This window comes from Oncorhynchus mykiss, chromosome 17, assembly GCF_013265735.2.
Source record: "Oncorhynchus mykiss isolate Arlee chromosome 17, USDA_OmykA_1.1, whole genome shotgun sequence".
Classification (NCBI taxonomy): Eukaryota; Metazoa; Chordata; class Actinopteri; order Salmoniformes; family Salmonidae; genus Oncorhynchus; species Oncorhynchus mykiss.
In genome coordinates this window covers 58,680,646-58,824,824 of record NC_048581.1, presented here as the reverse complement: position 1 = coordinate 58,824,824, position 144,179 = coordinate 58,680,646, and the positions used below count along the sequence as shown (strand labels likewise).

The following is a 144,179-nucleotide window of genomic DNA, read 5'->3' as shown; positions in this document are numbered from 1 at the left end:
AAAAAAATTAAATAATAATTGCCATTTCCAGCTACAATAGTCATTTACAACATTAACAATGTCTACACTGTATTTCTAATCAATTTGATATTTTAAATGAAGAAAAGTGATTCTTTCAAAAGCAAGGACATTTCTAAGTGACCCCAAACTTATGAACGGTAGTGTATATGTAACCTCATTGACCCTCCGGAAGACCTTGAAAGGCCCCACAAACTGGGGTCTCAGCTTCTAACAGGGAAGATGGAGTGGGTGGTTCCTGGTGGAGAGCGAGATGCGATCACGAGGATGGAACACGGGAGTCTCACTGCATTATCCATCTGTCTGCATCCTTCTGCCGGCCCCCTGGAACCTCACATGGGCATTGTTCCAGACCTCTTCTGTGCACCTGAATAACTTGTCCACCGCAGGAGCTTCAGTCTGGCTTGGGATCCACGGAGACAGGGCTGGCTGGTAACCCAGAACACACTGGAAGGGAGTCAGCCCGGTGGAGGAGTGATGTAATGAATTCTGGGTGTACTCCAACCAGGGAAGGCATTGGGGCCCACTCCCCCAGCCCGTCATGGCAGTGACTCCTCAGGAACATTTTCAAACTGCTGGTTCATCATCTCCACCTGCCTATTAGAGCAAGGCAGGTGCCCGGAAGTGAGGCTGACCGTGACCCCCAGGTTCTATGAAGGCTCTCCACACCAGTGAAGTGAAATGTGGGCACATCGAAGAAGATGTCCTCTGAAGGCCATTGTGTTGGAAGACCTGCTGAAACAGTGCCTCATCGACCTGGAAGGCCAGAGAGAGGGAGAAAACGGAAGGATTTAGAAATTCTGTCCACAAGAACCTTAACAGTGGTGAAACTGTATGCCCGTGACAGATGGGACCAAGGCCGCTGAGTCACTGGAAGGGGGCAGAGTTTCCTTGCCAGAGTGTGCCAACAAGATTATTTGGGCATAGATGGAGCATGAATTAGGGAAAGAGAGATGCATTCAGTTATACAACTGACTAGATATTTCACTGAAATGTGTCTTATGCATTTAACCCAACCCCTCTGAATCAGAGAGGTGCTGCCATAATCGACATCCACATCTTCAGCACCCAGTGGGTTAACTGCCTTGCTCAGGGGCAGAATGACAGATTACCTTGTCAGCTCGGGGATTCGATCCAACTACCTTTCAGTTACTGGCCCAACGCTCTAACAACTAGGCTACCTGCTGCTAGGCTACGGGAAACGTCTTGGGAAAAGTTGAGCCACCAGTACTTAGTGGAGATGGTCTGTCTAGTGTGGGTGTCCAGCGGCAAGGGATGCGTGCGCCCAGTTCAACAGCCAATCCCTCACCTCCGTGGGTACGTATATGTGATGTCCGTGCGTGATGGTGCCAGATCCCAATGGTTGTTTATCCAGGGCATGGAACAGAAAAGGATAGGAGAGCAGATATGTGGTGATGTTCAGAGAGGAGTTGAGGGACTGTTGATAAAATTCCCTGCGGCACCGGAGTCCACTAGAGCTGTGGAGACAACACCTGAGGGACAGCCAGCCAGGGAAATAGAAACCAAGAAGGATTTGGCGGAAAACAATGAGGGAATACTTACGCCTACCCGGGGAGATAGAAAATCACAGGGCTGTCCCTCTGCCCTAGTGGACTTCGGCTTGAGATGCACCAGACACCACTGGAGCCCCTCCTGCCCGCAAAAGTGACACGCAATGTCTCCGGTGCTGTCATGGAGAGGTGTTTGACCCCCCATCTCCGTGGGTTGTCATTCCGGCACGCCAACGCCGTCTGGACCTCCTCACGCAGTCCTCTTCGAAATAGGTTGCGGAGCACCGGCTGATGCCATTTGCTGGAGGCTGCCACAGTCCAGAAGGTGAGGGTGTAGTCCTCAGCAGTCTGGGCACCCTGCCGGAGTAGTCGCTCACCTCTCTCTCTGCCCTCCGGTGGATGGTCGAAGACCGCCAAGAATAGACACCCCTCGTAGGAACCCAACTCCTCTTCTCCCCTCTCTCAAACTGCCACAGTCCAATCCAATGCTCGCCCAGTCAGCAGGGAAATTATCGGGGCAACCAAGGACCTCTCAGTAGTGGGGGCTCCAGTCTGATGAGCGAAAAAGAGCGAGCACTGGAGTAGGAAGCCACGACATTTGGATGGAGTCCCGTCATATGTCCGGGAGATAGTTGGGCATCACTGACCTGGGCTGACTGCTGGGTAGGCTGGGGGACTGGCTCGCTGGGACGACTCGTGGTAGAAGGCCCTCCGCTATTTGCAAGTGAATCCTCTCGGGTGGATGACCTCAACCATAGTCACTCAGTTGCGCTAGCTGATCGTGGTGTTGGCAGAGTAGGTGTCCCTGTTCGCCAACTGTCTGGTACACAGTTCTCTACTGCTGCTTCCATATTTTGTGAGGTAGTATTCTGTAATGGGAGTAGGGAAACAAGTGCAGTGTGAGTTTAATGACCATGGACCTAATGCAAACCAAGAGCAGCATCTAACAAGGAAACATAAACAATACTACCTGATGACTGACAGAACAGAGTGCTAGATAAATGGTAAGTAATCAAGGTAGTAATTGAAGTCCAGGTGTAACTGATGATGGGGTGCAGGTGTGTGTAATTATGGTTGCCAGGTGTGCGTAATGATGGGTTGCCAGGACCAGTGGTTTGTAAACCGGTGACGTTACGCGCCGGAGCAGATGTGACATAGATAAAGCACTTCATTGCCAAAATCCCAAACTATCCCTTTAAGATGAATACACTAACTGTAAGTTACTCTGGATAAGTGTCTGCTAAATGACTAAAGTGTAGAAGAAAAAAATATATATATGTATATATATTTAATCATGGTCTTTCGGCTCACTTTCCTACTGTGCAACTCCCTCTCTGTAGTCTCTACATATCTATTTTATCTGTGTGTGTGTGTGTATGTCTCTCTCTCTCTCCCCTTCCCTCTGTCTCGCTTCCCCTTCTCTATCCACCAGGCTGTAACTATCTCTCTATCGCAGTAGATGCATAAATGCTGATAAGCATGCAAAGGCAGCAATGCTGCAGTGAGAGAGAGGCCAATGTCTCTCTCAAGCTCGTAGTCTTCTGACACACACACACACAATATTAAATTGCCAGGGCAGTGTGTCACTCTAATAGGTTAATTAAACGGACGTCTTGCTTGGCTCCTCTCGTCCTCCTCCGTCTGTCTGTTCTTCTCTCGCTCTTTTCCCTGGAGTGACAGTTCATTTTCTATGGTTAGAAGCAGCAAGCTTTTGCATAGGGTTTATGGGTTTCTATGAAAGATGTCAGCGTTGCTCTTGAAAAATCTGCCAGTGCGGTTAAACTGTGGTGAACAGTGGTCTCCTTTGTTTAATACCCAAGGCAAAATTTGAGGTAATTAAATATCTCTTTTGTTTATTTTACTGCAATTGTAAAATGTACATTTCAACTTCCGAAACCGAGAGAGGTAAGATGTCAGAGAAATCTGTAGAACCCAAAGCTTAAACACTTGCATTCCCAGTGACATGTGGCACAAGTCTGACCCTTAGTGGATGTGATAAAACATGGCATATACCAACCAGCTGTAAAACATTGAGAGGATTCTATTTATTCCCTTGGCCTTCCCCAAGTGAATTGGGTTAGCGTTGGTTGCTTTCGTTTTGGAACCGTGCTGCCTCCCGAGTGTGAGCAAGGTGCCTTGTTTCGGCCGATAGCCCCCAAAAATAGATGCTGTACGTTTCTAAACGATGCATCATGCTGCAGTATTGACAACGTGACAGATTGGGGCAGATTACTGTTTGATTTGAAAAGGGTGCGCCTCCATCACCGATTCAACCGGTTCACATCACGGGCCATAGCCTGGTGCACCACAATTCAGCTTAATCAAACTCCCTCAATGGTCCTGTAAAAAAAGAGGTGGTGCTTACCTGAAAGAGGTGGGGCTATCCCTTTAAATGCTCCCATTTGAAATTCATTAGCTCTTTTTCAACCAAACCAGAATAGTACCCTCGCGATGCATTTATTGACTGTGAGTATTACATGAATGTGGTGGCCAAGGTAACACTTTTGTATTGTTATGTAGATTTGTTTACTGTGCCCATGGTGTCGGCACAGTAAGTTATTCGTATTCATGAATATTGATGTATAAAGTATCCCATCTTCTTGGTCAACACTCACACAACAGGGTTTTTTCCATTTTAAAAAAGCATCTCAATATATGGCTGGCTGTTTTTTTATTTTCAAATGAGCAACAGAGCCAATCGGATGTTACAATTCAATTAATGATTTAACTGCGTGACATGCCAGGATTCAGGGATGGGCTTGGGTAGGCTATGTAGCGCTGTCATTAAGAGATGCAGATAGCCTAATACACTATTGTAGCCCATAGATACAGGATTTTTGATTCTGAGGTTGCTTCTCATTCTCCCAAAAAGTTTTCAGACCCCAAATGAGTAATATGAACAAATCAAATGAACTAAACTTCCTTGGTGAGGCCTTGGCTCTGTTCAAAACAGAAAAAGGGAGCTTATGGAAACTGCAATCAAACTGACCGGAGACAAACATCCTTCTCATCAATGGCTACCAGTGTTTTCTTCTCCTATGAGGAATTTGCTGGAGGAACACAAGGTCACCACCCCGTCAAAAGAATGTCATCTGTCCTCCCTTTCCTCACCACATATCGATCCAGCTCAGTTTCCTTGCGGCTCTGAGGCAAACAGCAATGTTAATGAATTGCCTCAGAAGAAGTTTGGGGTTGTGTTGTCCGTGCATGTGCAGCACAATGGGCCCAGGACGTGGAGACTCTAATTCTAGGGCAGTAGCTGTGTTTATCATTGTGGTTGTTTATGTTAGGATACGGTTGCTATCTTACTGTAATGTAGCTGTCTGTTCCTGGCCTTAACCTGTTCCATTTGTGTCCTTGGCTCTTTCTCAATTCCTTTCCTTTGTTGCTAGCATCCTTTCTCCTCAAAATGCATTAGAGAAAAATATCTGAGAGGAAGGACTTTCTTCCTCCAAAATGGTTGCAGAGGAGGCAAGCAGATGGGATGTGAGGAATTGCAGAAATACAGATTGCGATCAAGCCCCATGCAGACTAAGATCACCCTGACCTTCCCTTGACGGTCCGTGCTATATGAGATCCTTGGGATGTCCCGACACATTTTAAATGTTTTTTTTAAATGGTTAATGTAGAAATATACATTTCTCAACTTCATATTCATCATCATCACCGCCCCAATATCAACATTTGTGAAAATGACGCATTTCTATGTTTTCTAGTCAAAAATATAGAGGAAGGTAAGTGTTTTCAATGACATCATCAACCAATTGGTAGAAAACTACTCATAATTGGTTAAAATCACACATGATGCGCACCAAAGTCATTGGAAACACTTATTATCCCCTCCTTCTTCCCCCACATATGCTAGGGTGGTGCTAGAGATGATGACTACTATAAAGTTAAACAAATTTCCCTTTAAGTTTAGGGCAGGAACATCCCAGGGATCCTGGAAAGCACTGACCTTCCCTTTACCCCTCAGGAGGATCACTTCGTCCCTCCGGCCTTTGATAGGCATCCTTGAGGCTCCGGTAGGCTCTTCCTGTCTCCCTCTGTGAATGCTTCCTAGATTAAACCACTTCAAACACAGCCTTTGTACAGAGTCCCTTCCACCCAGAATGTCAAACTGTTTTCCTGCTGCCTCTGATACTTTGGTAGACTAGCTTGTTGCTACATTAGACTGAGTGCTTTGTAAGGAACTGGAGGGCGTATTCTAGTGTTATTACTTGGTTTCCAAGAGTTGCGTGTCTCATAGCCCACATAGCAACAGTAACTGGCTACATGCACTACTTAATCGATAAAATGTAGCAGCTTGGTCCAAGCAGTCTCCTCATACTAAGAGACCAAGGTTCTAAAACTAAACCAAAACAAAGAGAAATAAATAGAGAGAGAATGAGAAAAAGTAAGGACTTACAATCAAAGACACTATGCATGTCCGCACACATACAAACGCACATGGATGCCCACACACCCCATATAAGGTTTCTTCCTGAACTCCTATATCCAACTTTTGAACTCAAGATGGCGCCATCTTCCTGTCATTTTTGCACACTCACTCCACAAACCAACAGTTACTGCATAAATGTTTCAAATGTCCCCTTTTCTTCTCTCAGACAAGGCATCTTACAGATACTTTCCCCATTCGTCTCAAGTTCTTAAAGTGCAGAGGACTCATTCCATTCCCTCACTCTCATGGGGGCTGTGAGCAAAAAAAAGGGCTCTGTACTCTGAACACTCAAGTCTGGCAGGTGTGGGGTTTATGGAACACACACTCACACACTGGGGCCAAGCGAGCATCTGGGGATGTTGCAGCTGGCCATTCTGTCATGTGAGGTGGTGCTGGTAACGGGTGAACGCATCCCCAACATTACCCTTGAAGACACAGGTGGTGTTATGGGAAGTCCTGGTGTCTGTTGGTCCGATTTTAAGTTTCAGAAGGGACCTTTATGGTAAGTGTTGAATGCATTACAGGGCAACGGGCCCCTATTATTAACATCAAAGGAAACATTAGTTACAACTCCCAGACGATACAGGAAATGGAAAATCTCCTCACATCCTTCTGCCTGCGTAATACCTAATGCTAATGTCAGACAGTTGGAATGTTGGACGCTAAGTTTGTTTAAACACATCCTGTAGAACTGCATCCCAGACCAGCACTTTGGCCTGCACTGAATATACTGCTAGTATTCACATGACAATGGGATCCTCGTGTTGTTACTGCAGCCATACATTAGCCAACTACACTTTAGCCTTAACAAAGGATAAAGTAGTAGTAACTGTCTGCCATGTTGTAGGTAATTAGGCTCTTTTCCAGTGTTGTATGGTTGTATCAGTGCTTGCTACTCGCTGTGCTTGTTGACATCGTATCCATGGGGACAAGGTTCAGCTGGCAATCTGGCGAGTGTCAGTGTGAACGGCGGAGACGCAGTCCTGGGACGTAAGGGCGTGTGGGTGGGGCCTGTATAGGACAGGCAGAGCCTGCTCTACTCTACAACACCACCCTTATGCTCTCTCCCAAATTGTGTTTGACATGGCTAGTCCCATGGCATCAGTTGACGCAGCAGCCAATGAGTGATGGTGTCCCATGATGATGACATAGTTAAAAAGACCATGTCTATTGGAGGTTATAATTTCACTGCATTAAGATTCCCTCTAGAAGAATCACATGTAAAAACAAAACTACATTTAAACATTTATGACCAAACATCAACGAACACAATGGAAGAGTGTGTGTCGCTGTTTAGTATTGTAATGTTCCCGAACTGTTGCAGTCGATGACAGGTGCAGGTGCAGAGGCAGATGGGAGGCACGTTTGGGATTTGTGCTAGGTCAGAGAGGCTGGGCACCCTCCAGACTGAGCCCGGCACATCTGTAGACAATCCCACTGCAGACCAGGCTTAACAGGACCAGCTGTGGCGTGCAGGGCGGTAAGGATGGGACTGGGGAGAGGAGCTGGACAGGCTAGAACACAACTTTTTAAGGACAAACCAGAATTGGATGATAGTTTGAGAATTAATTTGAATCAAATGCTCTTGTAAGAGGATAAATTACTTTAGGTGCTCTTGTTTGCCAGGCTGATTTATCATGCTGATATGATAAATGTTAAATTCAATTACAGACTTTTCTGGCACTACAACACCAGGCACATACGTCATCACACTTTCACTCCAAAACTGTAGTAATTTCCTCTTCCACCTCTACAGAGCTGTATCAGAGCTGCCTTCGACATGACAATTCTCTCATGCTTTCGCTCTCACTCGCTCTTTGATCAATTCAAAGGGGCCTTATTGGCATGGGAAATATGGGTTTACATTACCAAAGCAAGTGAAAAAATCAAACAATGCCAAAAACCAACAAAGGGTATTAAACAAAAAACTGAAAATTAACAGATATTAACAGTAAACATTACACACAAAGTTTCAAGAGAAGAACAATGTTTAAAAGATTATATTAGGGATCAAAAAATGCACTGTATGACATTTAACTGTTACATAAGTGTTGTGACAATGTGCAAATTCTAAAATGGTGTCACGGCTTCCACCGAAGGTGTTCGGGAAGTACTCGGCGGTCTTCGTCGCCGGCCTACTAGCTGGCACCGATCCATTTTTCCTTTTCGTTTGTGTCTGTCTGTTTTGTTATCACCTGTGTCTGATTAGTTCATTGCGGTGGGTTTATTAACCTCCGCTGCCTGCTAGTCTTTGTGTGGGATTATTTTTCTGTGTTAGCTCTGTTAGGTGTGCATGTTTTTATTTTATTTTATTTATTTTACCTTTATTTAACCAGGCAAGTCAGTTAAGAACAAATTCTTATTTTCAATGACGGCCTGGGAACAGTGGGTTAACTGCCTGTTCAGGGGCAGAACGACAGATTTGTACCTTGTCAGCTCGGGGGTTTGAACTCGCAACCTTCCGGTTACTAGTCCAACACTCTAACCACTAACCACGCCCCAAGGTTTGCGCCACAGGTTTTTTTTTCCCTCACTGTCGTTGTACCTGTTGGTACTGTATTAGAAGTAGAGGTTTCTCCTCCGTGTGTTTCGTGATTTTCCCCGCCTGTTGTTGATGGGTTGGGACTTATGATAAACGACTGGTCCAACTGGAATTCCTTGCTCTCCTGCTCCTACCTCTTCTTAGGAGGCACCTAACAAATGGTCCTTTTGTAGCTCATTTGGTAGAGCATGGCGTTTGTAATGCCAGGGTAGTGGATTCAATTCCCAGGACCACCCATAAGTCAAATGTATGCAGGCATTATTGTAAATTGCTTTGGATTAAAGCGTCTGCTAAATGGCTATCAATAAAATAATATACAAATGATGGGGGAAATAAATATGTTATACTTACATTGGTTTTTGACCCACTGGTTGACCTTTTCTTGTGGCAGCAGGTCACAGATTTTAATACTGTGATTGCACACTGTGGTATTCCACCTCAGAGTTTGTCAAAATGTTGATTTGCGTTCGAATTCTTTTTGGGTTTGTGTAATTTGAGGAAAGTGCAATTCTCTTGTATGGTCGTATATTTGACCTAAGGTTAGAAACTGCAGCTCGGTTCCCACCTAATTTTGTGAGCAGTGGCCACATATATCCTGTCATCTCTTAAAACTTTTTCAGGATCGGTGGGTCCCCTGCGGGACGTTAAGCTAATGTAGGCTAATGCAATTAGCATGAGCTTGTAAGTAACAAGATAATTTCCCAGGACATAAACATGTCTGATTTTGGCAGAGCTTAAATTCTTGTTAATCTAACTGCACTGTGAAATTTACAGTAGCTATTACAGTGAAATAATACCATGCTATTGTTTGAGGAGAGTGCACAATTTTTAACATGAAAAGTTATTAATAAACCAATTAGGCACATTTGGGCAGTCTTAATACAAAATGTTGAACATAAATGGTTCATTGGATCAGTCTAACACTTTGCATATACACTGCTGCCATCTAGTGGCCAAAATCTAAATTGCAGCTGGGTTGGAATAATACATGATGGCCTTTCTCTTGCATTTCAAAGATCGTACAACAAAAAATACAAAAGAATGGTTGTTTTTTTCTTTGTATAATCCTTTACCAGATCAATTGTGTTATATTCCTTTCACACTTCTACAAACTTCAAAGTGTTTCCTTTCAAATGGTACCAATAATATGCATCTCCTTGCTTCAGGGCCTGAATTACAGGCAGTTAGATTTGGGTATGTAATTTCAGGTGAAAATTGAAAAAAAGGGTCCGTTCCTGAAAAGGTTAAGAGCCATGTCTGTGTATGGTGACCTCTCTCAATAGCAAGGCTATGCTCACTGAGTCTGTACATTGTCGTGGAAATTCTACACAGGGACAGTCAAAGTCAACCTTAAATGAATCATTCTTTATTAACAGCAAGCTGGAGAGGTCATAGTCAAACTTAGATGCATAAAGTATCAGTCTGAAGTGAGCTCTGTCAGGACAGTCCAGTTATCTTTACTGCTTACACAAACAAGTGTTATTTGCATGATTTAGCTTATTCATAATTAATTCATCATTAATGTTTGGTTCATGCATGTGACCGACCGATACCTCACGAGGCTTCTCTCCAAGCTGAGACCTTGAAACGGAGATATCCCTTTCGTTCTCAAAATAAGGTTCTGGCCATACTGCCAAATTGCAGATACTAATAGTGAGGATTCCTCCTAGCCACGATCAATCAGTCACTTGCATTAATACAGAAATTGGTTATTAGAAAAGCACAAACATAAACTGTTCCATCACATTCCCTCCTTTTATCACTCACTGTGATTATCATTTCATTTTATTCATTTGGTTATTACTTAAACTATCAAAGGAGTAGGTAAACAAAATCAACGCATAAAACCAGACACTTCATCCTTCAAACCCTTCATTCTGGGTTTACAATCCAACTTGTAAAAGCCTGGATTAAGACCTTTGCTTCATACAGTTACACACATGCTTCATTGCCAGAATCCATAAATTAAATTGTGTAATTGTGTCCTCCCAATGGCACATTTTCAAAGTGGATGGCCCTTTATAATGTCCCAATTTCAATATCTGAGGAATTATCTGATTTCCTCCAGCAAACGAAACTCTCACCAAAGCCAGCACCATCTTTTGCGATCCATTATATCTTGTCTAATTTCCTACCAGTACACCAGCAGCATGAGACGTTTGGACAGGATCTTTCTCCATGCTCTCTCCATGTGGGCACATATCTCTCATGTGGTCACCTTCAACATAACCTCAAGAGAGGACAGACCAGAACAACAGTTTAATTTAGGGATTTTCTGATTAAGGAAATCTAGACAAATGGTTGACAAATTGGTATGGTATGACAAATTATAACTACTACCAATATTCTTAATACAAGCATCTAACACAACTTTCAAAGAGATTAACAAGACACTGATGAATTTTTCAAATTGGCTTATACTCCCCCATCATATCGGCGATCTCTCCGCAGTTACAGAGTCAGGGAGTTAGAGGGCTAATCCCGACCATCCAGCAGACCAAATCTGGTGAGATTTGTATTGAAGCAAGACAAAAACAAAACAACAACAATACACTTCTTCCCTTTAGACACATGACTCACATTGTGATTCATATGTAAAAAAATAAAATAAAAACTACAGGAGAGGGTTAAATCAAAATAACAAATAAAATTAGAATTACAATTGTTTAACTCCATGAGGAAAACATTGTTTCCCATAAAATAGACTAGAGACAGGTTTCCCTCATTCAGGGGCATCTCTCTCTCTCTCTCTCCAATTACATTCAAAGTGATTTATCTCTCTCTCTCTCTCTCTCTCTCTCTCGGTTCGAATCACACAGGACTGTTGATAAATTATAAATGTAATCCTAATTATCAGTGTTTACATATTGCAATTAAATGTCACCCAATGTCTCTAGCCTTTCTAGTGAGGGTGATCAGGCCTCAACAGAAAGTCAGAACAGAGGTCATTCAACACATTAAGTTAGTGTTTCTTTCCCTCATAATTGAAAGATATTTCAAACATTTTGTAAACCATGTTCACATTGGGTTTTTCAGTATATTTCTTATCAGGAGAACTGACGTGTGTGCAACAAACTCTGACAATAGAACTTCAGAAAATGTAATTTGTGTGCCCTTTTAAGGTGCATCCTTTCTAACCTGTGAAAAACCCACTAAAATAAAAAGACCCCACACAATAAATCAGTATTAACACCACTAACAAATATTAAATAACAGGTGGATTGTGTGTGGGTACTGGCGTTTGTGGTAAAATGTAGGGTAAAAACGAACATAATGGCCAGGCCTTACTTAATATGGGAGCTCCCATGCGTATACAGAACTTCAGACACATCAGATGATACGGTGTCCTGTTAAGCTGAATGGACATCATTCATTTTGACCTGTTGCATTGACATATGATCTGAACTGACGATGACATCAACTAGTGAAAATATGAAACCTGTTGTTTAACAAATCTGCTACGACCTTCAAAAGGTTGGTGCTGGCTTATCAGCTCAATATTTGGTACTTGGATCAAATCAAATGTATTTATAAAGCCCTTCTTACATCAGCTGATATCTCAAAGTGCTGTACAGAAACCCAGCTTAAAACCCCAAACAACAAGCAATGCAGGTGTAGAAGCACGGTGGCTAAGAAAAACTCCCTAGAAAGGCCAAAACCTAGGAAGAAACCTAGAGAGGAACCAGGCTATGAGGGCTGGCCAGTCCTCTTCTGGCTGTGTCGGGTGGAGATTATAACAGAACATGGCCAAGATGTTCAAATGTTCATAGATGACCAGCAGGGTCAAATAATAATAATTACAGTGGTTGTCCCTTTTTAAGCCTGTTTGAGTCCAGTGAGTACTGGCGGTTATCTATTGTTCCACAGGAAACTTCTCTAACCCAAACACCAGATGACAGCCTCTAATTTAACGTCAGTCCCAAGCCTCAATCCCTCTGTTTGTCATGTGACCTTGTATTGAAACATTTACTTCTTCAAATTACTAAAACATTGCATTATTAGAGTGCTATCTGAAAGCCACTAATATTACCATTCACTTTATCTTCACTAGTCTGCATGTGTTTCCTTAAACTAGGACTCCCTTCTTCCCAATAGGAAGAACTTCTCAATCACTATTGCTAATACACTTGGATCACTCTCAAACAATGTTCTGCTTTTCCCCTATTACAAGGTTTAAAAACAAAACAAACATAACTTTCTCGTGATTGGAAGGCATTGTTTTCATCTTAGTCTACCCTAACAATGTCATATTTATTACCAAGTTCTGTTGGATATACACTTTCTGCTTCACACTTATTAAATGTATGTTATTTTAAGATGAACATGTAATGCACCTAATTTTATAGAATACATCAGCCAATTCAGAAGGGAAGAGACATTTTCTGGGATTAAAACTGGGCTAGCACTGTCTATCAGTCCCCTGCAGATGGCGTGCTCTGTCCAGTCTCCACCTAGCAAGTGAAACTCTAATCCAATTTACATTTACACATTGTTACTTCATCAAATCTAATAACTCATTATACTATTTATTTCTCAAATACTTTTTTCACCACTTCCGTACGTCTACATGTGGATATGCAAGTTGTGTGTGTGTGTGTGTGTGTGTGTGTGTGTGTGTGTGTGTGTATATATATAATGAACACAGCACAAAAAAACGTCCTCACTGTCAACTGCGTTTATTTTCAGCAAACTGAACTTGTAAATATTTGATTGAACATAACTTCCACAGATATGTGGCTAACAGAAATGGAATAATTTTGCCAGTTCTTGCTGTGAGATGTTACCCCACTCTTCCACCAAGGCACCTGCAAGTTCCCAGACATTTCTGGGGGAAATGGCCCTAGCCTTCACCCTCCGATCCAACAGGTCCCAGACGTGCTCAATGGGATTGAGATCCGAGCTCTTTGCTGGCCATGACAGAACACTGACATTCCTGTCTTGCAGGAAATCACGCACAGAACGAGCAGTATGGCTGGTGGCATTGTGATGCTGGAGGGTCATGTCCGGATGAGCCTGCAGGAAGGGTACCACGTGAGAGAGGAGGGTGTCTTCCTTGTAACGCACAGCGTTGAGATTGACTGCAATGACAACAAGCTCAGTCCGATGATGCTGTGACACACCGCCCCAGACCATGACGGACCATCCACCTCCAAATCGATACCGCTCCAGAGTACAGGCCTCGGTGTAACGCTCATTCCTTCGACAATAAATGTGAATCCGACCATCACCCCTTGTGAGACAAAACCGCACCTCGTCAGTGAAGAGCACTTTTTGCCAGTCCTGTCTGGTCCAGCAACGGTGGGTTTGTGCCCATAGGTGACATTGTTGCCGGTAATGTCTGGTGAGGACCTGCCTTACAACAGGCCTACAAGCCCTCAGTCCAGCCTCTCTCAGCCTATTGCGGACAGTCTGAGCACTGATGGAGGGATTGTGCGTGTAACTCGGGCAGTTGTTGTTGCCATCCTGTACCTGTCACGCAGGTGTGATGTTCGGATGTACCGATCCTGTGCAGGTGTTGTTACACGCGGTCTGCAACTGCGAGGACGATCAGCTGTCTGTCCTGTCTCCCTGTAGCAATGTCTTAGGTGTCTCACAGTACAGACATTGCAATTTATTGCCCTGGCCACATCTGCAGTCCTCATGCCTCCTTTCAGCATGCCTAAGGCACGTTCACACAGATGAGCAGGGACTCTGGGCATCTTTCTTTTGGTGTTTTTCAGAGTCAGTAGAAAGGCCTCTTTTAATGTCCTAAGTTTTCATAACTGTGACATAATTGCCTACCGCCTGTAAGATTTTAGTGTCTTAACAACCGTTCCACAGGTGCATGTTCATTAATTGTTTACGGTTCATTGAACAAGCATGGGAAACAGTGTTTAAACCCTTTACAACGAAGATCTGTGAAGTTAGATTTTCACGAATTATCTTTGAAAGACAGGGTCCTTTAAAGACAGGGTCCTGGAAAAGGGACATTTCTTTTTTTGGGTGTGTGTGTGTGTGTGTGTGTGTGTGTGTATAATCACATCTCTAGTAACTGATTTATACAGGCGACAATTTAATTTAATATCTTCCTACACACACACACACCTTAGTGTTCCATTCACACATTTAATTTCCCTATATAACGTTATAAATCAACTCATGTATTCACATCCACGCCACCAGCACTGATCACAGCACAGTCAGCCCAAGAGGTACACATGTTCTCATGGAAATCTCAGTGTCCAGGGGTATCAATGAACAACCCTTATCCATCTCGCCTGTTACCCTCTCAAGCTTTTCAATGGCTTCTCCTGTCTGTGCTCACTACCTGTAGATCGACAGATGGAGGTGGACAGAAGCCCTTGATAACATTATAGATCACACAGAACTGGTTGGGGTATTCATTCAGACACGCACCTCTTTCACATCCACATTCACAGTACTATTCCTTAGGCTTTCCATGATACCGTTACTTGGCCTCGCTCTAGTCTTCTCACCAAAAGACCAGTGAATAAATAGCCTTCTCACCATAAGACTGTGTACCATTTTATTGTTAAGTTAAAAAAAATATTTTAAAAAAACATTTTTTTCAGATTCATTTAAATTGACTTACTGAAATTCAGTTGCCGTCTCCCTCAATTGTTCATGGATGATGTGTCTCTTCCTGGGCAGCTCACAGTAAGGGTCTGGGCGGGTCCTTGTCGTCTTTTGGTCAGATGGGAACTTCCCTTACGCTTCATAAAATGCACCACCGGTTTTCCTTGCAGACCCCCACTGGAAAGCTCCGCAGGCAGAATCAATCATCCAGTTCGTGATGCTAAATTGTCATGGAAGTCAATCTTAAATGAATCATTGTTTATTAACAGCAAGCTGGAGAGGTCCCAGTCAAACTTAGATGAATAAAGTACTGGTCTGAAGTGAGCTCCCCCAGGGCAGTCCCGTTAGATCTCTTATATACTGGTTACACAGACAAGTTATGTTTGCATGATTTAGCTTATAGCCTCGTTATTGGGTTACTGTTCATTTTATTTTCTACTTTAGTTTATTTATTAAATATTTTCTTTCTTAAGCATTTCACTGTAAGGTCTACACCTATTGTATTCGTCGCATGTGGCTAATAACATTTTATTTGATTTGAAACAGACGTTTGATTTCAGAGTCTAGTAGGGTGAGCCGGGTGCTGTGGACTGTTCTCGTGCCCTCACCAATTAATTGATATAAATGTTGAAGAGGGTGAGGCTCAATCTGCTTCCCTGTCTCACCCCACCCCCGGCCCTGAGGGAAGAAATCTGTGTTTATTGGACCGCACACTTATTGTTTGTACATTGATTTTATAATATTATAGGTTTTCCTCCCAACACCGCTTTCTATCAGTGTATACAGCAGGCCCTCATGCCAAATGCAGTCAAAAGCTTTTTTGAAGTCAACAAAGCATGTGAAGACTTTGCTTTTATTTTGGTTGTCAATTAGGGTGTGCAGGGTGTATACGTTGTATGGTAATTTGGTAAAAACCACCAGAGGAGCGGCAGGGAGACCAGAAAAGCCAAAGATGAAACACAGTACAGACAAGTGGGCATTAGCCGGCCAAATGACTTGCGCAAAAATAAAGAGTTTCTCTCTGGCTTTTGCTTACTTTTAATTTCTCTTCCACTCACTAAAAACATCTGCATTCTAAAAGAGAAGTGATTGGGCCTGGTGTTCAATTAATGGTTTATTTCAGAATAACTCATCTCTATGGCTTTAGTCACACTGTTTTGTGTAACAATCGGGGTGTGAATCGTTTTCCCGTGTAACACTGTACATACATGCATAATTGAGGCCAGCGATGAGAGGAGCATCCACCCAGGCATCTCATTCCTCTGGTGATGAAGCCTCACAGCAGATACTGTACATACAGACAAGGGGGAACATATCTGCATGCTGTTTCACTGGGGACCTATCTCAGTGTAGTGCCTCAAATGATATGCTGGTTTACTAATAATGGTTTCAGGCCAAAACAGATTTCTGGTATTTCTGGCTGTTTAGTGTAGTTCTATGTCTGAGTTTATTCTCAGAATGAAGTAGTAGAAATACCTATTGGTTGTGGGTGCCGATTTGTAGTCAGTCTTAAAGACAAACTTGACTTTACGCTGATTTTGTTTCACCTTAACCATAAAGGCTTGATAAAACTGCAACACTTTTTGTAGTGCTCATCATCATTAACTCCTAAATAATGTCACTGCTGAAACTTTATTGCTTCAAGATGAGGAGCTTTCACACAGGGCTCTCTTGTATATTGCTCTCTCCTGATGAGGCCCACAAAGGGGACGGCCGGACGGACAGACACACACACACACACACACACACATACTATGGGTTGCATCATTATTTGGAACTATGATCATCCCCTCCGTAGTCTGTGCTCCCCCCTCCCATTCTTCCCTCCCTGCCTCCACTAGCTTCAGAGCCAGATGGATTATCTCATCAATCACGTCTCCCAGAGCGCTCTGCCTCCTTTGTGTATCCCACCAATACTGTACTATCCCCAGCCAGTCAAACAGTCAAAGAAATTCAATTACCTCATCAGCCCCACTCTATTTATCTACACTTTGTGAAGCACTCAAACAGGAAACAGCTAATCTAGTCCAGGCACGAAAACCTCTTAATACAGTGCTTCACAGAAATGTATTGTATGAGGGTTTGGCAGAGGTTTGGGAAGCCTGATACATTGGAACTCTCTATTATCCATCACATAGAGATAGCTAGAGCCCTCTTCTCACACACACACACACACACACAGAGCATGCAGGGGCACTAGGCAGAGAAGTGTGTGGGGGGGGGGGTGCAGAAGAGAGGCAGAGATAGAGAGAGAATCCAGCGACAAGAAAGAGGTCTTATCAGTGAGGGGCTGTCACAGAACAGTGATTCCTGGCAATCAGACAGCAGCTCCCAACACTGTCTTCTAGAGAGAAAGAAGAGCTTCCCCTATCAAACCCAGCCAGAGATCTCTCTCATTACCAATACACTATTCCTCTCTTATTACCAATACATTATTGATCTTTATCTCAGAGGGTTGCATGGTTAATACCCCAAAGGCCATGTTCCTCCTGTGTGTTCCTGCATGTAACTTATGGTGGCAATATATATGATGCAATAACTATTGTAAAATGTTAAAGTCGATCTGTGTTAACCATACTTTCTGTGACATAAATTGAGTATGTAGTATGCTTATTGGTCATAGTATGGCTATAGTTAGTATGCCAAAAGTTCCCAGATGTCGTACTAAATTCAGAGAGTTCCAAAATACTGACTATAGAAGCAGTGGACACTATTTCTGTGCTTTTAGGGCCTGTCATGACAAATAGTGTCCCCTTCTACATCACAATGGCATTCGATGAGTTCTAGCTGCTGTTGCTAGGGTTCTTGCACCAAATCGTCTGTTGCTTGGCTCTATTTTATCTCGCAGCAGTCGTGAAGTAAGGAGGACGCCGGAAGTTCTAGTTCACCACGGAGAGAGGCCCAGAAAAAGGAAGAGAAAGAAAGTGACAGAGGGAGAGAGAGGTGGGAAGAGCGTGAAAGACAGAGAGATGGAAACTGAGGTAAACAATGCAATTGTATATATAAGTATATCAAATTATTGCATATACTCCAGTCATTCAAATTTGAGATGACTTAATGTGTTATTGTTTGTTTATTGCTACTTTTGAATAACATACTTTGAGATTACTGAAATTCCACCTGATGTGGAAGTTGTCGAACCAGATCAGAATGCCTTTAAGGACCACGTTCAGTCACAGGCTGAGAAGGACGTGGAGGTTTATGACCTGCTGTTAATTTATTTTCTGGCCCTCCAAGAGATATTTGTAATAATATGCAATACATTTGCATTTATTTCTGTTATCAATCAAGGTGAAACAGAACATCAACAAGGCGCAGGATAAGCAGAAGGAGAGCTACCGGAGGAGAATCAAGGGGACCACGTGCTTCAACATCCGGGCGAATGACTTGGTTTGGAAGAAGGACGAAAGGAAGGAGAGACCTGGGAAACCTCGTTGCTCTTTCGCTCCTAGCTGGGGACATCATCCGTTAAGATGAATGTGCGTGAATTTGTCTGTCCATCGTGACTGTCCTTTGTTTTGTCTGATGTTTTCCCCACCCTTGTTTTCACTGCTTGGCTGGCTCCCCACCTCAAGACTGTAGATATTTTGTTACATTGTATCATGTTGTAAATTGTATGTTATTGTAAATAAATAAACTTAATTTTTTTGTAATTTTTGTTTTATTTCACCTTTATTTAACAAGGTAGGCAAGTTGAGAACAAGTTCTCATTTACAACTGCGGCCTGGCCAAGATAAAGCAAAGCAGTTCGACACGTACAACAACACAGTTACACATGGTGTAAAACAAACATACAGTCAATAATACAGTAGAAAAATAAGTCTATATACAATGTGAGCAAGTGAGGTGAGATAAGGGAGGTAAAGGCAAAAAAAGTCCATGGTGGCGAAGTAAATACAATATGGCAAGTAAAACACTGGAATGGTAGATTTGCAGTGGAAGAATGAGCAAAGTAGAGAGAAATAATGGGGTGCAAAGGAGCAAAAATAAGTAAATAAAGTAGGGAAAGAGGTAGTTGCTTGGGCTAAATTATAGATGGGCTATGTACAGGTGCAGTAATCTGTGAGCTGCTCTGACAGTTGGTGCTTAAAGCTAGTGAGGGAGATAAGTGTTTCCAGTTTCAGAGATTTTTGTAGTGCGTTCCAGTCATTGGCAGCAGAGAACTGGAAGGAGAGGCGGCCAAAGGAATAATTGGTTTTGGGGGTGACCAGAGAGATATACCTGCTGGAGCACGTAATACAGGTGGGTGCTGCTATGGTGACCAGCGAGCTGAGATAAGGGGGGACTTTATCTAACACGGTCTTGTAGATGACCTGGAGCCAGTGGGTTTGGCGACGAGTATGAAGCTAGGGCCAGCCATCGAGAGCGTACAGGTCGCAGTGGTGGGTAGTATATGGGGCTTTGGTGACAAAATGGATGGCACAGTGATAGACTGCATCCAATTTATTGAGTAGGGTATTGGAGGCTATTTTGTAAATGACATTGTCGAAGTCGAGGATTGGTAGGATGGTCAGTTTTCCAAGGGTATGTTTGGCAGCATGGGTGAAGGATACTTTGTTGCGAAATAGGAAGCCAATTCTAGATTTAACATCGGATTGGATATGTTTGATGTGGGTCTGGAAGGAGAGTTTACAGTCTAAACAGACACCTAGGTATTTGTAGTCCACATATTCTAAGTCAGAGCCGTCCAGAGTAGTGATGTTGGACAGGCGGGCAGGTAGCGATCGGTTGAAGAGCATGCATTTAGTTTTACTTGTATTTAAGAGCAATTGGAGGCCACGGAAGGAGAGTTACGGCATTGAAGCTCACCTGGAGGGTTGTTAACACAGTGTCCAAAGAAGGGCCAGAAGTATACAGAATGGTGTCGTCTGCGTAGAGGTGGATCAGAGACTCACCAGCAGCAAGAGCAAGAGCGACATCATTGATGTATACAGAGAAGAGAGTCGGTCCAAGAATTGAACCCTGTGGCACCCCCATAGAGACTGCCAGAGGCCCGGATAACAGACCCTCCGATTTGGCACACTGAACTCTATCAGAGAAGTAGTTGGTGAACCAGGCGGGGCAATCATTTGAGAAACCAAGGCTGTTGAGTCTGCCGATGAGGATGTGATGATTGATTGATTCAATTTCTTGAATGAGGCATACTTATTTAAGATGGTGAGGAAGGCATTTAAAAAAAAACAGCCATCCTCTACTGATGGGATGAGATCAATATCCTTCCAGGATACCCCGGCCAGGTCAATTAGAAAGGCCTGCTCGCTGAAGTGTTTCAGGGAGCGTTTGACAGTGATGAGTGGAGGTCGTTTGACCGCTGACCCATTACGGATGCAGGCAATGAGGCAGTGATCACTGAGATCTTGGTTGAAAACAGCAGAGGTGTATTTAAAGGGCAAGTTGGTTAGGATGATGTCTATGAGGGTGCCCGTCTTTACGGCATTGGGGTGGTACCTGGTGGGTTCATTGATAATTTGTGTGAGGTTGAGGGCATCAAGTTTAGATTGTAGGATGGCTGGGGTGTTAAGCATGTTCCAGTTTAGGTCGCCTAGCAGCACAAGCTCTGAAGATAGATGGGGGGCAATCAGTTCACATATGGTGTCCAGAGCACAGCTGGGGGCAGAGGGTGGTCTATAGCAGGCGGCAACGGTGAGAGACTTGTTTTTAGAGAGGTGGATTTTTAAAAGTAGAAGTTCAAATTGTTTGGGTACAGACCTGTATAGGAGGACAGAACTCTGCAGGCTACCTTTGCAGTAGATTGTAACACCGCCCCCTTTGGCCATTCTATCTTGTCTGAAAATGTTGTAGTTATGGATGAAAATTTCGGAATTTTTGGTGGTCTTCCTAAGCCAGGATTCAGACATGGCTAGAACATCCGGGTTGGCAGAGTGTGCTAAAGCAGTGAATAAAACAAATTTAGGGAGGAGGCTTCTAATGTTAACACGCATGAAACCAAGGCTATTACGGTTACAGAAGTCATCAAAAGAGAGCGCCTGGGGAATAGGAGTGGAGCTAGGCACTGCAGGGCCTGGATTCACCTCTACATCACCAGAGGAACAGAAGAGGAGTACGATAAGGGTACGGCTAAAAGCTATAAGAATTGGTCGTCTAGAACAGAGAGTAAAAGGAGTTTTCTGGGGGCGATAAAATAGCTTCAAGGTTTAATGTACAGACAAAGGTATGTTAGGATGTGAATACAGTGGAGGTAAGCCTAGGTATTGAGTGATGATGAGAGAGATATTGTCTCTAGAAACATCATTGAAACCAGGCGATGTCATCGCATGTGTGGGTGGAACTGAAAGGTTGGATAAGGTATAATGAGCAGGGCTAGAGGCTCTACAGTGAAATAAGCCAATAAACACTCACCAGAACAGCAATGGACAAGGCATATTGACATTAAGGAGAGGCACACTTAGTCAAGTGATCATAAGGGTCCAGTGAGTAGTGAGGTTGGTTGGGGTCACGGCGATTCAGACAGCTAGCCGGGCCATCGGTAGCAAGCTAGCATAGGATGGAGGTCTGTTTTTAGCCACCTCGTGTGTTTCCGTCTGTAGATTAGTGGGGTTCCGTGTGGTAGAGGGTATCAATCCAATTGACAAAATAGATATAGTTATAGTGACCCAAGAAAAATTGTCCGATAGATCTATTCAGATAGCAGCCGATAAGACAGCTAACTATTAGCGGGCCGCAGATGGGCGTTCAGGTAACGTCGCGACGGAGGGGCCAGTTGGATAACTCCCTCGGGCAGATAACATCGGTAGTCCAGTCGTGAAGGCCTGGTGGGGCTCCTCCGCATTGGCAGTAAAACGGGTCCGGATAGGTGATCGTAGCCCAGGAGTGACTGATGGAACTCTTCAGCTGGCTAGCTCCGGAATAATTGATGTTTGCTCCGGGATCGACGTAAGCCAATAGTCACATGGATAGCAGCTAGCTAGCTGCGAAATCCTGGTGTAAATGTCCAGAGCTTGCAGTTGAAATCCGGGATATGGAGAGAAAAATAGGTCCGGTATGTTCTGGTCTGAGTCGCGTTGTACAAAACTGGTGATAGATTTTCGAGCTAAAGGATAGCTGATGACCACAAACCGTGGTTAGCTGAACACTAACGTTAGCCAGTAAACTGGCTAGCTTCTGGTTAGCTTCTGGCTAGCTTCTGGTTAGCTTCTATTGTGGATTTCAGATTTGAGGTAAATAATACTTTTTTTAAAATTGGTGATGCGGGTTGCAGGAGAGAGTTTTGAAGTTGAGTTTTTGGAAAATAGAATATATAAAAGATATGTGAAGAAAGGTGTAAATATATATATATGGGATACGCAAGACGACGACAAAGAACGTCTGACTGCTATACCATCTTGGCGGAATAATAACCTGGTGTAGTATATTGTTTTAAATTTGTATAAAGATGTGGTTTCTTGCAGACATTGGCTGTGAAGTTGGTTGGTAAGTATATAGCACATGTATCTGTCTTGTATTCCAAGTAACGTTTACAAGCAAGTAAATATTTTTACATTTGGTAAATATTTGAAACTTGTTAGAATTGATTGTAAATGTTATATTTGCATATTAAATGTATTAATTGCAAGTAACATTTTCAAATGGCTGAAATTGACTGTTCAGTTGCACAGTTCCTTATTAACCCCTTCTTCCTAGCCATTCATCTTTTGTGCCCATTTCCAAATCAAATTTGAGGCCAGGGAATGGAATTATACATTGGTTTTCTAGTTAGTGTTTGCATATCTGGAGGTTCTAGATTAGTTTACGTAATATGGCAGAAGTGTCACGGAGTCCATTACACAGCAGGGTTGAGTCATCACCATATTGCTACAACTATCCAAGCCCCATCAGGTCAAACACGACAAAGATAGAGTAGGGGTGTTAAAGGCCTTAATTCAACTGGGTAAAAAAAATATTTAAAAAATATCTCGGCCTGTACCTCGACGTGGTGAGAGGGCTTCCAACTAAACCAGGCCTGTGTTATTGAACCCCTAACTGAGACTGGCTGCCTGTTGAGGACAAGTGGCAGGTGATGCAGCTAGTTTTTCCTGTCTCTTGATTCTACCTCTCTCCTCATCCTTGAACTCTTTATTTTTTCTCCCTCAGATTAAATTCTGCATCTATTGATGTCAAATTGCCCACTCATCCAATCCATCTCATTACATAATCTAAAGATACTGTTATTGTCATGTTGCCGTTAACTGCTAGTAATGTTTGCTAGCTGTATCATACTGGGCACATAATGTGAGATACACAGATGAACTAAAAACACTAGCACTGCAAACACTCAGAACAAGCGGAGCAGAAGTGCCTGGACTTCGCAGTCCCCCCCTTCTGAGACTGAACAAGTGACAGGCAGAACCTTCCAACCACACAGCACCCAACTCTCTATTCCACACACCAGAATTAAGTGTTTCAGTTTGATTGCCCAATGAGTGCACAAACAAATTATCTGTGAAAATAAATGAAGGACAAGCCTGTATCACAAAAATATTAAAGTTGATGTATTAAAATCTTAAATTGCTAGGTTGGGCTTCACAGCTGTTTCACAAGGTGTTCATTATTGTAAGTTGTAAGGTATCCTTTGTTATTTATTTGTTCCACATTATTCATTGTTGTATCCTAGGACCTGCAATAGATACATATATTCAACCACAAGGGTGTACTAATGAGTTATGTGAGATATATATATATATATATATATATATATATATATTTCTTAATCAAAGTAGAGGACTACTGAAATTATATTATTTTAGTGTAGATAAGGGAATGGCAGGTTAAAATAACATGACAGACAGACAAGCCAGTGTATGATTAAAAAGGATTTGCATATGAATGGATTGGAAATTAGCTGACTTCATGATCTGTAAGAAAGTAACTTTAATGTGTCATGCAGATTCTTTGACATTTCTTTGACGTAGCAACGTTTAAGATATGGATTTCATGTTGCAATGTTAACAACGTACCCAAAGTAGTTAGAATTAATGTTTTCATTTTATTAGCTAAACAAAACGTATTTAAACAGTGAAATTGTCGTGGAAATCAGCCTTGTTTGCATAACGACACAGTAAAGAACGTAATTTAGGCTGTAATGATCTCCAAAATTCGAATTATTAGGTAATCACACCGTTGATATAGCAACGGACGCTAATAATTTATCGAATCCCATTGTGAGTAGAGCGCGACTTTATGTGGCCCATAATGCAATTCTTCAGAAAATGGGTGTGGCTTGGCCACATTTTCAGATTTGAAGAAAATGGCGGAAAATATGCAGCCGAAATCCGACGACAGCGAATACAAATTCATTGCTTTAACTAATTGTGACAAATGTTAAGGAAAGGTTGAGCAAAGTAATGACTTTTCAAATAAGTTACATTACATGTTATGTTGGCTGACAATTTGTTAGCTACGCTATCCTTACGAACCACATAAAAAAAAATGTTTTTAAAAAAACAAAAACATAGCATTACAGCAGTATGTACCGGCATGTTAGCTAGTTACATAACGTTAGTTGGCTACTAAAACCTTAAACTTGCCAGCTAGTATATTAACTATAATCTAACTAACTACCCAACGTTTATTGACTTGATTATCCCCAAGTGGCATAGTCGTTGTGCATTCTCAATGTACATTTCAGAGCACTCTCGTCTGAGTGTGCCAGAGCGCAGAATAAGTAATGAATTTAGAACACTCAACACCGGTTGAATATATGGGCTCCCGAGTGGCGCAGGTGTCTAAGGCACTGCATCTCAGTGCTAGAGGCGTCACTACAGATACCAGGCGGTATCACAACTGGCCGCGATTGCGATTGGGAGCGCACAATTGAGTTAGGGTTTGGCTGGATTAGGCCGTCATTGTAAATATTAAGTTCTCCTCAACTGACGTGCCTAGTTAAAAAAAGGTTCAATAAAAAAAATACAAAATACGTCCGGTGTCCATAAACGTCTACAACAAAATAGTGTCATTAAATTGTTGCCAGCAGAACAGTTACAGTCACCAACACTCTGGATAACATTAAAACAGCTTAACCAGCTCTGCTAGGACGAGTAAAAGGTCAGAGTGAGGTGTTCTCTCATTTGTGTCTGGAAATAGCAAGCTAGCCAACGTTGGCTAGTTAGCTTGGGTGATTCAAATCAATCAAATCAAATGTATTTATATAGCCATTCGTACATCAGCTGATATCTCAAAGTGCTGTACAGAAACCCAGCCTAAAACCCCAAACAGCAAGCAATGCAGGTGTAGAAGCAGTGGCTAGGAAAAACTCCCTAGAAAGGCCAAAACCTAGGAAGAAACCTAGAGAGGAACCAGGCTATGCGGGGTGGCCAGTCCTCTTCTGGCTGTGCCGGGTGGAGATTATAACAGAACATGGCCAAGATGTTCAAATGTTCATAGATGACCAGCATGGTCCAATAATAATAAGGCAGAACAGTTGAAACTGGAGCAGCAGCACGACCAGGTGGACTGGGGACAGCAAGGAGTCATCATGTCAGGTAGTCCTGAGGCATGGTCCTAGGGCTCAGGTCCTCCGAGAGAGAGAAAGAGAGAATTAGAGAGAGCACACTTAAATTCACACAGGACACCGAATAGGACAGGAGAAGTACTCCAGATATAACAAACTGACCCTAGCCCCCGACACATAAACTACTGCAGCATAAATACTGGAGGCTGAGACAGGAGGGGTCAGGAGACACTGTGGCCCCATCCGAGGACACCCCCGGACAGGGCCAAACAGGAAGGATATAACCCCACCCACTTTGCCAAAGCACAGCCCCCACACCACTAGAGGGATCACTAGAGGTGATTGACTGCTGTTGTGAGGTCAGAATGCTCATCAACCCTACTCCTTGGCCAGAGCGTCCAGTGACGCGCTCTGAGAGCGAAATGCTCTGAATTTACAAAAGGAAAATCTGACAATGCTCTGGATTTACGAGCACACACTGGTACTCCAGATTGAGTTCATGAACACACCCAAAATTGTAAAATGTCTAGCTAGTCATTTGTTATGCTAACAAGCTAGCAAGAGTTTGCATATCAACAGCATCAACTTCCGGTAGATTGGCGAAGCAGTAGTATGCTCCACTGAAAGGATACTGTTCATTTACAGTATACTAAAATGAACTATTAGTATATAGTATGTCGTATATATTCATTAAGTATGTAGTATGCAGTATGTTAGTATGGGTATTCGAACACAGTTTAGGTGTAAGGATTCCATTTGTTGAAGGCAACCATGTTGCAGAAGTGCTAATACATGATGCAGAGAGAAATATAGCATTAAGGAAGATGCAATACTGTAAAGGGTAAGTGCCACACCCTCGTCTATACAGGTTTGTATTATAAATGATGGCGAGACAGCTCTTTGAGATGATGACCCTATTGGCCTTCGGAGCCTAATGATTTATGGGTCACAATAAATAGTATCACCAACCTTGATTTGCATACTTTTATCTGACCGTTTGACTTTGACCTTAGCAGGTCAGGGCTTCCCTGTCAGGGGTTGGCAATGATATGGACAGCATAATCAACCTAGAATACCAAGGGAACAGCGTTTACAAGACACTGTGGGATTGCCGTGGATACCGTCACAAACCTTAGATGGATTTATTTTGCCCTTTTTCTCCCCAAATTTGTGATATCCAATTGGTAGTTACAGTCTTGTCCCATCGTTGCGACTCCCGTACGGACTCGGGAGAGGCTAAGGTCGAGAGCCATATGTCCTCCAAAACACGACCCTGCCAAGCTCACTGCTTCAAGTCACACTGCCGCCTTAACCCAGAAGCCAGCCTCACCAATGTGTGGGAGGAAACACTGTCCATCTAGCGACCGTGTCAGCGTGCATGCGCCTGGAACGCCACAGGAGTTGCTAGAGCGCGATGGGACAAGGACATCCCGGCCGGCCAAACCCTCCCCTAACCCGGACGACGCTGGGCCAATTGTGCGCCAAACCATGGGTCTCCCGGTCACAGCCGGCTGAGACAGAGCCCGGGATCGAACCCGGATGCAGTGCCTTAGACCGCTGTGCCACTTGGGAGGCGAGATGGATTAATTGTCAGGAAGACAGAGTAGAGAGAGGTTTTTACTTTCAATCTGGTCAACATTCACATTTGAATAAGGCAAAGTGACAGTCTTTTATCACAAATCTGTGCCCACTGATGGTGTAATCAACTTAATTCTGAGTTCCAATTTAAAAGTGTTGTTATTGTGAGTTAACATGCAATGGAAGGAGCTAGCTAGAGCATTACAATTATTTACTAAAGTTTGTCTTTGTTTTCTCCCTCCTAAACCTAACAAACAACAAAAAGTAAACATTTAATGTAAAATATCTGTGGCTTTTAACCAACAAACTCTCACTCTGCCATAGTAGAGTTAGTGATAGCATTAGCATGTAGGAGAGTTTGTTTGTTTTCCTCTCGTCTTCAGGAACAGATTGAGAGCTGGCTATGCTGATAACACCTAAGGAATGCCAGGAATGCACAAACAGCCCTTCCTCCATCCGCTCTACTCCATATCCATCCATCCCTCCTGCCCTCCCCTATCCTCCCTTCCCTCAGCCCTCATCCCCATGCCCCCCTCTCCCTTTCCCTCGCTTTCTCCCTCTCTCTCCCCCCATCTCTTCCGTCTCAGAAATCTGTTCCACAAATGACTTCCTTCTGGAGAGTAGAGTAAATACTCAGCTCTGGTGATTCTGGGGTCTAGTAAATAAAAAAGAGAAAGAAAACAGAATGTCGTAAAAGTCTACAACACTGCTTACAGTGAAGCGCACCCAAATGCTGGCAGATTTGATCCCTTGGACCCTTTAGGAAAAACCCTTTGCTGTCTGGAAGTTGTGTGGCGAGTGTAGACAATCTGAGTTAGATACTGGAACCCTAGAATCACTAGGCTCGACTCTTATCACAAACACACAGTTTCACTGTGAGAAACCGAAACTAACACCAAGTCCTCAAAAACGACTGTCCTTCGAATGCAGAGAGCGAATGTTTAACCAGGCACAAACAATTCCATGAATGATTGTGTAGTGCGCCAGGCCAGTCAATACCCTGACTGTCTTAATCAAATGAGTACAGCGTGTGTCCAGAATTTTCACACAATGACTTATCTAATTACTTAGTTGAAGGATGAACAAGCAAATTAACTCTGGAATAGCTGGAGCACGGAGCACTACTTGGGTAACACTTACTTGATGTGGCTTTTTATGAAGTGTTGTAGTGCCTTAACAACTATGTTTGACACATTACAGATACAGTCATAATGCATCAACAAATTGTATAACAATTCATTAGGGCATTATTAGCTGTAATGTTATACATTCACAACATGTAATGGCCCCTCTCACCTCTCTCACTTTATAAGAAGCTTCTTTGTTATGAAGTGAGTCTGTTTGTTAAATATGAACTGTTATGAAAATGTTTTTCAAAAAAATATGTTTTAGGCTTAGTTATAGTGAAACACATCAATTCTGGTCTTCATTTTGATCATTTGTTGAAAAAGTGATATTTTGGCAGTGGAGTGTATTCATGGAAGCCAAGGGAAGCCAGGCTTTCCCCCAAACAATTACCAAGAAAAAACAACATATAAAGTAATGTATCTCTGTATCTCTGTATTTTCATAATGTTCCTTCAATTCGCAAGTGGCTGAATGTATCTCAGCGGAGAAAGCATTCTAGCAAGCAAAACAGCGCCTCTCTATCTTTCCATGTGTAGGCCATCTATCTGATGCTGTATGGTCATAAAGAGTCTGACATTGTTGCCTCCCGTAGCATTAAATGCAAGGGAAGCCAGCAAGCATTTGTTCTCTCTTGATTAAAAAAAGTATAAATAATAGCCAATCAGTGCTGAGCTAAACTGGGACTGGTAATTGCACACCAAAAAAGTCCTCTAAAGTCAGGGTGTGACAGGTTCAGTATGAAATATACTCCCTTCTACACTGAACAAAAATATAAACACAACATGCAACAATTTAAAATATTTTACTGAGTTACAGTTCATATAAGGAAATCTTTCAATTGAAATAAATTAATTAGGCGCTAATCTATGAATTTCACATGACTGGGGTGATGGCGACGGATGACTGCCACGACAGTGGGACTCAGGATCTCTTCACGGTATCTCTGTCCATTCAAATTGCCATTGATAAAATGTAATTATGTTCGTTGTCCGTAGCTTATGCCTGCCAATACCATAACCCCACCTCCACCATGGGGCAGTCTCTTCACAATGTTGACATCAGCATACCGCTCTCCCACAGGACTCCATACAGCTGGTCTGCCATCTGCCCGGTACAATTGAAAATCAGGATTCATTCATGAAGAGCACACTTCTCCAGTGTGCCAGTGACCATCGAAGGTGGGCATTTGCTCACTAAAGTTAGTTACGACACCGAACTGCAGTCAGGTCAAGACCCTGGTGAGGACGACAAGCATGCAGATGTGCTTCCCTGAGGCGGTTTCTGATAGTTTGTGCAGAAATTCTTTGGTTGTGCAAACTCACAGTTTCATCAGCTGTCTGATGCCTGGTCTCAGATGATCCTGCAGGTGAAGAAGCCGGATGTGGAGGTCCTGGGCTGGCGTGGTCACATGTGGTCTGCGGTTGTGAGGCCGGTGGGACATACTGAAAAATTCTGTAAAACGACATTGGAGGCGGTTATAGTAGAGAAATTAACATTAAATTCTCTGGCAATAGCTCTGGTGGACATTCCTGCAGTCAGCACGCCAATTGCATATTCCCTCAAAAGTTGAGACATCTGTTGCATTGTGTTGTGTTAAAAAACTGCCCATTTAAGAGTGGCATTTTATTGTGCCCAGCACAAGGTGCACCTGTGTAATGATCATGAGGTTTAATCAGCTTCTAGATATGCCACATTTGGCAGGTGGATGGATTATCTTGGCAAATGAGAAATGCTCACTAAAAGGGATGTAAAAAAAAATGTGCCCAAAATTTGAGAGAAATACGTTTTTTGTGCATATGGAACATTTTGGGAATCTTTTATTTCAGCTCATGAAACATGGGACCAACCCTTTACATGTTGTGTTTATATTTTTGCTCAGTGTATGTGTGCTGGACTGTACCACCTCAAGGTTTACTATAAAAGCAGCTGACCACAGCACCTTTTTTTAGCAATGGTCTTGTTAAGTGGAGTGTGTCAATATATTTAGCATGATGCTTCCTTGACTAGACTACAGGCATTACATAAAATTCAAAAGCAAGTAAGGCACATTTTTTTGCATACACTTCATACACGTGTTTTTACAAAGAAAAAAACATGTAAACTATGAGGATTATACGTTTCTATTCATAGCTACATCCATCGTAACCAAAAAATAGATGATAATGGTGGTCAGGTCAACTCATTCTATTTTTTCCTAAATGCATAGATTGATTGGTGGCTCAGCCTGCTAAGAGTGTGGGTTCATAGTTCAATGGTTATACTGTATGTTTTAATCCCACATGGGGCAGATATGTTTTTTTGTTTATTTACAACATTCATCCCGTGCCCACACACTTCTAATTCTGAAAAGTGAAAGCATGCCTGTGAGAGGGGTCGCATGACCAATCTGAGTTAATTTGACCATTGTAATAGAGCTACTGCTTAAATACTGCAATGCGGGTTGTATTGAACTGAACATCTCATCTTCATTTTCAAGATGTTGATTGAACTTTTCTTCCCAACACAATACCGCAAAAAAAATGTGAGTCCTCATTTCAAATATTATTTTTTTTGCATAAGCTAACTGTCCCGAGCCTTATTGCTTGTGTTGCACATCATTTTATTATCCGAGCGTGCCAGTGGACTTCTGGTAAGTATGCTTTCGAGAGAAAGTGTTGGGATCAACTATGTTTCCACACCCCCAAAATTGATATTTAAAAGTGCAATTCCCACCACCCACAACTTCTCACCTGAATGCATTTTTTAAAGGGGTTTGGCAAAGGCTGATATTGGGGTTGAGAGTTAACCTTTAACAAGAGCTGGTGGGCAATCTCTAATATAAAGGAAGTCTCGAGGATCTGCTCGCCTGAGTTGGAATACCTCATGATGATCTGTAGATCATACTATTTACCAAAAGTTTTCATCTCTATTCTTTGAAGCTGTCTATTAACCACCACAAACCGATGCTGGAACTAAGAACATACTCAACGACCTGTATAGAGCTATAAACAAACAAGAAAAGGCTCATCCAGAGGCGGCACTCCTAGTGGCCGGTGATTTTATTGCAAGAAAACTGAAATCCATTTGACCTAATTTCTACCAGCATGTCACCTGTGCAACTAGAGGCGAAAAAAACTCTAGATCACCTTTACTCCACAAACAGAAAAGCATACAAAGCTCTCGCTTGCCCTCCATTTGGCAAATCTAACCATAACTCTATCTGCCTGATTCCTGCTTACAAGCAAAAACTCAAACAGGAAGTACTGCATTTGTAAATGATGTCGGAGTGCTACCAGAAGAGCTAAATGTCTTCTATGCTCGCTTTGAGGCAAGCAACACTGAACCATGCATGAGAGCACCAGTTGGACACTGTGATCACGCTCTCCGTAGAAAATGTGAGTAAGCCGTTAAACAGGTATATTTTTCCGCTAGCGGAACACCACCTCAACAGTCCACTGAAAAAGCAGCGCGCGAAATTCCAAAATATTTTTTATAAATATGTGACTTTCACACATTAACAAGTCCAATACAGCAAATGAAAGATAAACATATCGTTATTCTACCCATGGTGTCCGATTTCAAAAATGATTTACAGCGAAAGCACCACATATGATTATGTTAGGTCATAGTCAAGTCACAAAAACACACACAGCCATTTTCCAGCGAAAGAGAGGAGTCACAAAAAGCAGAAATATAGATCAAATGAATCACTAACCTTTGATGATCTTCATCAGATGACACTCATATGACATCATGTTACACAATGCATGTATGTTTTGTTCGATAATGTGCATATTTATATCAAAAAATCCCAGTTTACATTGGCGCGTTACGTGCAGTAAGATTTTGATTCCAAAACATCCAGTGATTTTCCCAGAAATACTCATAATAAACATTGATAAAAGATGCAAGTGTTATTCACAGACTTAAAGATAGACTGATCCTCTATGCAACCGCTGTGCCAGATTTAAAAAAAACTTTACGGAAAAAGCATAATCTGCTTATAAACAACTAGACAATTCCGCCATCTTGGAGTCAACATTAGTTCGAAAAAACCACTATAAATATTCACTAACCTTTGATAATCTTCATCAGAAGGCAACTCAGGAATCCCAGTTCAACAATAAATGACTGATTTGTTCCATAAAGTTCTATAAAGTCTATCATTTAACCACCTGTTGTTAGCGTGTTCAGTTCTTCATGGAGGCGCGACCATTTCCTCCATGACAAAAACTCAAAAAGTTCTGTTACAGGTTGTAGAAACAAGTCAAAACATGTCTGCAATCAATCTTGAGGATGTTTTCAACAAATATCATCAATAAGGTTCCAACCGGAGAATTTCATTGTCTGAATAAAAGCCCTGGAACGAGAGGACACTCTCTCGGGAGCGCGCTTCATGAGACTGAGGCGCCCTGACAGACCACTCACTAAAATGGGTCTCATGAGCCCCTCCTTTATAGTATAATCTTAAAACTAGGATGTAAAGACGGTGACATCTAGTGGAAGCCCTGGGAAGTGCAAGCACATCGATATCTATCAGGGATTTAAATTGGCTCTGTTTTAAAATTCGACTTCTCACTTCCTGTTTGGATTTCTTCTCAGGTTCTTGCTTGTCATATGAGTTATGTTATACTCACAGACATCATTCAAACAGTTTTAGAAACTTCAGAGTGTTTTCTATCCAATACTAATAATAATATTCATATATTAGCATCTAGGACAGAGTAGGAGGCAGTTCAGTTTGGGCACGCAATTCATCAAAAAGTGACATATGCTGACACTTAACCTAACAGGTTAACATTCCGACAGATTACCAGGACGCGTATTCAGAGCATGCGCTGACCAGCTGGCAAGTGTCTTCACTGATATTTTCAACCTCTCCCTGACCCAGTGTGTAATACCAATATGTTTCAAGCAGACCACCATAGTCCCTGTGCCCATGAACGCCAAGCTAACCTGTCTAAATGACTATCGCACCGTAGCATTCATATCTGTTGCTATGAAATGCTTCGAAAGGCTGTTCATGGCTCACATTAACACCATCATCTCAGACACCCTTGACCCACTCCAATTCGCATAACGCCCCAAGAGACCCACAGATGACACAATCTCTACACTTCCTTTTCCCACTTGGACAAAAGGAACACATGTGAGAATGCTGTTCATTGACTACAGCTCAGCGTTCAACAGCATAGTGCTCTTCAAACTCATCACTAAGCTAAGGACCCTGGGACTGAACACCTCCCTCTGCAACTGGATCCTTGACTTCCTGATGGGACTCCCCTAGGTGGTGAGGGTAGGCAACAACACATCTGCCAGGCTGACCCTCAACACGGGGGCCCATCAGGGGTGCCTGCATAGTCCCTTCCTGTATTCCCTGTTCACTCATGACTGCGTGGCTGCTCACAACTTCAACACCATCATTAAGTTTGCAGACGACACACGGGTGGTAGGCCTGATCACTGAAGATGATAAGGCAGCCTATAGGGAGGAGGTGAGAGACCTGGCAGTGCGGTGCCAGGACAACAACCTCTCACTCAACGTCAGCAAGAAAAATGAGCTGATTGTGGACTACAGGACACAGAGGGCCGAGCACACCCCCATTCACATTGATGAGGCCGGGGTGGAGCGGGTTGAGAGCTTCAAGTTTCTTGGTGTCCACATCACTAAGGATTTATCATGGTCCACACATACCAACATAGTCGTGAAGCGGGCACGACAACGCCTCTTCCCACTCAGGAGGCTAAAAAGATTCTAAAGTTCTACAGCTGCACCATTGAAAGCATCTTGACTGGCTGCATCACTGCTTGGTATGGCAACTGCTTGGCATCCGACTGCAAAGTGCTACAGAGGGTAGTGTGAATGGCCCAGTACATCACTGGCATTCAGACCTCTATACCAGACAGTGTCAGAGGAAGGCCCTAAAAATTGTTAAAGACTCCAGCCACCCAAGTCATAGACTGTTCTAACTGCTACCTCATGGAAAGCGGTACCGATCCACCAAGTCTGGAACCAACAGCAGCCTCTAGGTGCTAGTGATGGCTATTTAACAGTCTGACAGCCTTGAGATAGAAGCTGTTTTTCAGTCTCTCGGTCCCAACTTTAATGCACCTGTACAGACCTCACCTTCTGGATGATAGCGGGGTAAACAGGCAGTGGCTCGGTTGGTTGTTGTCCTTGATTATCTTTTTGGCCTTCCTGTGACATCGGGTACTGTAGGTGTCCTGAAGGGCAGGTAGTTTGCCCCCGGTGATACATTGGGCAGACCGCACCACCCTCTGGAGAGCCCGGCGGTTGCGGTCAGTGCAGTTGCAGTACTAAGTGGTGATACAGCCCGATAGGATGCTTTCAATTGTGCATATGTAAAGACTTGTGAGGGTTTTATGTGCCAAGCCAAATTTCTTCAGCCTCCTGAGGTTGAAGAGGCGTTGTTGACTATGAACCCTTTATAAATTATATGTTAATGTAAAGTGCTACTGAAATATATTATCTGAATGTTATTGTGTCTGGCCGTTTCAAAAACAAATACACCTGCTCAGATGAAAACAACAACATTCCCACTGAGCACAAAAGAGGAGGGGTGGTTAGCTGTATTCACAAAATGTTAGAACAGGCTACTAGGGGGAATCCAGAGAAGGCTGCTAGGGGGAATCCAGAGAAGAGAAGTTTACCATGGTGCAGACTGCGACTTTTTGCTATCACACCCTCACTCTTTGCTTACACGTTCCTTTCTTTCATTTGTATTAGCATTTGCCAGACATGAGAGTGCATTTAGAACACATGAATAGTACATTATTAATCCATGAAGATTAACCATATATAACTGAACAGCTACGGGAACAGTTAATGTGCACAAAGCATTTTAAAAGCTGTAAAACACTAGTGTAACATCCGCTTCCAACTCACCCTCTCAAACACATTGATCCCCTGAACGCAGCTCACTTTCCAGCCCACTTTCCAGCTCACACTCTCAAACACATAGATCCCCTGAACGCAGCTCCCTGAATTCTGATCACCTGTTCACACACCTGTATGTCATTATCACACACTATTTAGTTCAGTTCTTTGCACCCCATCTTTGTGAGGTTTTGTTTTGTGACACACTTCTATTCGGAGTGCTGTTTTTCCCGTAAACTAATCATCCCATGTGTATGATAGTTTTGGCCTGCCTCACTTAACGACGCCTTTTGCCTATTCCCTGCCTGTTCGGATTTCCTGTTATCAACCTATTGCCTGATCTCCCATACAACATTACTAGCCTTTTCCCTGCCTGTTCTATTGCCTTTTTGGACCCCCTGTGTATGACCTTCTGCTTGCCCCTGGACCCAGCTACCTGCCTCCTCCTGTGGTCCTTTACCAATAAACACCTGCTGCACCCTGCGCTTGAAACCAGCTCTCTGTCTCCCATTGTGTTCATTACGACTTGTGGAAGAAGACTGTGGTGTAGATATGTCATCTCTGTTTTCATTCGTCATATAAACCACTATCATGTATTCTGAGAACAACCAGTCCTTTATGTTGCTCTAAAATATATAATTGGTGCATTAGCCTAAACGAGCAACAAAATACTGTTCTGTTATTCAGACACTACACACAAACTCAAGGCCCACACATATACACACACAAACACATGCAAACATGCATATAATGAACAAGGCCCATATGCACGCACAAACACAACGGACATGTTGTTTTTCTTCTGTTGACGACAGATGGGGGCTTGTGCACCAACTACACACCTCCCCTTTAAACCTCTGCAAAGCCCCAGACCTCCCCTTTCACACACTATGAAACACATTCCAGCTCTCAGGAACAGCACTGACTCACTGATGCTGTCTGTGTGTGGTCTCTTCTGGAGACGATCACTTTGATCTGGAGGATGGAGTCACCAATACACATGTTGTCTCAGTCTATGGAATTCTTTCTGTGCATCTGGTCGTCTGTGTACAGTATGTGTGTGGTCTAACTTTACTATGCTTTTGGGTTCTAAAAGTCCTCCCAAGGATAGTAAAACAAGGAACATTTGACAAGTGGAGACACTTTGCCAGGACCCAAAAGGAAAAATGCTATTTTGGCTTAGGGTTTACATTTTTAGGTTTAGAATTAAGGTTAGGACTTGGGGTTAGGTTTAAGGTTAGAGTATCCTAATTTTAAATGAGAATACATTTTTGGGTCATCACTTGCACAGTAAAACCAACGAATGTGTGTATGTCTGTTTTAAATAGATTCCATTGTTGCTTAATTAAAATGTGCTCTCTCTCTCTCTCTCCCTCTCCAAGGCACCTGTGTTCTGACTGCTTCTCTGCTCTTTCTCCTCCTGCTCTGTGTACATTCTGACCTTGAACCCGACGCTGACAGTCTCAATGACTCAACCCCCTAACTAATTTCCTCACACAGACACGCATGAACCCCCGGAACTATTTACTACTGCCATTCACATCAATGGGACACACACCATCCCTCCCCTTCCTCCCACTTCCACCCCACTTTGATGTTGGTGCACTGTTTATTCCCACAAAAGTGCTGTTTTGAGCTGGGTGTGTAGATGTATGGGGGACAGTGGGTTCTCCCCATGCAAGGAGGTGGAGAATTGATCAAGTGTCTTCAGAATTGATCAAGTGAAAAATGATTAAAAAATAATCCCTTTCTACGTGTGTAAAGGAGTATGTTAAAAAAATTATAAATAACTACTAACTAAGTAGGCTGTTGTTGGAGCATCAGATATGGTATTGATTATATATATGTTACTGGTTTGACCCTGATCAAGACTTAGAAACTACTTCAATGTCCCTGTCCTCCTGACTGGTGAGACCCAGAAAAGTGCTGAGACTAAACAGTGTTTCGGTTTAAGGGGAGTCACAAAACAGAAGGGATTACTGCCACATACACACACACACAAATGACACACGTTTCTCTTTCATGTGTGCACACACTTTCGTACGCACATACACGCATATACTATACAAACACACACATGCAATACTTGGGCACCACAGAGGTAATCAGTGGGGATTTAAAAGTCAGAACACTCAGGGTGGAAGGGGCTTGGGTTGCTTAGCGACGGGCCTGTTGATGTCCAAACAATGTTAGCGTCATCAGAGCGGGGTTCTGCTGAGTGCAACAATGTCACTTGTGTTATCTGTCCCCCGTCTGCAGCTAGTCAGTGGAATGCTCCAACCCAACAGCTGTCGGGCAGACAGACATGACTTAGCCTACATCTCTGAGACACATTAACAGTGACACACTCTCTCTAAAACACACACTATAGGCTAGGTATGCACTCAAACAAACACATGCAAACTCATGCACATCCAGTTGCAGTACACAAGCAATCTCACAGATGATTGTAAAGTATTCAACTAGTATACAATGTTGTACACACACAGAGACAGACAGACACCCACCACACACACACCAATTAATTCTGGAAAAGTTTGAGGATGATCTCTCATAACTGTCTCTCACCTAACACATTTGTGCAAAACGTCATGAAGAGAAAAAACATTTCCATTAAGGAAAATTAGGAATAGGGTCATGTCCACAAAGTGCTGTGCTACTCCATAGGAGCAGGATGAATTCTCCAGGGGAAGGGGGTAGGGATGCTGGAGGATTATGAAAACTCTTGAAGGAATAATTGCTTTTCAGATGAATGAAAAACAAGGTGCAATGTCTATTTTGTTTTCTAATGGTAGCTTCTTTGAATATCAATTTCATAATAGGTGACATATCAAAGAGAGATTTAGTGAGAAACTAATAAAAAACTAATTAAAAACGAATTAAAACTAATTATTCTAATTGCAACACAATGATATTTTAAGTGGATTTCTGCCAGTTTTAGACCTTAAAAACAAGGACATAAAATGGATCAAAGCTCACGAGTATCCATATTTCTGTGGTGAACAATTTCAGTGAAGGATCAAATACTTTGCGCTCTGGGACATTGTTGATTCGGTTTAGATAAGATTTTACATAGCAGAACTTTGACAACCTATTGCCAATACAGTCTTTATGTTTGGCTATTAGAAACCGTTCCATCGGCACGGTTGGTTTTTGGCGCGCTAGGACCCAGACGCGTGAAAGCGCGGCGCTTGGCCGCGAGCAGCAGCACTGGCGGCAGCGGGGCTCGGATCGCTTCCCCTGATTCCAAGCTTAACTTCCCGAGCTGCTGACGTCACTTGGCAGCCTGGGCTGTACTCGCCGCTCCATACATAGCGCCGAGAAAAATGCTGCTCTCCGTACCGCCAAGGACAGGAATCAATCCATACAACGGCTATAACAGCAGAAACGGCAAAAAGGTAAACCCTTTTCTGTTTTTTGTGCGCTCCCGGTCGACCAGTGGGACAACACGCCCGTGTCAGTGGCGACAGAAATCTGTGTAGTGCGCGACAGCAATCTGCAGTGTCCTTGAAAGCGAATCGTACCAAACGCAACTTCGTTCTCCGTGTAGAAAATTGCTGCTCACTATTCTGCACCCCCACTGTGGTATGTGTAAAAACTGCTATTCGGTGGTCCGGGCATCGATGCAGCCTATATATTTAGTTTTTATTCACGATTTGGGAATTCAACCGTAGAGAGCAATACACGAACCATATACTTCTGTTCAGTCATTAGAAAAAGTCAGTAATGGTTACAAACTTTTATGGGCAACTGTACAGTATTGGGTCAGTGTACGTCTGTGCGTAAATGTGAATCCGAAAAGGTGGGGGTGGGGTGCAGATGAGGGAGACAGGGAATGTGTTATTCAATGTAGCCTTAATTGATTTCAGTCTCCTTTTCGAGATGGTGAACAATGAACAGTGATATCAAGTGTCAAATCAAGTATCCATTGTCTACGCAGCCGCGTAAGTTTGGCAAAGTTTTTTTTTTTTTTAAGGCAAAGATGCCCCACCCCTTGAAAGAACCCACCATTGTGACGATACCTACTTTCCCCAAATTATGAATAACAAAATAACAGTTACATTCAAAATACTGTAATGTTGTAGCCAGCAACAATCAATCTGCAACTGAAACGTTACAATTGACGTCGGGGATTGGACATTATTAAACATTGTAATATAACACATCTACAATGTAGCCTACCGCTTATGTAACAGTAATAATATTTTTTGGGGGTTTAAATTGTTTTTATGGCCTTACTATTAACGAGATTTTACAATGTTATTACAACATATATTTTGTTATTATATTGATTAAGATTATTCGATTTTCTGTTGCATTAATGTTGAGTTCAAAATAAACACAATACAAGATCAAAGCCAAAGCTATTGGTATCTATTAATGCAACACCTGACATATTTGATCAGTTATGCTGTAACCATAATAGTTTTGCCACAAAGAGAAATGCAATTGTGTTTTCATAGTTGTTCTGATGAAGTGAGGTTGCCATAATTAACAGCATTTCAGTCTCTCTCTGGAATATGAACATAGGCTAGAACTTTACATTTTAATTAAGGTGTTTTACTTAACTGTCATCAACTAAATGACTATATACCAAATGAAGATATGTCTCATCAGCCTTTCAAATTCGGCACATTTCAGGGTTGGTTAGGTGGCTCTTGGATGCATTTACACAACAGGAAAAACTCACATTGTTGAAACAATGCTTTTATATGAATATATTTGCATGTAAAATGTGGCCTGTCTTTTATTATGTTGCTTGCCTGCCAAAGAGGCCTTTGAATAGTGTTTGGTATCCCTTCAAAGCCTCGGTCCTGTTGTGCAGGCCTGCCTGTGGCTGCTTGTGTTTACCTTTCCTCTACAAGAGCCTGATGTCATTTGTATTGCCTGAAGGAGGAGGAGGGTGTGGTCCTTTTCTCTGTTGCATCAGAGAGGGAGAGATAGACAGAGAGTGAGAAAGAGAGAGCGAGACAGAGAGCGAGAGATACAGGACAAAATTAATACCACAGACCTACACCAATCTGTGACGATGCTAATTTTAGAAGTACATTGTCTTGTTGTGACATATTACTATCATGTCTAGACAATCATGTCTGCTACATCACTGAATTGAAACTGAAACAACAGACATCTTTAGTTATCATACATTTGGCCTAATTTTATTACTGTATTACTGGGGTAAGATTATTGTGATTTAGGGATTGGGGGAAACTAGGGGAATCAGGTTCCAGGAGTAAAATCATTAGCCGGTTAGAGTTCTAGGATTTTGTTTCTATAGGTGATTTCCCAAAGTGATTTTTCTTTCTCAAATGCCACTTCTTCCAATGGGTGATCTCAGTGTACTCTATTTCCTCTGTTTTCCTTGATGAGATATGTTACAAAATGTATAATGTGACTGGTTGAATCAAAGGAAGAGGATGAGGCCTGATTTCCCCTGTATTCTTGACTTTACTGCCATCATTCTGGCATGATGTCACTCCATGAAACTCAACTGACTCCTTAGGGATAAACATTAAGAATGCTCCATAGAAATGTGCACTCCTAAGAAGACGTTCAACCTACACCGAGTGTACAAAAAATTAAGAACACCTTCATAATGTACACCTTCCTAATACTATCATACCCTGTTCAAAGGCATGTCAATATTTTGTCTTGCCCATTCACCCTCTGAATGGCACACGCATTCCATGTCTCAATTGTGTCAATGCTTGAAATTCATTCTTTAAACGGTCTCCTCCCCTTCATCTGCACTGATTTGAAGTGGATTTAACAAGTGACATCAATAAGGGATCATAGCTTTCACCTTTATCCACCTGATCAGTCTATGTCATGGAAAGACCAGGTGTTCTTAATGTTTTGTACACTCAGTGTATATACTATAGTATTCTAAGTAGCCTGTGTTACACTGTAGGGCTTAGGAGTAAGGACATAACAGTCACAGTCCATATGAACCAGTATATATCAAATATATTATGATTCATTTATTGAGAGCTGAAATGTAATGACGACAACAAGCATAATATTTCTTCAGTGACAGTTTGAGTTCTGGTTCATAAGGTTAAGGTTTGATGATTGAGTAGCTTAAGCTACCGCTGTGAACTAATGTTTATTGATATCGAGAGAGAGAGAAAGAATGAAAAGGTTTCTTTCCTAAGGATAGACTTTTTGAGTTATAATTTTACACACACACATATTCTCAAGCACAGACAGATTAAAACAAGTTGCTGTTCCCTCTGTATTTCAGTAATACAAATATCTCTACATTAAAGGGAAGGAGATAGCCAGCATGTTGGTGCATTGCAGGCAATGGTCAAATATCTATGCTAATCCTTTTTTTGTTTATGTTTAGAAATTGGTCTGTGTGGTGGAGTCCACTAAGATGTCATGTGCACTAAGATGTGTGGAGAGATTCCTCGAATATCTCTCTCCCCCTCTCTGTTTCTCTGTCTTTCCCCATCAACTTGTCTCTCTCCCAAACTCCCTCTCCCACCCTCTCTGTCTCTCTCGCACTCCCTCACTCTCGCTCTCTCTTTCTCTCTCCCTCTCTCTTTCTCTCTCCCTCTGTCTTTCTCTCTCCCTCCCTCTCTCTCTCCCTCCCTCCCTCTCCCTCTCTCTCTCTCCGTCTCCTTCTGTCAAGCGTTCCCGTATACCTGAGCGGCTGGCAGGAGTAAATAAGAGACAGAACACAAAATATACAGCGTGCTGAGCTGAGGGCTGAAAAAAGAGCCCTTTGTGTGTGGGAGGTGATTAGCAACCAGATGGCACCAGGGGTTTGGTTACTGTGGTGCCTCCAGAGTCACCTGCTCATCCTCCTCTGCCTGCCCCACTATCTCAGTTTCTCTCCTTTCCTGATTTTCCTGGTAGAAAATATAAAACGAGGAGGCAGGTTAATCCAAACCAAAGACTGAATGTTTCTATACAGTATTGTGCTCTTTTGTATGTGCACATTTGGATTTTTTTGCAATCAAATTTAGTACTCAATTAATGTGAATGAATGATGATTGAATGGCAGATGTCATTTGCGAGGTTTATCATTGTTTTATTGAGTGTTAATATATGCTGATGTTTAGTGCTAAAACCCATGATAAAATAAATTATACAAAAGGCATGGTGCCTTGTCTTTGTAAGAGGATACCCTTCAATTTATAAAGATGGAAAAATGTTATTGAATGGCAATAACATACAGCGGTCTCTCTCTTTAATACTTATGACTAAGTATTAAAATGCAACATGAAAAACAACTTAAGCGACCACAACAAGTACCTGTTTATGAGGGAAAGATCTGTGAGTGCTCCACAAAAAGGCTATTCACTGTAAGATCCCCTGAGGAGGCCTGGTGGAAGTGAGGCCCTACATGCCTTTCCTTTGAGTTAAATCATTTCATACTTTCACTTTCAACCCCCAAAAACCTTTGAAATATCACCAACATTGTAGGATGCTAGCCCTAATGTAAACCAGGGAGCTTACTTTCAGTCCTCTTTTGGCTTTCATGTTCCTTTCTTTGGTGCTGAGAGATCTGAGTAGGGTAGATGACAGCTCTGGAATTTTTTGAATCTAAAAAAATATGCGCCACACAACAATGGGTGTTTGTTTGTATGTCTGAAATGCTCAGAAGATGTCTGACATGCTCACCAAGTTGTGTATCTTGTCATGACCAGGCTTGCCTTCATCCATAAATGAATTTTATTTTACTGCATGCACATAGAATTTTATCGAATGTAGCCGCCTAACCAACTTAAGAAAATATATTTAAGCTTAGTAAATTCAATCTTCTCATGAATAGACCATTTCAGTATGTCCTTTTTTAGAAAAGGTATGAAATTCAAATCGAGAAATAACATGTCTTCTCCATGAAATCGGTCGTCACTAGTTAACACAGCCACAAAGTCATAATTATGGTTCAACATCGCCATTTCTAAAATGTATCTTAAAATCAGATTTTAAACTCAACCCTAACATTTACCCTAACCTTAACCACAAATCTAACCTAATGCCTAATTCTAACCTTAAATGAATGCCAAAAAGAAATGTATTTTTGTCCATTTTGACTTTGTGGCTGTGTTATCTAGTGAACACCCCATCTAGAGTCGATTGACGCGCCGGTACGTCTATCTAAGTAACAAAATAACATAATCTACATCAAAATCCGTCAGACTAAACTAGAGATACCTGTGTTTATGCTTTGGATGCATCTCAATCCACCATATCTGCCTATTGTCGCATTTCCGCATCTGCGGTGACAGAGACTAGAGCGGTATATGTTTTTAATTTTTTTCTGAGATCTTGGTTAATTTATTTTGATTTTCCCATGATGTCAAGCAATGAGGCACTGAGTTTGTTGGCAGGCCTTGAAATACATCCACAGGTACACCTCCAATTGACTCAAATGAAATCAGTTAGCCTATCAGAAGCTGCTAAAGCCATGAAATAATTTTCTGGAGTTTTCCAATCATTTTAAAGGCACAGCCAACTTAGTGTATGTAAACATCTGACTAACTGGAATTGTGATACAGTGAATTATAAGTGAAATAATCTGTCTGTAAACAATTGTTGGAAAAATGACTTGTGTCATGCACAAAATAGATGTCCTAACCGACTTGCCAAAACTATAGTTTGTTAACAAGAAACTTGTGGAGTGGTTGAAAAACGAGTTTCAATGACTCCAACCTAAGTGTATGTAAACTTCCGACTTCAACTGTATATTTAGTATCTCTACCAGTAAGTCTTCTGTTGGGTGTCTGTGCTTTGTTACAGACTTGGTATATCTGGCCGTTGTTATATTGTCTCCTTTGTATTGTCTCCTTTGTAGACTATGTCATGGATAATACTCTGTGTAAGAGCCAGTTAAAATAAGTCTGGGCTTTTAAGTCCCGAATAGAAACATGCACAAACCTTTTGTCCCCCGGGGGAATATCAAAGAGGCCTTCTCAAACATGAACACATTGTTCTTTTCAGCAACATCAACTACCAGGGGGATGTATTATCAGACACTACACATTTATGCATTTTAAGCTGGGCTGGTGTAGTGGATAGGTGGAATAGTTGCAGTCGGTGGCTTCATTCCAGGCTGACTGCATTGCAGACGCCTGCCAGATCTGACAACGCCTGGATAGGTGTTTACCATATCAGCTAAGCATATCATATGACATACCAATCTGATGCCCAACCTTGCAGTCGATGGGAAGGTACATGTGTTAGTTGATGCAAAGCAACAACTGCAATGTAGTTGGCCTGGAATGCGACCACTGGTGTAGTGGATGGGTGGGGTAGGTTCAGTATGTTATACTGGTGTAGTGGAGGGTTGGGATTGGTGCAGTCCGTGAGTAAGGTTTACTGATGTATGACACTGGATCAACTTGGCCGGGGGAAGTCGCCTTTGTCCCGCTGGCCCCGCTCCAGCTGTATGTTTATCTAAGTCTCTGTCATTGTTTAATGCATCAGACGTTTGAAAGTGGTCTCTCCCTCCATTGCCAACCACATGAGTAGTACAAGGTGAGCAGGTATAGAGAGCGAGAAACAGGGGGAGAGAGAGAGAGAAACAGAGGGAGGGAGAGTCCTTGGAGAAAGCACAGCTGTCTGAAATATGATGCCAAGCACTGCAGTGATGCCAGGTACTGACACGAACATTACGCCTGAATGTGAGCAAGAAAGACAAAGAAAAGGATGAAAGAGTTAGAGAGAGAAAAGGGCATGGAAGAGGGATGCAAAAGAGGGAGAAAGAGGAAGGCAAGAACAGTAGGAGAGAGTGAGAGAGCAAGAGAGGGTACTAGGGGGAGAAGCAGGGGGGGGGCAGAAGAGAGAACGACTGGAGCCTGTTGTCCTTTGTCACCTGGTAGGAATGCAGAGTGGCTGTCTGGCTGGCTGATGAAAATGACTGATCAGGAGCAAAAATAAAGGGATGTCCTGTCTGCCTCTGTGTGCTCTATCAGCCTGCCAACTATAACCCACAGCACCGGAACGTTCAGCCTATGTTCAGAGTAACGTTTGCCAGTCACCTGAGGCCAAGGCCGAGAATAATGACTTTCTTTTACTGTAAGCAACCAAGCCCATTGCTTTGTGGTTGTACTGTGTTGGCTGGAGAACAGGATAAGGAAAAGTAACTATTTGGTGGATCTGAGAGCACAGTTGTGGAATAGATGGATTTCGTTATCAGATACGTTATACATAGATTCAAATGTTGAATGATCTACTGTAGTTTTAATATCAAATTGACTCATTGGGTTTAATGTTGCAAAAACGTTAAGCATTTTACGACAAGTCTTTAGTCTAAATGTACTCAAATGTGGGCTATTTTTTTAGCTCTAAAAGAGTATTTCTAGTTTATCAAATATTTTCTCAACTACCCGAATTACGTATCATAAAGATGATGTAATTTGGACCAACTGGAGGCTGCTTCTCAGACAGTTCACAAATTTGTATGTCACCGTCCTCTCCTTTTGGTGGTGGGAACAAATGTTCCAGCTATAGGATACAGGAAACCAGCTATAAACAGACAAGCCCAACAGGAAGAAAAAGATAGAAACAGAGAGCAAAACCGACAGAGTTATATCTAAGGGAGAATGGGTTTGTGCGCTCAGATTTCCTGAAACTATTAAACAACAGTGTGGCCTATAAAATGGTCAGTGAACAGCAGTGTCTTCTATCCCAGGCCATTCTTCTGCCCATCATGGAGGAAGTGGGGAATATATTAAAGTTTGTCTGATATATGGACAGGGAAACTGGAAGCATTTCAGTGTAATGCAGATTGGGTAGCCTAGTCTGAGTGGAAATTGTCAGGTTGGTAGCAGAGAGGGACTGCTGAAGGAAAACGAGTTGAGGTTTTAGTGTTATCCGGTGTGTGTGTGTGTGTGTGTGTGTGTGTGTGTGTGTGTGTGTGTGTGTGTGTGTGTGTGTGCGTACGTGCGTGCGTGTGTGCGTGTGCCCTGGAAACGAGAGTGGTCACAGGATAAGGTAACTATTATGTGTTAGTCTGAGGTGGCTGCATGGTCAGAGAGACAGGTTGGAAACCCAGACCCACTTCCCTACAGACAAAGATAGCCAAGCTAGACTGTGTGAATGTAACAAGTACCTTTGTGAATGAGTTCATTACAAGCAGAAAGCTACAGGCTATTTAGCCACTAGGTTTGGTATGATGGAATTACAGGCTCTGTAGCCACTAAGTTTGGTATGATGGAATTACAGGCTCTGTAGCCACTAGGTTTGGTGTGACGGAAGCAGCTCCAGTCTACTCAACATCACACATACTTGCTGTGGTCATAATCCCTCATTTTGGGAAATGGAGAGCAATTAGATTGCTTTGATCGTCCACAGTAACTGTGTGTGTAGCCCTAGTTAAAGGTTACTGTAGAAATCATGTTCCTATAAAGATGTGGGCACACCATTTCTGCAGGTTTTCTATTCTACATAGGACACACACAAACGCACCGACATTCATTTCTAGAGTTACGAATATATAATGATCAGTATTCATGTGTTCATTACAAAAAAAGAGTGAGAAAGGTATTTGCTGGAAAATGATTGCACACCGTTAACACCAAGTGGGTGCACTGGTGTGTGTGGTGTAGTGTGCAATGTTCCCTCTAAACTGCATGCGTGCTGGGGCGCGCAGCTCCCCGGGACTGCTACACAGAAGAAATATCAGCTTGCGTAGAGAAGCACGAGATTGAACTTCACTCAACTTTCTAGTTCCCCGTTCGTTTTCCCCTTTAGTTTCCCTCTACAGTGAGAATTGTGATCGAATCAACGCAATATACTGATTGCAACATATCGAAACAAAACAAACTATGCAAGAGATTTTCTTGTAGGCAGCGTGCATTGGAGTAGGATTTTATTACATTGACAGGCACGACCCATACTCTACCAAACTGGTGCGCCATAACCAATCAGAGCTGCAGTCTCCCTATATGCAAATAGACCATTGCCATATATGGATCTGTGCCATTCACTTTGAACAGGACTGTTTTCACAGTATGAGTGGTCGTGAGCTGTGCCTGTTTTGAGATCAAAGCGAGAGCTGCATGTAGCCAGTGTGCACATTTGTTCATATTCTTTGCTATTAAGTGAGTTATTAGCCCAGTTATAGCTAATTTCTAGTCAGCAATGGGGGGAGTGGTTTCTTCCTCCGAGAGCACAAAACATATGCATTTCTAGCCATCCTTGAAAAACGAGTCAGGTTAACAGCTTTTTTATGTCTTAAAGGTAAGCTAAGTAGCCATTAGGCAGAGGTTAGCACAATTTGTCTGATTCTCGGTAATAATGTTATGGGATATAAATTAATTTTATTTTGTAAAGTGGTTTCTTGCATCAAGCAACACAATATTTTCGGTCACCTCCTTATCTGAAGGACAAGTTGATAAACAGGTTAATGTCAAGCCATGCATGTTTTTTTTCCCAAAAGTCTCATGAAATGTAGGCCTATGTTGAACACCGCACATTGGCTGCTACTGTTGGCTGAATGATAGAACAGCTATTTCCATGTTAATATATTATGGGATGCATTTTCTCCCATTGTTTTTGATGTTAGTTCACTCTGATAGGTCTACATCATTAACAAATAGCCACAGTAGCCTACTTGGCCACTGTTATAACTAAAGTGGGTACAACCTCAATGATCACAGTAAACGCACACCAAAAGTTGCACAGAATTTTCAAATCTGCTCTGTGGTTGTATAGTGTGTGTGTGTGTGTGTGTGTGTGTGTGTGTGTGTGTGTGTGTGTGTGTGTGTGTGTGTGTGTGTGAGGGAAAGAGAGAGAGAGGGGGGGGGGGGAGAAAGGGAGAGAGTGAAGGGGAGATTAAAACTTCCCCATCTTTTTGTGTTTTAATTTGACCAGGGCATGCCCACATGTCATCTAACATGAGCAAATACAGAGAATCTTTTCAGGTTGAATCAGCATTGGAGGACCTGGAGAAATGAGCCTGCGCCTGGGCTTCAGGGGGTTCAGTGGCGGCTCATATGGGGGGGATATCTCCTTTTTTTTGTTCAGGGGACACAAAGGGGGACATTGTGTCCCTGTGGATGAGGTGTAATTAGCGAGATTCGGCCCCTGCTCTTAACTCGCCCCTCTGTGTCTCGACCCCCCCCACTGAGGTATTCCTAAACATGGGGAGTTTGATCTGTAGACAAATTGACCCATTGTCCCCCTGGTGCAGTTCGTCCACTGAGCCTGGCCTAATTAGAACCCCTTCAGGAGACAAGCAGGGAACAGGAGAGGGCCTCTATAGGAGAGCAATACTATAGGCAGTATTCTACAAAACACCTTGGAATAGGCTATTGCAGAGGCGCTGGCACGGATTAAGAATATTTGTTATTTTTCATTAGTCAAACGACACGTGGCGGTTCGATTGGGAAGGTGAATGGAATGCTTCAGTTGTCTTAAGAAATGGCATTAAACACCGCAACAGATCTCAAGGAACTACACTGGACTTTGTGCAAACTGGAAACCGCATATCCTGACTCCGCATTTATTGTAGCTGGGGACTTTAATAAAGCAAATCTATGGAAAACGCTATTGAAGATCTATCAACACATCGCCTGCACTACTCGCTCATCAAGAATTTTTGACCATTGCTACTCCCCCTTCCGGGATGGCTACAATGCCCTCCCCCACCCGCCCTTCAGCAAATCAGATGACTCCTCCATTCTGCTCCTCCCTTCCTATAGACAGAAACTTAAACAGGAAGTACCCGTGGTAAATACTGTTCAACTTTGGTCTGACCAATCAGAATCTATGCTTCAAGATTGTTTTGATCACACATCTTGGGATATGTTCCAGGTTGCCCCTGAGAATAATATTGACATATACACTGGCTCTGTGATTGAGTTAATCGGGAAGTGTATAATGGACGTTGTTCCCACTGTGACGATTAGAACTTATCCAAACCAAAAACAGTGGATATATGGCAGCATTTACGCAAAACTGAAAGCGGGAACTATCGCATTTAACCACAGCAAGGTGACTGGGAACATGGATGAGTACAAACAGTCCAGCTATGCCCTCTGTAAGGCAATCATACAAGCAAAAAGTCAGTAAAGAGACAAAGTGGAGTCACAATTCAACGGCTCAGACACAAGACATACGTTTTAGGGACTCCAGACAATCATGGATTATAAAGAGAAAACCAGCCATGTTGTAGACATCGATGCCTTGCTCCCGGAGAAGCTAAACACCTTCTTCGCACACTTTGAGGAAAACACAATGACCACCGCCGCTCACGAGGACTGTGAGCTCCTGTTCTCCGTGGCTGTGGCCAATGTGAGTAAGACATTTGAGGGTGTTAACCCTTGCAAGGCTGCCAGCCCAGACGGACTCCCTAGCCGCATCCTCAGAGTATGTGCCAACCAGCTGGCTGGAGTGTTTATGCACATATTTAATCTCTCTCTATCCAGTCTTTTGTCCCCACTTGCTTCAAGATGTCCACCATTGTTCCTGTACCCAAGAAAGCAAAGTTAACTAAACTAAATGACTATCGACCTGTAGCACTCACTTCTGTCATCAGGAAGTGCTTTGAGAGGCTAGTTAAGGATCATATCACCTCCACCTTACCCGACACCCTAGACCCACTATAGTTTCCATATCTCCACAACAGATCCACGGATGACGCAATCACATTCGCCTTTGCACTGCACACTGCCCTATCCCATCTGGACAAGAGGAATACCTATGTAAGAATGCTGTTCATCGACTACAGCTCAGCCTTCAACACCATAGTGCCCTCCAAGCTCATCACTAAGCCTGGGGTCCTGGGTCTGAACTAGAGGCTGACCGATTAATTAGCATGGCCGATTAATTAGGGCCGATTTCAAGTTTTCATAACAATCGGTATTCTGCATTTTTGGACGCCGATTATGACCGATTACATTGCATTCCACGAAGAAACTGCGTGGCAGGCAGACCACCTGTTACATGAGTGCAGCAAGAAGCCAAGGTAAGTTGCTAGCTAGCATTAAACTTATCTTATAAAAAACAATCAATCTTCACAAAGTCACTAGTTAACTACACATGGTTGATGATATTACTAGGTTAACTAGCTTGTCCTGCGTTGGATATAATCAATGCGGTGCCTGTTAATTTATCATCGAATCAGCCTCATTTGCCAAAAGGGGGATGATTTAACAAATGCGCATTCGCGAAAAAATCACAATCGTTGCACAAATGTACCTAACCATAAACATCAATGCCTTTCTTAAAATCAATACACAGAAGTATATTTTTTTAAACCTGCATATTTAGTTAAAATAAATTCATGTTAGCAGGCAATATTAACTAGGGAAATTGTGTCACTTCTCTTGCGTTCATTGCACGCAGAGTTGGGGTATATGCAACAGTTTGGGCCACATGGCTCGTTGTGAATTAATTTGTCAGTATTTTACATAATTATGACATAACATTGAAGGTTGTGCAATGTAGCAGCAATATTTAGACTCAGGTTTGCCACCCATTCAATAAAATACGGAATGGTTCCGTATTTCACTGAAAGAATAAACGTTTTGTTTTCGAAATGATCGTTTCCTGATTTGACCATATTAATGACCAAAGGCTCGTATTTCTGTGTTTATTAAATTATAATTAAGTCTATGATTTTATATTTTATAGAGCAGTCTGACTGAGCGGTGGTAGGCTGCAGCAGGCTTGTAAGCTTCATTCAAACTTTACTACGTTTGCCAGCAGCTCTTAGCAATGCTTGATTCACAGCTCTGTTTATGACTTCAAGACAATCAACTCCTGAGATTAGTATGGCAATAATAAAGTGCCTATTAGAACATCCAATAGTCAAAGGTATATGAAATACAAATAGTATAGAGAGAAATAGTCAACGCGTTAATAATTCCGATAGTAACTACAACCTAAAACTTCTTAACTTGGAATATTGAACCACCAGCTTTCATATGTTCTCATGTTCTGAGCAAGGAACTTAAACGTTAGCTTTTTTACATGGCACATATTGCACTTTTACTTTCTTCTCCAACACTGTGTTTTTGCATTATTTAAACCAAATTGAGCATGTTTCATTACTTATTTGAGACTAAATAGATGTTATTTATGTATTATATTAAGTTAAAATAAAAGTGTTAATTCAGTATTGTTGTAATTGTCATTATTACAAAAATATATACAAATCGGCCAATTAATCGGTATCGGCTTTTTTGGTCCTCCAATAATCAGTATCGGTATCGGCGTTGAAAAATCATAATCCGTCGACCTCTAGTCTGAACCCTGCCCTGTGCAACTGGGTCCTGGACATCCTGATGGGCCGACCCCAGGTACTGAAGGTAGGCAATAATCACCCATGACTACATGGCCACACACATCTCCAACTCAATCATCAAGTTTGCAGACGACACAACAGTGGTAGGCTTGATTACCAACAACGACGAGACAGCCTACAGGGTGGAGGTGAGGACCCTGGCAGAGTGGTGCCAGGAAAATAACCTTTCCCTCAATGTCAACAAAATGAAGGAGCTGATCGTGGACTTCAGGAAATAGCAGAGGGAGCACTCCTCCATCCACATCAATAGGGCCGCTGTGGAATGTGTAAAAAGTAAAAAGCTTCAAGTTCCTCAGCGTGCACATCACTAACAACCTGAAATGGTCCATCCACACAGGCAGTCTGGTGACGTAGGCGCAACAGCGCCTCTTCAACCTTAGGAGGCTGAAGGAATTTGGCTTGGCCCCTAAGACCCTCATGAACTTCTACAAATGCACCATTGAGAGCATCCTGTCAGACTGTATCATCACCTGGTATGGCAACTGTACAGTCCGCAACTGCAGGGCTCTCTAGAGGAAGGTGCGCTCAGCCCAACGCATCCCTGGGGACACACTGCCTGCCCCACAGGACATCTACTGCAACCGGTGTCACAGGAACGCCAAGAAGATCATTAAGGACCTCGGGCACCGGAACCACATCCTGTTCAAAGTGATACCATGAAGAAGGCAGAGACAGTACAAGTGCACCAAAGCTGGGACCGAGAGACTGAAAAACAGCTTCTATCTCCAGGCCATCAGACTTAAATTGTCACCACTAGCCAGCCTCCGCCCAGTACCCTGCCTTGAACTTTAGTCACTGGTAGTCCATCCTGCACCTTAGAGACTGCTTCCCTATGTACATAGTCATTGAACACTGGTCACTTTAATGATGTTTACATACTGTTTTTCCCACTTCATACAGATCCTTCAGGAACTATTCATACCTTTTGACTTATTCAACATTGTGTTGTGTTACAGCCTGAATTCAAAATGGATGACATATATATTTTTCTCATCCATCTACAGACAATACCCCATAATTACAAAGTAAAAACGTTTTTAGACATTTTTGCAAATGTATTGAACATGAAATACAGAAATATCTAATTTACATACTGCAAGTATTCACACCCCTGAGTCAATACTTTGTAGAAGCACCTTTGTCAGTGATTACAGCTGTGAGTCTTTCTGGGTAAGTCTCTAGGAGATTTCCACACCTGTGCAACATTTTTCAATTAGTATTTTTTTAAATTCTTTAACTTCTCTAGAGTAGGGGGCAACATTTGGAATTTTGGATGAAAAGCGTGCCCAAATTAAACTGCCTTCCACTCAGGCCCAGAAGATAGGATATGCATATAATTGGTATATTTGGATAGGAAACACTCTACACTTTCCAAAACTGTTAAAATAGTGTCTGTGAGTATAACAGAACTGATTTGGCAGGTGAAAACCTGAGAAAAATCCATTCAGGAAGTATAATTTTTTGTTGTTGTAGGTTTCTATTCAATGCCTTTACAGTATCCATTGACTTAGGACTCAAATTGCAGTTCCTATGCATTCCACTAGATGTCAACAGTCTTTAGAAATTGCTTCAGGCTGAGGGAGTAAGAGCAGTCTGAATGAGTGGACCCTGCCGTGTCACAGAGCTTTTTCATGCGCACGACCGATAGAGTGTCTTTCTTGTTTACCTTTTAAATTGACAACGTTATTGTCCGGTTAAACTATTATCGATTATTTAGGCTAAAAACAACCTGAGGATTGAATATAAACATCGTTTGACATGTTTCTATGAACTTTACGGATACAATTTGGATTTTTTTGTCTGCCTGTTGTGACTGCGTTTGAGCCTGTGGATTACTGAAGAAAACACGCAAAGAAATGCCGGTTTTCGGATATAAAGAGAGACTTTATTGAACAAAAGGAGCATTTATTGAATAAACTAATGTCTTCTGAGTGCAACCATATGAAGATCATCAAAGGTAAGTGATTAATTGTATCTCTATTTCTGACTTGTGTAACTCTTCTACTTGGCTGGTTACTGTTTGTAATGATTTGTCTGCTGGGCTATGTTCTCAAATAATTGTAAGGTATGCTTTTGCCGTAAAGCATTTTTTAAATTGGACACCGTGGTTGGATTCACAAGAAGTTCATCTTTAAACCTATGTAAAATAGTTGTATCTTTTCTGAATTTTTATAATGAGTATTTCTGTATTTGAATTTGGCGCTCTGCAATCTCACTGGATGTTGGCCAGGTGGGACGCTAGCGTCCCACATACCCTAGAGATGTTTTAAGCTCTTTCAAATTGGTTGTTGATCATTGCTAAACAACGATTTTCAGGTCTTGCCATTAATTTTCTATTAGATTTAAGTCAAAACTGTAACTCAGCCTCTCAGGAACATTCACTATCTTCTTGGTAAGCAACTCCCATGTAGATTTGGCCTTGTATTTGAGGTTATTTACCTGCTGAAAGGTGAATTAACATCCCAGTGTCTGGTAAAAAGCATAGTGAACCAGGTTTTCCTCTAGGATTTTGCCTGTGCATAGCTCAATTCCATAATTTTTTTTCCTGAAAAACTCCCCAGTCCTTGACGATTACAAGCATACCCATACCAAGATGCAGCCACCACTTTGCTTGAAAATATGGAGAGTGGTACACTATGTGTTTTATTGGGTTTGCCTTAAACATAACACTTTGTATTCAGGACAAAAAGTGAATTGCTTTGCCACATTATTTGCATAATTACTTTAGTGCCTTGTTGCAAACAGGATACATGTTTTAGAATATTTGTATTCTGTACAAGCTTCCTTCTTTTCCCTCTGTCAGTTAAGTTAGTATTCTGGAGTAACTACAATGTTGGGGGGGGGGGGGGGGTACAGCGATGAAAAAGTTAATCCAAAATCATGATAAACACTATTATTATTGAGTCCATGCAACTTATTTTGCGACTTGTTAATTAACATTTTACTCCTGAACTTATTTAGGCGTGCCATAAATAAAAGGGTTGAATACTTATTGATTCAAAATATTTATGAATTAGCAAAAATGTCTTAAAACATAATTCCACTTTGACATTATGGGGTCTTTTGTGTAGGCCAGTGACAGAAAAACATCTAAATTTGATCCATTTTAAATGCAGGCTGACATCTTTCTGAAAGCAATGTATGTACAGTAAATACTGTTTTCTAGTCAAGTCTCATCCTATATAACTACTGCTGTACCCACATTTTGTATTCATATACTGTGAATATACACTACCGGTCAAAAGTTTTAGAACACCTACTCATTCAAGGGTTTGTGTTTATTCTTACAATTTTCTACATTGTAGAATAATAGTGAAGACATCAACACTAGGAAATAACACATATACAGTACATGTAGTAACTAAAAAAGTGTTAAACAAATGCACTTATATTTTATATTGCTGCAAAGAAACCACTACTAAAGGACACCAATAAGAAGAAGAGACTAGACCGGTGGAATTTTGTCCTTTGGTCTGGAGTCCAAATTGGAGATTCTTGGTTCCAACTGCATGGAGGAGGAGTTGTTATGGTATGGGGTGCTTTGCTGTGACACTGTCTGTGATTTATTTATAATTCTTGGCACACTTAACCAGCACGGCTACCACAGCATTCAGCTGCGATACGCCATCCCATCTTGTTTGGGCTTTGTTTTTCAACAGGACAATGACCCAACACACCTACAGGCTGTGTAAGGGCTATTTTACTAAGAAGGAGAGTGATGGAGTGCTGCATCAAATGACCTGGCCTCCACAATCCCCCGACCTCAACCAAATTGATATGGTTTGGGGTGAGTGAAAGAAAAGCAGCCAACAAGTGCTCAGCATATGTGGGAACTCCTTCAAGGCTGTTGGAAAATCATTCCAGGTGAAGCTGGTTGAGAGAATGCCAAGAGTTTGCAAAGCAGTCATCAAGGCAATTGGTGGCTTTTTGAAGCTTTTTGATTTGTTCAACACTTTTTTGGTTACTTCATTATTCCATATGTGTTATTTCATAGTTTTGATGTCTTCACTATTATTCTACAACATAGAAAATAGTAAAAATAAAGAAAAACCCTTGAATGAGTAGGTGTTCGAAGACTTTTGACTGGTAGTGTATAGGAGACTAATGTCTATAGACACACCATCATGTCCATACATATTTACTGTATATTCCGGACTCTGACATTGCTCGTTGTAATATTTCTTAATTATTTTATTTTTTAGGGCTTTGTGTGTATTGTTTAGTATTTTTAGGTAGTTGGAGCTAGGGACATACTGAATGTATTTTGCTACACCCATGATAACATCTTCAAAATATGTGTATGTGACCAATAAAATTAGATTTTTAAAACACGAGTTGATACATACACATACACGAATGAGCACACACACACACACACACACACACACACACACACACACACACACACACACACACACACACACTCTCATTAAATCTTCCACAATAACAAACGGTCACAGCCTCTAGCCACTGGTGTTTATGTACTGTTGAAGGAATGTTTATTTGAGATTGTTAAAAGCATCGTGTAACGTTGTTGTGCTAAAATTGTATTATTGCGTCAATATACTTGTTTTGGAAACAGCTCTCTTTCCTGGGAAGCAACTTCAGTCAATCTCCAACTTAATGAAAGAAAACAACGCTAGTCAAACCATTATTACTGCCATAAGAAAACAATTTCACTTAACAGTTGTGAAATAAAAAATAGTGGATTCAAGTGAAGCTAAAACATTTACTCTTGAATCCAACTATTCCAGACTCATTCATGGGAAACTGTGATGCTTTGCCTATTGGGAAAGAGCTCTTCAAATCAAATCAAATTGTATTTGTCACATACACATGTTTAGCAGATGTTAGCAGATGTTATTGTGGCTGTAGTTTGTGTGTAGTGACTCAGTGTGTTGAATAACTGATCCTCCCCATAGGCTATTTTAGCACCACTCAGAATGCTGCTAAAGTGCTATAGGGAGAGTTGTTTATAGGCTGCATTAAGCAGCTTGTTATGAACAGTTATAGCGGGTCAGAGAAGGCTGCTCTTCTGTGCTAGGCTCAGCTGACAGGAAACTCTTCCCAAAAGAGTGTTTTGTTAATCATCGCTGGGAGCTCTCCTGTCTCCTCGTTTCCCCTTTGCTGTGACATATTTAAGTAACCACGGTGCTCATGACTGTATGGACCTTGGACCTATTGTGGACTGAGCTGACCTCACAGTTCTAATTGTTTACTATTTTGGCACCTTTTTAGGGAGTCGAGCAAAGGTTAGCTATGCTGTATTGTTGAGGACACAATTGTCTTAGGGAGGCATGAGAGGGAAATGTCTAAACAACTGAGTTGAACCTGTGGGTGTTGTGGAATAGGCCCGACCGGATGTTTGTGTTGTGTTTTGAAGCACTCCCTTTATACAGAGAGTGTGGTATGGGAGAAAAGACAGCCCATGACTTCTCACGAAGAACGAAAGATAGAAAGTGTTTACACACGTCACAGAATTCAGCGCCATCAAACTAAGCAAATATTGGTGTATGTTGTTCTTTGACTCATTGGGTTTCGCTGTGCAAAGCCGAGGAATTTTCCGCGGTTTGGAAATTGATAGAGAAAAAAGGAGCAGTTGCCCAATATGGAGTAAGCAGAAAGAGGCCCGTTTTCCCAATATGCCCTAGGCAGAAAGAGGCCCCACGTTCACTTCAGAATGCAGTATTGGTGAATTTTGACATGAAGGCTGTGTGCTATCGTTTTACACTGCTCTCACACAATTGCCTGTCTCTTGACCCACCATTTGTATTTGTTAAAAACCGGCCTTTTGAATGGTAACAGCTATAACAATTAAAAGCATGCTATGAATAATTTATGAAAATATAAAGTTCCTGAACTGGTCTCCCGAGTGGCACGGTGGTCTGTCACTGCATCTCAGTACTAGCTGTGCCACTAGAGATTCTGGGTTCGAAATTCTGACTATGCTCCATTCTGGTTGGCGATACAACCTTACAGCCTACACGTGTTGCGACAAGGATCTGTTCGGTATACAATTGGCCCAGCTTCGACCGGTTTAGGGGAGGGTTTCGCCAGCACGGATGTCCTTGTCCCATCGCGCACTAGCGTCTCCTGTGGTGAGCCGGGCGCAGTGCACGCTGACAATGTCTCCAGGTGCACGTGCAGGTGTTTCCTCCAACGCATTTGTGCTGCTGGCTTTCGGGTTAAGTGGGTGTTGTGACAGGAAGCAGTGCGGCATGGTTGGGTTGTGTTTCAGAGAACACACGGCTCTCGACCTTTGATTCTCCCGAGTCCGTACGGGAGTTGCAGTGGTGAGGCAAGCCTGTAACTACCCATTGTAACCACGAAATTGGGGAGAAAAAGGGGTAAAAGTTACCAAAAGGGTAAATAAAAAGTACCTGAACTGAATACACACCCACACATATTCTTAACCACCTAGAAAGAGAGGAATCTACCAACTCCCACTCCCACCCTTTTATTAGATTCTCCAATTCCACAATCACGACTTTAAATTGTTTATTATCTTTGTGGTCCAGCAGAAGACCTGAGGAGCGTTAGTGCCTGGGCCTCAAAGCCAATCCATTGCTGATTCTCATTCTTCCCCTCTAATTAAGGGTCGATTTAGACCTGGGACACCAGGTGGGTGCAATTATCAGGTAGAACAGTAGTTCCTCTGACCTCCAGGCTCGGATTTGAATAGCCCTGACTTATAACCGTCTCTCTCTCCCTCTCACTCTCTCTTGTTTTCAGCATACGTATGTTGTCCTATATAACCGTCTCTCTCTCCCTCTCTGTGTTCTCAGCATGCGTATGTGTCCTATATCATTGTCTCTCGCTGTTTCCAGCAGGCCTATGTGTCCTCCGGCCACCAGATGGCACCCCCCAGTCCCAACACCAACAGCAACAACAGTGGCGGGGGAGGGGAACAACTGAGTAAAACTAACCTGTACATCCGTGGTCTTCACCCTGGGACCACAGACCAGGACCTGGTCAAGCTATGCCAGCCGTAAGTCTTCTTCTCCTCCTCATTGTCTGCCTTCGTTTACACGGGTAGGGTGAAGTTTCCCCTAGACCACATTTGTCAGACCCATTCCACAGAGGGCTGAGTGTATGCGGGGTTTCACTCCTCCCTTGCACTTGATCGATGAATTAAAGTCACTTATTAGTAAGGAACTCCTCTCACCTCGTTGTCTAGGTCTTAATTGAAAGGAAAAACCAAAAACCAGCAGACATCAGGCCCTCCATATAATTAGTTTGACACCTCTGCCCTAGATGCTGAGAAGAAGAGTTCTTTATTAATCCTTACAAAATGGAAAAGTGTCTTCTTCTGTACCTAACCCAATGATATACCCACACACAAACACACATTTAGGTTAGGAGTATGGTGAAATAGCCCCTTAGACACATCTAAGATCATTTTTGTATTTTCATCATGGTAGTTAGGGTTAGGATGGGAGCAGGAAGCTGATCCTAGATCTGTGTCCACGGGTGACTTCTACCTGGAGCTTTTCAACAGGTGCTGCTTTGCCACAAAGTGGCGACAGTTATTACTATCAGGCTACCTCCATATTCAGTAAGCCTACCCTCAGATCAGAACTTATTGACTTTGCTGCATTATGGTTGGCGATACAACCTACACGTGTTGCAACAAGGATTGTGGCTGGATATTGCTTACTCTCAGGGCTGCCATGTCACATTTGGCGAAGGTTGCCCCTGACGCATGCACTGACCAAGGCCGTCAATTGTTTCAAGTACAATGCACATTACAGACTCACAATATAAGTGCTGAAAGTAAAAGGCTTGTGTCAGCAGCAGTGCTACAGTTTGGGTGGTGCTGCTCAGCCTTTGGCAGAGTTGGAAGGGCATGGATGTTAACTTCATAACAAGCTATTCTTTAGAATCACATCATTTACATAATGACACTATGAACATCAAATGTAATCAAGTGGGTGTTTCATAGAATTGATACCTAGGTTACTTTCTGAATGTAATCCGTTACTAGTTACCTATGAAATTGTAATCAGTAACGTAACTTTTGGATTACCCAAACTCAGTAACGTAATCTGATTACAGTTACTTTTGGATTACTTTCCCCTTTAGAGGCATTAAAATAAGACTAAAAGGATCCATCAAATGCATTTTTGTGTAATCATAGTAGTCTCTGACTTGTGGTCAGACTCGCTCAGGTGGAACAAACTTAAACTTGAATTGAATGTCATTGAGAAAACAGAAAGGTGTCAATGTACATCCTTTCTGAATTTAAAAGTAATTGTATCGTTTTTTCAAAAATATCAAATCTGATTACAATATATTTGCTGGTAACGTAACTGATTAGTTCGTTTTTTTAACTGATTACATGTAATCAGTTTCTCCCCAACCCTGCCCCCAGAAAACAACTGTATTCACCCCAGTCCAAATGAAGAATTTGAATCAGTTTTTAGCAAGTGTGTATCTGTCTGTTTGAAATGTGTGTGAAGAAAAAAACAGGGGATTAAACACAGATAGAAACAGAGAAGAAAATAAATAGAGGTTAACGGGAAGGAGAGAAGGAGAGAAGAGGAAAACTAGATCACACACCCAACAAGTTACCGCCTACAAACAACACACACACTTATACTGCTCTCTCTCTCGCTCTCTCTCTCTCTCTCTCTCTCTCTAATCCTAGAAGCGTTTCCCTATAGTTCCTCACTCCAGCAGTAGTGTAACAGTCACACTCTCCTGTAGAAGAAACCAGTGGAGTATTGCAGATAGATAACGAACTGGTTTGGCTCATGCAAGTCAGGGCTGATCATTGTGTTCCAGGAATTATTTATTTCTGTAAACATATACTTAAGCTTCTGTGGAGTGGGAGAGAGGTTAGAGGACATCATATTTGCTATATCAGGCCTTTAATTTCCCAGCGGCATGTACTACCTTGACCGTCACTGCCCCCTGGCCGTAATGCCCCCTAAAAAAATCCATGCCTTGCGGCCAAAGTGTCCGTTGTGCCCTTCGGCTGAATATAATAATTAAAATTCCCTCTCTCACTCACATGGCTCTCTCAGATACCTCAATTCTTATTAGCCAATGCCCGTTACGTGATTGGGTCCTTCTCACGGGCATCGCAGCCCTGAAGTAGGCTACTTACTAGTGAAAACAAACCCATCGAGGATGCAATGGCGTGCGTCCTTCTTATCGAATTCCAAGGCGCATTTTGAAGATGTTAGAATAACTGTCCACGTTTACTTTTCCTCAGCCAACAAGATGAGTAACAAACAGCAAAGGGAGCTAGCTTTAGTCAATCTACTATCCCCCATAGTACAAACGTTGACCTATTCTATTGGTCAAGCTGGTCATTCTGTCCGAGGAATAAGTATTCCAAACAGACTCTGGGACAGTTGTGGGACAATAGATCCCACATTAATACATCCACTGTACATTAAAAAAAATGTTTAAAAGCAATGAGACTGATATAACAGATCAGAACGTTTAGCTTAAAATGTTGATAAAGTATTAGGCTATTTCTTCACATTATACGTGCAGCAATACGCACACGGCAGTATGCTTTAAGCGTGAATGTTCCAGAATGAAAGGAACGCAGGAAAACACCGTTCCACAAAGCACAACGCAAATGCGAGTGGTTTCATATGACAGAGATTAAAATATCCTTTATAAAGAGGGAAGATCTAACGAAGCAACAACTTGCATGGGTTGTAAATATGACTAGGATTGTGTATTTTGGCTGCTGAACAATTAAATGAAGTTGAGAACATGAGAGAAATAACCCTACTTGTTTCAATGGTATATGAGGAAATGTTCAGAAAATAATCCCCTTAACATTCCTATGGTCGGCATGCCTCAAATTGACCCCAAAAAATGTCCAGGTTTTAAACAATTTTGTTTCTGGTTAAATAGTAAACTGACTGCCACCGTTCAGAGGCAAGGTGGCTGATTGTTGTGGTGCGCTACAGACACTGGCCTTTCTCTCTTATCTGAATGACAGAATCAAGCCTTTAGACATTAATATGAATTATCCTACATTATATTTGTCATACATGACTGGAGTTTATCAGATACAGTACCAGTCAACAGTTTGGACACACCTACTCATTCAAAGGGTTTCTTTATTTTTGCTATTTTCTACATTGTAGAATAATAGTGAAGACATTAAAACTATGAAATAACACATATGAAATCATGTAGTTACCAAAAAAGGGTTAAACAAATCAAAATATATTTTAGATTCTTCAAAGTAGCTACCCTTTGCCTTGATGACAGCTTTGCACACTCTTGGCATTCTCTCAACCAGCTTCACCTGGAATTATTTTACAACAGTCTTGAAGGAGTTCCCACATACACTACCGGTCAAAAGTTTTAAAACACATACTCATTCAAGGGTTTTTCTTTATTTTACAATTTTCTACATTGTCGAATAATAGTGTAGACATCAAAACTATGAAATAACATGTATGGAATAATGTAGTAACCAAAAAAGTGTTAAACAAATCTAAATATATTTTAGATTCTTCAAAGTAGCTACCCTTTGCTTTGACGAAAGCTTCTCATAAAGATAAGTTAGTCTAGCTGTGTCCAGTCCAGGTGGTGCTTGTACAGGCAGACCATCTATGGGAGGAAGGATGTCAGCCTTGCGCAGGAGCTGAAACCTGGTCCCGACTGAGTCCGAACGCTCCTTGGCGACAACAATACCAGGCTCCGGAGAATCGAAGCTGTAAAACAGGAAATAACACAAAAAATTGAGAAGACATTACAAACTTGCATAACGTCAATTATCCTCCCAAGTTTAGATAAGAAGAATAACCTCATCCAATGCAATGAAAATGATGTTCGCCTGAAGTGCTGATACTGCTTGATCTGTGGCAGTGGCCTAAAGTACGTAGTCAGGTGTTGTTGCCAGCCATAGCTTTCCACCAGCACCGTACCATCCTCCAGTCCAACCAGCTGTGGGATGTTGATCCCTATCACAGTGCTGTCCTTCACAACACCAGAAATCTCAGACAAAGTGTTCACACTGGTCTTTGTGAAGCGGGGGCAAACTTGATGTGGCCTGTGATCAGGAAGTGAAGGTCCAGACTGTGGTGGAGCAACACAATCTTGTTCTGGTCACTGCAGTTATCACAATTCAGGCCCCCACATGTTTCCCAAGAAGGATAGTGCATCTGCAGACAACAACAAAAGAACATTAAGATAAATAAACATTTGTGCTTGAAATGTGGGGCAGCAATTTTCTCCACAGATTCCTGAAGGAAGACAGCACGACTACACGTACCTTCGGAAAAGAAATACATGTGAGATCAATAAAAGTAGTGCCAATCATGTTGGAGGTAAATTAAATAATCAAAACATGTTGTTTATGCTTCACCTACCAAGTGGTGTCATCGATTCCACATTGCTGCTTTTGTCACATGACAGCAGCTTTCCACCAAAGTTTGTGTGTCCTCCGTGGCGTCCTGGTAATACTGTTAATACAATATCCTCTGTGTAGTTTTGATGAAGTTCACAACTCGCTGCAAGTCCTCATGCTTCAGGTGTAACCTGTGCTTGCTTGGGCCAGCTCTCTTTTTGATGGGAGGCATTCGACCATTCTCCTTGTATGACTGGTGGAGGAGAGTCAGCCGTGTTCTACTGATGTTGAAAGACAAATATTTTAGCATTATTATACAATAGATGGCTGTAATCTCCGTCAGACACACCTGGCTAACTTGATGTGTCATGTGTGTGTCGAAGTGGAGTCTTTGTTTAGCTATATAACTAAAGATTAACCATAATCCTAATCCATAGAGTTCTAGGTAATACAAACTGATTGTCATAGCTAGCTAAAGTTAACCAAAATTGGTTCAATGTTAGCTAGTTAGCTAGCTTTAGCTTGCAATGAAAACAACTTTCTGCTAAAATTAGTCAAGTATAACATATGAAACTGGAGCTAGACTCTTATACATGGATGAACGCTTCACGGCAGACTACAACCCCTTTCATTAAATAAGACATCCTGTGTCGTTTCCATTTTGTTTGTACAGCTTGCTTGGCCTGTTGTGTCAAGTCACTCTGGTTCATACTGACAATGCCATAAGAATAAGCTCTTTCTCCCTCTCGTCACGGATGCCACCGTCGCCCGAAAAAAACTGCAGTAGAAAGGATTATCTACACATAACGAGCAGCTCATTTTAGTCAGAAGATGCTACACGGCAGACCAATCCGAAACTCATCTCTCGGCATGTCCAATCTATTCATTATCTCAGCCAATCATGGCTAGCGGGAAGGTTCCTGTCTCTTTTTTTTGTGGCTAAACCAACTAGGTTTGTAATTTAACAACTTTATTGGTATTTACAGTTTGTGTACAAGTTTGTTATTAAGGCACATGAAAGTTCAAATGTTCCAAAAGGCATTTCTGCCAAACAAACACTTTTTTATTTTATTATAAAATGCCTCTCCTGTGAAGTTGTGACTTGCGACATACGACTAGTTTCCTGAAACTAGTCACATATATGTATTTGTGTGTAATTAAAAGTCGCATTAAAGTTTGGCTACATTTTCTGGTGCCTTCCTTCCGTCAGCATTGGTCTGGATAAGACAGACTGTAGCCAATCCTAGACTTTGACATGTAGGCTAATTATTTATCTAAATTTACATACACTTGTGTTTTTCTTAACAGAATAGCTAGTGTTTTTAAGTTTTTCAAATACATTTAATTGGCTATTTTGGTTAATGGCCTCCTCTAGCAGGTGGCCTTGGCAAATTGGGCACCTCTTGAAGGCCAAATGGCCTTGCCCCTAAAATCACGTAATGCCAGGCCTGCCCTATATAGTGCTATAAGGGCACAAGGCGAGACCCAAATGCAGACACAGGAGGCAGATGGTTGAGCTATGATATTTATTACACCAAAAGGGGTAGGAAAAAGGCAGGTCGGGGACTGGCGAGAGTTCATAAACCAGGTCAGACAGTACCAGGGGATAGGCTGGCTCGAGGTCAGGACAGGCAGGATTTCAGTGATCTGGTCCGAGTCCAAACGGTACAAGGGGATAGGCAGGCTCGAGGTCAGATCAGGCAGAGTGGTCAGGCAGGCGGATTCGGCGTCAGGACAGGCAAGGGTCAAAACCAGGAGGGCTAGGAAAAAACAGAGACTGGGAAAAAATAGCACACTAGCGACTCCTTTGGCAACCCAGGCGTAGTGCACGCTGACACGGTCGCCAGGTGCATGGTGTTTCCTCCGACGCATTGGTGCTGCTGGCTTCCGGGTTAAGTGGGTATTGTGACAAGAAGCAGTGCGGCTTGGTTGGGTTGTGTTTTGGATCTTCTTCTCTCCCGAGTCTGTACGGGAGTTGCAGTGATGAGACAAGACTAACTACCAATTGGGGAGAAAAAGGGGTAAAATAAATTATCATTGTTTTTTTGAAAGACTGTTACATTCAGAAAGCCTGGAGATGAATGTGTTGAATGAACAATCAGGAAAGATGGATACATTAGGAACCACGGCCAGAAGCATCAAGGGCATGCATAATGGACGCACACACCATAACATCCAGCCCATGCACCAGCAAACCACTCCATTCTACTATTATCCCATACCTTCTGAGGAAGTAGTGGGGGCTAATGGACTGGGGTTTACAGGAGGTAGGGGGTCAGGCACGGGAGACTGGGACACAGAAACAACAATGTGGACACACACTGGGTGCATGCCAATTATTTATATTTTATCATAAAAGCGTTGTATTGGTGGAGGCATGGGCTAGTGAGAGTTTCCACCATATTTCCTTTCAAATGATTGAATGGAAGTAGACAAGTGCACACTTTGGAAGAAGAGATCATTTGGATGTAGACACATCCTCTGTTAGTAGGGACCAGTTTGGATGCATCCTGATCTCATTGTTTGGATAAGTGCACAGTGAGTGACCTAGAAATGATTAAGACTTTTTGTACTGCTATTTAAAACAGAATCAGGGACTTAACAGGGAAAGACTGGAGATTGACATCAAGTCGGAGAGGGATGGGTGGATTTGTGTAATATGGGTTGGAGAATGGGATGTTTGTGGGGGTGGGCGGGTGGGTGCAGGGGGGGGGGGGTTGACTGAGGAGAAGGCCATCCAGTGAGGGGAAACATAATTGACTTGGAAAAGAATACCATGGCATGCTGGGAAAAGAATGCCACAGGCCTGTAAGTGGGTCAGAGTTGACGTCTAAGACTTTCTTCCCCCCTATCGTCCCCTCCCTACCAACTACTCACACCCTTTACAACAACTGTTGATGAAGTGGAGGTAGGAGGAAGGTCAGAGAGTTACCACCTCACAACCTTTGAACTGTTCGATAGAAGGTCTGACTTTGTCAACAACAACACAAGCCATTTCTCTCTCTCTCACACACACAAACTGTCTCTTTATATAACACTCTTGTAATTCTCTAATTCAAATGTCAGTTATGTTTGTTTTACAGTTTGATACGTGCTTATTGCAGCAGTGTATGGGATGAGGCACTCCAAGTACATTCATGTACAGTGCCTTGCGAAAGTATTCGGCCCCCTTGAACTTTGCGACCTTTTGCCACATTTCAGGCTGCAAACATAAAGATATAAAACTGTATTTTTTTGTGAAGAATCAACAACAAGTGGGACACAATCATGAAGTGGAACGACATTTATTGGATATTTAAAACTTTTTTAACAAATCAAAAACTGAAAAATTCGGCGTGCAAAATTATTCAGCCCCTTTACTTTCAGTGCATCAAACTCTCTCCAGAAGTTCAGTGAGGATCTCTGAATGATCCAATGTTGACCTAAATGACTAATGATGATAAATACAATCCACCTGTGTGTAATCAAGTCTCCGTATAAATGCACCTGCACTGTGATAGTCTCAGAGGTCCGTTAAAAGCGCAGAGAGCATCTTGAAGAACAAGAAACACACCAGGCATGTCCGAGATACTGTTGTGAAGAAGTTTAAAGCCGGATTTGGATACAAAAAGATTTCCTAAGCTTTAAACATCCCAAGGAGCACTGTGCAAGCGATAATATTGAAATGGAAGGAGTATCAGACCACTGCAAATCTACCAAGACCTGCCGTCCCTCTAAACTTTCAGCTCATACAAGGAGAAGACTGATCAGAGATGCAGCCAAGAGGCCCATGATCACTCTGGATGAACTGCAGAGATCTACAGCTGAGGTGGGAGACTCTGTCCATAGGACAACAATCAGTCGTATATTGCACAAATCTGGCCTTTATGGAAGAGTGGCAAGAAGAAAGCCATTTCTTAAAGATATCCATAAAAAGTGTCGTTTAAAGTTTGCCACAAGCCACCTGGGAGACACACCAAACATGTGGAAGAAGGTGCTCCGGTCAGATGAAACCAAAATTGAACTTTTTGGCAACAATGCAAAACGTTATGTTTGGCGTAAAAGCAACACAGCTGAACACACCATCCCCACTGTCAAACATGGTGGTGGCAGCATCAAGGTTTGGGCCTGCTTTTCTTCAGCAGGGACAGGGAAGATGGTTAAAATTGATGGGAAGATGGATGGAGCCAAATACAGGACCATTCTGGAAGAAAACCTGATGGAGTCTGCAAAAGACCTGAGACTGGGACGGAGATTTGTCTTCCAACAAGACAATGATCCAAAACATAAAGCAAAATCTACAATGGAATGGTTCAAAAATAAACATATCCAGGTGTTAGAATGGCCAAGTCAAAGTCCAGACCTGAATCCAATCGAGAATCTGTGGAAAGAACTGAAAACTGCTGTTCACAAATGCTCTCCATCCAACCTCACTGAGCTCAAGCTGTTTTGCAAGGAGGAATGGGAAAAATGTCAGTCTCTCGATGTGCAAAACTGATAGAGACATACCCCAAGCGACTTACAGCTGTAATCGCAGCAAAAGGTGGCGCTACAAAGTATTAACTTAAGGGGGCTGAATAATTTTGCACGCCCAATTTTTCAGTTTTTGATTTGTTAAAAAAGTTTGAAATATCCAATAAATGTCGTTCCACTTCATGATTGTGTCCCACTTGTTGTTGATTCTTCACAAAAAAATACAGTTTTATATCTTTATGTTTGAAGCCTGAAATGTGGCAAAAGGTCGCAAAGTTCAAGGGGGCCGAATACTTTCGCAAGGCACTGTAATATGAGGATATCAAAGGAGGAATGGAATTAATGTATCCCCAAAAAATCAGAGCCTTTAACCATGCAATATAATTAATAGTAATAGGATTTTCTTTACTTGCAGTATTGGCTATGTGTTTGATCAACATATAGCTTTCCTATCAACAGTTGAGCCATGCTGCCTGTCACGTACAGTATACAGTAGGGTGTAAAAAGATAAATATATATACAATATTTATTTAACCCTTATTTAACTAGACAAATCTTATTTTACAATGACGGCCTACCCCGGTCAAATTCTCCCCTAACCCAGAAGACGCTGGGCAAATTGAGCGCTGCCCTATGGGAATAGGATCTGGAAATAATAGCATATTGCACACCTTGAACTGTCCTCCACTGGCTTATCCACACTCATATGGTGGAGAGCCTACAGATAGATGTAGGATCTTAATTTGATCACCCTGTTGCAGGTTAACTTTCCTGCAATGCAGGACATTTAAAACTTGTAGTGTACTTGATTTTTCCTTACCAAAAATATATCAACCCCTACAAAAATGTCCATTGCAGGATTGCTGTAACAAACTGGCTCAAATTAAGATCCTACAGCTGTCTGTTCACCAAGAAATCGGTATTGGGTGTTTTTGTATGGTTGTGGACATATGGCTGAAGGTAAAAATTGCTCCCTATTCACAAATCTAGGATCAGATTACTTCAACTCCCAATCCTTACCTTAACCAACAGAGGAATGAAAGAAAATATGCCTCTGTGTCAGTGCTTAGGGGCAACAATCTTACTCCATGTGTGGATGTTAATGCTAACAGCCAGGCTTTAGTGGAGCAGGAGAGAGTGAGAAGAGAGAAGAGAGAGAGATAGATCAGGTTACAGTGTACACTCAGCCCTGGTGCTCTGTCAGGGTCAGCCAATAGAACACCAGCCCCCCTTGCTGACTGCATTACACAGAGACAGTGGAGTGCAGGGCCTCTCTCTCTCCCTAGCAGAAGTCAGGATGGCCAAGCAGTCTAAGTCGCTGCGTTCAGGTCGAAGTCTCCCCTGGAGGCATGGGTTCCAATCCCACTTCTGACATTAATTTTATTTCTTGTACCATGTATACCATTGTGCTTTAAAGTTACTCCGCATACTACAACTCTACTAGATCTCCCAGATCAAGGGAGATCATCAGTGGTCTTGTATGTCTTCCATTTCCTAATAATTGCTCCCACAGTTGATTTCTTCAAACCAAGCTGTTTACCTATTGCAGATTCAGTCTTCCCAGCCTGGTGCAGGTCTACAATTTTGTTTCTGGTGTCCTTTGACAGCTCTTTGGTCTTGGCCATAGTGGAGTTTGGAGTGTGACTGTTTGAGGTTGTGGACAGGTGTCTTTTATACTGATAACAAGTTCAAACAGGTGCCCTTAATACAGGTAACGAGTGGAGGACAGAGGAGCCTCTTAAAGAAGAAGTTACAGGTCTGTGAGAGCCAGAAATCTTGCTTGTTTGTAGGTGACCAAATACTTATTTTCCACCATAATTTGCAAATAAATTCATTAAAAATCCTACAATGTGATTTTCTGTTTTTTTTTTCTCATTTTGTCTGTCATAGTTGAAGTGTACCTATGATGTAAATTACAGGCCTCTCTCATCTTTTTAAGTGGAAGAACTTGCACAATTGGTGGCTGACTAAATACTTTTTTGCCCCACTGTATATATAATAAGGACCAACCGTTCTGCCCAGCTCCACAGTACGTTGAAATGGAATTGTACTTAACTCCTGGTTTCCCACTGACTGTTTTTGTGCAACCCAGTACACTTGAAAGCAACTGCATTGCTAAAAGCACCTGTGTGTGTGTATTTTGAGGAATCAGAGCGAACAGGCAGGGATAAAGACAAGCCCAGAACAAATTGTTTTTGGCCCTGGGGCTCTTTCTCCTGCCAGCTGAAAACAACACCAGGGAACACAGTTACTGTACACCCCCTCCATCAACACTCCACCTCTCAACCCCACAGACAAAGAGGAGGAAGGGTGAGATAACAGACGAGTGTGTTTCTGCACCAGTAGTGATCACACTAAAGAAGCACAATTGAGTCGAAGAGCGTGTATGGTTCAGGTTTACACCTTAACCACAGCCTTGGGAATGGGTGTGTGCGTGCATGTATGTGTGTGCGTGATTACTCAGCCGAAGGAAGTCTTTGTGTCTAAATGTTTGAGAGCTTCCACGAAATGTCCGATAGTCACCTCCTCCGCACATGGTCTGATGTCATGTTTTTGTGTTTTGAAGATATGGGAAGATTGTGTCCACGAAGGCAATCCTGGACAAAACCACCAACAAGTGCAAAGGTGAGAGTTCAGAGTTCAACAGGTTCTTTGGTTCATGACACAGATGCAACTGACATTTAACCTGGAAAGATCATAGTGTTGCGTTGTCTCCTTAAAAAAGATCATGGACTTATGGACTTCAAAACTTGATCACAGCGGCATTGTACAATATTAGACTGTATTAGGCTATATGAAATATTTTTTTAGTATTAGTCTGGTTACAGGTCTATTGCTACACTGTATAAGTTCATGAAGCCACATCCACAGAGTGGCGTTGGTTAGACATGTTGTGGAAGCACACGGTCAGTAGGACAAATAACAACAGCAGTAGAAGGCCATAAATATGTCATACTGGGACTGGTGGGCTTTAGTGGCCTGCACCAAGCTCTTGTAATTTCACGGAATGCCTTTGGACTTCAAGCACCTGTAGTTCATCTAACAACCGTTTTGAATGCCAACTTCACTCATCAATCATGAAAACGATGTACACCTTCATGACCGTAAGGAAATGTGTTGTGTAGGCTATGGCTTCGTGGACTTCGACAGTCCGGCAGCGGCCCAGAAAGCGGTGAGCGCCCTGAAGTCCAGTGGGGTCCAGGCTCAGATGGCCAAGGTAAGACTCTCATTTAAGTCAACTCCACACACTCTTCATATTCACAGTAACACCCGATCTATTATTATATTATTTTGTATTGTGAGTTCAATCACATCTACTTGAATGTGACTCTTTACAATTCTGCGAGACTCCTTCCTGCCTCACTTTCTTTATTTTATTGCCAAATGTTCCCAGAAACTCGACTTTCAAAGAATTTATCTCAGACTGGATGATGGATCTCCTTTGATTTGATGGTGAATTGACAGCCAGTCCAGCCAAGTTGGTGTCTATATTGAACAACAAAAAGCATCGACATTCCTATAACGCAGTGTATATGCAAACACACTCCCTCCCACATTCTCAGTGGTATCAAATATGAGCTCTTTTACTGTATGTTGTTATGGCCTGATTGGCAGTAAGTGTCCTCTTGGCTCTGTCTCAAGACAAACTGCCATAGGTTATGGAGAGATGTGTTTACCTTCGTTAGCTGGCAGTTGACTGGCAGGCAGAGAGGGAGGGTGAAGAGGTCACAGAATTAGACAGGCAGTCTATCAGATGACATGGAACTGGTCGTCTCTCCTCCTCTTCACCTCTATTCTCCCATCTCCCTCTGCCCCTTTTCATCTCCCATACCCTTCCTCTCCCTCTCTCACCTATCCTTCTCCCTCCTTCTCTCTCCTCTTCCTTCTTTTAGTATCTCAACCTCCTTTTCCTCAACCTCTTCACTACCCCGCCCATCTATCCCTCTCTCCTTACTCCTCTCTCTTCCTCCTTTACCTGCCCCACCCACCCATCCCTTTCTCTCCCTCCTCTTTTGTCTGTCTGGCTGCATGCGTGTCCTGCTAAGCGGCCCCTGCTGTGGGCCTTGTTATGAGCTCTTTGTGTGGGTGTCTGTAGTCAAAGGGGCTGTTGTCGGCCCATTAAGCTGATCCCTCTATGCCTCTCAGGCCCCCCATTGAGAGGGCCCTGGGGAGTGTGCCACCGCACCCGCCGTCAATGGGCCGGGGACAATGAGCTGCCCTGTGCCTGCATGGGTTAGTGTCTGGGCACGGGGCATTCGCTATATGGCTTCATTCACTCCACTCCAACCCTGCTCTCAGTCCACACCCAAACAACGGGGCCCAAGTCACTTCACTACTACAGCTGGAATGAATTCACTCACTTCAGAATTAAAACAGACGATCAAATCAAATAAAATTTATTTATATAGCCCTTCGTACATCAGCTGATATCTCAAAGTGCTGTACAGAAACCCAGCCTAAAACCCCAAACAGCAAGCAATGCAGGTGTAGAAGCACGGTGGCTTGGAAAAACTCCCTAGAAAGGCCAAAACCTAGGAAGAAACCTAGAGAGGAACCAGGCTATGTGGGGTGGCCAGTCCTCTTCTGGCTGTGCCGGGTGGAGATTATAACAGAACATGGCCAAGATGTTCAAATGTTCATAAATGACCAGCATGGTTGAATAATAATAAGGCAGAACAGTTTAAACTGGAGCAGCAGCACGGTCAGCACGATCCATTGCAACTGAACATCAGGGTCCACCAAATCACTCCTGCTACCCAGATATTGTATCCAAATACGCACTGTATTAGAACACAAGGGCCTAATTTACCCAAACAGTATAACTGAGGAGTTGGTAGTGGACAAAACAGAGGAGAGTGCCCTATTAAAAGACAATTTGGACCAGTGAGCTATGGTGAGCTTTTCTGCATCATGGCCTGGCCTTCTGATCTGGGCTTAGGTCATCAGGTTATCCAGGTATAACTCTAGGGCACTGGCGACAACAGGATTTGTGCATTCCTGATTTAAAACTGTGTTTTTTTTTAATCAGAAACTGAAATCAAATACTATGGCATTAGGTTAGGTTCTTTCCCTGTACTTCCACTGAATGTGGGTCATGTTGTTGTCATGTTTCCATTGTGTTGGTTCTTTGAAAGTGTGGGCCATGCTGAGCGTTATCATAACTCCCAGCCAGTCAGTCGTCTCTACAGAGGAGTGTCTGTGGCTATGGGCTGGCTGGCTACGGACAGGGAAACAATGGAAAGGGATAGAAATAGACTGCTCTTTACTTCCGAGAGCCTCACACACCACCTGCCTGGTACATAGACATACGCACACACAAGAACAACACCTTGACAGACTGTCTTGACCAGGACCTGCACTGTAAAACATTTATTGTAAAATGTACAGTAACTTACTGGTAGTAATTTGCCAGTAAGTTACTGTAATTTATTTTACAGTACAGATACTCTAATCCTTTTTACAGTTCCAAAAATGTTACCGTAATGTAATTTCTAGTATCAAGTCAGTTACTGTAGTCTAATTTACAGTACCAATTACAATTACAACATATTACAGTAATTACCCAGTGACATATTACCCAGTGTTCTTTGCAAGTTTTTATTTTTACATTTTACATTTTGGTCATTTAGCTGGCAGTCTTGTCCTTAGCAACTTACAGTCAGTGCATTCAACCAAGGTTGATTAAAAAAACACATCGCAGTCATAGCAGGTTAAATGCTTCTGTAACCGTTGCTGAAAATGTCGTTGTAGTTATGGTCATACATTTAAAAAAAAAAAAAAGGGGAACAAAATATCTTATGATATACGTCTGACTATCTCTGGGTAGTGCCAGTACATTACTGAGATATTCAAGGGTTGTGTGTTACCAGGGGAGAGAGAGAAAGAGAGAGCATGAGAGGGAGCAATGAAGAGATTCAATTTAATTTGGGGTTGGGTGTGGTCCCAACATCATTTGAGTATCTGCGTCAGAGGAGCCTTTTAAGAAATGTTGGCCCCGCATGCAGAACAGGATTAGATGGACAAATTGAGTTCAAAACAAAGGGTCAAACAAAGCCTTGTTCTGTTCTGATCCTTTATCACAGAAGGTTGCCTCAGTCAGTCATATCTATACGACTGCTCACAGTGCCACTAAGTTGCATAACGAGGAAGTGTCTCCTTAACCACCCATGTGGTTTAAATCCCAGAAGTTTCCCTCTTGACACGTTGAATCCTGGTTAAGGAGCTAAATCACGTGGGAGGCCAGGCTAATCAGAGTGCCAATGAGACATGTTTCAGGCTGCTGTGTGTTCCCAGACGAAGGGAAAAAAAACTACATTCCAATATGTTTAATGTCACGTAAAAAGTTTTTAAAATACATGTAGACACATTTGCATATTAAGCATGTAAGCATGTAATGCCTTAAAATGTGTACGAACTGTCAAAATGCTGAATTGTGGCACTTTAGCAAGCCTCTGTGTAAAAACAGATTTATTGAAAATTAGATTTTTTGAATTATCCATATGTTCTATATTAAAGGATACATCATTTTTTAAATTCGATTTAACCTTTATTTAACTAGGCAAGTCAGTTAAGAACAAATTCTTATTTACAATGACGGTCTACCAAAAGAAAAAAGGCAAAAGAAATCTGCCTACCAAAAGGCAAGAGAAATCCAGACCAAAGGACAGATTTCCACCGGTCTAATGTCCATTGCTTGTGTTTTTTGGCCCAAGCAAGTCTCTTATTATTATTGGTGTCCTTTAGTAGTGTTTTTTTCTCCCAGCAATTTGACCATGAAAGCTTGAGTTATGCAGTTTCCTCTGAACAGTTGATGTTGAGATGTGTCTGTTACTTTATTTATTTGGGCTGCAATTTCTGAGGCTAGTAACTCTAATGAACTTATCCTCTACAGCAGAGGTAACTCTAATGAACTTATCCTCTACAGCAGAGGTAACTCTAATGAACTTATCCTCTGCAGCAGAGGTAACTCTAATGAACTTATCCACTGCAGCAGAGGTAACTCTAATGAACTTATCCTCTACAGCAGAGGTAACTCTAATGAACTTATCCACTGCAGCAGAGGTAACTCTAATGAACTTATCCTCTACAGCAGAGGTAACTCTAATGAACTTATCCTCTACAGCAGAGGTAACTCTAATGAACTTATCCTCTACAGCAGAGGTAACTCTAATGAACTTATCCTCTACAGCAGAGGTAACTCTAATGAACTTATCCTCTACAGCAGAGGTAACTCTAATGAACTTATCCTCTACAGCAGAGGTAACTCTAATGAACTTATCCTCTACAGCAGAGGTAACTCTAATGAACTTATCCTCTACAGCAGAGGTAACTCTAATGAACTTATCCTCTACAGCAGAGGTAACTCTAATGAACTTATCCTCTACAGCAGAGGTAACTCTAATGAACTTATCCTCTACAGCAGAGGTAACTCTAATGAACTTATCCTCTACAGCAGAGGTAACTCTAATGAACTTATCCACTGCAGCAGAGGTAACTCTAATGAACTTATCCTCTACAGCAGAGGTAACTCTAATGAACTTATCCTCTACAGCAGAGGTAACTCTAATGAACTTATCCACTGCAGCAGAGGTAACTCTAATGAACTTATCCTCTACAGCAGAGGTAACTCTAATGAACTTATCCTCTACAGCAGAGGTAACTCTAATGAACTTATCCTCTACAGCAGAGGTAACTCTAATGAACTTATCCTCTACAGCAGAGGTAACTCTAATGAACTTATCCTCTACAGCAGAGGTAACTCTAATGAACTTATCCTCTACAGCAGAGGTAACTCTAATGAACTTATCCTCTGCAGCAGAGGTAACTCTGGGTCTTCCTTTCCTGTGGCGGTCCTCATGAGAGACAGTTAACTCTAATGAACTTATTCTCTGCAGCAGAGGTAACTCTGGGTCTTCCTTTCCTGTGGCGGTCCTCATGAGAGACAGTTAACTCTAATGAACTTATCCTCTGCAGCAGAGGTAACTCTGGGTCTTCCTTTCCTGTGGCGGTCCTCATGAGAGACAGTTTCATCATAGCGTTTGATGGTTTTTGCAACTGCACTTGAAGAAACTTTCAAAGTTCTTGAAATGTTCAATACTGACTGGCCTTCATGTCTTAAAGTAATGATGGACTGTCGTTTCTCTTTGCTTATTTGAGCTGTTCTTGCCATAATATGGAATTGGTCTTTTACCAAATAGGACTATCTTCTGTATACCACCCTTACCTTGTCACAACACAACTGATTGCCTCAGACGCATTAAGGAAAGAAAACAAGGAACACCTGTTAATTGAAATGCATTCCAAGTGAAGCTGGTTGAGCGAATGCCAAGCGAGTGCAAAGCTGTCATCAAGGCAAAGGTTGGCTACTTTGAAGAAACTCAAGAGCAGCTAACCGATCGCTGCAGCTGTACATAGTCCATCTGTAAATTGCCCACCCAATCTACCTACCTCATCCCCATATTGTTTTTATATACTTTTCTGCTCTTTTGCACACCAGTATCTCTACTTGCACATCATCACCGGCTCATTTATCACTCCATTGTTAATCTGCTGAAATATAATTACTTCGCTACTATGACCTATTTATTGCCTTACCTCCTCACGCCATTTGCACACGCTGTATATAGACTTTCTTTTTTTCTATTGTGTTATTGACTGTACGCCTGTTTATTCCATGTGTAACTCTGTGTTGTTGTTTGTGTCGCACTGCTTTGCTTTATCTTGGCCAGGTCGCAGTTGTAAATGAGACCTTGTTCTCAACTAGCTTACCTGGTTAAATAAAGGTGAAATAATACAATTTAAAACATGTAATAATAAAAAATATATTTTGATTTGTTTAACACTTTTAGCTACTACATATGTGTTATTTCATTGTTTTGATGTCTTCACTATTATTCTACAATGTAGAAAATAGTCAAAATAAGGAAAATCCCTTGAATGAGTATGTGTGTCCAAACATTTGACTGGTACTGTATTTAAAATGTATTTTTTCCCCGTAAGGCTTGACACGCTTCAGTGCCATGAATCCACCCAGGAATTCCTTATTGTCAGATCAACAGAGTGACATCGTCACCTAGCTCAACTCCTGCTCAATCCCCTGTGAAAACTGAGTGTTCATCCCAAATGGCACCCTAATTCCCTATATAGTGCCAGGGCCCTGGTCAAAAGTAGTGCACTATATAGGGAATAGGGTGCCATTTGGGATGCATATTGAAGCTCCAGTAGGCAGCTCCCTGTGTCCTACCACTCTCCTGTCTGACTTGGTATCAAGCTGACTCTTTGCTTATGGTTCAACAGAGATAAGTGTGGAATTACAGGTCTGTTGCTTGAACCTGTATATTTGGAGGGAGATGGAGTGAACAGTGGTATGTGGGTGGTGTGGGTGGTGTTTTTGACTGGTGATGACGATGGTGCGTGAAACTAGAATTTAGACTTGACTTGACTGAAACGCTAGCTTTAAACACTATATCTAAAAAATAAGCCCATATCCTCTCTATTACTCCCTACCTGGGGCATGGACCTGGTAACTTGGTATTCACTATCACATTTCATAACAAGTTGTTCTTCCCTTGTGGTTTCTCAAACGTTGCATAAAAACGATTTGTGATAGCGAAAGAGACTGTGGGATAGACTGTATCAGGAGAGAGAGAGACTAATGAATGAGATGGAGAAAAAAGGGAGGACTCCCATGGGAGGGAGTTCAACCCGTGATGGAAGCACAACTCCTATGAACAAACACACTTCTCTTCCCCATCATCCACTCCTCCGCCTTCGTCTTTCCTTCCTCCTGAGTGCTCCTTCCCTTTCTCCTCTCCCCTATGTTTGTTGAAGCTCCCTCTTCCGCCCCCCCTCCTCCCTCTCTTTGGCCCAGCCCCTACTTGCCTGGTTGCCAAGCTCCTGTTGCTGTGCGAACTCTTAACTTCACGCCTGGTTTCCTGCCTGTTTCTACACAGTCACACAAGGTTTCACTTTTGAGCCCTGGAATCAGAATCGTCTCGCATTCCTCTTCCTTTTATTCATTCTTCTGCTTTGGGCTGTTTCTCAGTCATTCCACATTTCTACATACTTTTCCTCCATTATAACGCATACATTTTCCAGCAGTTGTATGTGTTTTTAAGAGGTGAAAAGCGCTCACATACAACCCACATTCAGTCAAAAAACCATTGTCAATGCATACTGTATGAACTTGTTATATCCTATATCTTTCATAACCATTACATCACAAAAATGTCAACTACATTTTTAACAGTGAATGTAAACCCTCTTTGTTTGTGATTACGCAAGTCTGATTTATGTGTGTTTCTCTTATGCAGCAACAGGAGCAGGACCCCACCAACCTGTACATCTCCAACCTGCCTGTGTCCATGGATGAGCAGGAACTGGAGAGCATGCTCAAGTCCTTCGGCCAAGTCATCTCCACACGCATCCTCCGCGACGCCATCGGGACCAGCCGTGGCGTGGGTTTCGCCAGGTACTTTATAGCAATAGCATGCTACACACTACTGGCCCTATTCCCATTTAGGAAATGATGCTTTTTTTAACTCACGCCTTTCCTATGCACTTCTCAGTAGTTGGTATTCAGACTTACCTGATGAAGGTGCGTAACGGGCTTTGCAGGCGTGGTTCCCTTGCGCAGGCTGAATACATGTCATTCAACTGCTGAAAACCCTCCCACTTTCTGGCCAACACATTTTCTTGTGAAGTTTTCATTCAGTAGGGTTTTCAGAACATTGATCTTAAGACATCCCTTTAAATACGGTGTACCTTTTAGTTTGATCTTTTTCGACAGACTCAATAGAATATATCAAGAGAAAAGGTTCAGAATATTAGGGATTAATGATAGAAAGCCATGTAAATATATGCATATTCGACTCCGTTTCATCTCCCTTTGGTAGATAAAAAAATATTGTAGATTATGTAGGGTTAGGAAAGTATTTATGAATCATGAAAAAAAAAATGGTTGGAGAGCCTTTACGCACGAAAGAAAACAGCGGTTTGAATCATTCTGAAAATGACCACATTCAGTTCTTTAACCCATGGTAATGTTGGAAGATTAGTGTATTTAGAATTAGGGAGAATAGTGTACAATAGTACAATAGTAGGCTATACCATAATACACTAACCATTGAACTGTGTGACACAGCCAAGTATTGCTCCATGCGTCGGGTTCAAACTGTTATGGCTTGGTCTGCACTCTGCTCCATTACAATTGAATAAGCCTACATATCTTTTTTTTATATTATCAACTGTTACTAATGATCATCCGCAACTAGGGCTTTGGTGGTCACGAAATATCGTCAGCTGGTGATTGTCAAGCAAATAACTGTCGGTCTCACTGTAATTCACCGTTAAATAACATAAACACATTTAGCATCTCCTTGCTTCCACACATGCAGACCTTTGGAACATCTACATTTTAAAAGTATAATAAATCCATGTAATATAGCCCACACCTTCACAATAAATCCATTATTGATATTAGACAGGTCTAAAGAAACATGATATAAAGAAAATGTTGTTTATTTCAGAAGAACAGAATAGCATACTCTTATGTTAGGTCTTAATCTGGCTATGCCAAATGGCTATGGGCTACAATAATTCAGTTAGCAGACAAGATTACTTCGAATTCCGTGGTAATATTTTATATTATTTTATAGTATGAAGAATACAATTGAACTAACTTGCTGACCAGACCGCATGCGTCCGTGTGCGCCATCGTGCACATGTTGATTTTGTCCCCACACACCAGACACTATCAGGACACACAGGTTGAAATATCAAAACAAACTCTTAACCAACTATATTAATTTGGGACAGGTTGAAAAGCATTAAACATTTATGGCAATTTAGCTAGCTAGCTTGCTTTTGCTAGCTAATTTGTCCTGGGATATAAACTAGAGGTCGACCGATTAATCGGAATGGCTGATTAATTAGGACCGATTTCAAGTTTACATAACAATCGGAAATCTGTATTTTTGGACACCGATTTGGCCGATTTTTTATTGTTATTATTATTATTTTTTTACACCTTTATTCATCCTTTATTTAACTAGGCAAGTCAGTTAACCTCTCTGGTCCCACCTGGCCAAAAACCAGGGAAAATGCAGAGCGCCAAATTCAAATAAATTACTATAAAAATCAAACTTTCATTAATTCACGCATGCAAGATAGCAAATTAAAACTACACTTGTTGTGAATCCAGTCAACATGTCAGATTTCAAAAATGATTTTCGGCGAAAGCAAACAATGCTATTATCTGAGGATAGCACCTCCGTAAACAAAGAGCAAAAAGCATATTTCAACCCTGCAGGCGCAAAACAAAACGCAGAAATAAAAATATAATTAATTCCTTACCTTTGACGAGCTTCTTTTGTTGGCACTCCAATATGTCCCATAAACATCACAAATGGTCCTTTTGTTCAATTAGTCGGTCGATATATATCCAAAATGTCCCTTTATTTGGCGCCTTTCATCCAGAAAAACACCGGTTCCAACTTGCGCAACGTGGCTACAAAATATCTCAAAAGTTACCTGTAAACTTTGCCAAAACATTTCAAACTACTTTTGTAGTATAACTTTAGGTATTTTTCTATGTAAATTATCGATAAAATTGGAGACGGGATGAGCTGTGTTCAATACAGGAGGAAAACAAACTGTAGCTAGCTTTCTGGTCACGCACCTCTACCTAACAGTACACTTCAAGTGACCCTCGTTCAAGATGGCCGTACTTCTTCATTACACAAAGGAAAAACCTCAACCAATTTCTAAAGATTGGTGACATCCAGTGGAAGCGGTAGGAACTGCAAGAAGGTCCCTTAGAAATCTGGATTCCCAATGAAAACTCATTGAAAAGAGAGTGACCTCAAAAAAGATAATCTGAATGGTTTGTCCTCGGGGTTTCGCCTGCTAAATAAGTTCTGTTATACTCACCGACATGATTCAAACAGTTTTAGAAACTTCTGAGTGTTTTCTATCCAAATCTACTAATAATATGCATATCTTTGGGCATGCATTTCATCTGGACATGAAAATACTGCCCCCGTCACCAAGAAGTTAAGAACACATTCTTATTTTCAATGACGGCCTAGGAACGGTGGGTTAACTGTCTTGTTCAGGGGCAGAATGACAGATTTTTACCTTGTCAGCTCGGGGATTCAATCTTACAGTTAACTAGTCCAACGCTCTAACCATCTGATTACATTGCACTCCACGAGGAGACTGCCTGTTATGCGAATGCAGTAAGAAGCCAAGGTAAGTTGCTAGCTATCTTACAAAAAACAATCAATCAATCATAATCACTAGTTAACTACACATGGTTGATGATATTACTAGTTTATCTAGTGTGTCCTCCATTGCATATAATCCATGTGGTGCGTATTCACGAAGAAGGACTGTCTTGCTCCAATGTGTACTTAACCATAAACATCAATGCCTTTCTTAAAATCAACACACAAGTATATATTTTTAAACCTGCATATTTAGTTAATATTGCCTGCTAACCTGGCTCGTTGCAAACTCTGTGAAGACTATTTCTTCCTAACCAAGACAGCCAACTTCGCCAAACGGGGGATGATTTAACAAAAGCGCATTAGTGAAAAAAGCCCAATCGTTGCACAACTGTACCTAACCATAAACATCAATGCCTTTCTTAAAATCAATAAACAGAAGTATATATTTTTAAACCTGCATATTTTGCTAAAAGAAATCCAGGTTAGCAGACAATATTAACCAGGTAAAATTGTGTCACTTCTCTTGCGTTAATTGCACGCAGTCAGTGTATATGCAACAGTTTGGGCCACCTAATTTGCCAGAATTTTACGTAATTATGACATAACGGTAAAGGTAAAAAGGTAAAATAAGGTAAGGTAAGATAAAGGTAAAATAAAAAAATAAAAAAAAATAACATTGAAGGTTGTGCAATGTAACAGGAATATTTAGACTAATGGATGCCACCCGTTAGATAAAATACGGAACGGTTCCGTATTTCACTGAAAGAATAAACGTCTTGTTTTCGAGATGATAGTTTCCGGATTCGACCATATTAATGACCTAACGCTTGCATTTCTGTGTGTTATTATGTTATAATTAATTCTATGATTTGATAGTGCAGTCTGACTGAGTGATGGTAGGCACCAGCATGCTCGTAAGCATTCATTCAAACAGCACTTTCGTGCGTTTTGCCAGCAGCTCGTGGCTGTGCTATAAGCAATGAGCTGTTTATGACTTCAAGCCTATAAACTCCCGAGATTAGGCTGGTGTAACCGATGTGAAATGGCTAGTTAGTTAGCGGGGTGCGCGCTAATAGCGTTCCAAAGGTCACTCAATCTGAGACTTGGAGTGGTTGTTCCCCTTGCTCTGCTAGGGCCGCGGCTTTAGTGGAGCGATGGGTAACGCTGTTTCGAGGGTGGCTGTTGTCGATATGTTCCTGGTTCGAGCCCAGGTAGGGGCGAGGAGAGGGACGGAAGCTATACTGTTACACTGGCAATACTAAAGTGCCTCTAAGAACATCCTATAGTCAAAGGTATATGAAATACAAATCATATAGAGAAAAATTGTCCTATAATTCTTAGAATAACTACAACCTAAAACTTCTTACCTGGGAATATTGAAGACTCCTGTTAAAAGGAACCACCAGCTTTCATATGTTCTGAGCAAGGAACTTAAACGTTAGCATTTTTACATGTCACATATTGCACTTTTACTTTCTTCTCCAACACTTTGTTTTTGCATTATTTAAACCAAATTGAACATGTTTAATTTTATTTTAGGCTAAATGGATTTTATTGATGTATTATATTAAGTTAAAATAAGTGTTCATTCAGTATTGTTGTAATTGTCATTATTACAAATAAAAAATATAAAAAAAATGGCCGATTAATCAGTATCGGCTTTTTTTGGTCCTCCAATAATCGGTATTGGTGTCGGCGTTGAAAAATCATAATCGGTCGATCTCTAATATAAACATTGGGTTGTTATTTTACCTGAAATACACAAGGTCCTCTACTCTGACAATTAATCCTGTGTTGTCTGTTCACACTGCTACGCTTTATCTTGGCCAGGTCGCAGTTGTAAATGAGAACTTGTTCTCAACTAGCCTACCTGGTTAAATAAAGGTGAAATAAAATAAAATTAAAATAAATAAAAGGGTAAAAGTTTGTTTTCTAGTAATCTCTCCTCCTTCAGGCTTCTTCTTCTTCTTTGGACTTTAAATGGCAGTTGGCAACCAACTTTAAGGTGCATTACCACTACCGACTAAACTGGAGTGTGGACCTCAGTTCATCTTTCAATCACCCACGTGGGAAAATGTTCCTAATAACCAATGAGGAGATGAACCAAGTTCTATTTTAGCGCCTGACTACGCAGATGCTCGTTGTTGTGCGCGATTTTTCAACGCTCGCGCACGCGACCTGAGCGGTATAGTCAGCATGTAAGCTGAATAAAATAGAAAGGATATTTTCTCCAAAAGGATTTGAGAGAGTGCGCACATGCGGTTATTCTATGTTGAGCTGTTAACAAAGAAATAGTTATTCCTATTTTCTTAATTTAGAGTTATTAATGTAACTTTAGTTATTCTACAAACGTTGGGCTGTATGTTTTGATTTTTAATACATTGTAAGGCCGCATGATGCGACTCTAATGATTATTTGAAAAAAGTCTCTTGAAAGGCACGAGCTCCACTTAGTTTTTTTCACGGGCTGTACACACTATATCAGTCACTCATTCACAATTTGACAGGCACTTAATAATTTCACGGCAGCATTCCCTTTGTGTGGCCTTAATGCACCCTAAAAAATCCATGCCTTTTGCGGCCAGTGGCCGTTGAGTTCTTCTCCCTGCGTGCTGCGTGCTCCATCACGTGATCTTTGCACAGTATACAAGTAAAGACTGACACATCTGGTACGCAACTGCACGCGTCCTTATCCAATTCCAAGGTGCATATTGAAGATGTTTGGAAGTACTTGGAAGTTATTTTCGTCGGCCAACAATATGAGTAGGCTTAACGAACAGCAAAAGCACTAGCCTATGTCAATCTACTATCCCCCATAGTACAAAGGTTGACCTATTATATTCTGTGTGAGAAATAAATATTCCAAACATAGTCTGAGACAGTTGTGGGATGAGAGAGATCCCAAATGATTACAACCACTAGCATCAACAAAAACTTTTTTGCGCAATGAGCCTGACGCAACAAATCAGAACGTTTAGCTTAAAATGTTGATAAACTATTAGGCTATTTCTTCACATTATAAGCGCAGCAATGTTCACATGGTAGTAGGCTATAAGCGCAATGTTCTATCAGCGGAAAACACCATTATCAAAAGTGACCGCAAAAGCAATTATGCATGTAATGCTTTTATTATAAAGGTGCATTGTTATAGTAAACATTATCTTCCCCAAACCTGAACCTCAAGAGCTGCTTTTATATGCCAGATAGGCTCTACAACCCTTGTAAAAACGGATTTGTGTGCTTCATTTTAGGAAGTTATTTAGCCACTTTAGTTATGATACAAACCTTATTAAAACAAATAGGTCTATGGGCTAGGCTACATGAGGTGTGAGACTATGATTAGAAAAAGTCGTAAAGCCATTGTTTCTTATGCTGAGCATCATTCACAAGTGATAATATATAATTCACAAGTGATAGGCTAATGTTGTCACCCATCAGCCTATTCTTGATTTAATCTTGTCTTTACATATACTATTTAATATATGTATAAAATGTGTTTTGATTTAGAATGGACCATTATCATGCACCTGACTCAAAACGGGCTGGAGAAAAAATACATGTCATCTATGCACTTAAATAGTGAATGGAGGACTCTTTTCCCCATGGTTTATTTTCATGCCAGCCAGGTAGGCTGTACTCCTGTTGTAAATATAAGCAATGTGCTTAATAGTAGGAAAGTTGAGAAATAAATATAGTAGACCTAGCCTATAGAAAGCTAATGGGATCCTCCTCTTTTCAGTAGAGGCCATCACTCTGTTTTCTCCGCAATTGCATAGCCTATTGAAATGTTGTGCAACATGAGCGCATGGGCTCTCATGAAGTGTTTGATTAGATTTTCAAATACATTTGCATTGATGCCAGAGTGATTAGAGGGACAATAGAGTGCTGAGTACCAGGCAGTTAGCAAGTTTGGTAGGCTACTAATGACAGCAGCATCAGCAGCATCAGAGCTTGGAGAAGCCTAATTACCGTGACTAAACGGTCACGTGGAATTTGACTGACTGCCTCCATGACGCATGACCGCCTCCATGACGCATGACCGCCAGGACTGCAACAGCCCTATCCGCAACAACCACATGGCCGTGACTACGTTTACAGAGCAAGCAAATGAAGGTAAACGAAACAATGGCTTTAAATTGAATGCTATTTTAGGCTATACCAACTGAAGGGAACCAGCAGTAAATTGGTAGTTGAATATGTGTGGTTATTAAGCCTACTGACGGTCGATACTGATAGTGGCTAATATTTAACATGATAGAAATAGGAAACAGAGGGAGTCGGGGAGCCTTTAATAATACGACCTTTGAGACTGCCCATCCCTGCAATTAAAACGCGCTACCGTTTCAATTCTGCATAATCGCAAAGCATTTCATACAGTTTACCTTGCGAAGGTTGATCTGTTGATATGCCTCAGTGTAGAGGGCTGCGGGTCATGGCAGATCATTGCGGAGCGGTCTTCATTGTTCATGCTGCAGGTGGGAGCGGATGGTCAGACAGAGGACTTTGGGATGCTTTGCTGTCCCCCAGATGATCAGAAAACGGTCGTCTTTCTGCTTTTGTGTGCGTTAGCCTGGGCCTACCTATTGTATTAAAAGCACAACTTTGTCGCGTTATTCACATTCCGAATTCGCTGCTTCAACTTCAGTAGCTTTCCTCTCCTGGTTGGGGCGTGTGAGATCAAGTGCACCTAGTATACAGTATTTGTGGTCTCATTAGAAATAGAGTAAGTTGCCTATGCATGGGTGGAGAATCACTGGTAGTTATCTTTACAAGGAAAGGTACTTCCTAAATATGATTAGGCTGTAGTTTACTACATTGCCTAGAAATAAAAATTGATCATCGTTATTTGTCTCCGTCTGAAAATCATCCCACTCCTTAAAGGTAGGTTAGAAAAATAGCTCAAGAGAAAGTGCAAGTTTCCAACTCTGCTCTCTTCAAACTACACCTAGCATATTGGTTGATATAGCCCAGTAATACCGATAGCTTAATATAATGAGCCATGTGAGAATCTCTGGTGATTTGCCCTAAGCTATTTGGGCGGGTGTGGTATGAAAAGCTGCGGGAGTGGGGTGAAGAAATCTGTCCCGTGCAGACGTATTCATGGTTTCCTGGCACGTAAAGGTGATGGAATAATTAGGGAATTAAGAATTAAGGTCAGAATACGACGTATTTATAGACACACCTCCGTCACACCTTCATTTATTCAATCTCCACCCAAAACGAATAGCAAGTGAATGGCACACAACCCCATTTGTTATTTGTATTTTTAATTTGACCTTTATTTATACAGGTTTTTTTCTCATTGAGATAACATCTCTTTTCCAAGAGAGACCTGGTCCAATAGCAGCAGAGGGAACAATGTTTCAGACAAAACAACTTACATACACTAACACAACATTAAACAAAACTATAAACACACATGCAGTACAACAAAAACATTGTACATTAAAAACACAAACGTCTTGACTAAAAGCAGCTGCCCTAAAAACAATTACACTCTTCTATGATATATACATGGATCAAGTGTTTAAACTCCACCAACGAAACTAGATCATCACATTTTAAAATGTTCATGACAGAATTCCAGGACCACGGAGCTAAGTAACCAAAACTATTTCTACAATGTCCTGTTGTAATTTTTGGTACTGTTAGAAGCAAATCAGAATGGGACCGTAATTGATATTTATTTACTGACCGGACTAAAAAAGAACAGAGATAAAATGTTGTTTTACCCAATATGGCCTTATAAATCAGTGTATACCAGTGTTTAAGCCTACAATATGGCCTTATAAATCAGTGTATACCAGTGTTTAAGCCTACAATATGGCCTTATAAATCAGTGTATACCAGTGTTTAAGCCTACAATATGGCCTTATAAATCAGTGTATACCAGTGTTTAAGCCTACGCAAGGTCAATGACGACCAGCCAACAGCGCTGTAGAGATCACAATGATGTGTTAGACGTTTCTGATTTGAAATGAACCTGAGGGCTGCATGATACACTGAATCAAGTGCTCTCAGGGTAGTGGCTGAGGCCTGCATATATATATAAAACATCACTAAAATCTAAAACCGACAGTAATGTACATCGTACCAGCTCCTTCCTGGCCTCAAAAGAAAAACAAGCCTTATGCCGGTAATAAAATCCTATTTTCAGCTTGAGCTTCCTTATCAAGTTCTCTACATGCACAGTGAAGCTCAGCTTATCATCAACCCACACACACAAATATTTGTACACTTTAACTTGCTCTATAGTATGTCCAGCCAATGTAGCAATGACATGATTAGTAACATGCCTGGCATTTGAAAATACCAAGCCTAAATAAGTTCAGTAGTAATAATTTGATTAACAAGTCCCATACTAAGTTGCATGGATTTACTCTGTGTGCGATAATAGTGTTTAACATTTTTTTATTTTTATGACTACCTCATCTCTGTACTCCACACATACAATTATCTGTAAAGACCCTCAGTCGGGCAGATTCAACCACAAAGACCAAACACAGATTCAACCACAAAGACCAGGGTTTTCCAATGCCTCGCAAAGAAGGGCACATATTGGTAAAAAAAAAAAAAAGACATTGAATATCCCTTTGAGCATGGTGAAGTCATTAATTACACTTTGGATGTTATAGCAATACACCATGTCACTACAAAGATACAGGTTTCATTCCTAACTCAGTTGCCGGAGAGGAAGGAAACTTGGGGAATTCAACATGAAGCCAATGGTGACTTTAAACAGCTACAGACAGTGACAGGAGAAAACTGAGGATGGATCAACAACATTGTAGTTACTCCACAATACCAACCTAAATAACAGAGAGAACAGAAGGAAGCCTGTACAGAATAAAAATATTCCAAAACATGCATCCTGTTTGCAATAAGGCACTAAAGTAAAACTGCAAAAAAAAAAACTAATTACAGTTTTGACTTAAATCGTCTTGAAAATCTATGGCAATACTTTAAAATGGATGTCTGGCAATGATCAACAACCAACTTGACAGAGATAAAAACATTTTTTTAAGAATAATGTGCAAATATTGTACAATCCAGGTGTGCAAAGCTCTGCAAGACTTACCCAGAAAGACTTACAACTGTAATCGCTGCCAAAGGTGATTCTAACATGTATTGACTCAGGGGGTTGAAAACTCGAATCAAGAGATATTAGTGTTTTTTTGTAGTTCGTTGACAATTAAATCCCTTTGAATCCCTCTTTGTAACACAACAAAATGCAGGAAAAGTTGAGTGCGCATACTTTCTGAAGGCACTGTACGCATGGAGAGAAAAGTGCATGAAAAGGAAATTACGTTTGATTTATGCATGCTTAACTCATGTCGGAATTGGGCCCTACATGCTACACCAGCAGCTATACTAAAGCTGCATGCTACATTAGGGTCGTTCAATGAAATGAGTAAACAAATATAGCGTTTTAAAAACCTGTTATCTTAAATGAAGTGCCCTTTAGTATAGAACACATGGAAAATTCTATACATTTTTCTTAAATGAAAAAAGACTCGCTAGTGCTAATGAACCTTGGATGACTTCTTGGAAGACTTAAGCCTATTTAACCCCAACAGTCCCCCAAGTTTTCAGCATAATTGTAAAGCCCTAGTTATGTTGTTGCTTTGACAAAGTCATTTCTGAAGATAATTATTTATTTAATGTGATAAGTGATTCATTTTAAGGTAAAAACAAAAAAAACAGTCCCTCATTTTAACGTCAACCCTGTTTTGTGAACTTAACTCTCGTTTTAATATGGTGAAACTGTTCCTTTTTAAATCATTTCTTCAAAAGAAACATTGAACATATCATAGTCAAATCATAGTGTAAAAGCATGGTACCATTTTCTGGTGGAAAACTACCCTGTTACTTAATTTGCACTTACTAAGGCATTTGTTCCTTCATTTAACCTCTTGATATTGCAGAATGTTAAAATTATCCAAGTTACACTACTCAAAAGGCACCTAATTGGTAGAATGATCCATTAGCAGCCAGAGGTACATGCTATATCAGCAGCAACAGGGGTCACACCAGGGTCTCTCTGATTAATGGGCTTGAATGTGTGACTGTGTTTCAGGATGGAGTCCACAGAAAAGTGCAAAACCATTATTCAACATTTCAATGGGAAATTTATTAAGACTCCACCGGGAGTTCCAGGTGAGCAGATCTCTCTACCTGTCTCATCTATGTGTTCTCCACCATGCCCAGATGTAATGATACCACATGATCCTGTTATTTACTTCAGATGGCAGATCTCTCTACGTGTCTCATCTATGTGTTCTCCACCATGCCCAGATGTTATGATACCACATGATCCTCTGTTATTTACTTCAGATGGCAGATCTCTCTACGTGTCTCATCTATGTGTTCTCCACCATGCCCAGATGTTATGATACCACATGATCCTCAGTTATTTACTTCAGATGGCAGATCTCTCTACGTGTCTCATCTATCTGTTCTCCACCATGCCCAGATGTTATGATACCACATGATCCTCAGTTATTTATTTCAGATGGCAGATCGAGAGCTGTATCCAGAAACAATCGCTATCCCCTACCCCCTAAAAACTTTCAGAGATCTGAGAGGATTGGACAGGTATAAGCAATATGGCAAAAACTTCCATCTCTCAGAGGGCCATGTGAAGATAACACCATATTGCTTAAACCTATTGAATCCCCTCAGATCTCCACAAGTATCTAGAGGTTAGGGGCTAGGGGTTTTGTCTGAACAGGGCCTTGGTCTCTGATCCCAGGCTCCTGGTTTCCCCCCTCAACTCTCCCAGTGGATTGGTATTCGTTGCCTCCTACAGAATTCACCCTCTAATTCCATCAGTTTCTCTCTCCCACAGTGCCCCCGGAACCATTATTGTGCAAGTTTGCAGACGGGGGACAGAAAAAGAGGCAGAATCAGGGGAAGTATCTTCAGAATGGCAGGCCCTGGGCAAGGGATGGAGAGACGGTGAGAGGCTTGATTTCACGGGTGGAGGCATTCATGAATTGCCATTTTGGAATTAGAGACTGCATGTTCTAAATAAGGTCATTGTCAAAGCAAGAGAGAGCTGGAATCTGATCTCACAGAGATAGGATTGTGTGTCTTAACCCTAAACATTCTTAACCTAACTAAACATTCTATTTGTGCATATCTGTGATTATGTCACCTTCATGGTTTTTTATTCTGAGTTCTTTGTGTTGTTGTCCCAGGGAGGGATGACGTTAGCATATGACCCCACAGCCTTACAGAATGGGTGAGTACAGAGAGACAAAAACGGAGTCAGCCCACCCAAAAACAAACATCAGTCAGGCGTTCTGTCCCTGTTAAACAGAGACACCTGGTGGATGCAGGAGGCATTACATCACTAGTTTATTTTGTTGCGCTGTAGTTTTATCTGAAAGTTCAATCATTTTATAATAACTTTCATGCACAATACATTCATATTATTTATGCTTATTCATTTTAGAGTAAATCCTTTGTAAGGATTTTTCTGACATGCATGGCTTGATGTGTGTATGTTGTGCAGGTTCTATTCGTCACCCTACAGTCTGGCCCCAAACCGGATGATCGCCCAAACGTCCCTCTCTCCCTACATGCATTCACCAGTCTCATCTTACCAGGTCAGACACAGAACACACAGACACACCACCATCACCAAACCGCCATTCACAAACACATGAAGGAGGAAATCTCTGTAGCCATTGGAGCTATGTCATTGTTATTTGTATTTCCTGTCCGGATTCAGATTTCATCTCTACTCATTCCCCTGTGTGTTTCTGTGTAAAGATGCTGTGTTTTCCTCTTCTCTCTCTCCAGCTACATAGTCCCTCCTGGATGCACCACCAGTCGTACCTCATGCAGCCTGCAGTGAGTAGTAAATAGTATTCTCTACCTCTGCTGCTAAAGTTTACTCCTTACTATTCCCTCCACATCTGGTTAGCTTGAAGTTCTGCTCATCTATCTCTCTCGCTCTTATTCTCTTTGTCATTCTGTCTCTATTTATATTCCTCTCTATCTTCTCTTCCCCTCTCTCCCTCCATCTCTCTGTCACTCTCTGTAATCATGTCTCTGATTTATTGGCTTACTGTCCTTCTCTCTTCCTCTCTCCACTTATCTCTGTCTCCACCCTCTTTCTCTCCCTCCCTTTCACTCTCTCCCAGGGCACAGTCCTGACTCCAACCATGGACCATGCCATGTCCATCCAGCCCACCTCCATGATGGGCCCCATGACCCAGCAGCTCAGCCACCTATCCCTGGGCAGCACAGGCACGGTTAGTACCCTACAGATACCCACTCCATCTCCCCTCCACTCCCTTCAACACCCCACAGATACCCAATCCACCGCCCCCTCCACTCCCTTCAACACCCTACAGATACCCACTCCATCTCCCCCTCCACTCCCTTCAACACCCTACAGATACCCACACCACCACCCCCTCCACTCCCTTCAACACCCTACAGATACCCACACCACCACCCCCTCCACTCCCTTCAACACCCTACAGATACCCACTCCACTGCCCCCTCCACTCCCTTCAACACCCCACAGATACCCACTCCACCTCCCCCTCCACTCCCTTCAACACCCCACAGATACCCACTCCACCGTCCCCTCCACTCCCTTCAACACCCCACAGATACCCACTCTACCCCCTCTCCTTTGGTCCCTTAGTCTCATCTCAAGACTAAAACACATTGAACAAACCTGAGTGGAGCTAAGGTGAATCGAGTTGTACTGAATTGCAGTTGAAAATAAAAGCAGTTGCCTATGCATGATGAAAGTGTTGCCTATGCATGATGTTGATGTTGGATCTCTACACAGTAATAATGACTGATGGTTTCTTCTCTTCTCGTCCTGTCACAGTATATGCCTGCCAACACTATGCAGGGGACATACATCCCCCAGTACCAACCAGTGCCTCCCTCCAGTGTCCCTGTAGAGGTAAGACCCCAACCAACACCATATGCATTAACTATGCAGAACTAATTAAAGGGATACTTCAGAATTTTGGCAATCTACTTTATCTACTTCCCCAGAGTCAGATGAACTCGTGGATACCATTTTTATGTCTCTGCGTGCAGTTAGCGTTAGAGAAATTGCCAACTAGAGTTAGCACAATGACTGGGTGTCTATGGTAACTGATAGCATACTAGTTGATAACATAGACTTCCATTCATTGCGCCAACGCTAGTTAGCATTGGCTCGCAAAACTAAACTACCTCTAACTTCCTTCATACAGGAATCCTGAAGTATTCCTTTAAAGGGATGACAATAGGGTGTTTCTCTTACAAGAAGTTCTCACCTCAGGGACCTATTAATACTGTTCCACTCCATTTCCTTCCTTTTCTTGAAGGAGAACGGAGGACAACAGCAACAGGTTGCTATGGAGACACCTGCAGAACACACAAACTACTCCTACCAGCACACCAAGTGAAGCTAAGGTAGGATTATGTCAAACATCAACTCTATAAATAAAGTAGTCAAAAGTTTAGTATTTGGTCCCATTTTTTTGGCATACAATATAGCTCAGTATGTGAATAATTTACTTTATTCAGTCATTATTGATCATCTTTATCAAGGGTTTTAATATTTTCGTACCACACTGTATTTGCTAACTTAGTTTCGGGGTAGATTACTACTTAGTTCTTGTTCCTCCCTACTAGCTCCATGTCAGAACATTGCATGTAGGAGCCAATTTGTTAGTTCACAAAAAAAACTAAAGCGTGTCAGATATACCTTAAAGAAAATTTAAAAAATTCTGAGTGAATTTATTGATCAGCATTCTGGAAATATACTGATTTACACAGATAGATAATGATATGGAAAGTATGTAGACTTATGAAATATTGTATGTTACATCTATTATGTAAAAGGTGTAGTGTGACAGAGGTAAGTGTGTGTGTTGCAGCTCGGGGTCAGGAGGCCATCTTACTGACTGAACCACAGAGGGTTGGTTCTCTACAAGAAGATAACAGAGCTCTGTTAGCACCAGACCTGAACACCGTTGACAAAAGGAATACGTGTGTGCTTTGAAAAAGAAGTTAACATGCTTATTTTGTCTGGACTTTTCCTCTCTCTTCTTCAAGAGTCAATCAGCCAAAGGTGGAAGCCTTCTGCAATGGAAGCTTTGATCTCTTTTGATAACTGAAAAAATTAACTAAGTTGAACAAAGAAACCAATTTGGAAAGGGGGAAATGACACAGAACGTTATTTTTGTGCACGTAAAATAACAAATTCTTATTTTTTAAAAGCATTCTGGAGTTTCAGAGTGGTAAAAGGAAAGTAATTACAACACAATGTGTCTTTTATTTTTTGGTAAAATATGCAAACTTTAATTTTTAATTTTTTATGTCTGTTTTTTGACATTCTATTCACAGCAGTTTGACAATATTTTGTACATAAAAAAATATACTCATACACATTTAGTTGGTTTAATGTTTTAGTGTAGGATACTTTTAAGTACGGAAAATGCAAAACAAACCGTTTAAAGCTACTTCTCTCTAAAACGAATCCAGTAAGGCAAAGTTCAGTTAACTCACTGGCAGATGGTAACATTCATTATTTATAGATTTAAAATGAAGTCAAACTTAAACCTTATAAAGCATTCACTCATAAACACTCAGAATTTGTTATGAGCAGAGGACAATCATGATCATTCTTATTTATATGTACATCATAGTTCTATTTTTAGATATTTAGTCATATTCAAACTTCAAATGTCACTTGCTTTTGTGTACATTTTATTTAATAACATTCTTTATTTAACAAATCTGGTAAATGCCAAACACTGGCAATAAACATGATACCACTTAGAAAATAATTAATATGTGTTAAATAAGAGCTAAATGATTTTAAAAAATTAAGCACATTTGATATTGCTGTAAAACTTTCTTACGAGAAGAAAATGAACTATATTTTTTTTTTAGGGTATCATGTAATATGACGCATCCAAATGTCACCTTCTGTCTCGAGAAACTTGAGACAAAATTAATTGTTATAATATTATTCAACATTTAATAAATTAATTACTATACTATACAATATTTTTATTGGATTTTATTGGATTCATAGATCGTATAATAATAATTATACAAAATAATAATTATACAAAATACTTGACTTGGTTTGTGCTAGAGTCCATGTCACACCAGTGTCCATAAGAAGTGGTTTTAAGCGGTTTTGTTCTGGTAGTTGTTCAGATGTCTATAGGGAATTTCACCTTTTGTACAAAGTAGACAGACAAATAAGTGGACATGCCTTAGTTTTGAGCAGTTGGGTTACTATGAAATAGGTGTGCAAAATAGCTCAAACAAATAAATGAAAAAGCAAAGCAATGAGGGGAGAAGTAGGACTAAGAAGAGTCCTTTGTTGTTGAGAAAGGGAGCTGCCAGTCTTTCTCAATGCTGCTGTTGTCTCCTGAGTTTTAATTCCTGACTGTCAATTCATTTGATAAAACAATTTGTAGAAAGAAGTAAAGTATGTTTTCTCTTTTGGGGCGTTCACTTGAACCCTTCTGAGCTGTCATGCCTTCTGTTATCTTTGTTGTTGATTTAGTTGTTATAAAACGTGTTTTTGTTGTATTTTATTTTCAAAAGATTTGAGATTTTAGCAGTAGGGAAAAAGTTTAGATTTGAGATTTTATTTTATAAGAGATTCATAGGATTTTTTTTATTGTGTTGAGTTTGTGCGTTTGCACATTGTCCATGCAAACTTAAGAGATGATTTGATGTTTTTATGTTTCTTCACGTTCATTTCCGTTCCAGAGCACTGTGTTGTTCAATATGATATTGTTTTTGTGTGAAATAGGCTTTAACTGAACCACGTCCACGTTTATCTTGGAGACACTCAATGACACTCAATGGCAACCTTGCCCTCCAGCTCAGACCAGTCCAGTGGATATGTACATCTAGTCTAGTGTAAAAGCATTCTATTGTATCTGTCAGAGAAAATGAGGCTGCTATCCAGAAAACACCAAACAGAATATGAAAGTGTTGGTAAAAAAGTGTCCCATAACAAATTGTTCTACAGCAGTTAACTAAACCTTGGATGAATTGTTTCTTATTTCAACAAAGACAAAAATGCGTAAACTTGGCGGATTTCGTTAGAAATGACGACCAAAGTATGTCTAAGCCTTAACTGTAACCAGGCAGATTAGCCCTATTTAAGAAGGGGAAGCCTCTTTCTCCTCATTGAAGGCTATTCAGTTTCAGTTACGGTTGAGGGTTTGGCAAAGAAAAGTTCATACAGATGCAATCAATATCAGATGTTATATTGACGTAATATTATACAGGGCTGAGTTGAACCATGCCTTGTTAAAACCTAGTGTTACCCTAGTAAACATCCCCCCATCACACTGGATCTTGGGTTTTTGCCATTTTTCAGTATTAATGACATCACATATACTGTTTCTTCTTCCTTCCCTATCTCTATACCTCGGTCCTCGCTCTACAAAACGTTGTTAATTATTATTTATGTCTGCAACACCAAAGATGATGAAGCCATCCACCTGTCAGCAAAGTGATCTGTCAGAGTATCTGTCTTGGAGAACATGCCTCTCTCATCCATATTGGCATACAAAGCTACAGTAATGCTATAGTAACGTCTTCGCAAAGTGGCAGTTCCCTGGTCAGTGGTGAACAAGCAATATGTTTCCTTTAGGTTCTGAATGAATGTATTGTTGAATAGAGATCCATACATGTGTGCTTCATTTATCGACATTTGCTTGTTTCGGTTTGGTACATCCAGCTGAAGACCAGTATATGCTACTGTATCTTTAATACAGAGAACAGGGCAATGGGTCTACTTAGCTTTTTTTAGTGTTGATGAGGAGAGCTCAGCATTTATCTATCGTTCTGTAAATATTAGGACTATTTTCTGCTCTTGTTTTTGGTTGAACTCATGTCAAGACCATTGTTTGTTCCTGTTTCCACCTTTGTTGATGTGAGTGTTTTGTTGATGTCTTGTGATCTGTCCAGATAATACACGTTTTCAGATCCAGTGCTCCTCATGAAGGAAAAGGTCATGGTTTTATTTTCTATTGTAATAAACTGATAGTCCATGTATCAGCCATCACTTTAAATACAAAAAAACGTGGTTTTGAAACTATGAAATGACCAGTTGTTACACTGCAGTCTTGCTCATTGAATCAAATTTTCAGATTTGACAACTTGCTTATTGCTGTTTTTTGGGGAGAGCAAATCATTATATGACACTCAATTCCTTGTGAGAATGTAGTATTAGTCAGGTAATCCATTGTGTTATGGTGAATGGTGTTAAAGAGATCCAAAATCTATTGTTTGTCAGTCGTCTTCAGACCTCAAAAGCGGTATAATGTCCATCTGTTCTGTAGATCTAAATTTCAATTTTGGAGTGGACTTTCACTTTAAGTTACAACTAGCTACAATTACCTGTAAATCATTGTCTGAGGGAGCACATTTGAGGCTATTGTATGTTTCCCTGGTGCGTACCTTTGACAGGTATCTTATAATACCAAGGAAAATGAGCAGGTGGTTTCACTTGCACTTATTTTCAAACCATGCTTATGTAAAGTAAAACCCTAATACCTAGCATTATCCTGTCCTTGCTTGTTGTCCAGATCATGTAGCTTCAATGGCTTATTTCATAGGTTCAAAATGTTTTGCTGCTAAAACGGGATGTCCCAGCAGTGGATAGATGGGAGCCACACTGGTTGTTTAAAAATGTCTGACTTTAACCTAGAATATCAAAAGTAGATCAGATTAAAGTATAGTTAACATTCACAAATTATAAAATTACATTTGAGACACATTTTGTGAAAGTTGTACTCTTTGAGTCATTTTGTAATCTCTTGGGTAATTCGGCAGAAATCTGACATTTTGAACATACAACTGTCTCATCTCTCTCACTGCTTGTAAAACATTTCCTTATTTATACAAGAACTCATTTTGTACAGTGTATTAGAGGAGAGAGGTTTTGATATTTGGTTTGTTTGTTAGTTAGCTGGCTAGCCACTCGGTTACTTTCGTCTTCCTGTGCCAGAGTTGCTCAAGTCTCTGTAACTCTTGTTTTTTATTCCTAAAAAAATAAAGTATTTTCTTTCTTTGTTTTACTCTTAGAATTTTAACATGTCAATGTTCTTTTTTAATTAAAAAATATGTTTTTTAATGGCTGTATCTGTGTTCCAAAAAGTTATTACCTAAATTATTAGAATACAATTGAAAGAAAGACAAGTCAATTACATAAAAATTCCAAGTTTATTTTAGTGTTGAGCGAATCGTATTATGTTTGTTCAATATACATTTTTTCAATGTGGTAACCAAGGTGATTGATATCCATCGAAAAGGTGTAAGCTCCTTTCCCTTTGGCTGATCATAGTAACATCCAAACACAACTTTATTGACCAAGCCTTGACACTGTAATAATGATACTGCATTCAAAAGGCTATACATGAACCTTTACAGAGGAGTCACAATAGAACTGGCAACTGATAAACCAATTGTAGGATCTAATAGGATTGTTCATGAAACTTCTTCCCTTTGGATTTGAAGTCATTCTGTATGTGTCTGGGTATGTATCTGTGTAGCTAAACGTGCATAAAAGCAATCCGTACAAGATACAGAGCCTTCATGACCATATAGAAACTACTCTAATCACATTGTAGTTTGGAAAATATTATCTTGCCATACCTGGAAGTTCCAGTATGTAGTTCCAAGCTGGAACCGTAGCAATGTATTTGATCCAGATCAGAATCTGTAAAATAAGTACAAAATAACTGACAATAAAATGTAATCTAGGAAACGCATCTGAAGATACTCTGTCATATCAAAACTACAGTTAAGACAATTAAACTCAACCCTGCTGAGTTCCAAAGATTTCCTGAATCAATATGATAGTTTAGGAAAACAGGAAACAGGTATATTTACAGAAAGATAGCATGCTTGAAAGATACAGTATCAATGGTTACTTGTTTTTGTCTTCTTTGTGCTGAGTTGATGACAGACAAGAACCAGAAACTAAAAAGAACTAGAAAGAACAATAAGTTAAAGTATTATACTGTTTTAGTATTAGATCAGTGTCCTCAACATTCTGTGACTCAAAATGTTAATGCTATTTATCGTTATGTGCTTCTGTAACCCTCGTTTCCTAACACAGAGCAGACGACAAACACACTACTTACTTACTGTAAGTGCCCTTCTAAGTAATGGCCAGGTTTGTTGTTTCCCAAAGCTGACCTGCTCTCCAACTGTTCGCCATAAACAAGGTGAGGTATGCAATCTCGGCACCCAGAACCAAATCTTGTGTGTTCACTGGCCAGCTGCTCAATTTAAAGGTAAACAGCCTGTCAGGACGAGAGACTATGAGACGTGAGAAATATCCTATTTTTTTTTTATCACAGAAGAACCAGGGTTGTTTGAGAAGAAGACAGAAATGAAAGAAGCTCTTAAAGACGTCCTACAGTTATTATTTTTTTAAACTTTTACTGTTGAAAAGCGATATCCCAAGTATAAATACAGTAAAGTACACACAATAAAGGGTAAAAACAAAAACGTTTTGAGAAAAATAGTGTTTTTTTAGACAAATATCAAGGAGTAGGACATAACTGGACAACCTATTGAGATGTGCCTTTTGTTCAGATAATTGGGTGTTAAATGAGGTGAAAAGGAAACTGGAGAGCCACTTTAAGTTATAAGGTTGAGGGAGATTGGGCTGAGGGAGTGCAGGGAGCCAAAACACCCATGTGGTCCAAATGAGAAATAGACAGACATCTAGTTTGATAGATGTTTTTATGTTTCCCAACAGACAGATTTATCAGTCACGGCCCCCTCCAAAACATGACAGTAGGAAGCTGAACAGGTTTACTATGTCCAGGTAGAGGTTCAGGGTGGCAAAGACGTACTCCTCTGGACTCATAGTGTAGCGCTTGTTGCCTATCAGCAGCTGGGTGTCAAACGCCAGAAACTAAGAGAGAAAGAGAGAGTGGGGGGGGGGGGGGGGGTCAAACCATTTCGCTACAGACTGTAACCCAATGATTAGGGCCAGAAATTTGTCTTGACCATGTGACCTTGACCAGGAAAAACTCTGGGCCTTCCCAATGATGAATGCGTGTTGAATATCTGCCACTCACCAGAGTGAAGAGGATAGCTCCTATCACAGCGTAGATGGCTTGTAACCAGGACACCTGTGTCAGACAGTAAGAATTTTATCAACCAATCCTAATGAGGATAGGCCACCAATCTAGGAAAGACACTGGCTTATAATCATCTCACAAGATTAAAGTGATACTTTGGGATTTTGGTAATGAAGCCCTTTATCTACTTCCCCAGAGTCAGACGAACTCATGAATACCATTTTTATGTCTCTGTGTGCAGGAAGCTCACAAAATTACCTCTAACTTCCTGCATAAATTATATCCATGAGTTTACCTGACTCTGGGAAATAACATAAAGGGATTCATTGTCAAAATCCCGAACTATCCCTTTAAAGGAATACCCAGGACTAATCAATCTTGTACATGTTAGTCTCTACCCACCCAAATGGCGAGAGTGAGGGCCAAAAGCCTTACCGTCACTCTATATATAAACTCACTTTCAGTCCCTCACAACTATTCTTATCGCCTTCTGGAAAGGTACACATGCTCATTACGCCATCATGTGACCTAATTGTCCTTATTTACAGTGTCAGCTGTCAATGGAAGCTAAGCAGGCAGACGGGCTACTTACATGTCCGAAGGGGATGACGATGGAGAGTATGATGCAACAGAACAGCATGACCATGGTCAGGACAAACAGGACTCCCTGGTAGGAGGTGAAGTCAATCTACAGTAGGAAACAAGGGAGAGAGAATAGGGGTGTGTTGTTAAAATGCACACATGATCTATCCGATTGCAGCATATTCATTTTGTCAGAAGAAAACAATTTAACAAAAGATTGCACTGATACATAGGGTTAGGAGTTTTTCCTGGTCAGGTCATGTGGTAAAGTAAAACTCCTGGCCCTAGTGATACATACTAATTTCATTCATGACTATTTACGTTATCTGTATGTTTTTGTTTCAATGAGTAGGAAGCCTGTGTGGGGATGGGGGTAATTTTTATCACCTTGGTCTGGAAGCTGAAGATGGTGACAGACATACACACCAGAGCAGTGATGCCTAGACACAGGACCACTGACTTGGTGTTGTAGAAGCTGGAGAAACAGAGTTGGTTAATCCATCAACCAGTCATCCTACACATACTTTGTAGATGTTGATAGATGTGTTAATTCATTCTTATCTTCATAAATAATTGATGTCACATACAATAAACACAAGTCATTTACCTGGACACAAAGCCCATCATGCAGGCCAGGCTGAGAGTCTGAGAGCAGACAGAACAGAGACGAACACAGAGCAGAGTGAATCAGGTGCACAGACAGGTAGGGAGAGTATTGAGTACATGCTATTCTCTCTATTTCGTTCATATTTGTTACTCATCATACTCACAAAGAGAGCCAGCAGAACAAGGTTCCAGGGAAACTGTCTCCTATTATAGAGATACAGACAATTCAGGTTGGTGAGTTCACTCTATAATATTGCAAGTTATCATTTACAATGGACGATCACAACCATTATCTAGGAATAATGTTATAGATACATTACTGTGTTATACACCTGCTTAATGTGTAATAAGTGTTGGTGTTCATGTGTATTAAAACTACATTCACTATTTGATTTAGGGAATATTACATCTGTTTTTTGATATGACTGTCAAGATTTGATGTAAGTGCTGTGTACTACCCAGAGGGAAACTCTTACCTGATTTGTTCACCACAGCAGTTCAATGCGATGTAGGTGGCCAAGAACATCATGCTGTTGAAAAGCAAAAAGAAACCAGTTCATTATTAAAACAATTACATAGCTAATCACCCCCTTCCTGTTACCCATCGGCCCACCATTTGCGCATACGTCACATGCACAAGTCTCCCAAACCTGAGGGAGTAAAAATGATGGAGGGTGTAGGGGCTAATTAGTAGTCTGGCTAACACCTAATTCAAAGTCCTCCCGACTTCAGAGGCTGGGAAGGCTGTTTTGATGTTGTTGGCGTGATGCGTCGATAATGAAGGGTGCTGTGCTTTTACTGGTTGGTGCTCCTCTGTGTCTGTCTCACTAAAACACCCACGGGCACTAGTGATGCTCAGGTTGCCTCATAACAGGCAAGAAGCAGAGATGAAAGACAAAGCGAACTTTACCCGTGTTAACTAGACTGGAGAATTCAATCTATCGATTCATTACATTATTCTGGTGAGCAAGGGTTTCTTTAGTCTTCTAGGGCAACAAGTAATGCCAGAAGATAAGCTGCATCTATCTAATTATAGACACGTTGACTGACAAATAGCCTACCATATGTCAGAAATGATAAGCAGAAACATAGGCCTATCTAAAAAAAAAAAGGCCTGTCAAAAAATTGTTCCGCCATCTGACTGTACGGCACATTTTTCTATATTTGCAGGTTAGGGTCAGGCCTCAGATTTTCACTTTATACATATAGTCGGGCGGTTGCGGATGGGTTATTAGCAATTGCCGGCAGGTGTGGGTGAACAAACAGCTGACCTGCACATCACTAACATGCACAGCCACCTAGCCCCAGCGCACTGCCCCCTTCCATTACAAATCCAAACAACCAGAGGTCTCAACACCCGAGGAAAAATGTATATATATTATATATTCGAGAGAACAAATCAATGTGTCGGCTCAATTTCTGAGCGAATACTGCATTTACGTAGGCCTCCTGTCCAGACCAGTGTGTGAGCTCTCCGGATGCTATGAGTCACTTCAGCCAGGTTAATAGACCCTCAGATAGCACTTCAACTGACTTAGCTACACTAAAGATGGTCTATTATATTGACAAGATATTTGAGTGACCGCTCTAATAATGGAAATGCATGTCCTCAAAGAGGGAATGCAGGCGGGACTCCGATATAAAGTCATTTTTTGGTAAGATGCGGAAATGCCACGTGCGTCCACTTATATCAGTGCATTCTTAATAACCTAACCCTTATGACACTTATACAAGATCAAATAAGCCTCACGTAGCAAATTAGCAATTACATTTTTTGTTGACCAAATTCGGCACTCTCATTGACCTCCATAGAAAAACTCCTCACTTCGTGGGCTTATTTTCGTGAACGGATTTTGGGTCGAGTAAAATGTCTCACTTTGCCTCTTCCTATCTGGCTACCCTGAGCGAAGTGGTATCCCATAACACAGCAATTTGTTTTTGAGTTTGCACAATTTCACACAAAATAATGGAGGCTTGTAATTTCTTTGTGTCTGATTTAGAATAATATGAAATACATCCTTAATTAAATACTGTTACTGAGGTTTATATCTTGTAACAGGGGGAATTTTCTCATTTGAAAGTCCTGCTAATTTTATTATTGAAATGTCAAACATGAATTCCATCATTCAAGTCACGAGTGTGTCCCAAAGATGATGGGTTTATTTGATCCCCTCACCAATCTTGAAGTCGCCCTCAGAGTTTCGTCAGCAACACGTGCCAACGGAGGGCCCTGCAAGCAAGTTGGTAGGGGTGAGGGGCTGGTTTGGGATTCACTGTCTAGGTGAGGAAAAGTCAGGACATGTCAATCAAGATGTTGTCACTTACTAGGAGCACATGTACAGGAGGGGGTGTGTCTGAATGTAGAACCTCACTGGTGCACTGTGGAGAAATGAGAGTGTTACATAATGTAGAGTGCACACACACTCATGTTCATCAAATGTATTGAATATTTATGTTTTGGATATATTTGCAATGTATTGGATATGATACATACCAGAATGTGAAGAGTGCAACAATGGCCACAGTCACACAGAGTTGGATCATCAGGATGGCATAGACCTATAAGGATACAGAGAGGTGGAATAAGAGGGGACGGCCCAGATACACCCTCAAAATACTATACTACATGCTAGATCATGCATGCTTAGAAAAGTCTGTGTAGCTCAGTTACAGTAATATCATTATCTGGAAGGATAACGGAAGACGAAAACAAGTGTTTCTTATTGGACGGGTGGTTCTTATGAGTTCAGGTTGTCCCTCGCGGTTTTAGTACCTTTCTGATGAAGATCCTCCTGATGGCCTGGTCATCCCAAGAGAACTGGGTTTGCATCTCCTCATAATCTGACAGGGAGGGAAGACAGGGAGTTAAACATCTTGTTAAAACAGCAGATGTGTAAAGATTCAACACTGACATTTACATGTTACGTCATTTAGCAGAAGCTCTTATTCAGAGCGACTTACGGTTAAGTGCCTTGCTCAAGGGCACATTGACAGATTTTTCAACTAGTCAGCTCGAGGGTTCAAATTAGCAATCTTTCAGTTACTGTCCCAATGCTCTTAACCGCTTGGCTACCTGCCACCCTGGTTACATCACACGTTAAAATGTTGGCGGCAGGTAGCCTGGCAGGTAGGAGCGTTTGGCCAGTAACCGAAAGGTTGCTGGATCGAATCCCCAAGCTGACAAGTAAAAAATCTGTTGTTTTTCCCCAGAGCAAGGCACTTAACGCACTGTTCCCCAGGCGCCAATGACGTGGATGTTGATTAAGGCAGCCCCCCGAACCTCTCTGTTCCAGAGGGGTTGGGTTAAATGCGGAAGATGCATTGTTGTACAACTGACTAGGTATCCCCCTTTCCTGCCCATTTGTCTTTGTTCTATAGTAAGGTGGTTGGTGTGCGTCCAGCAGTAGAAGACCACTGCATACTGTAGCCAGAAAGGTGTCCATTGATAGAAGGGGATGAGATATCCTGTGTAACTGACTAGTTGAGATACAAAGATGTTTTGTTATTACCTGCAGTAGCCTCTTCATAGCTGGGTGGGTGTTCTTTGCCTGTCCTTGGAGACAGCTGAGTATATGGTGAGATACACAAATGATCAGAGATACCAGTCTTTATACATTGAGCCCAAAACTATTGTGACAGGGACAATTCTGCAGTGGTTTTGGCTCTGTACTCCAGCATTTGGATTTGAAATGAAATGCACAAATATAATACCCCACAAAAAAATGCTAACCTCCCCTATTACTGCAAGGGTGAGAGGTCAGCATGTCTTGGGGGTATGATATTTGTGCATCTGTAACTTTGTCACTCATCATTATTCACGATGTATTCGGGATTATCTGTAATCATGTTGGCATCCACATTCATGTAGAAGTGTTTCGAAAATATTATATTATTATTTACAATAAAAGTGACTCCACAAGCTTGTTGTAGTCATTGCGTACTATGAATATGGGACCAAATACTTAACTTTTTACTACTTTAACACACATATAAGAGAATTTGTCCCAATACTTGTGGTCCCCTAAAATGGGGGGACTATGTACAAGAAGTGCTGTCACTCGATATGGATGAAAATACCCTCAAATTAAAGCTCACAGTCATTGTATCATTTAAAGCACAGAGCCAAAAGAACAACAACATTTTCCCCATCCCAATACTTTTGGAGCTCACTGTATGAAGTATGAAACTGAAATACACTTTTAATAAACACTTCACTCGTACAGGGCCGGCTCGCCCTGTTCACGGATCACGCGTCACGTGTAGGACCACTGACTTAATAAGATAATATATAATAATTATGGAAGACACTCTTAGGCTATGGATGGATGAAAGTCTGAATAGTAGAATACACACATTGAAAATTGTATAATTGGTAGTGCGGTTTCCCTCTTGTTATGTCAGTCACTGTGTGACAACAGTCAGGTTTTCATTGACCCAGGTTTACTTGACAAAAGCAATGTTGCAAAAGAAAATCTAATATAAGAGACATTTTCTAAAGATCAACCACATTTTTATCTTATTCACAGGGGCGGATTTTTATTTTGTCTGACTTTCTTATTGCAACAAATGAATGATGGAAACAGTTTTTTGAATAAATGATGTTTGCTGAATCATTTTGAAGGTACTGTGATGTCATCGCGCCACAATAAAGCTCCGCTCCATATTCATTCTAATTGCCTACTGCTCGCATGATTATTTTTTCAACAACAATAATTATGTTCCTTTGCAGGATAAGAATTGTCCAGACTTTCAAGAACACCTGAATTGCTTTGCCTTGCTTTTCTGATTGCTTTCTCAACTTACCTGAGACATGAAATAGATAGGTGGGAGGGCATACAAGCGGTCACCAATTTATTAATGCACCACTTACTTAAATGGGTAATGGAAACACTGTAGGTTTTTGCAAAAACATTTTTTTTTATGTGTGACATCATTACAGCCGTGGCCAAAAGTTTTGAGAATGACACACTTCAATGTTGATGTGAGTGTTTTGTTGATGTCTTGTGATCTGTCCAGATAATACACGTTTTCAGATCCAGTGCTCCTCATGAAGGAAAAGGTCATGGTTTTATTTTCTATTGTAATAAACTGATAGTCCATGTATCAGCCATCACTTTAAATACCATTTTTTTATGTGTGACATCATTACAGCCGTGGCCAAAAGTTTTGAGAATGACACACTTCAATGTCTTTAGATATTTTTGTCAGATGTTACTATGGAATACTGAAGTATAATTACAAGCATTTCATACGTGTCAAAGGCTTTTATTGACAATTACATAAAGTTGATGCAAAGAGTCAATATTTGCAGTGTTGACCCTTCTTTTTCAAGACCTCTGCAATCCGCCCTGGCATGCTGTCAATTAACTTCTGGGCCACATCCTGACTGATGGCAGCCCATTCTTGCATAATCAATGCTTGGAGTTTGTCAGAATTTCTGGGTATTTGTTTGTCCACCCACCTCTTGAGAATTGACTACAAGTTCTCAATGGGATTAAGGTCTGGGGAGTTTCCTGGCCATGGCCCCAAAATATCAATGTTTTGTTCCCCGAGCCACTTAGTTATCACTTTTGCCTTATGGCAATGTGCTCCATCATGCTGGAAAAGGCATTGTTCATCACCAAACTGTTCCTGGATCGTTGGGAGAAGTTGCTCTCGGATGATGTGATGGTACCATTCTTTATTCATGGCTGTGTTCTTAGGCAAAATTGTGAGTGAGCCCACTCCCTTGGCTGAGAAGCAACCCCACATGAATGGTCTCAGGATGCTTTACATGTTGGCATGTTGGCATGACACAGGACTGATGGTAGCGCTCACCTTGTCTTCTCCGGAAAAGCTTTTTTCCGAATGCCCCAAACAATCGGAAAGGGGATTCATCAGAGAAAATGACTTTACCCCAGTCCTCAGCAGTCCAATCCCTTCTTTGCTGCCCTTCTTGACACCAGGCCATCCTCCAAAAGTCTTCGCCTCACTGTGCGTGCAGATGCACTCACACCTGCCTGCTGCCATTCCTGAGCAAGCTCTGTATTGGTGGTGCCCCGATCCCACAGCTGAATCAACTTTAGGAGACGGTCCTGGCTCTTGCTGGACTTTCTTGGGAACCCTGAAGCCTTCGTCACAACAATTGAACCGCTCTCCTTCCAAACACTCACTTCCGTCATCATGTAGTGTTTTGAGAGACTAGTCAAAGACCATATCACCTCCACCCTACCTGACACCCTAGACCCACTTCAATTTGTTTACCGCCCTGGGTCTCGACCCCGCCCTGTGCAACTGGGTACTGGACTTCCTGACAGGCCGCCCCCAGGTGGTGAAGGTAGGTAACAACATCTCCACCCCGCTGATCCTCAACACTGGGGCCCCACAAGGGTGCATTCTGAGCCCTCTCCTGTACTTCTTGTTCACCCATGACTGCGTGGCCATGCACGCCTCCAACTCAATCATCAAGTTTGCGGACGACACTACAGTGGTGGTGTCAGGAAAATAACCTCACACTCAACGTCAACAAAACAAAGGAGATGATTTTGGACTTCAGGAAACAGCAGAGGGAGCACCCCTCTATCCACATCGATGGGACAGTAGTGGAGAGGACAGTAAGTTTTAAGTTCCTCTGCGTACACATCACGGACAAACTGAATTGGTCCACCCACACAGACAGCGTCGTGAAGAAGGCGCAACAGCGCCTCTTCAACCTCAGGAGGCTGAAGAAATTTGGCTTGTCACCAAAAGCACTCACAAACTTCTACAGATGCACAATCGAGAGCATCCCGTCGGGCTGTATCACCGCCTAGTATGGCAACTGCTCCGACAACAACCGTAAGGCTCTCCAGAGGGTAGTGAGGTCTGCACAACGCATCACCGGGGGCAAACTACCTGCCCTCCAGGACACCTACACCACCCAATGTCACAGGAAGGCCATAAAGATCATCAAGGACAACAAGGACAACAACCACCCGAGCCACTGCCTGTTCACCCCACTATCATCCGGAAGGCGAGGTCAGTACAGGTGCATCAAAGCAGGGACCGAAAGACTGAAAAACAGCTTCTATCTCAAGGTCATCAGACCACCACTAACAATGAGTGGCTGCTGCCAACACACTGACTCAACTCCAGCCACTTTAATAATGGGAATTGATGGAAATTCATGTAAAATATATCACTAGCCATTTTAAACAATGCTACTTAATATAATGTTTACATAGCCTACATTACTCATCTCATATGTATATGTATATACTGTACCCTATATCATCTACTGCATCTTTATGTAATACATATATCACTAGCCACTTTAAACTATGCCACTTTGTTTACATACTCATCTCATATGTATATACTGTACTCGATACCATCTACTGCATCTTGCCTATGTCGTTCTGTACCATCACTCATTCATATATCTTTATGTACATATTCTTTATCCCTTTACACTTGTGTGTATAAGGTAGTAGTTTTGGAATTGTTAGGTTAGATTACTCGTTGGTTATTACTGCATTGTCGGAACTAGAAGCACAAGCATTTCGCTACACTCGCATTAACATCTGCTAACCATGTGTATGTGACAAATCAATTTGATTTGATTTGATTTGAAGTTCTTGATGATCCAATAAATGGTTGATTTAGGTGCAATCTTACTGGCAGCAATATCCTTGTCTGTGAAGCCCTTTTTGTGCAAAGCAATGATGACGGCACGTGTTTCCTTGCAGGTAACCATGTTTGACAGAGAAAGAATAACGATTCCAAGCACCACCCTCCTTTTGAAGCTTCCAGTCTGTTATTCGAACTCAATCAGCATGACAGAGTGATCTCCAACCTTGTCCTCGTCAACACTCACACCTGTGTTAACGAGAGGATCACTGACATGATGTCAGTTGGTCCTTTTGTGGCAGGGATGAAATGCAGTGGAAATGTTTTTGGGGGATTCAGTTCATTTGCCTGTCAAAGAGGGACTTTGCAATTTATTGCAATTCATCTGATCACTCTTCATAACATTCTGGAGTATATGCAAATGTGCATCATACAAACTGAGGCAGCAGACTGTGAAAATTAATATTTGTGTAATTCTCAAAACTTTTGGCCACGACTGTACATCCTGCAGTTTTTATTGACACGGGATAGTTAAATGGAAACGCACAGTAGCAGGCAATTGTTACATCAATTTTCTATGCAAACTTTCTAAACATTGACAAAAAATCTTGGGACAAATTCATGGAAACATACGTAGCTATAGCCATGAAGCATGGCTTGAAACTAACTAATGTTCTATCGAGTCATGTTTTAGGTTGTGAGGTGGGAGTGGCCCCCAACCAAATCTCGCTTGGGGCCCACAAAAGGCTAGAGCCGGCTCTGCTCTCTTTTAACATAAAACTTACTTCATCCAACTCAACTTCTTTCAACTCAACTTCCTTTTGCTGCTATAAGACAAAATGGGCAAGTGAAGGATAACATGTGAAGGATAAACAATTTATAAACTTGCTATATTCTATTCTATACATGATTCTATTCATGCATTCAAGTCCTTGTGATCCACTGATAATCCAGATAGGCTACACATAGAGGCCTGTATCAGTGTAAACAAACCTCCATGTTTCATCAGTGTTTAGGATAGGATAAGGATTAGGATACTCTCAGTAGGCAACCATCTTAGTTTGGCCTACATATAGGGCGCGTTCCTCTGCCCAGGCGTTGTTGACGCATGCCAGATCTTTCAATGCCTGGATAGGTATTTTACATATCAGCTAACCACATCATATGTTATAGCAATCTTGTGCCCGACGGCACAGTCAATGACGTGGCACGCAACTATTGGTTGATGCATGCAACGTCTGAGCAGGGGAACACGACCAGAGACTTGTTTACAGTGAATGAGCATAACATTTAAGAAATAGAGAAATATTTGTCTGTCTCTCTTTCTCTCTTTTTTAGACTATAGCCTATGATGACGTTCTATAGTATATCAGAGAGAAAACCACAGATAATGTCTGGAATTGGCAATTCAGAACAACAACCAATTTCTGTTCACATCAGCTTTGAAATAGTAATTTGACAAGAGAGAGAAATCTTTACCTTTCCCTTAGTCATATTTGTGTCTTTTTGGCACCTTGTAGTGTTGAATTTCTGTTGTTTATGGTGTTGATATCCTTGTTCTTATGATGTTAATGGCTTGTCAACCTCAGTAGTAGATTTCCTTCTATTATAATAAAGCTTATTTTCTCTTCTTTTTATTTTTGTATCCCTTATGTATTTTTCCTGTCCTTTTCTTTCAGCCGTGGTACAGTAGAAGAGAGAGAGATTGAACTTGTTCTTACAGTGGCTGTGCTGAATCTGTGGTAACTGTGCGGATTACACCATCAAAGCTCTATATAGAGCACCATTAGGAGGAATAATCCCTCTCCAACTCTGATCCCATTTACCCCCCTATCTCTGCTGTAAATGAGGCCGTTCTCGCAACATCCAGGTAAGGCTTCAGCATTTTGACATGCAGGAATGTACCACTGCCTCAACCAAAGAAGGGGTGGTTGATCTGTTTGTAGTAACACTGACAAACACGTTTCCCAAAAGGCTTCAGAGCAATTAGGAGGCCCAAACCAATATACTGAATGATCAGCTGATGATCCAGGCAGGGGGAACTGGGTTGCATATCTGAATTACATGTCCTTTACAGTATATAACATACTGACCCCATAGTAGAATTACAGTAGTAGGAAAGGGAGCTCTGCCAGTCAAAACACATCATCCAAATCTATTTTCATAATACATTTTATAAACCTTTTATAATATCATCAATAATATCCACCTCTCTATGTCTCTCTCTGTCTGACTCTCCCTCTCCCCATACCTCCCTCCCCATACCTCCCTCCATCTATCGAGACCAGCAGTCCACCACCAATTTCACGATTCCGTGAATAGAGCTGAACATTCTAAACATAATTTCTTAGAACTTCTTTTACAATCAACCATGTATTTTTTTTATATACTGTGCCGTCAGTAAGTATTCAGACCCCTTGACTTTTTCCACATTTTGTTACGTTACAGCCTTATTCTACAATGGATTCATTTAAAAAAAAAAAAATCCTCAGAAATCTATAAGTATTCAGACCCTTAGCTCAGGCGCATCCTGTTTCCATTGATCATCCTTGATATGTTTCTACAACTTGATTGGAGCCCACCTGTGGTAAATTCAATTTATTGGACATGATCCCACAGACAGTGCATGTCAGAGCAAAAACCAAGCCCTGATGTTGAAGGAATTGTCTGTAGCGCGCAGAGACAGGATTGTGTTGAGGCACAGATCTGGGGAAGGGTACCAAAATCTTTCTGCAGCATTGAAGGTCCCCAAGAACACAGTGGCCTCCATCATTCTTCAATGGAAGAAGTTTGGATCCACCAAGACTCTTCCTAGAGCTGGCCGCACGGCCAAACTACGCAATAGTAGTCAAAATACCAGCAACCGTGTGTGAAAACCTTGTGAAGACTTACAGAAAACGTTTGACCTCTGTCATTGCCAACAAAGGGTATATAACAAAGTATTGAGATAAACTTTTGTTATTGACCAAATACTTATTTTCCACCATCATTTGCAAATAAATTCATTAAAAATCCTACAATGTGATTTTCTAGATTTTTTTCCCCATTTGTCTGTCATAGTTGAAGTGTACCTATGATGAAAATTACAGGCCTCTCTCATCTTTTTAAATGGGAGAACTTGCACAATTGGTGGCTGACTAAATACTTTTTTGCCCCACTGTATAACCCGTTAAATGGATAAGAAGAACACAGCTCGTGAAACAGTGACATCATGCCTTTGTGTAAGACTAGTTTAGTAACAGCCAGGTGGATTAATAAGATAAAGGTTAGCTACATTATGGACCTGAGATGACCCACGCATAAAATCATAATGGGATCCACCCACAACAACCTTTGATCTGGTGCTGGAACATTCATTTCTACAGAATTTAAAAACCACTTATCTAACCTCTGGTGTCTCTATTCCACTTCCATCGTACAGTGTCAAGATGGAAAACATCAGCCAACCATAATATGGTTATTGTGAAAAATCCCACTCTGCTCTCCTGGTTTCTCTGAATGCTTGTAACTCTGGTATGACATAGCTTGACTGAAACTAGGAAAGCAGACAAGGTTTTCCTTTCTCACAGTTATGTCTGTGTCTGGTTGTCTTTCCTAGTCTTTGGTTGCCATCACTGTGCTTTATTACTTTGGCAATCATAAGATCTATTTAATTAGCCTCTAGAAAACTCCTTACACTCCCCTCCTACTTAGTGTGTTGGGCACCGCCTAGAGTTTTAGACAGTACACTTCCAATGCCTAGAGGGCAGCAGAAGCTAGGTTGTGTTCTGAGAGTGCCGGTAGCCGGCTTGATATGATCCCTGATTGGTCACAGTTGTGCGTGTCGGCAGGTGATTGTGGAGTGAGAGGTGGCTTGAGTAGCCTCTGAGCCTTCCCACGTGTTTGATATCTTGTAATGGCATGTCTGTTTTAAAAAAAATGATATGATTGTTTTGGTCACCAACAATTGAACATCTATGATCTGCTTGGGCTGATTGACTACAGAGTCAGGACACCAGATTTGTGGTATTCTTTACTGGACATTACAGGTTTGCCTATACAAAACGTTGCCCTAGATTTATCAACTAACCTGGTATTGGTGATACTATCTTCGTTCTGTATTCGGCCAAACATTTATCTTCAAAAATGTCCATGTCCAGTTGCAGGTGTTTTATTTGATGACTTTTATAATGCTTCCTTTTGCTCCTTGAAGTAGTCAAACAATATAAATTCATATCTTGTCTATTTCAAATGTTCTCTTCTTCGCTCATAATGGCGTTCACACTCATTTAATGTACATGCCTCCACCTACTGTACAGGTGATGAACTTGAGAAAAATACTAAATCGATTGTGGAAAGGGGAAATAAAACGACATCATACAAAAATAGATAATAAATAAATAAATACATTCCACTCCTTCAGTCATAGTCAATCCAAATCACGTCCCTACACAGGCTCAGGGGCATGGTAGGGGGGGGGGGGGGATCATCTTCAGTCAGGATTCCCTGCTATGTTATAGCTGTTTATTCCTGAATACTCAAAAACGTTGCGTCCACCTTCACTATCAATGTATGTGTATCCTTCAACTGGAGAACGACATTCTGAATCTCAACTGGCTGCTGGGCGTCCACTGTCATAGCTTCCTCAGGTCCACTCGCTCCAACTATTTCCGTGCAGGAGACCTTCAAGGGTAATGTTTAAAGTGCATGCCGCCACCTATTGTTCTGGAGTGTGCAATCAATAATGGTTTGCCTAATTCTGTACTACTAAGAAAAATAAATAAACAAATAAATCCCTACTCATTTCTAACAAATCCTCCCCCATCTGTGATTGGGAGTCCCATAGGACATCACAGATTTGGCCGGGGTAGGCCGTCATTGTAAATAAGAGTTTGTTCTTAATTGACTTGCCTAGTTAAATAAAGGCTAAATAAAATACTTTTTAAAAAAAAATCCTTCCATCGTGCTGAGACACTCCATCCTTAGGCCTTAGGATTATTCAACATTTCAAAAATCATGTCGACAACCACAATAATCCTGCACCCGGCAAGTCATGTTGATAACCATTTTAGTGAAAGCTGTGAAGTCAATTTGATTTACTATCAAAGTGTCCCTTGACACAGCATATTTATGGAAGCAAGATTTCTGAACAGGTGTCAAAACCATGTCAGGACTTGTAGAACCCCCCCCCCCCCCCCCACAATTACAACATGTAGCCTTCACATTGTTCCCACAGTCACCATAATCATGTTCCCCTCCACACTTGGCACATATTTTCTTTCCTTTACACTGAGCAGCTGCATGTCCCATTCTTCGGGATTTAAAACACCGCAATGGGGATGGGACAAATTCTCTGACATTGAAAATAATTAATCCGATCTGTACTTTTTCAGGCAAAACCTTCTCAAACCTAAGAACCACTGATAAGCTTTCATTTCTTCATCCCTCTTTCCTGCAGATCAACCTTTCACCTCAATCACTATACCTCCCTTCACATTTTCTTTAATATCATCTATGGACATAGACAGTGGGACCACAGACATGACTCCCTTTAACTTTAGCATAAGCTCCAGGAACATGATCTACTTCCCTTGCTGAGCACAGCTAGCACAGAATATTAACAGTCTACCATTTCCAATGAACCGGGCTAGTTTAACTTCACCTATCTCTTTCTTTACGGCATTGGTTAATCAAACATCATCACAACTTTCCACTCTGACACATCATTACTCTTGTTCCCTACCTTCACCCTCTTCACACTCTCTTCGCTAAAAGCTAAACTGCTTTCAGTAGCATGGTCTCTCTTTTTCCTATTACTTTCCACCACAGACCATTCAGGTCCTTGACACTCATCCTCCCGGACCCATATCATGTCATGAGAACTATCATCCATATTCCACGCATTCCAGCGCAGCCGTTGCTTCTCCAACCCTCTCTCCATATCCTCCATCGCCGCATCCTCACTACTCGCCGCCATCACCAGGTGCTTCCTTGGCACACTCCCCATCCCAGGTCAGTGTCATTATGTCGTACACATTGTTGGATTACCTCATGTAGAAAAAAATGTGATTTCTATTGATAACGGAGCATTTTCTAAATTCAAACAAACCACCTGCAACTGGACGAGGAGATTTTAGAAGATACGTTTGGCCGAGAAATTGAGAGCGAAGATAGTATCGCCAATACCAGATTCGTTTGGCAAATCTGTCCATAACTCTATCCTCCTGATTCCTGCTTACAAGCAAAAACTCAAACAGGAATTGCCAGTGACAAGCTCAATATGGAAGTGGTCAGATGAAGCTGGTGACAAGCTGCGGGACTCTTTCGCTAGCACAGACTGGAATATGTTCCGGGACTCATCCGATGACATTAAGGAGTTTACCACATCAGTCACCGGCTTCATTGATAAGTACATCGACGACGTCATCCCCACAGTGAACGTAAATACATATCCCAACCAGAAGCCATGGATTACAGGCAACATCCGCACTGAGCTAAAGGCTAGAGCTGCTGATTTCATTGAGCGGGACACTAACCCGGACACTTATAAGAAATCCTGCTACACTCTCTGACGAACCATCAAACAGGCCAAGCATCAATACAGAACTAAGATCGAATCCTACTACGCCAGCTCTGATGCTCGTCGGATGTGGCAGGACTTGCAAATTATCATGGATTAGAAAGGGACTGTCATTAAGTTTGCCGACGACTCGACGGTGATAGGGCTGATCACTGACAACAATGAGACAGCCTATAGGGAGGAGGTCAGAGACCTGGCAGTGTGGTGCCAGGACAACAACCTATTCCTCAACGTCAGCAAGGAGCTGATCGTGGACTACAGGAAACAGAGGGCTGAGCACACCCCCATTCACATTGATGAGGCTGTAGTGAAACGGGTCAAGAGCTTCAAGTTTCTTGATGTCCACATCACTAAGTATCTATCATGGTCCAAACACACCAACACACTCGTGAAAAACGCACGACAACACCTCTTCTCCCTCAGGAGGCTGAACAGATTTGGTATGCCCCCCCCCCCCCCCCCCAGAGCAAAATTGTAAAAACACCAGCAACTCAGCTCTAAGTTTGTTACATTTTGGAAATATGTTCCAAAGTAAACCCACACATAATATAGATATATATGTGATCATATACAAATGTAAGCAAGGTTTGAAATGACTGTTTTAGTCAAATATTAGAGCTGTTTCTTGCTGTCAATTTGCAGTCTACAAATAATTAGTAATTATGTTCTGGCCCCATGATCATCCGGCTCAAGTAAAAATCCTCCTGCAGCTGAATCTAACTGATGATCCCTGATCTATGGCGACGTTTTGCATAGGCAACCTGCAACGTCCAGTAATGGATACCAAAATGTTTTGGGTATATTACATTATGTGGTGTACAGTCTGTAGCTGCTGGTAGGTAAAGCTATCTTTCTAGGCACACGCAGCCAACACCCTGATCCCGTATGTTTACTTACTTTCACGTTAAATGCACACATTCAGACAGGTTATAGCACAGTTAGTCAAGCCTAAAACACCTAGACATAGCGAGAACAGGCTTATCCCTGTGCTAGATGGCTAGTTGGTTTTGTAACAATCCTGCTTAAATAAATAATGACTGATAAACTAATTTCAACAGTGTAAAGCTTGTCAACTGTAAAACTAAATGTATTGTCTTGACAGCTTAGTTTCAGCCTATGGAATCAAGAGTCCAAAACCATTAGATAGAGATGTTGCTTAAATTGTACTTAGGCACCGATCTAGGACCATTTACCTTCCTTAAGGTCTACCCTTAATCATTAGGGGGGAAAACACAAAACTGACCATATATCAGCACCCAGTGGCAATCATACGCCATACGAGTCAGCAACACTCTGTCATTATGAACACTAGATGGTGATAGTGTACTATCTGTAAAGTTATACTCTGCTGTATGGTTCTTTATCCACACGTAAGAATAGCACTGTAAATCCCTGTTCAAGTACTATTCGGAAGAAGGGAACTGAAATGTCCGATTTACTAATTCGTTGAAGGCGGGCACGCGTATAACAACAACCAGTTAACTGTTAACAATTCGGACATTTGGTTCATAATTGACCGACGATATACTCCACAAGTTTAGCGAGTCTTATTTTTCTGACTTTATAAACGTATGTTCTTAATGACATTCTTTTTTTCTTCATTCTTCTCATGTTATATATAGTCTGTGACGCACTTGTTAACGCTTTAGCTGTAACTGTCCTGTAGGTGGCGCATGAAGATCTGTTTTAGTCGGCCTACTGTGTGTTCCAGACAGAGCAGTGTTCTACACAAATGTACCCTTCATTATGTTCCCGATGTTCCCAAAGGTTGGTTCTATTTATACCTTCCAAATCTGCTCTCATAGCTGAAAAACACTTGGGAGGTTTTGGCTCCCTTGACAAACTACAGTATTTGAGTGTAAAATCAGTTAAAGATGCCGTCAATCTGGGGGCAAAGTGAATATTTAGCTTCACTCGCAGCTGGCCAGTAAACATTTTCAAACATAAAACTGCTATTAAAGTACTTTAATTCACATCTGTCTGATGTGAATGCCCTAATTTAGGGGACAGGGCACTGATATAAAACTCATAGACATGTGACTGGTTACCTTGATTATTTCCTTCCTAGGCAGAGAGGAAGAGTTGAAGCGAGAGGATTTGCTCTGCCCAAAATCTGTCCACGAAAATAAGACCACGAAATGAGGAATTTTTGTATGGAGTTCAATGAGAGAGAACTTATAATGGAATTGCTCATTTGCTACATGAGGCTTATTTGATCAAATAGAAGTTTCGCAATGGTTTGGTTGTAATGAATGCACTGATATAAGTGGACACAGGTAGCACTTTAGCAACTTTATATCTTGAACCAATGACAAATGTATTTAAATGGCAGTGGCCATGCTTGACAGCGTTACCCAACCCCTCACAGTTTTTAAACTGTTCAGTACAGCACCGTTTCCCTTCAATTGAATGTTCCAGCACGTAAAAATGTACTGAACGAGGCCCTGTTGTTCACACGTGTATCTGCCCTCTCATTGGCTGGAATGCTCTTATCTGATCTCGCCTTCTTCCGCATGCATTCCATATTTGATGATATGTACTGTATTTCCATTGTTAGAGTCGACTATCTTGTCAATATAATAGATAATCTTTCCCCAGGGTCATGGCTACAAGGGTGCTGGGGTGTGTGTGTGGGCCCTCCAGATGTTAGATGCCCTCTGAATGCCCTCTGTATCTTGCTCTGGTCGTTATATTATTACCTTCACAAGGACACACACATGCATGGACACTTTCTATCTGATCGTAATCATTATTTTCTTAATCTCCAGAAAAGTACAGATTTCAGATGCACTGTGGACACATCTCAACTCTCATCTGTATCTAGGTCTGCGTGGACACGTCCCAACTCTCATCTGTACCCAGCTCTGCGTGGACACGTCCCAACTCTCATCTGTACCTAGCTCTGCATGAACACGTCCCAACTCTCATCTGTACCTAGCTCTGCGTGGACACGTCCCAACTCTCATCTGCACCTAGCTCTGCGTGGACACGTCCCAACTCTCATCTGTACCTAGCTCTGCGTGGACACGTCCCAACTCTCATCTGTACCTAGCTCTGCGTGGACACGTCCCAACTCTCATCTGTACCTAGCTCTGCGTGGACATGTCCCAACTCTTATCTGTATCTAGCTCTGCGTGGACACGTCCCAACTCTTATCTGTATCTAGCTCTGCGTGGACACGTCCCAACTCTTATCTGTATCTAGCTCTGCGTGGACACGTCCCAACTCTCATCTGTACCTAGCTCTGCGTGGACACGTCCCAACTGTTATCTGTATCTAGCTCTGCGACAAGTGGTGTTCAGACAATCTATCAATCAAATGTATTTATGAAGCCCTTTTTACATCAGCAGATGTCACAAAGTGCTATACAGAAACAGCCTAAAACTACAAAAAGTAAGCAACGTAGATGTGGAAACACACACTTGACACATTTACCCACATTATTTTCTATCAAATATATTTGACACAGTTCGCATCCTAATCATTCTGTCCCTGCATGGTTCTTTGTTATATCTGCTCTGCGAGGACGAGTTTGTGTTAACCTGTGAACTGTGTGCTTATATACACACACTGATACAAATGCCCTTAACAGCCTGTAACAAGGCACTTAATTGATATGATGCCCATTATCATTAATTTGGTATAATGGGTGACAAAAGCTGGAACATCATTGTTAAAAGTGACCTTACTTTGCTAGGTTACTGCTTTGCCTCTGTTGTGCAGCGTGGTATGTTGGGTATGGTTAATAGTGTTAGTGGCTTTTATGTAAGTCAATAACACACGGAAACGAGTGAAGAGTCATACACAAGAAGTACAGTATACCATCTCATTTAATATTGGTTCTCTATGGAAGAAGTTTAACCATGAAACATTTACAAAATATACACAAGGTAATGCATCAATCAATCAACAATAGTTATATTTCAATAATGTAGGTTCAAATCAAACAGTTTTTTTATTTTACACGGTTGGTGCACCGGTTCCATCAGTAAGGATGAGTGTTGGGGGTTGTAAGGATCAGTTCATGACAGGAAGACCACTGGCCCCATACAGTAGATGCATACCTTGCACCCCCCCCCCCCCCCCCCCCCCACACACACACACACAATCGTGCACCTCTCAAACATAGCACCCCCGCTTTGTGTCTTCAATAGTGCCAACATCATACAGCAATCAACTCAAATGAAGTAGGAACCAGTCACAAATATTATGTACAATATGTTCAACAATAGAATACCTTAATACATATAACCCGACAAATTAGGTCTAAAATGACCAAATGTCTCCCTGATTACAGTATTCAAATATAATGCTTCATACTCTCAATTCTTACAAATGTAAATAATACATTTTCTCATCAAATCCCAAATATTGGATTTCCAAAAAGATTCATGACGTGATTTTGAAAATATCTTAGGCTGTTTTAACAGTGCATACACAGTCAGTTAGGGATCTAATAGTGTGTTATACATTGCTATTGCTCTGTCATATGGGCTTGTTGATGTATGGAAAGTGCTGTGTTTGAATGTGTAGAAAGAAAATGTCCCGTTCTCTTGTGAAAAGGGTGTGCTTCCTTCTTGCTGGTTTTCTGTCTGTCTGTGGCAGGACAGGAGGACATAGTGATGCGCGAAATGAGAGAGGAGGAATGGAACCGTCTTTTGGTCTTCAGTCACTGTCACCATCATTGGGAAATATGGGTAATGGAGGATTTGTAGACTCTCGTCCTTCAACTATGGGAGTTAAGTTGGACTAAGATGAGGATTTGCTGTCTAACTCCCAGCACACCAACTTGTTAGGCAGATTATACGTCTATGAGAGATTCTACCAGCTGTGAGTATTGTTCATGAGGTCATAGTTCAAGAGACTCCCTCCTATTATCCATTTTTCTCTGAGATGCCTCTCAGTCCACTCATTCACCCTGTCCAACCCTGCTTCTGCCCCAGTCCTAGCTCCAGCACACACAGCCCATTGAAGAGAGCCTGAGGATGACCGGCTGCTGGCTTATGGCTGGAGTGAAGGAGTCATGAGGGTGTTCACCAAGAGGACTGCCCCTTTCGGGGGTCCGGTAGTCAGTGGGTGCCCCTGCGGGCTGTGGTTCCTTCAGGCCCTTAGGGGTCGATGCTAAAGGCCAGCAGCTTGTCGGAGTGCATGTTATTGAGGGTGCGCAGGTCGGGCAGACGCAGCAGCAGCTTGGGGAAGAGGGCGCTGTCGTCGGGGCAGCGGCGGGTGATGAGCGAGCGCAGGGCTTTGATCAGACTCTCCTGAAGCTGCTCCACTGCAACTACATCAGCCACACCTGAACAGTCTGAGAGAGGAGACAATGTTATATACATGGTGAAAAATCTAAACATCTGTGATTTTTAAAAAAGATTTAGAGAAGCGTGTGTTTCTTATGAGTCTCTTACCGGCAGACACTAGCACCACAGCCATGAAGAGGGCCATCTCGTCGGGCTCCAGGCCCAGAGATCCCAGCTTCTCACTAAACTCAAACATGGCGTCCAGCAGAGAGCCCATACCCAGCGCCCGCAGGGATGTCAGGGGGTATGTCTGGCCGTTCAGGAAGGTCACCGTCTTCTCCTTGGGGTCGAACAGTGAGCAGAACCTGACCATCAGCACCTGGAAGGTGCCGGCCTTAAGCAGCATGACCTGGTCATGCTGGCTGAGACTCTGGAACCCGGGGATGCTCTTGGCAAACTCCACCACCTCCTTGACGGCCGGGGTGAAGCACTGGGAAAAGGCGTCCCAGATCTGCTGGCTGGATCGGCCACGGGGGGCCACGGGACATGCGTTCAGGGGACATGCCTGAGAAAGAGGGAGAGGGTTAGAATGGCTCTATGACCAATGCATTGTACATATAGTACATATACTGAGATTTAATGAGACTCACCAGAACTTTGGCGCCTCCACTCAACTTCCAGGGGCATGTGGTCTGGTTTAGAGACTCGCCGGCTGAAAAGTTGTTGTGATTGGCTTGGAAGGTCTGAGCGGACTGGCTGCCATTGGACATTGGGCATTGACTCTGATTGGATGATGGTTGGTAGGTATATTGGGCGTTGTCAACATTGTTGTTGCGTGGGTAGCGAGGGGGGGTCTGGTAGCTTTGTGTGGGATGTGACTGGTACCCCTGAGAGGGGTTGGAATGGGAGTGGGTTTGGGGTGCGGGGTGAGCGTAGCCAGAATCATGTGCTGGATTGTTGCGGATGTTGTTGCTGTTGACGACCATCTTGATTACTGGCTTCACATCCTCTTGGGCAAAGATGTTGCGGTAGGCAGTGGAAATGGACTCGCCAGGTTCTGGGCTGGCCGGGGCCTCAGAGGAAGAAGGGGAGGAATCAATCTCCATGGATGCTGATTCGTTGAGGCTATTCATGTAGCTCTGCATCTCGTCCAATAGCCTCTGCTTCTCACGCTTTGGGATACGCCCAAAACGCACAGCTGAGGAGGAGGACATGGGGAAAATACGTTAGCCAATGAATGGATAATACAGATGGCAGTGACTGGAGCTGGTATAGCAGTAGCCTATTACTTATCAGTCTAATTCAACCTTTACTCCCTGACACTGATTGGGAATGCAATCCCTGTGTTGTATTATTACTGACTACTCCTACAGGGTAAAGAAAGCTGGGGGGAGCTTTTCTCCTCTCTCTATAACCAGTCTGTTTCAATCGACCATCTCCTCTCCATCTCTCCAGTCCTTCCATCCCCCTCTCCATAGCACACGTCCTCTCCATAGCACACGCCCTCTCCCTCTACATAGCACACGTCCTCTGGCAAACCTATTTATAGTCTGCTACTGTATGCTACACCCCTTCCCCCTGATCTCTCTCTTCCTCTTTCTACCTCGCCCCTCGCTGACTCTTGCTCTCTAGCTCCTTCCTCTGTGTCCCTGTTAAGAAACACAAAGTAGGTTCCTGGGTCAGCTAGAGTAAACGTTGTCATTGTGAGTGACAGTGAGGGAGGAGTGGTCAAAGTGGAGGAGTGGAAAAAGTGAGAGGGTAATAGGGTATGAGTAAAGGGGTGAAGTGGTAATGAAAGGGCGAAAGAGAGTCTCATGGGCGAGAGGGAATGTGAAAGGGTGAGGGATTTAGAGGATGATTGAATGAGAGTGAAGGGTAAAAAGATGAAAAGGGAAAAAGGGGGTAGGTACGTGACATCAAATGTCGTTTTAAATATAAATGCCTTGCATTCCTAAAATAAATCTTCAAATAACACAAGTATTAAAATAACATATAGAGCGAAAAGGCCAAACCTATGCTTTGAGCTTTGTTGGGTAATTGGTGCAATGGTGGATTGTTTTCCTCCTCTATAGCATTTTCCTTTTATAGGTCACCTCAAAAGGTTTGCTCCAGAAAAGAAGATGATTTATTATCACCTAGTTTATAGATACCTCTGGAGGGTATGGTGGCCTGTAGGGAAATGATGTCATACAGGAGAGGGATGGAGCTGAGCCTCTAACTGTACCAACTGTACTATCCTCCAATAAAATTTGAATAGTTTATGATTAGAACATGACCTATTAAAAGCCTGTATGTTATAGACTTTGTGGTCATACTTCTAATAGATGTGCAAACACATTCAACCTAACATGGAGGGTAATGAAGCGGCCTGTGGCCTAATTTCCAGAAATAAACCGTATTTGCCACAGTTTTCCCCATGACTGATGACTACTGGGACTCCCCAACTGCTTCTGTCATCAATCAGAAACTATGGGCCAGAGGAGAGAAAAAGAGGGAGAGGAAGATAGAACGTTCTCTTACCATCTCTGGACATGCCCACGTAGAGACACTTCTTGAAGCGGCAGTGCTGGCAGCGGTTGCGGTTCATGCGCATGATCAGGCAGCTCTCGTTCTTCACACACATCTTGTAGTGGATGTTCTGCTGGATGCTGCGCCGGAAGAAACCCTTGCAGCCTTCACAGGCGTGAACGCCGTAATGGAAGCCAGACGCGATGTCCCCACACACCTTACACAGGAGCACCATGCCTCCTGTCTCTGTGAGGTAGACAGAAATAGGAATGATTGGTTAGACATTACAATAGAAAAATATAAGAAGAAAGAAAGAAAGCCAGTAGAAGCGGTACTTACTGGTGAAGGTGCCAGTGAAACTGCAGGGCCTCTTGGCCACCATAGGGTGGGCGTAGGTGTTTCCAGAGGATGTAGCGGCTGTAGTGGCATTGGCTTCAGGGAACTGGAAGACTAGTTTGGGCGAGGGCCCACCCCTGTTCTCCCCTCTTTCTCTCTTCAGAGGGCCGATCTCGGGGAACGAGACAGGCTCAGGAGATGAGGGTTGGGAGTGGGAGGACCGGGGGGACTGGGTCTGGTACCCGCTGGAGGGGCTGCCAGGGCTGGGGCTGGCACTACCAGATGATCCAGCATACAGTATCACACCACCTGGAGTGCAAAGATGAGAGGAGAGAGAGGGAGGGCAGTTAGTGTTTCCATGTCACAAGGAAGCAGACATTAGGCTATGCTGTCAGCAAACTAGCTGTGCAAAGATATCTAGATTCATATCTGTGTCGAAGGTAGGTAGGTCAACTAACAGATAAGTGTTGAGCAATAGGCACTTGGCTGGGTTACCTAACATGAACACACCTCCTGCCCGAGGTCGATATTTAAACCACAATCAGTCTCAGAGAAGCTGGTAAAAGGTAATAGAAGGTCAGAATGTGTCGGGAAAACGAGGTCAAGTCTAGCCTCGGGGCCAACCAGATCTTTGTCAATAGTCTTTTTCCAAAATGTGGATTTATAAGATTTCAAAAAAGCATTATCATTTTAGCTTTGACTAATTCTGTGTTTGATGTGAGACCTTGAATATATACAAAAACAAAATAATGTAAAAAGTATTTTAAAAAATTCCCGATTTTGTAAGAAAAAAATCTAAGCTATATAAATTGTACCGTACCGCGCCCACCTAAAAGTTCTAGAACGTTCCAAAGCAAGTTCGGTACGTAAACTCGGAAATGGCTCATAACTCCCTCCCTCCCTCTCCCCCTCCCTCCCTGTAAAGATTGTGCTCTGTGTACGAGAAGAGCGACAGCCCCTCACGTGTACGTTCAGCCAGCCAGCCAGCTGCCTCCTTGCGCTAACAGCAAGCCTCGCTTTTCCCTGTTCATGCGCCCGGAGCTTGCTCAAACTGCCTGCCACACGACCGCCGACTCACATGGACTCCTGACACACAAGGCGCTTTCCGCAGTCCCGTGTAGACAACAGTCGCAGTACAATAACAGGCTGCTGAGAGCTCACGGTTGAAAGAGAGAGGGTTTAGTTTGAAAGAGAGAGGACAGGCTACTGTGCATGTATTGCATTCCACTGAGTCACCGGAACCCCCCCCCCCCCCCTAGCTTGTCTGGAAGATGAAAAAGCGGTTTTAATATAATTTCAGTCAGCATTACATGTTTTCAATACAGGTCAAACTCATCATTGTGCTATCTGAAACAATAGCCGTGTTTCTCTCTCTGCTGGAGGAGACAAGTGCTGCTGGCTGGGATATTCTGTTTAGGTTAAAGTGAGTGTGCCTGACTATAATTCCTCTGCCAGCATGTGCCAACACCGACTGTGATAACTGCTGGGGCTTCACTGTTTGCGTGTGGCAGAGCTTCCCCTCTACCTGAAATGTCAGACTTTAAATCCACCCCCACCCCCTCTATTGACACACACTCATATAGTCCTGAGCTGTTGGTTTGGTTTACATTGTCAAGTGGCAGCCCAGTGAGGGGGACCTGACCCCTGACCTTCTCTATGGCAGAGACAGCATAATTCACCAGAAACCTGAGCCTGGCCAGGTGGCTCGAGGAAAGGCCCCTCCCTGGAGCACTATGCTATGACACAGGTGGGGAAGGGCTGTATGACTCAGAGCTAGGATAAACATAGACAGTAACTAACCCCTCCTTATTCCCTCCCCCTTTAATGGAGGTCCCACCCACTCTTAGGGCATAGAAAAGAAGGGAGACAGCCAGGTGACGTGTGTGCATACTTGGCCGTGAGTCTTGAGACAGGTGGAAAAAAACTCAGCTTGGACTGAAATGCATATCAATGAAGACCAAATAGCTCATTAATAATATTGTAATCCTGTAATTTCTAACATGTTAATATAGTGACTATCGGTTTAGTTTATTGAAAGGCAAGCCCATATCACATCTGACAATCAGGCTTCTGAGTTCTCACCTTCACCCCTGTACTATAGTCACGCAGCTATAATGGTAATATAACCACTGCTGTTGTGAAACCGCTGTACTCTGTCACTAAGGTTGAGGTCAGCTTTAACTCCACTGCTTCGTTGGAAGTCAGATAAACGTCCATGGCTCATGTCGGGTGAGGAGACTCGTGGTGAGCTAATCTGATAGTCGGTTGGCTGGAGGGAGTGCTCAGGAACGTGTCCTCCTTTCCCCCCTCTCTCTTGGTGACCCTTACTCACTCCCTCCCTTCTTCTTTCCCTCCAGACATCCCAGACACTGCCTCCTTGTCTAACCTATCATCTCATTGGCCTAATCTATCATTTCAACCTCGCCATTTGTAAGTGTTTGGTGTGTTACATTGACATGGTAAATCTATAAATAAATGACAGTGAATAAGACTGGGGTGAACCACTGGTTATACACACAATTACATTGACTACCAGTAGATTAATAATGATAAATCCAGGCAATCACAACTGGCCGTGATTGGGAGTCCCATAAGGCGGAGCACAATTGGCCCAGCGTCGCCTGGGTTTGGCCGGTGTAGGCCGTCATTGTAAATAAGAATTAGTTCTTAACTGACTTGCCTAGTTAAATAATGGTTAAATATAAAAATATATATATATATATATATATATTGTCCAGTTACTCATATTAACTTCCCATCCGGCTCTGATGATTGACAGAATAGCAGTCTTTGCATTTATTGGCAGAAGAAGTGGGGCAATATAACAATTAGTGTATCTTGGAGTAGAAGCCTATAGAAACGTTATGACATAGAAAACAGTGTATTTTGATCCACCATATAAACTATATTATAAATATAGGCCAGCCTACCCTCCAACCTGAATTTAGACAATTTGAATTTGCTACTTGTCAGGGTAATTTGTGATATCGGTGAGTGAACCATCACTACAATGTTTTCTCAACATGTGACATTTTGTGTATTGCTACCATGTATTACAAAAGTATCACAATATCCACTATATTGAATATACTGTATATCAAACTATTCAGTTGTCTTTCCAAATTAAAATATATCGGCGTAAAGAAATCAACATTAAACTAGTGGATAGGGTACTAAAACGTTCTGACCCACTGACCAAATTCTGGCAGCAGCAAAACAGAGTTCCCGGAAAGGCTGTGAGTAGGAGTTCCCGGAAAGGCTGTGAGTGTGCGAGGGGAGAGCACAAGGGAGATTAAAAATATGTAGGCGAGGGTGGGAATCACGCGCTGCACGTGGATGCGGAGGTTTATGCACGTGAAGTGAAGTCGGCTCTAGACAGGCAAGGTGGGAACTCGGGTAAATCAGGCGCATGATGCCGACCATTATCAGACTGTTGCCATGCAAATAATAGCTAAGATATTTATTAGACTTGAGAACATGGCTGTAAATAGGGGACTAGGTCATTCAATATCAATGCCACTGTCACATTCCCTGCTGTCTTCGTGGAAATATATTTGGCAATTGAGTTATTCCAGCCTCAAATGTGTCATAACATGACCGTTATGGTAATTACCTCATATTATTAATGGAACCTGACTCAAAAGGCAATTATCTATTGAATTAACGCAATTTGAATATCTTTAACTTTAGAATATTGAGTGGTAAATTGTGTCACCTCGTAGGCTTACATGGTTTCCCTTTATAAGGGAACCACTCCCATATTGTGACCTGCCATGGAGATTCATTCACTGCTATGAATTCATGGACTATGGAGGCCAACTTGGTCAACATATCAGTTGAAATAAAGGTTGAACACTCCCCATTACTGAGAGTTGGCTAGTGGTCATCATTCCACTGATGCTAATGACCCACTAACTGATAGGATATGTTTGGCACCCAAACATATGCATATATTGAAATAAATTTTGGGTAATTCATATCTGAATTACTACTTTTTGTATTCCATATCTTGTATTTTGTTTATTTTGTTATATTGTACATTTTATATTGGTAAAAATGTTTTGACTGTAGCTCTGCTGGTGCCTGCAGTAGATCAGGGAAGACAATATTTCATAATAAAACAGTTTTTATGACCAATTCACCACCTACTCAATTTAGACCTGGCTTGAATAGCTGTTAACTGTTCAAATGTGGCCTTCATGTCAGGACCAGCTCTTTTAAAAATGGTTTTGTCTCTCATGTCTATGGAATTGGCGTGATAGGTCTTTGACACACCATTGAGAGAGAAAAAAGTTATGATGCGCAGCAGCACTGAACAAGCTTGGGGAGACACCAGTCAGGTAGCTTGAGAAGTTCTGAAAATGCCTTTCTGGATTAGTGCTGCTGATGAAAGGATTTGGAACGGTTTCGTTTTCCCCTTGTAATCACGTTTGATTCAATTACGCCAACAATTCTCAACTCTCCAAGCAAAGGCAATCCATACAATTGCTATTATGTAAAAGGAGCTAACACTAAATCAATAATGGAATAGTCACATGAAGTGCCGACCAGCACGTGCAGGCACCAGGGACTGACCGAGCGTGTAAAGTGGGACCGGTACTGAACGTCAATTTGTTATTTACATGTAGGGAATCGGGAAGTAGCGGTCAGCTCAGTCGCCGCAAAATAGCAAAGATTGTGGCATGCCATACGACAACCCACTCCCTCCAAACCATAAGCATCACTCACATTAGCCTTCACCCCAAAACACACTTGGCATTAAAATGTAGATTTAGCCCATCTATCTTTGACAAAATAGCAGCAAAATTATACAAAAGCCAGTTTTGAGATATAGTTAACAAAACCGCGTTAATTGCAGGCACCGAGCATTATCAGTGTTCATGTAAAGTTGTGCCATATGGGATAGGAATCGCAATTCCAGATAGTTTCTATCTTCTTATCTCCAATGTATACTACAATATAAACATTTTAAAAATAGGTAACCTAAAACATTACTTATTACATGATAGAAAGTAAATACGCGAAATAGTATATGTCCAATACCTCACCGAAGTAGCATTTCACTTAAAATGGAGGGATGTATTGCAAAAGGACATAGCAAAAATGGTATTATAAAAAGATGGGTTAATCTGTTGACATCGGATGGTTGGAGTTAAAAACAGAATGAATGGTGGATTGGCCGCTGTGGGTAAAAATCCATCCCTTGCAGAAAAAGGAAATTACGAATGTATGTATAATTAGTTAACTACATATACTGTTTATGTGAGCGAAAATAGCTATTAGTAGCAATAGAAGACATATTATCTGCCGAAGTGGTGGTAGGGTTGGGGGGAATACAAAAAAGCCTCGGGCAATACATGATCATGACATTATCAATGAACTCATTACCACTACACGTACCGTGTACCAAACACAGTGAAGGAATATACCTAAACAGTACACATTACATTTACTCAGTAGTGTTAATTTACAAGTAGTGTATTCGCAAATACATTTATGTTTTAGCCTACAACTGACAATAGCATTGATTGGTTATAACTTGGAAATGGAACTCACCAGGGCTGTTGTCCATTTTTTCCGGTATTTGGTTGATTCTAAACAGTATTGGAATTATTCAATGTTGGTTTGTCTCTTTGCGTCAATGAGGAGTTTCGTTGATATAGGTGAAATAGTCATGAACCGCCAAGAAAGCATAGAGCGGGAATCCCAATAAGAGCAATGAGACTGTACGCAGGTCATTGGGGGTCAATCAAACCCGTCAAGTGTGGAAAAAAAATCGAAACTGATTTAAAGATCAGCAAAACCTAAACTGGTATCGTTTGACGAAATGTTTGCAAATCGTCTCCAAGGTGTGTAATTCAGTGCCTTGCTGCCTCTAGCCTGCTTCGCTTGGTGTTCGTAGGTCGTGTGGTGTACAGTAAACTATCACTGTAACATAACAAGCATTATTTGAAAAGAAATCCCAAGCATTCGGCTTTAGTGCCAGTCAGTCACCATGAACATCTCCAAAGTCAAAAGTGTGAAAGTAGTTTAGGCACACCCACTCATTAATAGGCAATACACCGCGCCCACACTACACCAGCACGTTTTCAGGTGTCTGAGAAATGTGACCATTTTTTTTTGTCCCTTCAACCTCTGTTTTGTATGCCAAGGATTACACTCACACTCTCTCTTTCTCTGACTGCATCTGTCACGCTCTAATAGAGTATCTCATCCACCTCTTTTACACCCCCCATCCTCCTCTAGCCCTTTATTCGTTCGCACGTTTTCATTGGTGGAGAGCTAGAGTGGAGGCGAAACCATTGGACTCTCAACATTTGGGAGTCTAGTAAAGCTCGGTTGCATGTGCGCGCGGCATGTGAGCCGCCGAGCCTTGTGTCCTACTGACATACATTCTATGCAAATATATGAGGCCTTGCGATAAGAAGGGTGGACGGAGAGGGAGCTAGCACATGGGAAGGAGGCGGAGCTCACCGTGCTACCGCTCCCTCCATCTCGCTATCAAGTTCTGCCTTCAGAAGCGATTCGTTTTTTCCTAGAATCACAGCATCGGAAATTGGCATGAATCGTGGTGGGAATGTGGGTCAACATCAATTACTTGAGAGAACACATATCAAGCAGCAAAGCTTTCTGAAATACAATGTGGTGGGTGTCCTAAGTAAAGGCACCACATAGGAATCCCGAGTGCCCATGTTTTCGGTGGTTAGACACGAACTTGAATGTAGGTCATTGGGCTCTGCTGGAGGGGCTCTTAGTACGTGCGCCTCGTGTTTTATTATCATATATGCTAACGAATTTTGAATAAAGAAGTCATGAAGAGTGACGCAGATGCTCTGCCTACACCTAGGTTATAACACATTATTATACAATTGGGTCAAATGGGTCTGTGTGTGTTATATGTTCTCTGTGGCAGCTGGTTAGATATGGTCAATGCTGATAGGCTACTAGACGCCGTCACTTTTAAACCTCGTGAACCCAGCATGGGTAGCCAATGACACGACAGCCAGAGCGTCAGAGCATGTCCTCACGTGTTTTTCGTAATGAAGCATCGCCACTCCGTCGTGGAGTTCACTGCGCCGTAGATCACTCCTGCTGGCCAAACTTTATGATATACCAGGGCAGTAGGTGAATTATATATGCGTCATATTGCACAAGTTTAAGACCACGTTGTTTCCGATTCAAGAAACGTGTATAGCCATACGTCATTGTCATGTTTCAGACATTGGTCATATATGCCGCGTTCAAGTACTAGTCGGAACTAGGAAACTAGGACATTTCCGACTTGCTAACTGGTTGAGGATATACGCGTGCCGCTTTCAACCAGTTAGAAAGTCGGACATTTCCGAGTGTCTTAGTTCCGACTAGTACTTGAACGCGGCATTAACCACACATGGAACTGCGCCCTTTGGGCATTAACGTGCAATTATGCACAGAATGACACGACAGTTCTGGAGTTTACAGTCATTTAATAACTATTTATATTAACTGATTCAGAGTCGGTAAATTACACATTCATAAGCACAGCATAAGGGTATAACATTCATTTTAATGGAACATCATGGAAGTTTGAGGGATTTTGAATAAAAGCGTCATGATGTGACAAAGTTACTTGGTTATGACACACTTGACCAAAACGGAATGGTATCCATATTGTTATATATGACCTGTCTTTATGATATTGAATATAAGCAATACATATATAGGCTACATTGTCTGTTAATCAAACACCACCATTAAAAACTGTAATTCATTAATATTTTATAATTCGGAATGTAGCAGTTATGTACTGTGCCTATAGATGTGTAATTCATTATGAATATGAGATTTCATTTGAATCAAGACATATTTCGGTAGTTAAATAAATTGCAGTTAGGCAAATCACATTTAATCAGTTAATCATTGCAGTTAACCACAACGACTTACAAGAATGGCACAATATAAATGATTAATTTAATGTTAGTCATTGTTTTCATAGCTCAGTGTGTAGGACTACTAAATATACACTGAACAAAAATATAAATGCAACATGCTACAATTTCGAAGATTTTACTGAGTTACAGTTCAGACCAATTGCCTCGTGTGTTTACGGACATATTCAATCTGCTGTCCCCACATGCTTCAAGATGGCCACCATTGTTCCTGTACCCAAGAAGGCAAAGGTAACTGAACTAAATGACACTCACTTATGTCATCATGAAGTGCTTTGAGAGGCTAGTCAAAGATTATATCACCTCCACCTTACCTGTCACCCTAGACCCACTTCAATTTGCTTACCGCCCAATATGTCCACAGATGATGCAATCGCCATCACACTGCACACTGCCCTATCCCATCTGGACAAGAGGAATACCTATGTAAGAATGCTGTTCATTGACTACAGCTCAGCATTCAACACCATAGTACCCTCCAAGCTCATCATTAATCTTGAGTCCCTGGGTTTCAGCCCCGCCCTGTGCAATTGGGTCCTGGACTTCCAAACAGGCCGCCCCCAGGTGGTGAAAGTAGGAAACATCACCACTTCCCTGATCCTCAACACTGGGGCCCCACAAGGGTGCGTGCTCAGCCTCCTCCTGTACTCTCTGTTCACCAATGACTGAGTAGCCATGCTTCCTCCAACTCAATCATCAATTTTGCAGACGACACAACAGTAGCAGGCTTGATGACCAACAATGACGAGACAGCCTACAGAGAGGAGGTGAGGGCACTCGGAGTGTGGTGTCAGGAAAACAACCTCTCACTCAAAGTCAACAAACAAAGGAGATGATGGTGGACTTCAGGAAACAGCAGAGGGAGCACCCCCCTATCCACATCGACGGGACAGCAGTGGAGAAGGTGGAAAGTTTTAAGTTCCTCGGCGTACACATCATGAACAAACTGAAATGGTCCACCCACACAGACAGTGTGGTGAAGAAGGCACAACAGCGTCTCTTCAAACTCAGGAGGCTGAATACATTTGTCTTGTCACCTAAAACCCTCACAAACTATTACAGATGCACAATTGAGAGAATCCTGTCGGGCTGTATCCCCGCCTGGTACGGCATCTGCCTGCCCACAACCGCAAGGCTCTCCAGAGAGTGGTGCGGTCTGCACAACGCATCACTGGGGGCAAACTACCTGCCCTCCAAGACCCCTACACCACCCGATGTCACAGGAAGGCCATAAAGATCATCAAGGACAACAACCACCCAAGCCACTGCCTGTTCACCCCGCTACCATCCAGAAGGCGAGGTCAGTACAGGTGCATCAATGCTGGGATCGAGAGACTGAAAAACAGCTTCTATTTCAAGGCCATCAGACTGTTAAACAGCCATCACTAGCACAGAGAGGCTGCTGCCTATATACAGACTTGAAATCATTGGCCACTTTAATAAATGGATCACTAGTCACTTTAATAATGCCACTTTAATAATGTTTGCATATCTTGCATTACTCATCTCATATGTATATACTGTGTTTTATACCATCTATTGCATCTTGCCTATGCTGCTCTGTCATTGCTCATCCATATATTTATGTGTATATATTCTTATTCCATTCCTTTACTTAGACGTGCGTGTATTAGATAGTTGTTGTGGAAATGTTAGATTACTTGTTAGATATTGCCGCACTGTCGGAACTAGAAGCACAAGCCGTTTGCTACACTCGCAATAACATCTGCTAACCATGTGTATGTGACCAATAAAATTGTATTTGATTATAAGGAAATCAGTCAATTGAAATTAATTCATTAGGCCCTAATCTATGGATTGCACATGACTGGGAATACAGATATGCATCTGTTGGTCACAGATATCTTTAAAAAAAATTGGGGGCGTGGTTCAGAAAATCACTCAGTATCTGATGTGACCACCATTTGCCTAATGCAGCACATATCTCCTTCACATAGAGTTGATCAGGCTGTTGATTGTGGCCTGTGGAATGTTGTCCAACTCTTCAATCGCTGTGCGAAGTTGCTGGATATTGGCGGGAACTGGAACACGCTGTCATACACGTAGATCCAGAGCATCCCAAACATGCTCAACGGGTGACTTCTGGTGAGTAAGCAGGCCATGGAGGAACTGGGACGTTTTCAGCTCCCATGAATTGTGTACAGCTCCTTGCATGATCATGCTGAAACATGAGTTGATGGTGGCGTATGAGTGGCACTACAATGGGACTCAGGATCTCGTCATGGTATCTCTGTGCATTCAAATTGTGTTCGTTGTCCGCAGTTTATGTCTGGCCATACCATAACCCCACCGTCACCATGGGGCACTCTGTTTACAACGTGACAGGTGAAGAAGCCGGATGTGGAGGTCCTGGGCTGGCGTGGTTACACGTGGTCTGCAGTTGTGAGGCCAGTTGGACATACTGCCAAATTCTCTAAAACGGCTTATGGTAAATAAATTAGCATTCAATAACTCTGGTCGACATTCCTGCAGTCTGCATGCCAATTGCACTCTCCCTTAAAAGTTGAGACATCTTTGGCATTGTGTTGTGTGACAAAACTGCACATTTTAGAGTGGCCTTTTATTGTCCCCTGCACAAGGTGCACCTGTGTAATGATCATGCTATTTAATCAGCTTCTTGATATGCTACACCTGTCAGGTGGTTGGATTATCCTGACAAAGGAGAAATGCTCACTATCGTAAACAAATTTGTGCACAAAATTTGAGAGAAATAAGATTTTGTGCATATGGAAAATTTCGGGAATCTTTTATTTCAGCTCATGAAACATGGGACCAACACTTTACATGTTGCGCTTATATTTTTGTTCAGTATACATACTGTTTCACAAAATGTAGCCTATAGTTATTGGGCTGTATTTGTAGGGTCATCATATGTTTTCCTGACCCTGCCCAGGGACTACTTTGGTCTAGTTATAGGCTGGGCTATGAGATATACATGGACACATGTTACTCTCTCATTCTCTCTGGTGGACTGACTCTCTAACTAGACTCTCTGACTCTCTTCTCCCTGAAGAGTGCAATACTTGTCCCCTTCATAGATTTAAAGCATTGGATTGGTGTAGGGATTATCTGTAGTTGTCTTGTTCATTGGAAACAATTACACGTGTTATAAATATATTTCTTACTAAGGTTCCTTCCTTTTCAATCCACGAGGGGGAATGAATCAGTGCACATTTCAGGAAAGGGTATAAACGGACCCTAGCCATTCTCTACATTGGGAACCAAGTTGGAATTCCTACAGCATTGGGCAGTTTATCTTTTTGATTCTAGGCAGCTGTTGACAAATTAAAACAAAAAACATGGTACGTCGAGGCTGCAAGTAGCCTAGTGGTTAGAGTGTTGGGCCAGTAACCAAAAGGTTGCCAGATCAGGTCAAATTTTGGATCAAATATGTGAAAAGTCCGGACTGCACATAATGGGTACTAAATTAGCCTACCTCTTAAAAATATTTATTTGTATTCATTTTCAAATGTTAAAAACGTACAAATTGACATTTCTTCTGTAAAATTGGAACAACAGTGATTTATGGTGAAAAAGACATAATAGCATAGTCAAGGAACTCAAAGCCAAACTCTCCAAAGAAGACACTGTTTTCCAAATGTTTCTATGCATTGACTGGTGTATTTGTTCTTTTGAAGATGTTGGTATGTGTTTTGTGTGTGTGAGTTATCAGTATGTGGATTGATTAGTAGCCTCAGTGTTGTGTCTGAGGGTGTTTTTTATACGCTCGGATTTTGAATAAAGATGTCATAAGTGACGCAGGTGCTTTATACCTAGGTTATAACACATTATGATACAATTGATCTTATTGGGTTGATTTGTGCTAAGTGTTCTCTGTGGCAGCTGGTTAGAGCCCAGCACGTGTAGACAATGTCATGACAACCAGAGCACCAGAGCATGTCCTCACGTGTTATTCGTAATGAAGCAGCGCCACTCCGTGGTGGAACTTTATGGTTTAGCAGGGCAGTAGGTGAATTATATGCGCGTCATATAGCACAAGTTTGAGAGCACGTTGTTTTCTATTCAAACGTATATCGAGTCATTCGTTATTATCATGTTTCAGACATTGGTCGTATAACCAACCATACATGAAACTGCGTTCTCTGGGTAATTACCCACATAATGTCACGAAATTCCTACAGTATACAGTAATTTAGAAACTATATCTACTCATATTCAGAATTGGCACATTACACATTCTTAAACACAACATACATGTGACAAAACATTAATTTTAATGGAACGTCATAGAAGTTTGACGGATTTTGAATAAAGAGGTCATGATGTGATGCAGATGCTTTAAACTTAGTTAATGACACACTTAACCAATGGAAGGGTATCCATAATGTTATATAAGACCTCTCTTTGTGACAATATTGAATATAGCACAAACAATAAAGTTATAGGCTACACAAACGCAGCCATTAAACAATTTAATTCATAAAAGTTTTAATTTATAATTGTCTATGTAGCAGTTATGTACTGTGCCTATAGTTGTGTATATCATTAAGGAAAATTATAGTTCATTTGAATCAAGTCATTTTTCAGAAGTTAAATAAATTGCAGTTTACTACATTTAATCACTTAACCATTGCAGTTAATCACCGTTAATCACAACGATTTACAAGAAGGGCACAAAAATAATTGTTAAATCAATTTGAGCAATTGATTTCATAGCTCCATGTGTAGACTATATTGTAAACACATACATGCACATAGTCACATAGTTGCGAATTATTACTTATTGGGCTGTATTTGTAGGGTCATCGTAAGTTTTCCTGACCATGCCCAGAGACTACTTTGGTCTAGATATAGGCTGGGCTATGAGATATGCTTGACCTAGTTACCTGCCCAGGAATAACTAGGCTATTTGCCCTAGTTGGCATGATGCACTCTAGTGGACATTCTTCTGATGCATTTTCACAACATTTTGTAATTTACTTGATACTTTCTGATTAAGTGGATGATAATTAGTGGAACGTGTAAATGTCAATTCAGTATGTAGAAATGCTTATAAAGCTGTGTACATTGTCTTTACATGGACAGATGATCTCTCTCTCTCTCTCTCTCTCTCTCTCTCGCTCTCTCTCTCTATCTATCTCTCTCTCTCTCTCTCTCTCTCTCTCTCTCTCTCTCTCTCTCTCTCTCTCGTGGACTGACTCTACCCTTCTCCCTGATGTGTGCAATTCTAGTTTACTCCCCTTCATGGTTTTAAAGCATTGGATTGGTGTAGGGCTAGATGGAATTTGATTTGTCACATGCTTCGTGAGCAATAGGTGTAGACTAAGAGGGAATGCTTACTTGTGTGCCATTCCCAACAATGTAGAGAGAAGGAAAATATAGAAATAATAGAAAAGTAAAACAGTAATAATGGCCTCCCGAGTGTCACAGCGGTCTAAGGCACTACAATCCCGGGTTCGATCCGGCCACGACCGGGATACCCTTGATGCGGCGCACAACTGGCCTAGCGTCGTCCGGGTTAGGGGAGGGTTTGGCAAGCTGGGATCTCCTTGTCCCATCGTGCTCTAGAGACTCCTGTGGCGTGCCGGGCGCATACACACTGACACGGTAGCAAGGTGTACGGTGTTTCCTCTGACACATGGTGCGGCTGGCTTCCGGGTTAAGCGAGCGGTGTGTCAAGAAGCAGTGTGGCTTGGCAGGGTCATGTGGGAGTTGCAGAGACTGTACAAGACTGTAACTAGAAAATTGGATATCATGAAATAATAGATACACAATGATAACTTGGCTATATACTAAGTCGATGTGCAGGGGTGCGAGGTAGTTGAGGTAAATATCTACATATAAATAGGAATTGGTGTAGGGTAGAGGTAGTCATCAATGAATAAGCTGACTCAGTCACCGGATTCATACAAAAATGCATAGATGATATGATACCTATTGTGTCTTTCAAAACGCTTCCTTTCAAAACTGTGGATTGATGACAGCCTTGTCGGAAACTGAACTCCCTATGCAACTGGGCCCTGGACTTCCTTTTGGCCCCCAGGTGGTGATGGTAGGCAACATTACATCCACACTGATCCTCAACACGTGGGCCCCACAAGGGTGCATCTTCGACTGCGTGCATCCCCGACTGTGTATACCCACGACTGCGTGGTCTCACACAGTTCCAACTCCATCATCAAGTTCGCTAACAACTTGACAGTAGGAGGCCTGATTACCAACAACGACGAGATGGCCTATAGGGCACTCTGACGGCGTGGTGCCAGGTAAACAACCTCTCCCTCAACATCAGCAAAACAAAGGAGCTGATTGTGGACTTCGGGTGGAACCAGGTTGGGCATGCACCCATCCTCATCAATGGGGGCGCGAGGAGATGGTAAAAAATGCCAAGTTCCTCGGCATAAACATCTCAGAGGAACTGAAATGGTCAAACCACAGAGACACCATTGTGAAGAAAGCACAACAGTGTCTCTTCCAACCTCAGGAGGGTGAATAAATTCAGTTTGTCTCAGAGGGCCCTCAGTGTTCTACAAGAGCACCAGTTAGAGCATACTGTTAGGCTGCATCATAGCCTGGATCGGCAACTCCACCACCGCTGACTGCAAGGCACTACAGAGGGTGGTACACTCAGCCGAACGCAGCATTGGGTGCATACTGCCTGCCATCCAGGACACGTAAAACACCAGGTGTCTCCCCGCTTCCATCACTCAAACGCGGGCGTACAGGAGCGTCATGGCTAAAACTAACAGACTGGCCAATAGTTTCTACAACTAGATCATCAGGCTGCTGAATAGCCACAACTAGTCACTAGACAGCTACCTGTTTCAGCTCCCCCACATTATATTTTTCCCTCCCCCTCAATGAACAATTACCCTGCCCACACTCCAATGGACATTTTATTTATGTTTATCATTGTCATAGTAATAAACATGTATATATTTTTATTTGTATATTTGTTGTTGTTTTATTCACACCTGCACTGTTTGAACTCGGTGCTTAAGAATTTTCTCGCTACACTGCAACTACATCTGCGACCCTGTGCATGTAACAAAATTAAAATAGTGTATTTTTTTTTCCAATGGAAAAAATTATGTGTGTTATATGTATATTTATTAAACCAGTCCATTCCTTTTTAATCCACAAGGGGGAGTGAATGATTGCACACTTCAGGGAGAATGGTAGAAATAGACCCAAGCCATTGTCTAAATTGGGAAGCCAGTTGGGCAGTTCATCTTTCTCCTACTAGAGGGCGCTGTTGGCAAATAAAAATAAGAACTGTACACCAATTTATTTATTTAACCAGGCAAGTCAGTTAAGAACAAATTCTTATTTACAATGACGGCCTATCCCGGCCAAACCCTAACAATGCTGGGCCAATTGTGCACCGCCCTGTGGGACCCAATCACAGTGATAGAGCCTGGAATTGAGCCAGGGTCTGTAGTGACACCTCTAGCACTGAGATACAGTGCCTTAGACCACTGCACCACTCAGGAGCCCCACAAGCAATAAGCCCTTCTGGAGTATCCACAAACAAAATATTGTAGTGGCATTTTTATGTGTTTTTGTCAGCGAGTCCGGATTGTGTTTTGGGTGATGGTATGTGTTGTGTCTATGGTGTCCTTTACTTAGATGTTCTTCTTATTTTATAGTGAAGCGTAATCTATTGCCTTAGTATCTTCTTTGGAGAGTCTGGGTGTATCAAGGCACAAGGTGAGACCCAGATGTAGACACAGGAGGCAGATGGTTGGAGTCTTACAATGTTTAATAATCCAAAGGGGTAGGAAAGAGAATGGTCGTGGACAGACAAAAAGGTCAAAACCAGATCAGAGTCCAGTAGGTACAGAGTGTCGGGCAGGCTCGTGGTCAAGGCATTCAGAATGGTCAGGCGGGCGGGTACAGAGTCCAGAAACAGGCAAGGGTCAAAACCGGGAGGACTATAAAAAGGAGAACGGGGAAAAGACGCTGGTTGACTTGACTAAACATACAAGACAAACTGGCACAGAGAGACAGGAAACACAGGGATGAATGCACTGGGGAAAATAAGTGACACCTGGAGGGGTGAAGAAAATCACAGGAACAGGTGAAACAGATCAAGGCGTGAAAGTGCACCCCCCCTCCCCATAGAAACCGGCTATGAGGGCTGGGTCCAAGATGTCTTAGCAGGGACCCAGCACCTCTCCTCCGGGCCATAACCCTCTCAGTCTACCAGGTACTGGAAACCCCTGCCCAGTGGTAAAACCTTCAGGAGGGGTCTCACCGTATACGCTGGCTGGCCACCGATAACCCAGGGGGAGGGATGGGCCTGGAGACAGAAAACAAAGGACAGTGAGACAGGCTTAATCCTAGACTCATGGAAGGTAGGGTGAATACGAAGGGTACAGGGTAACACAAGACGGACAGCAGTGGGACTCAGGACTCTGGAGATGGGAAAAAGAACAATGAACCGGGGAGACAGCTTGCGGGACTCTACCTGAAGTGTCAGATCCCGAGTGGAAATCCATACCCTCTGCCCAATGTGGTAGCGGGGAGCTGGGGTCAAGCGACGGTCCGCTTGTCGACGATACCTAGAGTTGGTCTTGAGAATAGCCGCCCTGGCTCTTCTCCAGGTACGTCGACCCCGGTAGACAAACATCTGGGCCGAGAGAACGCTGACCTCCTGGTCTTGTTCCAGGAAGAGTGGAGGCTGATACCCCATGGAGCACTCAAAAAGGGAGAGTCCCGTGGCAAAATTGGGAAGGGTGTAAGGGTGTTCCAGGCATACTCCACCCAGACCAGTTGACGGCTCCAAGTAGTGGGGTTGATTGAGACCAGGCACCTTAAGGTGGTCTCCAGGTCTTGGTTGGCTCGCTCTGACTGACCGTTAGTTTGGGGATGGAATCCGGATGACAGGCTGGCCGACAACCCAATAAGGGTGCAGAATGCCTTCCAGAACTGAGACGAGAACTGAGGACCCCGATCAGAGACCATGTCTACCGGGAGTCCATGGATCCGGAAGACATGCTGCAACATAAGCTTGGCTATCTCCTTGGCAGAAGGTAGTTTGGGGAGAGGGATGAAATGGGTGGCCTTGGAGAACCGATCGACTACCGTCAGAATGACAGTATTTCCATCAGACAGAGGGAGCCCATTGTCAAACTCCAGAGATATATGAGACCAGGGACGATGAGGAACTGGTAGTGACTGAAGGAGCCCAGAAGGAGCTTACCGTGGAGTCTTGTTCTGAGCACACACTGTGCATTTGGCGACGAAGGCAAAAACGTCAGGAACCATTGTGGGCCACCAGAAATGTTGTCAGAGGAAGGCTAGTGTACGACGGGACCCTGGATGACAGGTTAGCCTGGAGGAATGAGCCCATTCCAGGACACGGGACCGGACTGGATTAGGGACAAACAGCCGGTTAGCCGGGCCCCCTTCAGGTCCAGGCTGGGAGCATTGTGCTTCGCGGACCAGGTTCTCAATACTCCAATCCACAGTGGCAGTAAAGCATGAGGTAGGGAGAATGGTTTCAGAGGTCGAGGGTGTGGCAGAGGAACTGTATAGGTGGGAGAGGGCGTTGGGCTTCACATTCTTTGGCCTGGGTGGTAGGAGATGGTGCAGTTAAATCTGGTGAACAGGAGGGCCCACCGGGCCTGCCTGGAGTTGAGGTGCTTGGCTGTACAGAGATATTCCAGGTTTTTATGGTCAGTCCAGACCAGGAATGGCTGTTCTGCTCCTTCCAGCCAGTGCCTCCACTCTTCCAACGCCATCTCCACCGCCAGGAATTCTCGGTTGCCAAAATCGTAGTTCCTTTCAGCAGGATTGAGACGATGGGACAGGAAGGCACAGGGAAGAAGCTTCTGGTCCTGGGCAGATCGCTGGGACAGGATGGCCCCCACTCCAACATCCGAAGCATCCACTTCCACCACAAATTTACGCGAGGGGTCAGGATGGATGAGGATGGGTGTTGTTGTGAACCAATGCTTCAGGTCCACAAAGGCTTTGTCGAAAGCTGGAGACCATTTGAACGGTACCTTGGGAGAGGTGAGTGCCGAGAGGGGGACCGCCAGGGTGCTGTAGTCCCGAATGAAACAGCCGTAGAAGTTTGCAAACCCAAGAAACCATTGCAACTGCACCCTGGATGTTGGTTGAGGCCAATCCACCACTGTTTTCACCTTTCCAGGATCCATCTGAACATTGCCTTCAGCAATGACATATCCCAGAAAGGTGATTGTAGAGCAGTGAAACACACACTTCTCGGCTTTCATGAACAGTTGGTTCTCCAGGAAGCGCTGAAGGACATGTCTGACATGAAGAACATGTTCTTGTGCAGATCGGGAAAAAAACAGGATGTCGTCAAGGTACACAAACTCAAACCGGTTTAGCATGTACCGAAGCACATAATTGACCAAAGCCTGGAAAACAGCAGGGGTGTTGGTGAGTTCAAATGGCATGACCTGGTACTCATAAGGTCCACTGGCTGTGTTGAAGGCTGTCTTCACTCATCCCCCTCGCGTATCCAAACCAGGTGGTAGGCATTTCGAAGGTCCAAATTGGAAAATATGGTGGCGCCCTGGAGTGGTTCAAACACTGAGGAGAGGTAGGGGGCAACGGTTCTTGACAGTAATGTCGTTAAGTCCCCGGAAGTCAATGCACGGACGCAGGGTCATGTCCTTCTTCCCCACAAAGAAAAACCTTGCGCTGGCAGGAGATGCAGACGGACCGACGGCCCCAGTGGCCAGAGACTCCTTTATGTACTCCTCCATAGCTCTGGTCTCTGGTCCAGACAGTGAATACAATCGACCCCAAGGTGGTGTAATGCCTGGAAGAAGATCAATGGCACAATCATAAGGACGGTGCGGGGGAAGGGAAGTAGCACGTGCCTTACTGAACACTTCCAGGAGGTCATGGTATTCTGTGGGGATAGCAGAGACATCCACAGTCTTGCTAACATCCAGAGGAAGACGATATGAGGAAGGCTGTGCTGCTTTAAAGCAGTGGGAATGGCAAAATGGGCTCCAACCCAGGATGGAGCTTGTGGTCCAATCAATCATCGGATTGTGCCTTGAAAGCCAGGAAAATCCCAAAACAAACGGAACATGGGGAGATGCAATGAGGAGCAACTGTATTGTCTCACTGTGGTTACCCGTAATTGAACGGGCACAGTACTATGGGTGACTTCCCCTATAGAGCGGCCGTCCAGTGCACTAGCATCCATGGGCACAGAGAGGGGCTGAGTGGTAATTATTTTTTTTTTTTTCACCTTTATTTAACCAGGTAGGCAAGTTGAGAACAAGTTCTCATTTACAATTGCGACCTGGCCAAGATAAAGCAAAGCAGTTAGACACATAGAACGACACAGAGTTACACATGGAGTAAAACAAACATACAGTCAATAATACAGTATAAACAAGTCTATATACGATGTGAGCAAATGAGGTGAGATAAGGGAGGTAAAGGCAAAAAAAGGCCATGGTGGCAAAGTAAATACAATATAGCAAGTAAAACACTGGAATGGTAGATTTGCAGTGGAAGAATGTGCAAAGTAAAAATAAAAATAATGGGGTGCAAAGGAGCAAAATAAATAAATAAATAAAATAAATACAGTAGGGAAAAAGGTAGTTGTTTGGGCTAAATTATAGGTGGGCTATGTACAGGTGCAGTAATCTGTGAGCTGCTCTGACAGTTGGTGCTTAAAGCTAGTGAGGGAGATAAGTGTTTCCAGTTTCAGAGATTTTTGTAGTTCGTTCCAGTCATTGGCAGCAGAGAACTGGAAGGAGAGGCGGCCAAAGAAAGAATTGGTTTTGGGGGTGACCAGAGAGATATACCTGCTGGAGAGCATGCTACAGGTGGGTGATGCTATGGTGACCAGCGAGCAGAGATAAGGGGGGACTTTACCTAGCAGGGTCTTGTAGATGACATGGAGCCAGTGGGTTTGGCGACGAGTATGAGTGATGTAATAACAAGCTCCGAAGCTATCGTGGCGTCCATAAAACTTTCTTCAGCCCCAGAGTCAATGAGCACTCGGAGATACTTAGATTGGTCTCCCCACAGCACAAGAGCAAAAAGGGGTGTGCGGGTGATGGGAATTAGGGAACTCCCAGTCTGACTCACCATAGTACTGATACCCACTAGAGGCAAGAGTTTCCTAATAGGGCAGGTAGCTATAAAATGTCCTGCTCCTCCACAGTACAGGCATTATTCATCATTCATGAGCGTTCCCCAACTGATAACCTAGCTCTTCCCAATTGCATAGGCCCAGGAGTGTCCAACTCACCCGTTGTAGATTCCCAAGAGGGCTCGGGTGGCTTCGAATCTTCCAGGAAGAGCTGCCTTCCAGATTCCCTTGGAGGTGAATGCGCCATAGCGGGTGGACAAGTGTGCCCGAGACCTGACCTTTCACTCTTGCGTTCCCTTAGGCGTCCATCAATTTTAATGGTAAGGGCGATAAGGGAGTCGAGATCCATCAGCAATTCCTGAGCAGCTAGCTCATCCTTTACCTCCTCAGATAATCCGTGCAAAAAAGTATCGAAAAGAGACTCCGGATTCCAGGCACTCTTGGCAGCCAATGTGCGAAAATCACCCGCATAGTCTGCCACACTACGGGAGTTTTGACATAAGTCAAGCAGTTTACTGGCCGCCTTTCTCCCGGAAACCGGAGACTCAAATACCTTTCTCACTTCTGCCATGAATTCCTCCAGATGACCACAAATGGCAGATTGTTGCTCCCAAACTGCCGTAGCCCAGGAGAGCGCCCTTCCCGACATTCAAGTAATAATATACGCTCTCTTCCATCTGTCTGAACTAGACGAAAATGGCTGTAGCTCAAAAATAAGTGACCACTGAGAAAGAAAACCCCGGCAGGTACCAGGATTCCCCAAATATCGCTCCGGAAGAGGTAAGCAGAGTTCTCGGGGAGCCAGGATAGGCTGTACAAACTCACCACTGATAGGGGGAAAATTACTGAGTGATTGGGGTTTTTCAGAGGTGGTGGGCAGCCTCTGAGCTAACTCCCTGATTTTCTCCATAATAGCCTTTAACCCATGGTCGTGGCATTCCGTCAAGGACCTGAGCCCTTCCAAAAGGCCCTGCACCAACTCCCCATGTCTCCTAATGGTGGCTCCCTGCAGGGAGACAGCGTGGCGGAGCTGGTCTAAGTCAAGTCTGCTGGGTCTGTCATGGCCAGTTCGTACTATCAAGGCACAAGGCGAGACCCAGTTGCAGACACAGGAGGCAGATGGTTGGAGTCTTACAATGTTTAATAATCCAAAGGGGTAGGCAAGAGAAGGGTCGTGGACAGGCAAAAAGGTCAAAACCAGATCAGAGTCCAGGAGGTACAGAGTGTCGGGCAGGCTCATGGTCAAGGCAATCAGAATGGTCAGGCAGGCAGGTACAAAGTCCAGAAACAGGCAAGGGTCAAAACCGGGAGGACTATAAAAAGGAGAATAGCAGAAGGAGTACGAGAAAAACACGCTGGTTGACTTAACATATGAGACGAACTGGCACAGAGAGACAGGAAACACAGGGATAAATACACTGGCACAGAGAGACAGGAAACACAGGGATAAATACACTGGCACAGAGAGACAGGAAACACAGGGATAAATACACTGGGGAAAATAAGCGACACTTTGAGGGGTAGAGAAAATCACAAGAACAGGTGAAACAGATCAGGGCGTGAAAGGGTGTGAGTTCCTTGACTGTGTGTTTGTGTGGATTGGTGTTTTTACGGTTTTCCATATGTTTCTATGCATTGACTGATGTGTTTTTTCTTTTGAACATGTGTGACTGTGCCTGTGTGTGCACCTTTTCTGTGTGTGCATATATGCATGAATAAGTGTGTTTGTGATATGGAGACACTCTGGGTATGAGTTTTGTCAAAACATGCTGTGACATGGGCATTCTGATAATTACAGAGGGTTTTGTAACTCAACAGAAACTGCTGCCAACACACACACCTGTCATCGCAGCCTCCATCATCGCTCTCACACACGCACCGACACACACATGATGTACCCACCCATACATTATATAGACACACACGCAGGCATGCACTTCACATATGCAGACATGGAAAAGACAGCCATACAAACACAAAATATAAACAGAGAGGAAATGTAGAAACAAACATTTAAAGAGACTCACGCAAATGCAGGTATGCTCAAATACTATTTTAATCAGCACTCTCACTATTTCTCTTGCTCTCTCACTATTTATCTTGCTCTCTCTCTCACTCTCGCTCTTTTGCTCTTTCGCTCTTTCGCTCTCTCTCACACAGAAAAACATTTAAAGTAAGTTGTTCTAGTGTCAATGGGTGTTTAAAATCTTTTACGTCTAGGGGTTCCGCTAGCAGAACGTTTCAACAACATCTGGTGAAATGGCAGAGTACGAAAT

At 42.2% G+C, this 144,179-nt stretch overlaps 2 protein-coding genes and 1 pseudogene across 3 annotated transcripts; 1 reads left to right on the top strand and 2 right to left on the bottom strand.

Moving 5' to 3' along the window:
• The first annotated feature begins 38,348 nt into the window (after positions 1 to 38,348).
• LOC110494237 (RNA-binding motif, single-stranded-interacting protein 2) lies at positions 38,349 to 96,521 on the top strand. Of its 2 annotated transcripts, none has more exons than XM_036950320.1 (14): positions 38,349 to 38,514; positions 58,214 to 58,371; positions 69,725 to 69,783; positions 70,284 to 70,375; positions 77,472 to 77,629; positions 88,464 to 88,543; positions 89,235 to 89,344; positions 89,587 to 89,630; positions 89,904 to 89,997; positions 90,194 to 90,244; positions 90,538 to 90,648; positions 91,242 to 91,319; positions 91,732 to 91,819; positions 92,287 to 96,521. In XM_036950320.1, exons 1-13 carry the CDS (start codon positions 38,443 to 38,445, stop codon positions 91,810 to 91,812), a joined length of 1,188 nt encoding a protein of 395 aa, XP_036806215.1. In that variant the 5' UTR covers positions 38,349 to 38,442; the 3' UTR covers positions 91,813 to 91,819; positions 92,287 to 96,521. The 2 variants fall into 2 exon arrangements, with proteins under 2 accessions (XP_036806215.1, XP_021424820.2); XM_021569145.2 differs by having other exon boundaries at positions 38,351 to 38,514; positions 58,211 to 58,371.
• An 89-nt stretch (positions 96,522 to 96,610) lies between these two features.
• On the bottom strand, positions 96,611 to 108,753 carry LOC110494238 (annotated as a pseudogene).
• An 8,877-nt stretch (positions 108,754 to 117,630) lies between these two features.
• LOC110494235 (nuclear receptor subfamily 1 group D member 1) lies at positions 117,631 to 128,134 on the bottom strand. The gene is made up of 6 exons (XM_021569144.2): positions 127,456 to 128,134; positions 121,903 to 122,208; positions 121,576 to 121,809; positions 119,706 to 120,253; positions 119,224 to 119,620; positions 117,631 to 119,123 (listed from the first exon to the last, which is right to left on the bottom strand). The coding sequence occupies exons 1-6, from the start codon at positions 127,469 to 127,471 to the stop codon at positions 118,927 to 118,929; spliced, it is 1,698 nt and encodes a 565-aa protein (XP_021424819.1). The 5' UTR covers positions 127,472 to 128,134; the 3' UTR covers positions 117,631 to 118,926.
• Between the last annotated feature and the right edge of the window lie 16,045 nt (positions 128,135 to 144,179).

Bases quoted from the DNA above. Each gene is read 5' to 3' on its own strand.
- LOC110494237 (XM_021569145.2), top strand. From the start codon at position 38,443: ATGCTGCTCTCCGTACCGCCAAGGACAGGAATCAATCCATACAACGGC. The intron at 90,245-90,537 runs GTGAGTAGTAAA...ACTCTCTCCCAG, and splicing joins CGTACCTCATGCAGCCTGCA to GGCACAGTCCTGACTCCAAC. The intron at 91,320-91,731 runs GTAAGACCCCAA...CTTTTCTTGAAG, and splicing joins CCTCCAGTGTCCCTGTAGAG to GAGAACGGAGGACAACAGCA.
- LOC110494235 (XM_021569144.2), bottom strand. The intron at 120,254-121,575 runs GTAAGAGAACGT...CCTCCTCCTCAG, and splicing joins CGTGGGCATGTCCAGAGATG to CTGTGCGTTTTGGGCGTATC. The intron at 119,621-119,705 runs GTGAGTCTCATT...CCTCTTTCTCAG, and splicing joins GTGGAGGCGCCAAAGTTCTG to GCATGTCCCCTGAACGCATG.